At 47.7% G+C, this 144179-nt stretch overlaps 3 protein-coding genes and 1 long non-coding RNA gene across 4 annotated transcripts in view; 1 reads left to right on the top strand and 3 right to left on the bottom strand.

Moving 5' to 3' along the window:
* Positions 1 to 702: 702 nt before the first annotated feature.
* LOC144120637 (carotenoid-cleaving dioxygenase, mitochondrial-like) lies at positions 703 to 69939 on the bottom strand. Its single transcript, XM_077653250.1, has 12 exons — positions 69742 to 69939; positions 15324 to 15460; positions 14598 to 14722; positions 13852 to 13993; positions 12655 to 12796; positions 12152 to 12360; positions 10541 to 10698; positions 9560 to 9653; positions 7605 to 7716; positions 6567 to 6667; positions 4845 to 4959; positions 703 to 2791 (listed from the first exon to the last, which is right to left on the bottom strand). The coding sequence occupies exons 1-12, from the start codon at positions 69800 to 69802 to the stop codon at positions 2637 to 2639; spliced, it is 1551 nt and encodes a 516-aa protein (XP_077509376.1). The 5' UTR covers positions 69803 to 69939; the 3' UTR covers positions 703 to 2636.
* Positions 69940 to 116846: 46907 nt separating this feature from the next.
* LOC144120638 (carboxypeptidase D-like) lies at positions 116847 to 126027 on the top strand. The gene is made up of 8 exons (XM_077653251.1): positions 116847 to 117095; positions 117627 to 117724; positions 119568 to 119740; positions 119971 to 120158; positions 120804 to 120980; positions 123222 to 123374; positions 124754 to 124896; positions 125021 to 126027. The coding sequence occupies exons 1-8, from the start codon at positions 116876 to 116878 to the stop codon at positions 125156 to 125158; spliced, it is 1290 nt and encodes a 429-aa protein (XP_077509377.1). The 5' UTR covers positions 116847 to 116875; the 3' UTR covers positions 125159 to 126027.
* Positions 126028 to 127198: 1171 nt separating this feature from the next.
* LOC144120639 (uncharacterized) lies at positions 127199 to 132256 on the bottom strand. Its single transcript, XR_013312465.1, has 2 exons — positions 131356 to 132256; positions 127199 to 128282 (listed from the first exon to the last, which is right to left on the bottom strand). It is a non-coding gene; the product is annotated as an uncharacterized LOC144120639 (long non-coding RNA).
* A 143-nt stretch (positions 132257 to 132399) lies between these two features.
* The window catches only part of LOC144119551 (carboxypeptidase D-like), a 46586-nt gene continuing 34806 nt past the window's right edge, over positions 132400 to 144179 (bottom strand). The window contains exons 13-20 of the mRNA XM_077652132.1: positions 143878 to 143975; positions 141501 to 141673; positions 140594 to 140781; positions 139434 to 139607; positions 138368 to 138520; positions 137417 to 137559; positions 135921 to 136085; positions 132400 to 133934 (exon numbers count right to left, since the gene is read on the bottom strand). Coding sequence (XP_077508258.1) covers positions 133785 to 133934; positions 135921 to 136085; positions 137417 to 137559; positions 138368 to 138520; positions 139434 to 139607; positions 140594 to 140781; positions 141501 to 141673; positions 143878 to 143975 — 1244 coding nt within the window. The 3' untranslated portion in view covers positions 132400 to 133784. The remainder of the gene's footprint in view (positions 133935 to 135920; positions 136086 to 137416; positions 137560 to 138367; positions 138521 to 139433; positions 139608 to 140593; positions 140782 to 141500; positions 141674 to 143877; positions 143976 to 144179) is intronic.

Below are 144179 nucleotides of genomic sequence, written 5' to 3' on the forward strand. Positions count from 1 at the left end.
TGTTGCGCGCAGCTGCCTTGACTGCACGTGTCTTTGTGTGTATATTACGCCACATTTTCTTTGTCGGTCCTCTCCTTTGTCTTACCACAACATCTTCGCCTCGATTGTTCTTCCCTGATCATGTGATCTGAGGTTTGATGCTCACAGTACTCGGATGTAACTCTTATCTTGTATTTCTCCTGTGCCTTATATGTGTTGCAGTGTATACGTGTATGTATCGTATTGGCACTGTATTTCTCCCATTTACTTTTTTTCTTGCTCCCAGAGTGCACCATGCAACTCAAAGGTTCTCGCTGTTCCTGGGCAACACACATGAACACTAATTGAATTATTGATGGATTGATTGTTTAGATTGATTGATTGATTGATTGATTGATTGATTGTGTTATAAATATACATTTAACGTTATTCTGGTGCTGCTACGCTAGGGACCACCTTGTATTTTTATCAGTTGGGGCAGGCCAAATATGCGGAATATATGCATACCCTGTACATGACAAATACATAGTTCATACAAAGCCCAACGTTCATTTCAGACATCATTCTTACCTTGCGCAGGGATCGGGCACCAAGACAAGTTCGGTGCAGGCGATACACGCACATAAGGGCTTCTGGCTCAATTTCTTTGTGACCGTCACAGAAACAAGCGCACACGTAGGCAAAAAAAAAGTACTAGTAAAGTATGTGAAATAAAATCGTTTCGAAAAAAAAACAAAGAACTTTATTAGCAGACATGGGAACGGAAACGCCCGCTTAGTTATCCCTGCTTTTCCCTCAGCCCGGTAACAATGCCATGGACAACGCCATTTATCACACCTATAGCGACAAACATGCACAACACAAACACTGGGACACAAGCTCGCGTTGGCAATGGCCCTCTCTAGTTCGAAGACAAAGGATGGTCTTAGATCACGTGACAGGTGACGAAGAAAAACATTTGCCCAGGAAGCCGGTAGTCTTTCTTGTGTTGCGCGAAAGTGAGAGTCAGAATCAGTCACAATATGAATTAGTACCAGAGACGTATCATGCACCAAGTCCAAGTGTCTACCTTTTTTTCAATCGCTCCCAGAATCGCTACCAGTGGCAGTCAGATAAACTGTTGAGAGTTGCTCAACAGCTAGTGAACGCTGCCAACCAAAGACGTCAGCGCTCACAGGTGGCGCTCCAACTCTTCACACGCGCGTCAAAAGAGATTCCCGGATGTAGACATGCCCTTTCACAGCAAATCATTAAAAAGCCTTGACATCGCGCTACCTACACAGGACACTTTAGCTTATTCTCAGTATAGCCTTTAAGACAAGATGTAATTTTCAGACAAGTACTAAACCAACAAGGATACTGTTAAAGATTGAGTTGAAAAACAAACAATAATTGGAGGAAAAAACAAATCACTATGATCCAACACAGACTTCTTGTACGCAACTAGTGAATTCACTTTTCTGCATGGCTCTTGACAGTCAAATCAAGTGACTGAAATTAGTGTGTGAGTGCGCAAAAAGTCATGAAAAATCACTTTTCTTGTCAACACAAGTGGCAAGTACTCAAGCGACGAAATAAGAGCCAGACATACGTTACAAGCAAAGAGAAGAGATAATAGCGTATGGAACTCTCGAACGTATATGTATTATGGCTGAATGAATCCATTCTGCCGCTGCTGTATCGCTGTATGCCACGAGTGTTCAGCACTTCCTTGAATCGAGCGCACGAGCATCAGGGACCACATAGCACGCAGCTTCAACCACGAATGTAAAACAACAATAGCGTGTCCGTTGGGCACACTTCAGACTTTATAGATACGGTCTGAAGGCACATAAGTTACAAGTATTTACAGAAAACACAACCCCATGGTATTCGGAATGACGAGAAAATCATTGACGCCGTTGGGTTGTGGAAATATTGACTCGATAATCAGGCACGTTATACAGTGCGTCGTGAGAGCAGTAGGTCGAACACTATCGCGAAACCCAGTCTCTGATTCACCCTGTAAACTACAAGCGCTGTTTCTATCGCGTACTCTGTTTCGCATCCACCGATACTTGCGTTTCTGTGGAATTCTTTTTTTTATTTTTTTTCCGCTACTTTCTTAAGTAGCCACGAAACGTCGAATCTTCGATAGAAAGTGAAATTATCAGGAAGTAAGTCTGTGTTATAGGGCAATGCTCGCGGAGCAATGACCTCCAACAATACTATTACAAAATGTCTCTCACGTCCTACGCAACAACACCCTTATTAGGTAAAATCTACCTATAGGAAACGACGCGAAGCACGCTTATACTGAACACACGTCTTCAAGATACGCCAGCACGCACTGAATATTCGACGCACCCACGCGCTTTGGTTTTGACAAAAGTTCACATCTTTCGCTGGTCCCCCAGTCTTAGCGAGTCAGCAACCAGCCAGCGTCGTAACAGTTGTATAACAAGAAATGGGCAGCTCTTTACACGCGCGTGTCGTCCTAAAGGTAACCACGTAGTACAACAAAAAAGGGCGGAATGGCCGCGCTGAAGAAGGTCAAGTGGAAACTCATTGCATATGCTCAAAATGAAAGACGTCGAGGCAGCCCATTGGGGCCGAGACTGCGTTCACAAGGCGGCGGCGGCAGCAGTCCGAGCGATGCCCTCGAGCGGCGAAGGTCATCAGCTCTTGACGAAGCAGCCGTGGATTGAGGTACAGGCGCGCACTGAGTGGGGCACTTCTGCCCGGGCGATTTCGGTCATCGTCTTGGCGTCCAGCACCAAGAGGAAGTCCGGTCTGCTGTAGTCTGTCTCGTTCACCACCGACAGGAGAACGCCTGCAAGACGGGCGGTATAGACATGCGCGGATATACGGACGTGAGACAGAAGCTTGTCACGCAGCTCAAGCAACGACAAGCAGGCATGCTGAGGGACTATCGGCGCAAGTGAGAGCTTGATGACATGAAACACCTGCTTCTCATAACGACTCGGCTAGGCAGCTTTGCTCAATCGCTCGCTCACTCACTCTGTTGAATGGATAGCTTCCCACTGCTAGGTAAATCCAGGTATCACCGTGTGTGCAACATGAGCTTCGGGAGAGCGACGTGATTATGTGAATTTAACCACGTGATCCCTGACGTCAAACTCGAGTATAAGAATCGCGTGATCACTGACGTCAAACTCGAGTATAGGAATCACTTGGACACGCGATCACGTGATTCTGATACTTAGGCATTAAGCATTAACTTAATGCTTAAGTCAAACATTAAGCGTAACTTAAGCACAAAGTTACGCTATATGGTGACCACGTGATCACTTGGAGTTCTTTACTGTTTACTGGAATCTCAGTACATAGGCACTTTTGCATTTCGCATCCACTGAAATACGGCCACTGCTCCTGGTAGTTGAACGGATGAATTTATTTGAATGAAATTCAAAATGTTGGCACCAGAGGGTTTAAATGTGGCAGTAGGTTGTCTTTATAAACTAAGCCCATTGGTACCACAGTGGCTTAGAACCTCGCTATATTATACACTTTTCTACTCCAGAATGTCTTATTGCTCGTTAATCTGGGGAACAACCACGCAGGGCAATTTTCATAAGCTGATTACTCTACAGAAGCGATTCCTGCGCATATTTGAAAACTATCACGGGCAACCACTATATTTACCGACAGATCCATTATTCAGAAAGTATTCCCTGATGAAGGCTAACCAATTATGCTGTTATAGGCTCTTGCAACATGTTCAGAACCAGAAACTTTACAGCGCAGCAAACCCCGCTGCAGAGTACTGCTTCCGCACACATAGCAGAAAAATCCATATAGTCAGGACAAACTACGGTAGGCAACACGTACAGTTCCAAATACCGTCCCTACTAAATCGCACTGAAAAACTACTTGATTTCAGCAAGCCAATTCCCAAAAGGTTCCTTAAGTATGTAATATTGCCAGAAAACAGTAAATTCATTTGATTTATTTTTCTTGTTTTTTGCTAGCATTTATGACCTTTCAGTGTTTCTTGTTTTATCCCTTTTGTCCGATAAAGAGGGAATCAATTGTTCGCAGTTGTAGTTCTTTATGTAGTTCTTGTTCTATTTGTAGTTCTTGTTTTTTTGCTAGCATTTATGGCCTTTCAGTGTTGCTTGTTTTATCCCTTTTGTCCGATAAAGAGGGAATCAATTGTATGTTTCTGATGCCTGTCTTCTGAATGCATACGGAGCAGAGGCCTTTGTCAGGCTTCTTGCCTTTTGCCTTTGCTCCGGTTTCTGTAAATCACAATGAAACAAATAAAGTGAAGAAAGTATGAATGAATAATACAGTGTGTTAATACAATGTTTGTTAATACAATGTGTTAAGCTATCGGGACTACAAAGTTTAACCAAAGCTAAACCATTGCCAATTGGCACAATCACTCGATCTCTCAGTTGTTCACTGATTCCCTCGTTTATTTCCTCAGTCGTTCACTTCTCCCTTAGTTCCTTCAGCATTACCTCACTCGCTCAGCCAAGCCCTCACTATTAGTATTCAATCATTTACTCCTCACTCGTTCCCTCACATTCATTCATTCACTACTGTTTTGTATAGATTGCTCGTTCCTCACTTTTCTTCTGTTACTCACCAGATCTCTCACCAAGTGCTTTTTCTGAAAGCTTTAAAAAGGCAGAGAGACCGCCTCAGTGCCTAAAAAATTAGAACGCCAGATGGCCAACAGGAACTGCCTCCCAAAGATCAGTACTCTGTCACAAGCAATGTCACCTGAGAACTTCTGAAGAAAAAAACTGTGCATCTGCATCTTTTAACGTGTTGCAGTAACGCGTGATGGAATTGCATTCTGAACACCACGGGCAGATTATCAGCCCAGACCAGTGTGTCTTGTAGAGGACGCTCACCGTCGTCCTCGGAGGCTGCCTCCGGGTTCGGTATGAAGACAGCCTCGCTGGGGAACTGCGTGTCCGACTCCCGCCACAGCTGCATCTCGCGCCTCTGGACGTCCAGCTTGCAGATCTGCGCGCACCGTCCGCGCGTTACGCTTCGCCGAGCTGTACGCAAGCATTAGACAGCTTTAGCACCACCCTACGACAAACACGGCAACTACGGCAACTGCTACCGTGCGGCAAATGTGACTAGGCAAGTCTGGCAACGGTAGCGACGGCAAAGCGTTGCCGTATTTGCCGTACGGCTGTCCCGCTACGCCAGAACTCTCTGTTAGAAGCAAAAAAAAATCAGTCTAGATTGCGACATGAATAGGCATCTAATCACTTAAGCAGATGCTGCAGTCACCAGATTTTCAGTTTTGCAGTGATTATGGGTGTGAATAAAAAGAAATTTAACCTTGAGTGCTCGGAGTTCAGGAAGTCTTTATTAAATAGTGCACGAAATTTGCCGTTGAAAATGACGCAGACGTATAGTATTAACGCCCCTTTTTAGGTAATTACTTTATAATGTGGTCGTGGCGTTGGAATCGTTATAGACGACAAAGCCTGCGCATGTGCAAATTACGTATGGTGCCGGTCTAAGCTGTCTATCTTAATATAACCACAGTAGAAATGAATGACCATCGCACGCTCCCAAAACACAATTGTGGGTTATAAGGTATGCCGTAAGGGCCCCGCATTGATTTCGATCACTCGGAGTTCTTTACTGTTTACTGGAATCTCAGTACACAGGCACTTTTGCATTTCGCATCCACTGAAATACGACCACTGCTCCTGGTAGTTGAGCGAATGAATTTATTTGAATGAGATTGAAAATGTTGGCACTAGAGGGTTGAAATGTTAAGCATGAATAAAGAATACAGCACGTTAATACGAAAACCTTAGAACAGTCCAGCACTAAGACTTACGTGTCTAAAACATTTAGCAACAAAGTAAACCTTCTCGCAAAGTACTTACACTTACACAATAGTTCTAAATACTACTGGCTGTCTTGAAGCTGATAGTCCACAAAATATTCGCAACTGTGATCACGCGACTGTCTAAGGAACGCACAGACTTGTAGTGTTAAACAAATGTTATGTGCACATTATACTCGGTATGAACTGTCTCAACTGTGCGTCACAACGAAATAAACGCAAGCTACACATGCACCTGTAAATGAACAGAGAGAAAGATAAAACGTATGGAACAAAACCCGCGGTACTGTGCTCGAGCGGCCGTGCCAGAACCATATCGCTTTTAGACACTGAGCCGTCGTGAGATATTGCATGCGACATATTCCAGTTCTATTGCAATATGCCCTTATATTGCAATATATTGCAATGTGCTATACATTGCACTTTTCCTTCTAAGAAACAAAGTTCACGAAGGAAACTGAGCACGTGAGGTGACACACGATTCAGCAGATCCTTCAAATGAACTTGGTTGGTAGAGTTCACGAAACAGCCGCCACAGTTATTCATGTTCTAACTACGGCACGGCAAGGCATTTGCGTACCAAACTCGTCAAAAGTGCGGATGTATGGAGGGCCGCATTCCGCCACCATGAGCAAGGGGGGAACATGGGTTACAAGCATGCACAAATGAGTCAGAAGGAAGAAAATCCGCCAGACCGTCAAAGTGACAGCGGTATGACTCTCACGGGGAGAAAGCATCTGCGAAATATATTAGCGGTTACCGCATTTCGGCACTCTCCGAGCCGCTCAAAGTTCCCGCTGCCGTAGGTGTACCGGTAGGGCTTTCCTTGGTACTTGGGGTTAATGGTCGGCAGGTCGTAACCTGTGAGCGGAGAAAAAAAATCATTACTTCTTCACAACTGCGTCCAACTGCATTCATTTGTTGCTTTCATCGACGTGAAACTCGGGATTAAAGGGACGCTAGGACAGCTTCGTTTAATAATTTTACTTATCAAAAATCGATTTCGTGGATGTTTCTGAATGTGATCACCCATTTATCACTGACAAAATTGTATTTAAGAACTGTCCCTCCACTAGATTCAGACTTGTGACGTCTTCACGGAAAAGGACTTCGTAATCACCGTTTTGAAGTAAATGGCTGTGTGGCCTACCCACTGTGATCCGCTACAAAACTGTGTCGACGCACTACAGTTTACCTGCGTTTCATTATTGGCATTTTCAGGCTTATAAAAGCTCCGTTTTCAGTTAAAGCAGAGCGCTTGTCGTTAGGATGCGGTAATCTATCGATACGAACTAACTTCAGTCTGTCCTTCCTTTAAAGGCGACGAATATAAGAAAATACGTGTTTTAAAGGTTACATATATTCACTTGAGCAGATAAGCGTAGGAATATGCTTTCCGGAGCTTTCCCCTGTATCGGTGACTGTTGGCTTCCTGAATTTCTAAATTTTCACTTGAGTAAACTCGAGCCACCCGAACGACAGATCGAAGATAGGAAAGACAAGTCTGTTGACACCTCTTGAGCTCGAATTTAGAAGCAAGAAAAAAAGAAAAATGAGAAAACTCAACACGAGGACACACGGAAAGCATTGAGATTTCCGAGAGGTGGCGTTAAAAGTATTAAAAACAAACCAAAAGTGATTATGACGGCGTGCTGTCGTTTTCATAGCGGTTGTTTCGTACGAAATGTGAATGCACGGTCACGTGGTGCGTGGTAAAGGAATCGTGGCTTGATGGCGCATTCATTAATGCTACACGTGTGCGAACGAGTACAACAGCACAAGAGAGAGAGACGCGCACCTTTGAGTCCCATCTCCTCGTGGGTGAGCCAGATGGTGTTGTTGTCCTGCCGGTAGGCGCCAGCCTCGGTGTAGTCGAGGCTCACCAGGTTTCCCTCCGTGGTGCTGTTGGCCTTTGTTTTGTTTTGTTGTTTATGAAAGGGGCAGACAGGAGAGGGAGCACACAACGAGAACGCGCGCCCAGTTTTTTTTTTTTTTTTACGCGTGCAATATGTGACGCGGCTTAAACGGGGTTAGGGGCAGTCCGTTAGACCACGCTCCCGTCTATGACCCCAAGCAACAACTACTCCGCATGCATCGACGCAAACAGGGCAGAACGTTAGAATGAAACTAGCTAAACAATGTGCTTTTTCAGCGATGCTGGGGCTGCGGAGCAATACTACGCGGGAGTGGACATTCCCCCCCCCCCCCCCCCCCCCCCCCCCCCCCCCCTTCCTTCTGCTCTGCAGTGGCGCGTTTACGACAGAGTCGGCCAAGGGCTTCTCACATCCTGACGAAACCTCGAGGTGTGCAATACCGCCGTCTCCAATCACCTTTCGCTTCTTTTGAGATGAAATTTTTAGTGTGAAGAATGGATACTGCTTGTTAGAGAAACCATAAAGCCCGTACAATGCTAGGTTTTGCTGTCACTCTTTTTGCGCGACGCACAGCGCGATATTTGTAATTTGAGCCGCCAGATGCCGCCTCTGAGTAAGCAGTCCTTAGCGTTGGCTGTTTACACGACGTTATGAGACTGTCTCCTCCTGCTGACGCCGATGGGGAGTTCACATCACCGCGTAATCTTACTCTGTGGCCCGCACACAAAATCGCTTATCTGGGGCGTCTTTTCAACCAGCTCTGCTGCTTATTCTGCTTACCATGATGTCGTTCTCTACGAATCTCTCCAAAACTAATCACTCTGCTCAAAGCACTTTCAGTTGTGCCATAAACTACCACTTCCCTCGAAAAACGAAATTGGGCAGGTGACTGCCGGCACAGTATTGTTGTAGAAGAAAAAAAAAAGAAAGCTTTTTTAGATGCTTATGATGAAGATAAAACAAAAAAGGGCCGGAACACACAACGTTCACTGCCTAGTGCGAGCACAGTGAATTTATTCGATTTGAAACTGCGAACTGCGAGCTAAGAAGCAGAAAGCCATCGCTGGTAACCCGCACCAGATGTTCGCAGCGGAAACTAATCGTTTGTTTACATGTTGATCTGAATTTGAACCTAAATAAAAAAAAAAGAGTTGCTTGTTTTTTGTGATCACCACCGCTGTCGTTATCATGATGATTATGAATTAGGGTTGGTTCTGTGATGTTATTACATGCTGTAAAAGCAGAAAGTGAAGTTGAACATAATCATGAACCGCAAGTCTAGATCACAATAAAAACCCTGCTCGCCGATCTCGACTCAACCCTGTCTCGTGCTAACCGCGGCCAAACCATCTCAGCAAGTTTCTGCATCTTGTATTTCCGCCCAGTTTGCTGCTGTACTCGACCACTCTTTCATTCCCTAGCTATCTAATTATACTTGGACAGGCTCTTCATTATTAGTTCCCAGCTTCAGATATTGTGGCCAAATCCGCAATCTTATCTGAATTTCATTTATGACGATTGCATCAAATCATGTTGTTTATAATCCGTGCTTCTTTTTTCCAATAAGTTGCCATGTACTGTAATCAACGAACGCTGTCACGCAGTTAAGCGTGACAGTACAAAACCTCTTCAGACTTGTAGAGTTGTGTGTAAAGCCTTTCTTTCTCAACTCCTGCAGTCCTAAAGTTGATTTATTTGCGCACCTATAGTTAATTAATGTCATTTACCTGCTGCGTGGAGCCTTTCCGGCCAACTCGGGAACAGTTTATGAGAGTGTAAAGTGTACAGGCCGGGAGACGTGAAGACAGACTGGGCGTATTAAGCAAGCTCTCGTCAGGATGCACAGGCGAAATAATTATAGAATGTCGCTAAAAGATACCTTGCCGACAGGAATCACAAATCGTCGAAAATGTCCCTGGCTGTACGGGTCAAAGTCCTCAGCCGCCGAATTCCGAATCCTGTCCAGGTAATACCTGCACGTAGAAAAAATTTATGCAGACGTGTCAAAGGAGATGCGCAAGCGTAACTATTTGAAACTGGACTTTATTTTTTTGAGCCGGGCTCTCTGAAAGGAGCTCTGGCACAGATCGCTAGGACTGTTTGATATTTTGCAGCACACAATGCGTGACGCATGAAAAGTAAGCTCAAGTTAGTAACACGCAATCGTATGCCATATATTATGAGGCTAACAATGTTCAGACGTCTTCTTATCTCCCACTTGCTCTTAGTGGGCCTATATCACGTATATACTGAATACTTGGAGCGCATCGCGTCATTATTTATTCCAACTGCACCCACCAGTTGCCATGCAGCTTTTTGAATTTTTTTTTTCGCCCATGCCTGACATCTCTGCAGCGCTTCAATGAATAATACATGAAAAGAATGTTTATTGTCGCTGCATTATTTACAGCAGCTGTTATACCTTAATGTTAAACGACCTCGCTCAGCGAAGTTGGTCTATGTGCTCACCCGACCGACTTCTCGCTCAGAGTCTACAACAAATCTGGCTGCACCTCATGGATTGCGGTCGCAGAAAAAAAAAAGTTCCTTTAGGAAGCTTGATGGAGAGGCCATTCATTTCGTTAGAAAGAGGAAACAGCGCGAATACGAAGCAAAAGGAACAGGGTGCGTGCGAGGGCCACATGGTTCCTACACCTCTCAACAAAACAGCGTTGAAACTGGACAGAGTAAAGTGATGATTCAGCTCTTTTGCACTGGCACCCAAATGGCTCGCGACGCGGACTGTTTCGTAGTCGTGACCCGACAGAAACGCAGGAAGGACACATCGGGAGCCGTGTCGTGTATATAGCGCCGTCATACGTCAAAGCTATATCGCAGCGATCGAACCCTTTGTGCCCACCTGTCCATGATGGAGGCGTCCTCGTAGGCGACCATGTCGAAGACGATGTGGCCATCGTCTTCGAAGGCGTTCACCGAGTGGAAGAAGAACAGAGGGTCCGCCACGAACCGAGTACGCAGCACGCTGCCCGTGGTCCGGTCGAGCACTACGAACTTGGTCTGGCGGTAGGGGGCGCGGAAAGCACGAGCCACACGCAGCCAGAGAAATAAGGGGGGGGGGGGGGGGAGAAACAAATGAGGGAGAGAGGAGAAGAGAAAGAGAGAAAAAAAGAGTGAAAGGCCAGTAAGTTTGTGTCAACCTTCAGGACACATCGTCGAGTTGTTGGTCTTTCTTTCTGGCTACTGTGGAATGCGCTTCCGCACACTTCACCCTGGCAAGTCTGCTGATAACTAAAGAGAGGAAAACGCCAGCTATATGCATAACGCGGTGGTTAGAACAACAAGCTATGCGGCAATAAGGAGCGGATCCGGGCGCCCTGTATGCGAGACACGTAGCTTAGTCATATGACCCCTTATGTAATATATGAAAAATGGGAGCTCATAAGAGTCTAAAACACTTTTCTTATGCCACATCTGCCTGTAGGAGAGTCAGCGCTGTGCAGGATTATTGTGCATCGCAACACTTCGAACCCAAATCAATCCAATTTTCGTTATTAGCAGAAATGGGTTCTTTGGCTCTTCCTGGCTATGCTGATGTTTTTCCGGTAGCAAAACACGCATATTATTGCTGAGAAAGTCGCATTTAGAGATTCAAACTCAATTCAAACTCTTGAGTTGTACACCGAACTACACTCCGTGATCACCATTAGAAGTGAATGGTGGTGTAGCCTAGCCTCTGGGATCCGCGCGGAAAGACTGCCTTCACATACCGCGATTTTCTTGCCAAGTAGGCTGGAGATGGCGACACGTGTATATCATTTTTTTTGCTTTTTGTAGCTTATGAAAGCTCCATTCTCTGTTAAAGTAGCGTTCTTGTCGTTATAATGCGGTAATCTTACTGGTCAACTTCAATTCCTCCTCAGTGTATCCTTAAGGAGTCGACGTGGCACACAAACTTCTGCCTGAACCCCCATAAAAAAAAAATCACCCTAGGTCACATCATTAAGGTTGCGAACTGGGCGAGTTGGTACTGATTCATATTTAAACAGCGCAATAAAACAAGGTAAAAGAATGCAGCGCGAAAAAAAAACAAGGACGAACAGAAGTGGACAGGACAGGGCGCTGACTACCAACACATTTATTCAGAAAGATGAGCAGCTTATATAACGCAGTCCTTGTTTTTTTTTCGCGCTGCATTCTTTTACCATGTTCACTGACCAACAAGCCCAAACAGCCGCTTTAGTTCAATAAACCAACGGAACACAACCAGGTGTCCATTCTTCGTTGTGTTCCGTTGTTTTATTGCGCTGTTCAAATATGAATCAGTAGGTCACATCAGCTCACGAGAAATATTGTTTATACTTGTATGCTGCTTATAACGTCCAGTTCCGTAGCTGAGCGTTAGTGCATTGCAAGATGCTGCACGATCTACAAGGTAAGCTCTATTGGCTGTATTCGGAAAACTCGTTTCGCTTATTCTGACGCGGTGTCCAACTCGGCTGAAGAATATCACCTTCTCCTTGGGCGCCCAGTCGAAGCAGTCCTTGAAGGAGTAGCCCTTGATTCGCGACCCGATCAGGCGCATGGTGTTGACCAGCAGAGGCTGCTCGACGAACACCACGTAGTTGCGCGTCATGCCGAAGCTGTGGTAGTAGCTGAACGTCGTCTTCCAGCTCGACGGGATGTGGTACGCCACCGACGCTCGCTTGAGGCCCGTGCAACCTGCGCGAACGGCACGTGACTGTTAAGGCACTGCAGCCACGGTACGGCAAGCCGCACTGCAAGGTCAACAGCACATTCGCCCGACGTCACTCTTCGAAAACCAAGAGCCGATCGCGGCCACTGCTTAATTGTGAGATAGTTATTAAATTCAACTCTGTATTGCGCTTTGGGCGACCTTTAACTTTTAAAAGTCATATTCAGCGTAAGATAGTGGACGGAATTAGAGGCATGGCTGACGAAAGGCTTGAAATGCAAACAAAATGCGTTCACGGAATCTACCGCCAAGTGTCGCACCTTTTCCTGGCGCTGGTATCTTGATGATATGGTACTTAAGGCCAGATATGAAGCTGGCGCCCAGGTTGTAGCTGGTGCCGTCCTCCTGGGTGATGGGGTGCGCGCTGGCCAGGTTCACCGACACCAGCTTGTTCACGTCGAACTAGAAATGGAAGAAAAAACATCACTGAGGTTCGGCCTAATGGGGAACGTGCGCTGTCAAGGTGGCACTGCAATTGTTCCATTCCGTGACTCAAAACTGCTTTTGTCAGCCGCTTGGGCCGCTGCAAACGCGAGAACACATTCTGCGCGATTAGATACCCGCGTTTTGCTGGCAGCATTCATTGCCTAGCTTCTCTCTGAGTAGCCCAGATAGCTGACGCACGGCACGTGCGCCTTCTACAGCGCGCGGAGGTCCACGCCAATAAGCGCCTGAAGGTGGCGCGGAAAAGTACTAATAGTACTGCCCAAAACTGCTTGCTCTTCTCGCCAGGCTGTGTGTTATGGCGCTGCAATCGTCACCTCAAACTTCAGCGCAAGTTCACCATAGGCCTTTTTTGCGCGCATCCATATTTACACGGGGTTGTGCCAGAAGCGTTCTGATTGGCGGATTTTATACGGACATCTACTTCGCATGCACAGCACAGTCCAACAATCACGCACACTCAAGCAAGCTGCAAACATTGAAAAGGTCTATAAGTAACTCAAAAGGTTAAACAAGCGCTTGCGGTTGGTATAAATTCTACCTAGTTTGAAATCCGCAGTTCAAATTTTAACTGGAAAATATGGAAGGATACAGATTCATACCGTCAAGGTGCAGACAGTGCAGTCAAAGTACTAAGGTTTGAACTTTTCGATACAAGCAATTGCGACAGCACCTATAGCTAATGTATGGCTATTCTTGAGTAATATTCGGCAGAATCGATTGAAATACGTTCTTTATTAAATCTGTTTTACAAGAAGAAAATTTATGTTATAGAAACTATGCTTAGTCGCATGACCGTTACAAGCGTAGCGAGAGGTTCAAAACCAGAAAATCTTACGGTTACACGCGTTAAAGCTCGCAAAGAACGCCCCTTGAAATGCACGGTGAATGTGTCGCAGTATTATGTGCTACAAACTAAAAGGTTGTTGGTGCTCAGGTGGCTTAGGAGTGAATGCCGCACAGAGTGGCAGTCCAAACTAGGCGCCGTGCCTATAGTGGCGACACACACGTACCCTCTGGATAGCCTCCAGCGAGTCCTGGTCGACCTTCCACACGAAGCACGTCTCCGACGTGCAGAACAGCTCGTCGCCGAGCGTGTACACGTTGCCGAAGTTGTTGTCCGTCAGGTCGCTGGGCACGAGGGCCGCGAAAAACCTGCGTGTTTCACTCGAGGTCCAAGCGTCTGCACGGTTACTCGCATCTAGCGACTGTGCAGGTGCGCTTGTGGCAGGTCTCGTTCAAGCAAGTAATCTTCGGCATAACGATGTGCGAATCTACTCTATTACGGGAAAGTGTCTAGTGTATGGATGAGCCAAGAACTAGAAACCAATCCCATCTATAGACAATTAGGAAGCCTGCAAAACCCTTTGCGTCGACGGCCGATTTATAAATCTTGATTCTGGTGGGTGTTCATTATGGCTTTTCTTTTTGGCTTGTGCTCGACTGCAGAATTCTCGCGGTGAGTTCGCATACACCACATATACCACGCATACAGCAGTGTAAAGAGTTCGTTGACGCCCCGATTCTAGCAGTTTATTGTTGGCCGGCAACTTGGTTTTGGAAATGACACCTCTTGAAATCGCTACCATACTTCCCTGTTTATCGTCGCTGATAAGACATAAAAGGGTCCACTTCAGTAAAATACATCTCTGCAGCTCTAGTTATACCTAAGGTTGACCAACTGGAGTGCATCAGGTAGAGATTATTGATAATAAACACATGTCATAGTCTAGAAAACTAATCTGGAGACCGCACCCACCTGGAGAATATGTTCTTGCACGGGTCCGGATAGCACTTGGTACCGAACTCTGTAACCACGGGTCGGTTTACAGTGCTCATCTTCTTGTACGCTTCCGAGTCTAGATAGCGGGAGCTGTAGTACACCTGCATGGAGATCAGCTTGATGGGAAAGCCTGGGCCACTTTCGTTCAGGGTGCAACAATGAGCTAATAAGCTCGAAGAAAAAAATGAGCGCATTCAAGAGGCGTTCACACGAAAGACGAGAGGATTGCATCTTGTGTTGACAGCTTTTTTTTTAAATCTCTCTACTGCAACTAAGCCAGCAGAAAGCATTACAACAATACACATCACGTATGATTGTCATAACGTATAGTCACGCAGAAATGCGCATTGTCATTTCACGAAGACCGCGTCAAGAATTTCACAGTTGCCTGTTTCATCAGATCCCTCTGGCTCTATCCACCTTCAACTATGCTGACTCGGAATTCCTCATCTGTAGCGTCACATTCTTGAGTGCAATAAAACCCGTGAGCTGTGGCTTCGCAAGGAGAGACGATGACACAAACAGTTCATCTACGGTGAGACAGTTCGCAGGATGAGGCTATAAAAGACGATCCCTGCCGCACCACTAATGCATCGCGGGTTAGCGGTGAGAGAGAATATGACGTGAGGTTAAAAGGACGAACCTTTCCCGCTGTGCGCCAATCTCTGCCTGCGCATGCGCAGAAAGTGGTGCCACCCTCACCTTCCCCTTGTGCATTTCGTAGGCGGAGAGGATGGCGGCGCCGTCGAACCAGTGCTCGAGGGAGAAGCCGCCGCCCAGCTCCCACATGCCAGGTCCCAGCCGGAACAGCTTGCCGCTCACCCACTCGGGGATCTGACCTGCAGCAGCAGCACAGCGGGGGGGGGGGGGGGGGGGGGGGGGGGGGGGAAGCATAACGTAGGCCTTTTAAACTGACATTGAGAAAGGCATTTGCATTTGCAGGGCTGTAAATAGCATTGTCTATTGTAATTATGGAACGTATTTATTAGTTTACAATGCATCCCCTGGTGTCTCATGTAGACTTGACGATGATTGTGGATTTTTATGGCGCAAGGGCATCTATGGCCAAAGCGCGCTATGGCACAAGGTACTTTCTTCTACTCAAGGTGGTGTCAAAGACCCATTTACCAAGCATTTCACCCCAGATAAGCCGAGCACCAGACCAGGAGAAAGCCTGTACCCACTGTATCACCGGTGGGTACCAGGCGGCACTGGAGATCTAACCGCGCATCTCCCGCATGCGAGGCGGATGCTCGACCACTTGGCCACCGCTACGGTAACTCATATAAACTGGCGAGGCCCGTCAAGCTTTCCACGACAGAACGCTCTTAGAACGAAAGTTGTCAGTCATTGAGTGAACGAAATAGTTTCAGGTCGAGTTCCCGGGTTCGAACCCGACCGCGGCGGCTGCGTTTTTATGGAGGAAAAACGCTAAGGCGCCCGTGTGCTGTGCGATGTCAGTGCACGTTAAAGATCCCCAGGTGGTCGAAATTGTTCCGGAGCCCTCCACTACGGCAGCTAATTCTTCCTTTATTCTTTCACTCCTTCTCTTATCCCTTCTTTTACGGCGCGGTTCAGGTGTCCAACGATATATGAGACAGATACTGCGCCATTTCCTTTCCCCCCAAAAAACCAACCAATTATTAAAGGTTAAAGTGTGCCAGCAGTGAATGGAGTCCCTATTCCAGGACCCCAGTGGGCCTCGGCGACCGCCCATGTTCGCTGGGCCAGGCTGAGATGCGATTTTATTGAGAGGCAGGTCAACCGCTCGATCATCTGACGAGGCGGGGCTGCGGTTGGGGTAAATGCCCTGGATGTTCGAGCATTGCCGAGTGATGTGATCACGTGTGGTGCCTCCTCACAGCTGCTAGAGCCTCAAGTGCAGTGGTCACGGACTCGTCGGCAGAGAGGAGCAAGTGATGAGGAGGGGAAAGCTCTGCCTATTGGTCGGCGCCAGGTGCCTACCAGCGCGAGTCTCTTGGTGTACGACACACGACTTTGCATGTCACATCTCTTCTTTGTTCGCCCGTGTATTCAATACGTGCTTTCAAAGTCTAAATACCAACTCGCCGAAGCCAACATATTAATTCTTCCTTCTTTGTCCTCGTTGCTGATCTGTGTAACGCACTCTGTGCCTGGCGGCCGATGATGGCAGAAAACCCTGCTGCCGAGCGAGCGTTACGACTTGCTCAAGACACGGACACCCCGCATTTCACGCAGAGCAGAATGCGAGCCGGCAGACGTATAGGCTTCAGGACCCCGCAGTTCGTGCCGCCCAAGTTCAGGCGTCAATACTCCACAGAGCGTACTGTAGAGTCCGAAGCAAGCAAGCGCCGGAGGCAACCCTTATAAAAGTGGTCTATAGGCTTTATATAGACTTTTTATAGGCTATATAGCCACATTTTAGACTTTTCCTTCTGTCATAGACAGTCTATAGACCATCTATAGACTTAAGTCTATAAGCGCCTTAATTTTCTTTTGTCTATAGGCGATCTATAGATTATCTATAGACTAAAGTCTACAACAGCCTTAATATTCCTTTGTATATAGACGGTCTATAGACTATCTATAGACAAAAGTCTATAACCGCCTTAAATTTCTTTTGTCAATACATATGTATATTGCCCCGCCGCGGTGGGTCAGTGGTTAGGGCGCTCGACTACTGATCCGGAGTTCCCGGGTTCGAACCCGACCGCGGCGGCTGCGTTTTTATGGAGGAAAAACGTTAAGGCGCCCGTGTGCTGTGCGACGTCAGTGCACGTTAAAGATCCCCAGGTGGTCGAAATTATTCCGGAGCCCTCCACTACGGCACCTCTTCCTTCCTTTCTGCTTTCACTCCCTCCTTTATCCCTTGCCTTACGGCGCGGTTCAGGTGTCCAACGATATATGAGACAGATACTGCGCCATTTCCTTTCCCCCAAAACCAATTATTATTATACATATGTATATAGACTATTTACATACTGAAGTCTGTAACAGCCTTAATTTTCTTTTTCCTGTAGACGGTCTATAAACTATCTATCGACCGGATATAACCGGATCAATGTCCTTTCGTCTGTAGACAGCCTATAGTCCGTCAATAGACTAATGTCTATAAGCGCCTTAATTTCCTTTTGGCTATAGACAGTCTATAGATTATCTATATAGACTGAGCCTATAACAGCCTTAATTTCTTTTAATTTATAAACAGTCTATAGACACTTCATAAAGTCAATAACAGGCTTATAGTCTATAGATAGTCGATAGTCTAAAGAACAGTCTATTACAATCCCAATTTCTTTTTGTCTGGCAATCGATACACTGCCTTTAGACTAAGTCCAGAACAATGTCATTTTTTTTTTTGCACTGCATGCTGAGGGGAACTGCATCGAATACTGCAACTATGGCTTGAGTCCTCCACCTCCTTCGCTAATCCGAAAAAAAAAACATGTGTGGACAATGCAACGCCCTCCTGTATATTGTTTTAAAAGCATTGAAAAGCTCCTTTTCGTTATACCGTGACGTATATTGAGAATACAATTCAAGAATATTTAATGCTAGCAGGTAAAGCGATGAAAGGCTGCCATTACTGAAGTATGGGTGCCCGCAAACTGGATTACATCAAATGAACACGCTCTGCCTTACAGGAATCGCTCGAGACAATTATATTCCATCTTTTAAACGTTACTGTCCAACGCTTAATCCAGAAACATATGATCAGCAATTCTATATTTCTTTTTGAAACGTCGTAAAAATAAAGGGGAAAAGACGGGTGTGAGAAGGATGTGCTCATCTCTTAGAAACACCGTTTAAAGAGTCTCGAAGAGCATAGACCTCTGCGCGATTAACATCTGTCATTTATACCTTTGCAGTTCGCATTAACGCGAAAAAGTGCTGCGACGCAACAATCACAAAGCCAGTATTTTTTCCTTTCTCCCCGTCCACCTGCTGCTTCGTAGCAGGTGACACGCTCATGTCGCCCATACCAGTCTTCTAAACACAAATACACGCAACAAATACGTTAGGCTTTGCAACTTTTCAGTTATTATTCGAAAAGTGTGCCACATAACTATTCGGAGGAAGATGCGGCGCGTATGGACAAAGCAGTTCGGTTTCGGTTTTGTTTTCGCGAAAACAATAAGGTTTTTAAAGCGCGAGTAGAGAATTTAGGCTTATAAGCCAATTTCCCTCTGTGGTCTTGGATACCAGATCAAGCTACACAAGGTAAGAGTGCGAGCGGTAAAGATACGACCGTGAAATGGGTTTCTGTTTCACGTAATACCCATCTTACGGCAATACGGCGGAAAATCATTCGGGCTGCAAACAACTGCGTGCGCGGATGTGTCGGTGTCGTCGGCGTGTTTTCTCGTGGATCATGTTTTCATCGAAATCCAACTTAATCGTCCACTTACGGTAAGTCTACGCGATTATTTTTTATTCGTTTGGTCTCCTAAATCACTCTGAGCAGAGCTGTGTGTGCAGAACAGATTGCGTGCGCAGCGATAAACTTCCTATCGTCGTTTTTATGCGGCGTTTTAAGGAGCGGAAGCCACCGGTTTATCGAAGAATGCAGCTTATGTCTGTGCCGCCATGTCTTTCCTAACGCGTGGAAAGGCAGACGTTGCGAAACCCGTGACGGTAGCCCGCTCCTCGCGAGCTGTCTGCTGGCTTTTGCGTGTTGCAAGGTTGATGCGCGCCCATAAATATCCCTTAGCCCGTGAATGACGGCCGAAATTGAACTGTGCGTGTGTTAGCGCCGAGTGAGTTCGATTTACTTGGCACATCCGGAAACGCACACTCACGTTCTGAGGTGGATTACTTTTATTTTTTAATCTTCGTGTTATCTACTGTCCGGACCATGGAACGCCGTTCATTGATAGGTGTGCTTTGCGTGTTACATGTAGACGCTTGCTTGGTACGCATCGTGGACTGCGACGTTTCACCGAATATGATCTGTAACGCTATAGACTGGAACACGGGACGTTTGTCAAAGCTGTTGTCATGCGACGCTAGAGGAATGCTTATAGTGTGATGGTTGAATAAAAGTCATCGCCGGCACGAATGGCCGGCGTCTACAAATACCGCAAAGAACCTACGAGCTGCGTCCCGTCTTCCCTTTCATTGCACACGTCTGGGTTCGTCCATCCCTGTTATCCGAGCCATTGGCCGCCGCCGCTGGCCTGCGGGCACTTCATTTTGAAAGCTCAGTATAGGTCGCCTCGACAAGAGTCGCCTTACATTTCGTTCCGAGAGGCTCGTTCATAAACCTCGCTCACGCGTGCCGAAATTTCTAGAATTGCATTTGTGCGAGAGGCACAGTGTGCGTTTCTGATCTTAGACTGCTACATCATGAAAACGTTAATGTAACTCGGCGCTTATTTGCGCCACGAATACAATTCAGCTCGCGCTGCGTTATTACGGCTGCGCCTGTTGATAAAGACGTTGTTTCATTGAAATAGTTCCTACTTTTAGCGCGTTAGTTGATTTTGCTAGCAGCGTTAGGTTAGGGTGCCTGCTTGCAAGAACCACCTCTTTATACTGCTCTGTTCGGGCTGCACTTGAAGGAAAAACTAAGTGAATTTGAGACGGTATTTCATCGTGACAGTAATGTGTAGGTTGTTTCAAGTGCGTGTTCGCTTTTGAAACAGCGCAGCTCTAGCCATTATGGGCTGTTTCAGTTATTCTGGATAATGAGCGCGGCAGGAAGCGCTGCAACCCGCTTGTTTCTAAGAGCGCGCGCTGATGTATGAGTACTCTGTTCAGTCTTTGTGCTTATGGGCGCAAAACTGCGGTAAACTGGTTCGCAGTCTGCCTGGTATGTATTGCATGGCTTGTGCCGGTTGGAGTGTCGGCGTATGTACGAGAATTCACGCAGGGTATTTTGAAACGCTTGTCCAATAGCGGGTATAAGAATAAATGCTGCAATATTCTCCTGTTGGTATCTGTGCGTAACGAGCACTGAATGTGCATTTTATGGGAGTGGCATTCTCTACAGCTCGTAGCGAGTCAATGCTGATATGTAGCACAATTCTTCGAAGCCATCTGTTCCAGTTAACGCCAAAGGTATGCCATACAGAGATGAGTATCGGCAGCAGGTATTCAACGTAGAAGTGGAGTGCTCTAGGCATTATTGGTCTTATTTACAATGTTTTATGAAAAACCACTTAAAAGTTGTCATCCGTATTTACTGATGTGATAAAGCGGGTGCGATGGCGCAATGATTATTATGTTAATCTTTAAGCAGGAAATTGCCAAAGAAAATATCTATGATAATTGTAGGGGAAGCTCTTTGTTGTTTGAGGCCAGGAACGACCAGGGGAGAATTTTTTTATGCGGCGCATGATAACTACATTGTAATGTATAGAAAATACTCTCCAATGAGCCTGGCTGAACCAGCACCCCCTCTGTATGGCTGAACACTTGATACTTTTCTGTAAAGGGCTCCACCCTACAGTGTAAAGCAGCGGGGCTGATTTATCCAATACATTGGGGTTCAAGGACAGTGAAGGGAAAGTAGATTTTAAGCGGGTAGAAGTAACCAAGCGAAGGTTATCTGATTGGTAGCTAAAATAAAGGGAAGAGTAAACTTTCATGTCATGGCTAGGTGGCTTGAACCACCGCCCGATTTAAATGGTTCAGCCTTATCCACCCATCCATACATCCATCCATCTGGTGACATGGAAGATGGAGGCTCGATCCCGGCCTCGGTGGTCGTATTTTGCTAGAGGCTAAATGCTGGAGGCCTGTGTACTATGCGATGCCAGGGCACGGTAAAAAAAACTGCAGGTGGTCGAAATTATGCGCGGCCTTTCACTGCGGCGTCTCTCACAGCCTGAGTCAGCTTGGGTCTTTGAGCCCCATAAAACCAAACCAAAAGATCAAGATCGCCTTTCTAGAATGGAATTATATAGTTATAGTTGGTTTTTTGGGGAAAGGATATGGCGCAGTATCTGTCTCATATATCTTTGGACACCTGTACCGCCCCGTAAGGGAAGGGATAAAGGAGGGAGTGAAAGAAGAAAGGAAGAAATAGGTGCCGTAGTGGAGGGCTCCGGAATAATTTCGACCACCTGGGGATCTTTAACGTGCACTGACATCGCACAGCACACGGGCGCCTTAGCGTTTTTCCTCCATAAAAACGCAGCCGCCGCGGTCGGGTTCAACCCGGGAACTCCGGATCAGTGGTCGAGCGCCCTAACCACTGAGCCACCGCGGCGGGTAGAATGGGATAGCCAGGATATGCCTTGTGTTTTAAAGCACGCGTGTGGAGATAGAGTTAGAATATTATTTTTTTCCTTCGCGCAGTGCAGGTAAACATGCCCGGATGACTGACTGCTGAGAGCAGATCGCAAGCATGCTTCTGAGGAAACTAGTTGGACCGTTACTTTCAACATTTTTTTATATAAAAGGGTGCATTCTTATGATGCATGCATTGCATATTGCCAGCCTGGATTGCTTGGAAATAAACTGAATTTGTAAGTATATTGATCGTCATGGTAATTTGTGAAGACTGTGTGGTGACCTTTTCCAACGATTGTAGACTGTCTATCTATAGATAGTTGATAGACAACATTCTACTGAAGGGTTTAGTAGGCAGAGGTTTGTAGACTGTCTATAGACAAAGGTCGATAAAATTTTCAGGCGATACACGTACGGAATGTCCATAGATAGTATAGACCTGTCTACTTGACCGGTACACTTTTGCCTATAGAATGTATATAGACAGAAATCTGCAGGAAGTGCATCGCCTCAAGTCTGTAGATCGTCTATAGACCTGTCTGCTAAACTTAGTAGACATTTGTGTATAGGTTCTACAGACAGAAATCTGTAGGAAGTGTATAGCCGTAGGTCTGTAGACTGTCTATAAACCTGCATCTATTAGACTGAGTAGAAATTGGTTTATAGACTGTCTTTAAAGAAAATACTAAAAATGTCTGGCCATAAATCTATAGACTGGCTATAGACTAGTCTATATGATTTGTCTATAGAAGTCTATATACTTCATCGACTAAAGTCTATAGGCAGTCTCTAGACTAACGAAATTTTTTGTAAGGGAAGTGGAAACCGAAGCAGTCACAAAGCCATTTCACAAGAAATTTCAGGACCACCCAATTTGGTTACAGCTGCCACGTGTGTGATCGCCTGTGGCTCAGCAGTGACCTAAAGGCATTACTCGGGGGGTTTACATGAGCCCGACAAAAGTCGGGTTAAGTCGGCTGTCGGGCAGAAAACCGGTTGTCGGGCTCATGTATACGCTAGGGGGTCGAGATGAGTGATCGTCGAGTCGAGTTGGGCCAGCGCGACTGCAGGAGGCGGGTTGACTCGTCCCGCCGTTGGCCCGGCCCGGTTTTAAAGAGCATGTATATGCTGCCGCATCGGGTTAGCGCATCCTCTCTGGTCTGGCGGCGCTGCGCAAGCCTGGGCGCTCCTCCTCCTCTTCTAGCATCCGCGCGTGGTTTGCTTGCTCGACGCTAGGGGTAGCGGCGATCTCTGCCCGACAGAAAACGGGTTCATATAAACGCGGTCGCGTCGGGTGGTCAGCCCGACATCTGGCGCGCCCCTACTCGACCCGCCGCTGTCGTGCTCATGTAAACAAGGCTACTGTGGGCTTCCCGTTGTATGCTGAAAGGAAGCGGTTCCGACTGTCGAGTAATAATAATAATAATAATAATAATAATTGGTTTTTTGGGGAAACGAAATGGCGCAGTATCTGTCTCATATATCGTTGGACACCTGAACCGCGCCGTAAGGGAAGGAATAAAGGAGGGAGTGAAAGAAGAAAGGAAGAATAGATGCCGTAGTGGAGGGCTCCGAAATAATTTCGACCACCCGGGGATATTTAACGTGCACTGACATCGCACAGCAGAAGGGCGCCTTAGCGTTTTTCCTCCATAAAAACGCAGCCGCCGCGGTCGGGTTCGAACCCGGGAACTCCGGATCAGTAGTCGAGCGCCCTAACCACTGAGCCACCGCGGCGGGGCTTCCGACTGTCGACGTCTCTGCATTCAACCTGTGGATCAGCTGCCACTGAATTCCGCGCTGCATTTCCCTTAGCCGTGGCGTCATTGTTTTGCGGAAAGAAAAAAACGAATTAAGAGACACTGAAAGTTAATCAAGGCTCCGGGGAACTATCTGACCGTTCATCCGATGTTTGTTCGACAGAAATGACGTAACAGGGCATAAGAGGGACAAAGAGAACGAGACAAGCACTGGCGTTGTTGTATAATCTTAACGCCTTAAACGTCTTAACGCTGTTACATCCTTTCTGTCAACACTTATCAACCAGTCCGTGTTAGCCCTCTTTTAAATGTTTGTTTGGTTGTTTTTATTATTTCGGCTATTTGTTTCTCCCCTTCAAAAGCGGATTTAGAGAGAATTCATGATTTTTTGGGGGGCGGGAGGTGGGGTGGGGTGGAATGCACATCATCGCTTCATTTCTCTTAAAAACAGCCCTGTACCGGATACCTGTCCGGACGTCAAGTAAATTTTTACACACATTGCACACACTCTGCACGCACACGCACACACACACACACACACACACACACACACACACACACACACACACACACACACACACACACACACACACACACACACACACACACACACACACACACACACACACACACACACACACACACACACACACACACACACACACACACACACACACACACACACACACACACACACACACACACACACACACACACACACACACACACGCACACACACACACACGCACACACGCACACACGCACACACGCACGCGCGCACACACACACACACACACACACACACACACACACACACACACACACACACACACACACACACACACACACACACACACACACACACACACACACACACACACACACACACACACACACACACACGCACACACGCACACACGCACACACACACGCACACACACACACACACACACACACACACACACACACACACACACACACACACACACACACACACACACACACACACACACACACACACACACACACACACACAGAGAATGTTCTCCCCCTCCCCCTTCCTTGGAGGGGACGAAATAAGAGGATAGCTTCACGCACTTCGCAGTTTACGTCCTATTCCGCCCACAACCCGTAGAATTCTTTTATGCGGCGCATGATAACTACATTGTGATGTAGAGACAACAGCTTCAAATGAACATGCGCAGGAAGAAAATTCAGCCCATTCCAGCTTAACCAGAAACATCTCTGCCAGCGCTGGCATGGTCTCTTTTGTTGTGGCACCGAAACGAAAGGGAATCGATTAGATTGAACTAAATAAATGTGTCGCAGAAAAAAAAAGAAAAAACTACCACTGCGGCTTCGTGCGTATAGAAATATTTTATTTATTCAATCTATTTATATTTACTTTCACAGTGCTTGCAGCGCCCAAACTCAGACTACTGAGCGGAGTATCACAAAAAACAACAAGCACAGTACACGTTAATGTGATAACCCAAAAGCTACTGTCTCGAATTTCTTTTTACGTTCAGGAAAGTTTATTCCGATCCTAGTTTGGTGCACTCCGCACTTGCTAGTCGACCCCCTATTGTCTTGCGTTCTCTGTTTATCCGGCAGTTTTACGGGGTGTGCACACCCCGGTAAGTGAACAAAACAGAAGCCAAATGCACGTTCCCATGTTTGCACACGAAATAGCACCAGGCAGGCGACCAGACAACGCCAGAAATGACGAAACATCCCGCGGCCGTCACGGCACCCGTACCAGCCATTGTTTTTTTTTTCGCGTCGCATGTTTGCTTTCCAACGGATCGAGACGGACCTGCGCACGATATTTGCTCTGTACGCTCGAGCTGCGCGATGTGAGCAGACGGCAGACAGGATGATGAAATGGGCGGCTATGCGAGGGACTGATTCGCGGGGTTACAGACTCAAGCACGCTTACCTGGTTCAGCTGAGTCGAGTGCTTGATCAAGACAGTATAGTGACACACGCTGCTTTCATTTCATTGACCACGCCTCCGTTTTTCATGAGTTGATTCTCAGGACAAAGAGGCCTACGCGCTATGCCCCGCTAGCGCGTTTTTGGTTGGTTTGGTTTACGGGGGTTTAACGTCCCAAAGCGACTCAGGCTATGAGAGACGCCGTAGTGAAGGGCTCCGGAAATTTCGACCACCTGGGGTTCTTTAACGTGCACTGACATCGCACAGTACACGGGCCTCTAGAATTTCGCCTCCATCCAAATTCGACCGCCGCTGCCGGGATCGAACCCGCGTCTTTCGAGCCAGCAGCCAAGCGCCACAACCACTCGGCCACCGCGGCGGCTTGCCAACGCGTTTTTGTATTCATTCATGAAGCACGCAGCACGGCAGAAATCAATCACACCATATGCGCGACAGGTCGCAGAAGTTCTAGAAGCGGCGACTTAGCCAGTGCACTGGTTGCCACCGTAACAAAAAATCAAGGCAGCGCAGAATATTAGAGCAGAGTGCGAACCCGACCGCGGCGGCCACGTTTCGATGGAGGCGAAACGCCAAGGCGCCCGTGTGCTGTGCGATGTCAGTGCACGTTAAAGATCCCCAGGTGGTCGAAATTATTCCGGAGCCCTCCACTGCGGCATCTCTTTCTTTCTTTCTTCTCTCAGTCCCTCCTTTATCTCTTCCTTTACGGCGCAGTTCAGGTATCCGCCGATATGTGAGACAGGTACTGCACCATTTCCTTTCCTTAAAAACCAATTTTCCAATTTTTTTCATTGTTACAGATAATGCCACCTGCACTACGTAACAGCAACGCATACCCTGTTAAGCTAATATTCGGATACCGAGGCGCGTCTCGGCGAACCTTATTGTGTGAGAAGCGTTGACAGCAACGAAGAAAGGATACTCCCCAGGCACTTATCCAGAGGGGGGGGGGGGGGGGGGGTGCGAGCGCTCTTTCCCCCCGACATCGAGCTCAACTCATCCCCCCACCGGTCCTCATAGAAGTTTCTCGTTAAACATGCACCGCCGCCCCCTTTACGAGGTACAATAAATTTCCTTGGGCCACTCCCGAATAAAAATTTCTGGCTACGTGCCTGACACTCATTGCAGATATCTATGGAAAGTTGAGCTTCCCTTACACCCGTTATTATTCGGTATTTATACTGCGATTAATACACATGAAATGTTTTTGCATTGAATTAAACGCCCTGGATACACCCTTTGAGGTAAAAGAACCGCTGTCGACACGAAGGCTGGCCAAAAGGGCAGAGAAGCGATTGAATGTGCGCTTCCTCTGGATTGTAATCACTGTGAGGGCTTGTATAAAGCCTCGTGCGGGGAGGTGGCTGTTACCCGACGAGTAATGGTCGCCGTAATTCACGCAGAGAGCCCATAACTTAGGAGAGCCCATTCAAAGGAACGTCGCCTCAGAAGCGAGAATTGAAACGAGTTGAGGCTCGCTTTTGAATGCGACGACTACAGAAGGGAAGAGGGGAAATAAGGATGTGGAAATACGAGTGTGGAAAGAAGGGAGCAGCTTGCACGCGTTCGTGCGGTGCCTCGCTTTATTATTTCTAACCCAGTGGGCAAAGTACCATCCCGATTCGTCGGGCGCCATTGAGCTCCAACTTCGCGGACGTGGATATGATTACTGCAGGACTCAGCGGCCACCGGAGCTCCACGCATCGTTGGCTGCTGGGAGGCTGTAAATTGACCGTAAAGAGGGCGTTGCCTCCTCCGTCTTCGCAGCACTCTGGCATTCGTGAGCCTTGGGCCGCCTCAGACGCCCGTGTCGAAATGCGATACCGCATCACTGGCTTAGCGTCGGAGATCGGGGAGTTGTGACGAAAGAACAGTCGGGGGGGGGGGGGGGGGGGATGAAAAGCTAATGCGGTGTTATTGTACCGCGACAGTGTAAGACATCGCTTGCTTAAGAAAGGAAACCGATTTCTTGCTGTAGTTCTTGATTTTTGTTTGCTCTTCATTTTTAGCGTTGCAGTTTCGTGGAAGGACGACACATTGAGCTGCATGGGTCATAGCATAGGTCAACACAAGCTACGGTGGGAGTTCTCGTTCAAGAGAGCAAGGAACTTTGACCCGAGTGAAAGTGCGTGCAATGGTCTGAAGTCAAAATTATACTGAACGGGCAACTTAAGCAAGCTTCACGCCGTTACACCATTTCATAACTCAACGGTCGTGACTTTTGAAGAGAAAGAAGCAGGCTTATTAATCGGCCAGGCAGAAACGCCGAGTCACGTAAGTGTTCAAGAAAGAGGAAAGTACACGGAGCGCCTGATGTGCAAATAAGGTAAACAAACGACAAAGAAAGCTGGCACCCTTTGCTTTCCATGCAAGGTAAAAGTTTCGCCGGAAGACATTGTCATCGACTTGCAATTGGTAGAACAACGAGAAATTCTAACGCACTTATTGACAGGAATGCGTTTGTTTACTGTGTTCATGAGTATATTACCGTCACAGTGCCGCCAGATTTGACCTGCAGGTATGCAACAATCGTGCGTAATTTGTGGCTCGGTGAGCTAAAAAAATTTCGCTCAAATCTTCTGAACCATTGGCTAATCGAAAGGTACACGCACCAGTGTTGAGAGGTATTGGGCTGTGATCACCCCTGTACACAAGCTGCCCCCATAAAGTTAGCTAACTTGGGATAGAAGCTACCTGCCGATCATCGAGATTTGCTGTAACCGTTACCGACGGCTATCACTTTTCCTTAGCCTTGGGAGGAACAACAAATCTAGAAGTTCCTTCTGTTCGTAGGAATACCTGCCTCAATATTTAATTTTTTCTTTCTCAGTAATGGAAAACTGTGACATCGTAATACCATGTGTTCTGCCTTCACACTGATGTCACAACATCACATGGGAAAATGAAATTTGGTTTTGCGGGAAAGAAAATGGCGCAGTATCTGTCTCGCATCTCGGTGGACACCTTAACCGCGCCGTAAGGGAGGGGTAAATGAAGGACTGAGAGAAGAAAGGAAGAAAGAGGTGCCGTAGTGGAGGGCTCCGGAATAATTTATGTGGTTTCCTGAATACTATTCTATGAGGCACATTAGTGTGTGTGGGCGTGTGTGCGCGTGCGCTTGGCGATGTGGCAGGGGCTGTGAAGCAGTCTCAATCACTCAGCACTGTTTAAAAAAAAATGTACTGAAGGCCTGTCATAAATGCGTGTAAAGTATCCTCGCCCCTTTTGATAAAACGATGCACACAATGGCCTGGTGCATGTTCAAGGGTGTTATAACGGCGCCTTCGGCTGCAGACCCCCCCACCATTTTCTGCTAGATCACGGAGCGCCTTAGCCGGCTCTTTCTCGACGTCAACATGTTGCTACTGGTGCACTAGGGGCCCGCTGTTACAGATTACCAAGATATCGTCTTAATCAAGTCACGTATTTTTGTGAGCTGTAGCAGCATCTGGAGGAGAGACTGCTTAACGCCCTAGAAGGACTCAAAATATTGGTTTATTATTTAGTAGAATACAAAACCGGGACATCAGTGTGATGCCTATTTTTGTATTATTTTCCGTCCACACTAAGTCTACGTCACACCAAGGAGCTTCGAGCTAATTACCTGCTCTGAGCACATCGCTGTGCGCTTTAGCACCGATTTTTTTCATGCCTGCAATGGTGAGATAACTCTGTTCTTCGTTAGCGTGTAGAATCGCGAACACTGCGTTTTTTTTTTCCTATTTGTGCGCCTCTAACTCCATTTTAATGGAGGTGTTCAGGTATGCTCTTCACATCTGAATGAATACAGGCGCAGTCTCCGAGTGCCTGTCTCCCGTTCTGGGGCAGATAAGTGCTATAATCCTTGTGTAAATATGCCTGCATTTGTGTATATTCTCGTAGGCTTTCAAGTGGTAACGGTAATGAACAGCTTATGCAAACAATATCGTACTTAAGGCATCGGATTATCTGACACTCTTGCACCCAGACAAGAAGGCAACGAAGGGAACATGATTAAAAGCACAGCTTAAAAATTGTTGCTTACTTTGCGTGGTTGCAAAGTTTTTCTTTGTACAAAGTGCACTGATATATGTAGTGAGCCGTGGGCAAGAAAGAGAAATAATTATGACGTCTATAACAACTGGATGATTATCATTATTGTCTTGCTCGGCATTTCCTTTCGTTCCCGTTCCTCGAAGTCATATTTTCATAAGCGCCAGGACACACGTACACACGTACGTAAGCATAAACAGAAACATTCAGGCTCTAATATGGAGTTAGGTACAGTGTGGCGCAGTAAAAAATAACATATTCGACACTGCAGTCCCGAACGGGAAACGACAGGACTGGCTACCTATAGTTTACGATAAGGTGACGAATCCTGCAGTTTCTCGTTCCGATACTGGCTACGTAATTAGTGTTGGAAGAAAAATCAAGCAACATTGCACAGATGATGGCTGCTTGGCGATTCGTATTGTTTATTGCACTGTGCCGCGTGCAAACTGTGGAGGTGAACACTTTCGTCGTACTTTCTCCATTCCAAGAAATAACTTCCAGGAGCATGCGGTTGCACTGATCACGCTGTATCGATGAGAATAAGTCCATTGCATTGCAGACGCGGAGCGGTCAACATCCATTTCATTAGAACTGTCTTCATATGGATCTTTATGTAATATCTTGCGGAGCTTACAGGATATTGTGAAAGATTATGAAACAGCTTTTGGACCGACAGCCATCAAAATCTGGTGTCTATGCTTGCTCAATGGTCCCTTTTCCGCGCATGCGACGCCTAAATCCCTCATATCTGTCGTCGCTTCTACTGGTCATTGTTATTTGTGATCATGATAATCTCTACTAAGTGTTTCGCGTGGGCCTAGTATGAAAAACCAAAGCTGCATTATATGTCTACCGAAAACACTTCTGTGAAGGAAAGCAGTATGCAATCCGGGGGATGAAAAGATCACACACGCAAACACGTACCCATTACACGCACACACTAAACTGAAAATCTGTCTACAAATTATTATTTTTTTGCGTCAGTGAGACAATGTTTTAAATCCTTTCTTCCGTATTTTCATTTCAGTCGACCTTCAGTAAAGAGAAGACCGAAGTCTATGACCAGCCATGCAAAGTGAATGTCGCCGAAATTAAGCCAATGCAAAGCAGTTATCAGGTCCCGGACATAATCCCCACTCAGGAAAATGAGAACCAAGGTTCTTTGTGCAGCCTTTCTTGTTTTTGTTCATTTATCTAACGCTCTACATTTGCATGTGTTACTTCCAGTACACTGAACGAGCTGTAACGCTCAGTCTTCCACCGTATAGTCACTGAAGCGCGGTTGATATAAAATCTTTAAGATAAAACAGAATAAGCAAGACAGTGCTTTAAGCTGATGAAACTGTTTGGTGCTAGATATATATGATGCGCACCAGCATCGTCGGAGTTTTGTTGCGAATTTTGTGCTGCTTTTTGCTTGCGTCCTTCGGGGCGCAGTGAGTCGTAAGCGCTTATTATAGCGAGTGCAATCGAATCCATCTTCCTGATGGGCCCGTATATTTGAGGTTCGGAGATTGGGATACCTTTGCCGTACGCTCTCATAAGGCTGCCGGGTAGTCTGATGCAACGTTCGATGACGATACACTGAAAGCGAATCCAGCCAATGACGGGCTTTCGTTGGGCCAGCAGCTCGGCTGGAATGGCTTCCTTTGAATTGAAATCAGAGGCATCGTCTCCCGCATTGATTCGCCCTTCGTTTAGCTGAAAATGGAGCGTAGGACGCAAGAGCCGGTGGGAGCGTATTTCTAATTATGACAATGACTATGCGTGTAGATAAACATAGAAGGGAGGAAGCTATAAAAAGAGGGGCGAGTACTGTCTATAGCACGTAAAAATATTGCGAAAAAAGCATGAATGGCTTATAATTGATATATTAACTATAGCGAAGAAAAAACGAACAAGCAACCATTTAATTCTTCCCGAGGTCGTATATCGCTTCAATCAGGTAAAGAGGATTTGCCCGCCTGCCTGCTATACTTAGGCGTCTACAGTTAGGCGTCTATAGTTAGGCGTCCATAGTTAGGCGTCCATAGTTAGGCGTCCGTAGTTAGGCGTTCATAATTAAGCGTCTATAGTTAAGTGTGCTGATAACAGTTGCAGTTTAAGCAGCCCGCAACTTTTTGGCGATTCTTGGTAGTTATCGATCAGGAGCATGGGAGAGTCGATGCGCTTACAGAAAGGAAGTATGTCCCTTTTCTTTTGGGCAAGCATTGGGTTTTTGGTTTGTTGGCTCACCTTACTTTCAAGAGAAACAATGCCGTGAAAGAAGGCAAAGGTTTGAAGACTTCGATGAAGTGGGCGCTGATTCATTCCAGCCATGTGTTTGGTCTTTGTTTTCATCGACTAACATCCGGCTCTTTGAAAGAACGCTGGCTGGACGCTGTATGGTGTTTGCGGTCTCTGCCTTTTCAAACGAAGACATGGTACTTCACTGATTGCTTCCGAAACAAATCGAGAAATAAATTCGTTCAGCTCCTCATATGCAGGAGTCCATGATCGTCAAAAGGAGGCATGACAATTAAAGCACATTTTACAATCCCAAACGAAACTGCACTGAATAAGTCAAGACAAAGGCCCGTACTTTCGCTTGCCGTGATTTACTGTAGAGGTATGGGTGGACGTGGCGGGCGCCTCCAACGCTCTTTTTTATTTTTTCAACGTTTCTCGAAGACTATTTGACTGATTTCAGGAGAATATTCTTGAGCATAGCGCTCATTGTCTACGCTAACCCAGCATTCAGAAAAGCAATGAAAACCAAGGGTCAGGTTAACCACGATGGAGCGCTTGAAACCGACGCGGACGTACACAGCAATACTGGACAAAAGAATTTTTCATCGGAAAATAGTTTATGTAAGAAATGAGTTTATGCAATATTTATCTATAACAATTAATATATCCGCGGCTCTCTCGTCGGCAGGCTTAGTCGAAATTTCCGGAGCCCTTCACTACAGCGTCCCTCATAGCCTGATTTGCTTTAGCACGTTAAACCCCCATAAACCATAAACCTTGAAGAACACCAATTATGTTCATAACTGAACGCGGTAATTTGAAAGCTATTGGTGACGCCTATGTAAGGCTGACCAAGTTCTTCATCAACACACTGACTGAAAGTAAAAGTAGTAGAGAAAGTATATAGTCGTATCTCAAGCAGTCTTCGCTCTGTTTGCACTCAAGCTGCGGTCAGGCGTGCCACGCTAATGTGCCCTTGCCCCCAAATCCCCCCCCCCCCCCCCCCCTCCGCCCCTGATGGCACTTACAGCTTATTCTGCGAGCCTCTTCTGACCGCGCGCTAATTAATGCGTGGGAAGCCACTACACGCGAAGTCGCAGAAGTGCCCCGGCGGGACGCTATATTAACTTGTCAGCGGCGAGGTCGTTTAGGGCGCCGACTTTGGTGGTAGAGTGATGTGCGGCAGCGTCTTCGTGCCAGCTAGTGACTGGAAGCCGAGTGCGCTCAGGATAGTTCACGATGCATAAAAAGAGCATATGCCGAGAGATGACCGCGAGGTTTTTTTTTTTCGGGTCGGCTCGGCATGAGCGTGGTCATCAACCGGGTGATGTACACTCCAGGGAGGTAGTGTGAAACCCCGGAGCCACACGGCTCATCTTCTCGGGGCAGCCTCTCGGTACGTCTTCATAAACACGAAATACATATCAGGTTCGTGAATGTTCGGTAATCGCGTTAAGTAGTAGGATTAAATACGGCAGGCAGGGAATGAAACGGACAGAAAAGAGCCGTGTGCTCTTTTTTTTTTTCTGGTTTTAGCAAGCCTGCTACGTTAATCGATCTCCTGGTTAATATGCTGGTTAATTTATCGTTTAGTGCCAACTCACCCAAACTTTACTTGTGCTGGTAAATGCCGGCGCAGTTTTTTTGAAGCAGTGGCGCGCAGAAAGCGTTAAAGTTGAGTGGTGTTATCTTCACTGGAGTGAGGGCAAAAATATGGGCCCTTCTTTGCCCCATGGTGAGGACCGAAGGCCTTGAAGGAGAGTAAGAATGCTGGACGTGAATGCTGAAGGTGATTTTTTGTCGATTCTGCACCGATTAAAATACGTATATGCGATGCAGAACGACTAAAAGAAGCTAGAAAAATGAGAAAAAAAGAATAGCCTCGGGGCGCGCCTCTGACAGCACATTCATAGACAGAAGCGTCATTGTGCCAGGCCTAACACAGCAGGCCTCAAAAGAGAAAGAATCAGTCCTTGTTTATACACTTTCGTTCTTTTCGTGAGGCCAAAGAAAAGTGTCAAATCCCACCACGCCATGTCATTGGAGAACTTATATTACTGGTGTTATTTCCAGTTTGTGTTAGTCTCTTTTCAAAAGATATGATCATGGCTGACTATTCTTCTACTCGATTAGTTTACGGAGCTCTTTCAATAAAGTAGGCATCAGCGATGACTGCGCTATTTTTTTTAACTAAACCAGAAAGTTGGTGTCTTGTGCACAGCAGGCTCTTTCTTTTATTTGCTGTGCGTTTCCAGGGTATAAACAAAGAAGGCCAACGCTTTTAGCAAAGATTTATTTGCAAACGGTTTTTACGGGCAGACGTGCACAACATGCGGGCATAATTGTAACTGTAATTCAAGTTATTCACTACATTTTGCCATTCAACTCCTAATTATTAAATTCTGTAGATGCATAATTGTTGCTTGCACGTAATAATTGCGTTCAGTCAACGAAATCAGTTCTTTATGGATACTTTTTTTGTTTATCATGAATTTACAAGAACAGAGATCAACGGATTTTGAAGTGATCATACCGACAAGGCAGCAGTTAATCACATAAGAGAGACTACTGAGATATTCTAATTTCTTTCTGGTTCTCTCACCTGCAATTTAAGTAAGGAAATACTTCATCTGCAGTCTCGCTATGCTTGAATCCTAACTTACAGAACTTGTTTCCGTCTACGGTGTGTCCTTTGCTTCAAAAAATCGACTGGATCTGCTGTTCCCTCTGTTGTAAAATTTGCAGACAACTAACAAGTTCTCTCTTAACTTTGCTTCAACGGCAGAACGCGTAAGTGCGGAGAAGTTTAGTTTGCAAATCGTGCCTTGAACAGTGGCCATAAAAAGTGAACCGCTACGAAGAAAACACAATGTTCCCAACTTTCGCTCAGTGTGATCAAAGGGTTTGCCCTTAATTATACTTGCAAATCTTGTTTGGCGCAACTTCGAAACAAAAGTAGTGTGCATTGAAGAGGACGAAGCGAAATAAGCGTACTCCTTCCTGATTACCAATACCCGGAAGGCAAACTTTATCAGTGAGAAACTTGCTGCGTGGAATGAAAGCAAAAGATCAACACAAAAAAGGCGCACCACCGACAGAGCAAAAAAAAAATTTTTTTTTGTTGGGTGCTTCGTCATGTACGTCAGGACACACGTGCTGGTTGCAACAAATGATAGTTCCGCTTCTACGGGAGACCCAAGCGGGTATGTTTTGCATATGAATGACTGCAGGTTTGGAAGTTTTATGCTTGCCTAGTGGCTTGCATATTCACGATGCTTAATTGCCAGATGGTGTCCCTTGAGTCTATAGAGTGTCAGCTTTGCATTTTCTGGGTTAGAGGTGTGGCCCATCCCATGGGGTCTCGCTTTTTCGGTGGCTGGTTGCGCTTACAGAAACGAGGCCGCTAGTATTTTACTTACGGTGGCCTAGCCGCATTAATCGTCGACCATATTTTTTGCTTTCTGCAGAATGTAGAGAATTACTAGTCTGCTCGCATGATCACTTGCCGCGATAAAACACAGAGACAAGAAGAAAAAAAAACGAACTCCTTGCGCTGTGAAATGTGCGCAAACGGCACGGAATAAATGGTTTTCTCATGGTATGCTCACAGCGTCAAGCGAGCTAAGGCGCAAGCAAGTCAACAACACAAACCCCGAATACCATGAATCTGTACCAGTCGACAGAAGACACAGTCTTGTGTTTTCTGTCGATTGTCTTCAGTCTGCTGCCGAAGACAGAGTCTTCTGTCATTTTTGAAGTGTTACAGTTTGATGAGACTCTTACGGAGAATATCAAAGACACTAACTATATCACCTACAATTGGCCCACTGATACAAAATGTGGAGAAGGCTCACCATTTTCGAGGCAGTGCTAGTCACGAGAATTAACTTCGCTTCGTTCAGTATTCCGCCGTAAGCAACAAGGAGTTCAATCCTAATCGAACGGAATACTCTTTTCGGTGCAAATCCAGATAGTATTTTTCTTTTGTATTGTTTTCTACCCAGTAACATATGCAATGCCTTCGGTTCTTCGGTATTGTCGCATTATGCTCTGGCCTCTATTCAATCTGCTGCAGAATGCCGTTAACAAAGGCACAGAACATTTGCATATGAAGACTGTAAATAAATAAAAATATGATATAATAATAAATAAAAATAAATAATAAATAAAAGTAATATTATTGACAGCTTACGTCAGTGTACCAGATCTGTGCTTGATGGTGCAAACAGCACCGTTCACACTTGTACTGAAAACGTCTCGGAGCAACACACTACTTCTCCTAATTGTCGTGCAAGGCTGCAGAAACGACGAAGAGAGTGCGCACACAGAAATATAACATTTTATCGCATGTTATTCTTTCTCACCTCTAAGTTGTGGGTATTCAGGAAATACTGCAGAGTGTACAGCAAAGTTTATAGATTAAAATAGAATTACTGAAGCGTTTGAACAATAGTAATACTCAGTCTGCAAGAACAGTTCCCGCTTAATTTCCCATCCATGCGTTGAATCCTCCTACACAGGCAGTATATCTTCGGCAGCAAAGGTCGCTTGTTATAAAACAGATCATGAATTCCGTTTTATTTAACCTCAATCTTGCGTTAGGTAGCAGTTAAATCAAATGAAAGATGAGAAAAAAAAGCTTAGGTACTGTGTGTGGGAACCCGCCCGAACAACTTTGACATTTCGTGTGCAGCGATATTTTCTGCAGAAGAAAAGCAAAGGGGCCAAGCCCTGCAGTTACGTTCTTCATTTCCTCTGTGCATTCAGGCAGCGCGCATGCGCACTCCAAAGGCCGACTGCTTTACAATTCCAAGTTGGAACAAAGGTACAAAAACATGAACGAAATCGCGCCTCAAAAAAGATTTCTCCGCTAGGCGATGCATTATTCAGAGGCATATCTTTAAGGTTCGACTTATCTCTGCTAGCGTTCGCCCGAACTCTGTACTCAGAGTTCAAAAAACTCCCGCACACTCTTGTTATCGAAGCTTCGAAGAGAACGCAAGAAATCTAACGGCCGCGTACGAGCGTGTTGTTGCAGCAGAAAGCAGAAGCAAGCGAAGTGCTTTTTTCATTCGATCGGAAGACACGTGGCGCATAGGTAGTGCTTTCGCTTAAGCTTAAAGCGCGTCACAACTGAGCCAAGGAAAAAGGAAAAAATTACGAAATAAGCTGGCTGATGCTTTTTGAAGTGCCGGCTTACGAACGAGTACTACAGACGCTTTCGTTTCTTACGGATGCGAACGAATTCTTTTATTCACTCCCCCGCTCTCACTGAAATCTTGTCCTTTCGCTGTCGAAACTTTATATTTCTTCTTTGTTTCATCGCAACTTAAGCGCCAACAAGAGACACCCAACCGGTTCGATGTTTCATTAGACTGTTCCACACTGTTATGATTAGTTGTGAATGCAGCAACAAAGCTTGACTGCGCGTGATAAACGAGCATTTATTGACAGCTCCGTCCTTGATGTCTCCGTGTATGAGAAACAGTGGGGGCAGCACACCAGTGAGCGCTGCGAACATAAATGAGCGCTATAGAGGGCAGGACTCGAAACGCAGACTTATGCGTGCGTGGCAATGCAGCTGTTTATATGCCGCAGCGCAAAGCAGATTATATGCACCCTGCGCATCTAACTCTTAAGCGATGCGCGCGCCCCTAGCGGCGGCGCGAGCATCCCGAGGGGGAAAGCGACTCTGTCTACTGTCATCATCATCGTCATCATCATTAACTTGGCTGGCTATCCCACCAAAAAGGCCTTACGAACTGCTTTTTTATTTACGATGACTCTTACGGGAAATTAGGATGATCAACAATCGCTTCTTATATCTGGTTAATAGAACAAGCCTTTGGTCTCGGTTCATGCTGTGCTGTACAGGTGTAAGTTCAGCATAAGAAGCATATTTTAGGCTGGATGACGGTAGATACCGAAACAGCAGGAAAGGTTATTTGTGGAATGGAGGATACGCGCGACCTGTTCGGGAGGCGAGCATCTCTGGGTGTCTCTACTGGCTTTCTTGGGATGAAAGGTGCCATTTATTGAGGCACTGTAACTGCACAGATAGTGATTACGGCTAAGGCTTGATACCATAGCAGTTTAAGCATAGCTCCGAGAAACTAGGAGAGACAGCTTCGAGTATCATTCACCAGTGGTGAGAATTTTTCGCTAATTTTTTTTTATACATGACGACCGACAGTGTTTTCCTTTGCAGGCCTGTATACGCCGTGCTCTGAAGTTCCCAAGTTTATTGATTTGGTTTAAGCCATAAGACCTCAGCCGAACTTGTCATGTACATAGTAGTTTAAAAGTGATCTGTGACATGCGTGTCTTCAGAACCAGGCTGCGCCCGTCACGAGGGCTCAGTTGTTATGGGTGCCCTGTTACTGTGCACGAGACAGCTCAAACAGTGAGTGGCGGTTTCTGTGTTTCGATGGAGGACTGTAAAAAGCTTGAGTATTTATTAATGAATATCATGTTACTGAAGCGAAATAGAAGCCCTCTGCTGCGGCTTCGAGAAAATTTTGGGATAAAATCTTCGACAGAATAAAATTGTTTGCAAAAATTTTATTTTGAAAACTTTAAGTTGGTTTTTGAGAAAAGAAACTCACGCAGCAATTGTCTCACATATCTCGGTGTACAGCCGAACCGCGCAGTAAGGGAAGGAATAAAGGAGGGAGTGAAAGAAGAAAGTAAGAAAGAGGTGCCGTAGTGGAGGGCTCCGGAATAATTTCTACCACCTGGGAATCTTAACGGGCCGGTTTCGAACCCGGCAACACTGAGCTCACTAACCGCTGAGCCACCGCGACGGGTAAAAAAGTGATTTTATTTTTAATTTCTCACTTATTTTTTCAAGGCATATCACCATCTCTAAAACACACACACACACACACACACACACACACACACACACACACACACACACACACACACACACACACACACACACACACACACACACACACACACACACACACACACACACACACACACACACACACACACACACACACACACACACACACACACACCTCACTCTCTCTCTCACTCGCACACTCACACACCTCACTCTCTCTCTCACTCGCACACTCACTCCTCGCGCACACACTCACTCACTCACTTTCGACTAAACCTTGCAAGGGTTCTTCTCCACAGTACGATGCTTATAAAGGAAAAGCCGCCGTTACAGGCGCAGCTGCGTATAAGGAAGAGAGAACTAATCCCCCTTTTAAAAATACAAAATAACTAAAGGCTCTGCTATGGGCGGCACGGGTAGCAGCGGCTCAGCGAAAACCGCATTCTGTCGAGACACGTAACGGCTCAAAGGCGAGAGTAAGGCAAGAGACAGGGACACCTAAGAAGAGCGTATCAGGTGTAGAGGGGGAATGCGCCTTCTCCCCCAAACACCCCGCGACCGGTTGGCGACGCCGACGGAACCGCGGCTGCTGCTGGGGCGGCGGCCGAGGAGGAGGGTGCGCGGGAGGCCTCAAAATAGCAGTCTTAAAAGGAAGGCTAGCGAAAGCGGAAGCAAACGAGGTCTGCGGAGCAACGCATCGACGCGGCGCGGCGCACTCACTGGTGGCCGCTCAGAATGCGGTCGGGTCGGCTGCCGCCACTGTCACCTAGTGGCCTTCCGCGCACGTAAACAGCTTGGTCTGCCGCTCGCGAGTTGAAAACACTGCTTCGCCCAGGATTTCGACTTTGGACGAAGAGTTCAACAGCAGAAGGACAGGGCATGCGGGCATAGTTGCGTGGATGCTGCGAAGGCGAAATGGAGAACTTCAAGGGAAAAACGCTGGCGGTGCTGTAAACATCAGACTCCTTCGCGGGTGCTACGTTGTTTAGGGTTTAACGTTCTGAGGTTGGAAATGGGCTACGAGTACATCGTAGCGGAGGGTTGCTGTTTAATTTCTGCAATCTGAGGTTCTTGAAATGGACACGAGGACAACTCCACGCACCTTTGTTCGAAGTGAAAATTGTCTTCGTGGCTCATGCTGATGTTTGCTAAGAAGCAAAAGACGTGTTTTTTCCCGCGAAAGCTGACTTTTGCCGCCACTCTTATCAAACACGTGACGACGATGCCGAAAAGAACTCCGTGATCACCATTATGAACTTAATGACAACATTGCTCAGTCTCAGGGATCGGTGCAGAAAAAAAATAAAATCCGGATGCACCGCTGTTCGCTTGCGAAAACGGCCAGCGGTGGCGACATCTTCATTTCATATTTGGATGTTTTAAATCTTACAAAAGCTCCGTTTTAAGTGAAAGTAGCATATTTGTCATTAGAGCGTGGTATGCTATCGTTCCAGGCATACCATAATTTATTCCCGGCGTGCCCTTAACGTTCACCGACATCGCACAACACACGAGCGTTTTCGCATTTTACCTCCATCGAAATGTCGTTTTGCGATAACACGAGGTGAGCGTCATCCTAAAAAGACCCCACAGGGTTCAGCCTTCCATCCTTTATAGGAAGAGGAACATTTTCGAGCGCGTTGTGTGCAGAGTGTCAAATCCGAAAGCTAAACGAAATAGGCAGGCGGCAGCATTCTGGAAGAAATAGCGTACACACTCGGCTATAGCCCGCGCTCTTGTATGGGCTGTTCCCCCAACTTGAGAGCCGATAGTCTAGAGCGAAAAAAATAGCAAAGAACAACTGCGGTTGACATGCGTGTGAATATCATTGCACGGTACGCTCTCCCGGGAGCTGCCACATGAGGACAGGTGCCTCCTGCCATCGCCATGTTATCATTAGCATTATTACCATCTTCCATCACGAACTACTGTACAGCTGTGGGCCATTGAAGACAGAATTAAGAAATCGATACGCAAGCGTAAATGGCAACGGCCGACCGCGTAGTGACGCTGAGGAGACGGCGAAAAACTAACAACTTCAAATCCTCTGCTCGTAGATTTTGAAAGCGTGGCTTGCGAAGTTCTTTGACGTTGTTGCTAAAAGCATTAAGTAAATGGAATTCCAAATGCAGAGTGAAACCGATGATGTCATCATTTACGAGGATGGTGAGTAGACGGGTAAGAGCGATGGCGTACGCGATAACGGTGAAGAACGTTAAAAGGATATGCAGTTAGGCTTCATATATTATATTATATCATAATATATTATATATACTGAATATAGCCTTTTTGGTCGAGTATCGTCGGAAAACTGAACTTAAAAAATTCCTCTTTCGTATACCCCGCCAAAAGCGCTAAAAGAAAGTGTGTCCCTTAGTAAGTGAATAAGATACTTCGAGTTCAGTCTCCGTGTTTAGTAAGGAATCAGTATGAGACACATGTATCCGATGCGTCCAGAAACCAAAGATGACAAGGACACTTCGTTTAATGAAGAACTTCGACCTGATGTGAAACTGTCTTAACTTATACGCATAAATATTTCATGCTTAATGCTGTTCTCGGTGTTCGCACGGACCGTCACTTTTTGTTGCGACCGTTGAACGTTTCTCGTTTTGTATCGACGAAAAGGGGACTGAGTAAGCTTCTGTTTCATTCATATTTTAGTTGCTTAGAAGCCAAGCAGCCTTCAGGAGCACAACGCAATCAGGAACAATAAGAGAAGACGCAAGGCACAAAAAAAAACATTGGAAAATCTTGAATGTAGCAAAATGTTACTCCTAGCGGTTATCAAGCGTAATAGATCACCAGCATGCGCGCTATAACTTTCATCCCAAACTCTTCAACCACGAAGCTACACCCAAAGGGAAAAAGAGTTCAGTCTAGCTGTGCCCGGATAATTTCCAGACGGCAGCCTGACGACTGCAGTTGACGCACGTAACACGCACATGTCACCGACAGACGTGCACAGTGGACAGGAAGCCTGGTAAGCAGACGTGCGCGCGGATGTTGCTGTGCTGCCGGAATTACCGCGCCAGTGAGCACGCGTGGCTTCGACTGGACGGCTTCGCCCCAGCGAGGAGGATAACACACAGAGTAAAACGGAACGATAAAGCCGGACGAGACATTGCAAACAATTCGCACAGTCGGGAGGAAGTGGGAACCAAGGCAGGCCGCCAGGACCGGAAGGAGCCACTGTGCGTTCTTGGAAGATGCTGCCGTACATAATGTAGACAGGCCAGCACAGTATCGCGGCAGCCGCAGGCGGTCCATGGGCTTGATTCGTCGGAAATGTTTTTGGTCGAGTGACGTAAACATCGGTCGATGTGCACGTAATAAATCACCGGTAGTCAACGTTTTTTTTTTACATTAAATGCTATTAGCATCAAATAAATGTTTATATTTATTTTCATGGAAGCTGGAAACTTAATGGCAGCGCCTAATCCATTCTCCATGCTCACCTCCCGCTCGTCTGATGTTTCCCTGTCCTGGTAGTTCGTGCTGTTGCATCGTTGGCGATAATAATAAGGATAATGATGGGGCAGAGAATAAATCCAGACATGTAGGACCACCTCCTATTCGATGCCACCTCCAGAGCACGTAGGAAGGGAATAAAATATGCAGTCAACAAGTATAATTAGCGTAGATAAAGGAAAGACATGAAGGTTACGCCTTGCACCTCTTCACTGTTTCATGTGTATTCAAAGTGGCATATCTTCTTTATGCTAATCTCTCAAATTTATTCTGTGCTAACACCTTGGCTGTGCAGGTGAATCCAGGCTGTAGTTTTCTTACAAGCCTCGCACTTAGTTGCAGCGCCTGTCTTGTCGTTTTTTTTTTTTTTGCTGCTCCTGTTTCCCGTTTACGTGCTTTCGCACCACGGTCGCTCGATGCCGTGGATAATCGATCCCGGCCTGCAAAATTGGGAGCTATTCGAAGAGTCCTGCATTGTTCGTGGTTTAATATCGCAACGCATTTAATGCCTTCGCCTCTGAGTCTTTACGTCCGTTTGCAAAAAAGAAATTGACGGAAGAGTTTTAATAATAATTGGTTTTTGGGGAAAGGAAATGGCGCAGTATCTGTCTCATATATCGTTGGACACCGGAACCGCGCCATAAGGGAAGGGATAAAGGAGAGAGAGAAAGACGAAAGGAAGAAAGATGTGACGCAATGGAAGGGTCCGGAATAATTTCGACCACCTGGGGACCTTTAACGTGCGTTGACATCGCACAGCACACGGGCGCCTTAGCGTTTTTATGGAGGAAAAACGCTAAGACGCCCGTGTGCTGTGCGATGGCAGTGCACGTTAAAGATCCCCAGGTGGTCGAAATTATTCCGGAGCCCTCCACTACGGCACCTCTGTCTTCCTTTCTTCTTTCACTCCCTCCTTTATCCCTTCCCTTACGGCGCGGTTCAGGTGTCCAACGATATATGAGACGGATACTGCGCCATTTCCTAGTGCTAGCGCAAGCAGTTAGCATTTGGCCTAAGATTTGCATATTTAGGCCAAATGCTAACTGACTGCGCTAGCACTGTTTGACCATTGTTTTTCACTGTTCATATTTGTTTTGCATTGTTTATCTTGGCTATAATTTGTTATTCATGATCTTGTTACGCGACTAGCGTGGTATATCAAGTGTTGTACGTGCTTTATTGGCATAGATTATGCACAGTGGATGCATGACACAATGTTTATTGCAGTCGTTCTAAGCATGCATATCAGTCAGTGCTCCCGTTCTGCAGAAAGTGCAGCGTTCTCGGCGGTGTTGTGAGCGGAAAAGCCGGTGACCCACCTGCCACCTAGGTCACGTGAGCTTGTGACGTCACCACAACATGCCACACACTATATACTAATATCACAAGCAGGCTTCAAAGAGACAAACATCGTCGAAATTGGCGAGTGAGAGTTTTTGTGCTTTCGCACTAAAATGATTGGTTGCCAGGAAATTAAAGGCGCGGTAAGTGTCCTACGACGAGCACCTCAACCGCGCCGTGAGGGAAGGGAAAAGGGTGAAAGTTAAAGAAGAAAGAGGCAAATAGGTGCCGCAGGGGAGACCGCAGGAATAATTTCGACCATCTGGGGATCTTTAACGAGTACTGACATCCGTCGCATGCCACACGAATGCCTTATGCGTTTCCTCTCCTCCAAAACGCTGCTGCCGTGACAAGGTTCGGGCCCGGGAACTGTCTCCGCTTCGCTGAGCGTAGCCAGGAGGCAGAGGAGGTTATCAGGAGAGGAAAGGCGCATGCACGTCTGCAGTATAGTCGTATCCAGCAGGCGCAAACACGCGTGCAACTATTTTTTGCAGTAATTTCCCTCGGCGAATGCGAAAACAAAAAGGAAATAGCACCTGCTCTGTTAGGGCAATCACCCAATGGCGCTGCGCATGGTTTAGAATCGAGGTCAGCGGTTCTGTATTTGCCTGGATCTTCGGTTTACCAGCTTTGCATGTGATTTCGGTATAGTTTAGCATAGCGGAGGCGTACTAAAGTGCATGTGTACCGAACTTCTTATGCGGCCACCGCGTGTCCGCAGTGGCTGATGCACGCCACGCCCCTACCTGACCCCTTCGAGTAGGAACTCGACAACGAAACGTTTGCCCCACGGCTGTCTGGCTATGCAAAACTCTCTGATGACTAGTGATGCGCGGATGGCGTGCGAGACCCTGTGAGCCTTGGTGCTGAAACACTCAGTATCGAAATATGAAGCACTCTAAGTCTTTAGAAATGTATTCGCGTGCAGGCTTGCACAATTTGTTCTTCCTACCACGACCTGAGAGCCAAATCTCGTGCGTTGTTTCGATTGGGAAGGAAATGAGATCACTTCCACGCACGCAACCAGCATCTTTCCTATCCACGTCAACAAGAACACCGGCAAAGGAGTCCCTTCTTTCGAAAAGATGCACAAGATGCACCGCAACAGAAACCTACAGAGCTTTGTTTTGGGCACGTGATAAATTCTGCCTTTTTTCCCCCTCCAAATCACAGAAGACGACGAGGTCAAAAAGCAACCAAGAGGGCGCTCATGACTAGGGTGAATTTCGGACACTTGGTTTTGAAAACATAGGTATAGCGAGGTGCGATAAGAAGAAAACAAAAATAAAGATTTACAGACAAGGGGCCGTAGCACAAGAGGTAGCGGCAAAAACAAGAAACTATCAGAGCAGATGCGCGCCTCTACAACCCCGCACTGCCGCGCGGACGTACTACATTAAAGGAGTGTTGTTACCCTTTCCTGGTAATTTACATATAGGGTGTAAATAACGCTTTCTCTCCATCGCTACACTATCCCTCTCTCTCTCCTACCCTTTCTCTTTCGGCTCTTTGTGCCGCTGAATCCGAGTGGACGAAGGTATCTAGACGGGCGCCGCCACTTGAATACGATCTCTACATCAGCCTTGCAACACTACTGCTCAAAAGAAAGGAAAGGAAAGGGAAGAAGGTAGAAAGGAAGAGACGGTAGAGAGAGAGAGAGAGAGAGAGAGAGAGAGAGAGAGAGAGAGAGAGAGAGAGAGAGAGAGAGAGAGAGAGAGAGAGAGAGAGAGAGAGAGAGAGAGAGATGAAAGCAGAAGTGGCGCGCGTGAGAAACTGGGGCGTGAAATCTACCTGACGGAGCTCATCCAAATCTCGTGGGCGCAGGGCCGAGCTCCATGCGCGACGAGTGCCATCGTCGCATACGAAAAGTTCTTGGATCCTGTATCCTTTTCGGTTTGTTTTATGTATTCAGTCGCCTGTCTTCTACGAGCTCGCTTGTTCGTTCTCTTATCTGCGTACTCAGAGAACGCACTTCGCAATGTCCTTCCTTCGCACTGCCAGGTCTGACTCGCTACGCGACATAAATTTATAAAGCACGAAATGCTTTCGGCTCCCATCCTCGGCGGTCTCAGATGAGCACTTTGCCGAAATCATGGCGAAACTGAAGACGAAACCAGGGCAGGAAGACGCCGAAATTGAATTCGGAACTGAAGCCTAAAGTGAATCGAATTTCGTTCCGAAAGACAGTCATTTACAGCGAAAAAATTCCCAAAGCACATCTAGCTAGCTCGACTGGTGCCTCATAAATGAGTATGGCATCGCCGCATGGATAAAACAGTGTTTATAAAAATTTTGAAGGGCGCTTAAGCTTCGCCTTAAGAGTAGACGAGATAGCGCCTTTTCTTTCTTTTTCTATATTTTTATTTCTTTTCTTTCTCATTTCTCACCAATTACCAATCCACAGTACATTACCTATCGCGTTCATCGATTAAAATCAGAATTACCAATAACGTTATCGATTACGAATCAAGATTGTTGATTACCAATCAACAATCACTGTCTAGATTACACTGAACGACGTAACATTACTACGTACTCATACACATGCACACCTAGCTTAACTCGACGAAACGATCCTTGAAGAAATAATATGGATGTTTTAAACTTCAAAAAAAGGCAAAAATTTCAATCAGATTAAAGGCAATCAAAGGGTTTCTAAATCAACTTAAGTTTCGATCGAATCTAAGCCGCCTAGGTGTCCCTCAGAAGTTTCAGTTACGAATTGCCTGGCGAAACAACTGCCTCGAGCATAGGTGCCGAGCAATACAGGCAAGACGTGAAAGGACGCCAACGGAGCGTCGGTCATTAAATAATCCCGCACGCTGAACAATGGCTATATCCAAGGGGTGCCTGCAGTCTACGAGTTGTCGTGCAATGCTTCCGATTAGATGGTGCCACTTTCTACATGAAGAGAATCGATTGCAGGGTTGGGGGATTCCCGGTCGATGGAGAAATCTACAGAGCTTCTCTGAGCGCGTGCAGCTTCATATTGTCACGTAGTGGTGACGGCAGTCGAGGCAGCGATGAAGACGGACGAAAGGGTCTTCTAAAAGAACTGTTTATTGGGCTGATTTGCACCCAAAATGGACTGAATCACTCGGCGGCGGCGAAGCGACAAGCGTGCTCGGCGGTCGTCGAACAGAATGCCCGCCGCTGTCGGCCGTGCTCAATTTAAAGCTGATAGCGAACATTCGAGATAAAGGGCGCAAAGTTACTAGAACATTCCGGAACAACGTAGAATCAGCTTTGCCTGGCTGCGATCAATCGAGATAAATCTAGTCGCGTCTTGCGTCGCAAACAAAGTGATAAGGTGGTGTCGCGGCAGATTTGAAAAACGAATAAACACTGCAAATATTCGCGGCATTACTCCCCTCTCAAAGAAGCATCGACCCGATGCATTAAAACAAATAATGCGACTAGTAAGGGAAAAAAAAACGGATCTTGCGAAAATAGAGCATGGAAATGCAGCGGCCTTTAGCGCGCATAATACGGCTTCAGACGGACTACATGGACAACTTCTGGTCGTACGCGGCGTCGCTGGGATGCAGTCATTGCGTCAGGGATGACTTCATAATCCAGTTCACCCAGCCGACGAAGAACCTTGTACGGGCCGAAATAGCGGCGCAAAAGCTTTTCACTCAATCCACGGCGGCGAATGGGCGTACACACACAGACTTGGTCTCCTGGCTTGTATTCCGCGTTGCGTCTTCGTAGGTTATAGCGTCTGGCGTCGGACCGCTGCTGATCTTTGATCCGTAATCGGGCAAGCCTTCGAGCTTCTTCTGCGCGTTGAAGGTAGGCGGCAACGTCGACGTTCTCTTCTTCTGTAACGTTGGGCAGCATGGCGTCTAGCGTGGTCGTGGCATCCCTGCCATGGACGAGCCTAAAAGGCGTCATCTGGGTGGTCTCCTGCACTGCGGTGTTGTAGGCGAAGACGACGTAAGGCAGGATGACATCCCAGGTTGTATGTTCGGCATCGACATACATAGCGAGCATATCGGCGATGGTTTTGTTCAGGCGCTCGGTCAGTCCGTTGGTCTGCGGATGGTATGCAGTTGTCCTCCGGTGGCTGGTTTGGCTGTAGCGCAGGATGGCTTCCGTGAGTTCCGCCGTAAATGCTGTTCCTCTGTCCGTGATGAGCACATCGGGGGCGCCGTGTCGAAGAAGAATGCACTCCACGAAAAATTTGGCCACTTCTGCTGCTGTTCCGTTCGGTAGGGCTTTCGCCTCGGCGTAGCGGGTCAGGTAGTCGGTCGCTATGATGATCCACTTATTTCCAGATGTTGACGTTGGAAAAGGGCCAAGCAAGTCCATGCCAATCTGCTGAAAGGGTCTTGAGGGAGGTTCAATGGGGTTCAGAAATCCTGCTGGTCGTGTGGGAAGAGTCTTTCGTCGCTGACAATCTCGGCATGTTTTCACATAGTGTGCGACATCGGCAGACAGTCGGGGCCAGTAATACTTGTCTTGAATGCGGCGGAGGGTACGAGTAAACCCGAGATGTCCAGCTGTCGGCTCGTCGTGTGAAGCCTGTAGAACTTCTTCGCGGAGACAAGTAGGTACAACAAGGAGGTAGGCTGTTTTGTTCGCTGTAAAGTTCTTCTTCACAAGGACCTCATTCTGCACACAGAAAGAAGACAGTCCTCGCTTGAATGAAGCGGGGGGTGAAGAAACCTTGCCTTCCAGGTACTCGATGAGGCCCTTTAGGTTGGGGTCCGAGCGTTGCTGCTGAGCAAAAGAGCTTGCGCTGATGGGTCCCAGGAAGGCGTCCTCATCGTCGTCCAGCGGCGGTGCATCTACAGGGGCTCGTGAGAGGCAATCGGCGTCAGTGTGCTTGCGTCCGGACTTGTAAACGACGGTGACGTCAAACTCCTGGAGACGCAGACTCCATCGAGCGAGTCGGCCAGAGGGATCCTTCAAATTGGCAAGCCAGCAGAGCGCGTGGTGGTCGCTGACCACCTTGAACGGCCGTCCGTAGAGGTAGGGGCGGAATTTCGACGTAGCCCAGATGATGGCAAGGCACTCCTTCTCAGTGGTCGAATAGTTAGCCTCGGCTTTGGAAAGGGAACGGCTAGCGTATGCGATGACCTTCTCCAGCTCGTCACTTTTTTGAACGAGAACGGCGCCTAGTCCCACGCTGCTTGCGTCGGTATGAACTTCAGTATCGGCGTTTTCATCAAAATGCGCAAGGATCGGTGGGGACTGTAAACGACGCTGAAGTTCCTTGAAGGCTTCTGCTTGCGGCGCTTCCCATTTAAACGGCACGTCTGCCTTCGTCAGTTGGGTCAGGGGCTCGGCGATGCGCGAAAAGTTTTTCACAAATCGTCGGTAATATGCGCATAGTCCGAGAAATCTGCGAACTGCTTTCTTATCGGGCGGCGGTTGAAACTGTTCAATAGCAGCTGTTTTCTGTGGGTCTGGGCGTACTCCTTCCTTGCTAACGATGTGGCCTAGAAACAGCAGCTCTTCGTAGGCAAAGTGGCATTTCTCTGCTTTCAAGGTTAGGCCAGACGACTTGATTGCGTCTAGGACTGTTCGAAGTCTTTTGAGGTGCTCTTCAAAGTTCGAGGCGAAGACAACGACGTCATCTAAATATACCAGACAAATTTTCCACTTCAGGCCTGCCAGCACTGTATCCATTACTCGCTGAAACGTCGCTGGTGCGGAACAGAGACCAAATGGCATCACCTTGAACTCAAACAGCCCATCCGGAGTTATGAATGCTGTCTTCTCGCGATCTCTTTCGTCGACCTCAATTTGCCAGTACCCGCTCTTGAGGTCCATCGATGAGAAATATTTGGCGTTGCAGAGGCGGTCCAGTGTGTCGTCGATGCGGGGGAGGGGGTAGACGTCCTTCTTTGTTATGTTGTTCAAGCGGCGGTAATCCAAGCAGAATCGAAGTGCGCCGTCTTTCTTTCTCACTAGAACAACCGGTGCCGCCCATGGGCTGTTTGAAGGCTGGATGACGTCGTCGCGAAGCATTTCTTCAACTTGGTCCCGGATGGCTTGTCGTTCTCGCGGAGACACACGATAGGGGCTTTGACGGAGAGGTCGGACGTGTTGATCCGTTATAATGCGATGCTTGGCAATTGGCGTCTGTCGCACCTTCGGCGATGTCGAAAAGCACTCACTGTAGTTTTGAAGCAGATTGCGGATCTTGTCTTGTCTGCTCCGGTGCAGGGCTGGGTTGATGTCGAAAGTGGGCGAGTTCTCTTGGTAAGGCGGATCTTCTGCGGAGGGGTCGGAGAGGGCGAAGGAGTCTCGTACGTCGGATATTTCGTCGAAGAAAGCAATCGTCGTTCCTCTGTTAATATGCCGGTATTCTTGGCTGAAGTTAGTCAGCAGTACTTCGGCCTGGCCATTGCGGAAATGTGCGATGCCTCTTGCGATGCTGATTCCTCGGTCTAGTAGCAACTGCATGTTCCCCTCGATGATGGCTTCAGTGTTTATGGCTTTCGTGGCGCCTACGGTCACGATAGCGCTTGAACGGGGTGGGACGCTCACTTCTTCCTCCAGGACACTTAGGGCAACGTGATTTTCCCGAGTTTTCATCGAAGCGATGGCTTCGTCCGTCGAAAGCGTGATCAGCTTGGATCGCAGGTCGATGATCGCCTGATGCTCATTAAGGAAATCTATACCCAAGATCACTTCGCGGGAGCATTGCGGTAGCACAACAAAGGTCGCAGGATAGGTATGTCCTTTTACAGTCACTCGCGCTGTGCATCGTCCTGATGGCGTAATGAGGTGGCCCCCAGCGGTGCGAATTTGTGGGCCGTCCCAAGCCGTTGTGACTTTTCTGAGCTGCGCAGCGAATGTTCCATTCATCACCGAGTAATCGGCTCCTGTGTCGACTAGAGCGGTGACTTTCCGGCCGTCGATAGTCACTTCTAGGTCGGAGGTCCTGGCTCTTGCATTGCATGTCGCTCTCGGCGTCGGGTCACGGCTTCGTCGCGTATGCGAGTCACGGGTTGGGCGTGTGGTCGAAGCTCCTCTGGGTGGCGGCGTCGATTTCAAGGTAGCTTGCGTCGTGGTCGAGGTTCTCATTGTGTGCGGCGTCGGTGCAGCGAGTGTCGGTTCTTCATGCGGCGTCGCGGGTGCATCGTCTTCATGGGACGTGGTCGGTGGAGGATCTTCGGCGTTTAGCTCGTGAGCAACCTCACCTCCAGAGGTTGCTGCCTTTAGTTTCCCCTACGGGGGCTGGGCGACCTTCCTCGTACCGCGGCTGCGTAGCTGCGGCGTGACGACGCAAAGCGCGAGGTTGACGGCGATGGTGAGCGCGAAAAGCGGTTCGGCGTGTACTCTTCTCGACGCAGGTACTCGTCGATTTCGTGCGGACGTTGTCCGAAGCGTGGTCGTGGGGCGTTAACGGCAAATCCTCGAAGACCGATACGTCGGTACGGGCAGTGACGAAGAATATGGCCGGCCTCACCGCAATGGAAGCACAACGGCCGGTTGTCGGAAGTCCTCCAGGCGTCGCATTTCCTGGGGCTTGAGGGTCGGTCATAGGCTGGGCGGGCGGGGGCTGGGAGGCGGCGTTGTGGACCAAGTGGCTCATTTCGGGGAGGACGTGGGGGTTGTCGCTGGGGCTGAGCAGTCCTTACTGCAGCGGCGTAGGTCATGGCCTGGGGTTCTGTGGCCGTCGGGGTGCCAAGTGCCTGTTGCACTTCTTCCCGTACCACGTCCATCAGAGTCGATGCTTGTGGCTGTGGGGAGGATGGCAGTAATCGGCGTAGCTCCTCTCGGACGATTTCGCGGATAACGTCCCGCAAGCTGTCGCTGGTGGTGGCCGGCGTGTCCGAACGGATTGCATAGGCAGAGGAAGGGCGGTTGTACTGCCGAGCTCGGACGTCGAGGGTCTTCTCAATCGTGCAGGCTTCCTGCATGAATTCCTCGACCGTTTTTGGCGGCTGACGGACGAGGCTGCCAAAGAGTTGTTCTTTTATGCCGCGCATTAAGAACTGAACTTTCTTTTCCTCGGTCATCCCGGGATCGGCGCGGCGAAATAGGCGCTTCATCTCCTCGACGTAGCTGCGGACGGGCTCATTCGGAAGCTGGATCCTGGACTCGAGGAGTCGTTCGGCTCTTTCTTTCCTCACGACACTGGTAAATACCTTCAATAGTTCTCTCTTGAATAGCTCCCATGTCGTAAGGGACGACTCGTAGTTTTCGTACCACGTGCGTGCGGAGCCATCCAATGAGAAAAAAACGTGTCCAATCTTTGCCGCATCATCCCACTTGTTGAATGACGCCACGCGCTCAAATTGATCCAACCATTCTTCAGGGTCTTCGCCTAGGGATCCATTGAAAGTTGGCGGCACCCGCGGCTGCTGCAGTATAATCGGTGTCGACATCTTCGGCGAGATTGCGGTGCTCGTAGCCGCGTCTTTTCGCTGTCTTGTGCGGTCCGGCAGTTTCCCGAACTCAGGCTCCTCTCCCTGGAGACGTCGGCTGGCTCGCTGAGCTGCTGGCTCGTCCTCGGGTGCGAAGCGCTCAGGGCTGGCTTCACGACTTGAAGGGGGCGTCCGGAACATGGAAGGCTACCCCGCACCTCCACCAGATGTCACGTAGTGGTGACGGCAGTCGAGGCAGCGATGAAGACGGACGAAAGGGTCTTCTAAAAGAACTGTTTATTGGGCTGATTTGCACCCAAAATGGACTGAATCACTCGGCGGCGGCGAAGCGACAAGCGTGCTCGGCGGTCGTCGAACAGAATGCCCGCCGCTGTCGGCCGTGCTCAATTTAAAGCTGATAGCGAACATTCGAGATAAAGGGCGCAAAGTTACTAGAACATTCCGGAACAACGTAGAATCAGCTTTGCCTGGCTGCGATCAATCGAGATAAATCTAGTCGCGTCTTGCGTCGCAAACAAAGTGATAAGGTGGTGTCGCGGCAGATTTGAAAAACGAATAAACACTGCAAATATTCGCGGCAATATAAATAGCAGGCGACCTTCAGATGCCCGGCCTTCAGGGAATTAAGGACAACTGACAGATAAGACATGTGAGTAATACGACGCTGAAGGCACAGCGGTATAGGCCAAGCGGGGTGTTTTGTTCGAAAGCCCAGCACCAAATTTCCGGACTACCGGAGTGTGAAGGAGATTGATCGGGGCTGAGAAGTGTGTTATTGTTTACCTTCAGCCAGTGTGGGAACTATATGGGAACTATATAAAACTAAGTCTGTCGTGCGAACGTACCATCTCAGCTGAAGTATGGCTCGCCCGTGCGAAGGCTCTGCAACCTTCGGAACATGAGGCCGAATCGCTAACTTTTATTTTGTTCTCCTTACTTGTCTCTGAGACCGCCTGCTACGTTTTCTTTTCTTGGGACATGATTCGTTTTGCGAAGAGACTATCAGTTACCTTTCCTTTGATCTACATGCCTTGCCTATGTCCATTGTTTTCTTTTTGATTTCAGCTATCACATCTTTAAATCGCCTCTCTTCCCTGACCCCTTTTGCTCTCTCCATGTCCGTTATGTTTACACGTATTATTTTTCTGTCGATAGCTCGCTTTGCTGTCCTCAACTTAATTTCGAACCTTTCTGGGCCCCTTCTGAGCCTAGGAGACAAACATCATGCACCCGCTACTTCGAGGATAGTGACAAATCGCTATTTGCGACTGGAGCTCCGAAATTAGACGCAGGCAAGTCTTCAGTATCGTGATGGTTTTCCGTGCTGACAAGAATATTCAATTGTTGCTTTGTTTTAAGGCAACCTGTCTTCATTTCTACGTGTATGTCAGAAAATTATTCTCGAATATGTAAAACTACGTTCAGACTGTTACAGAGCCATAACGACCGAAATGAACGCAACTTTACCAATGAACACCGATCCTCGGATTTCGGTTGGCTAATAGGCGTACTGACGTGAATTGTCGGAAAAGCAACGAGATTTATGGCCGTAGACGCAACGTAGCTTCAAGTATCTCTTACATATTTCTTACATATAATAGGCACTCGCACGCAGACATCGCATGCACGTAGGCACATCTTATCAGTTCCCATAAAGAGGAATTTGTAGCGCTACCGGCAAACCCCGTAGTCCGCGGTTGTTTCGACGTACGAGCGTAGCCAGATTCTGGCGCAGTCGACAGGATGGCTAGTGAAATTTGCCTACCGGCAGCATGGCTTTTTGGGCTTGCTGGTGTATGCCGCGTGCCAAACATTTCTTCGATAGCAGTGATTCGTCAGTTACGATGCACGAAACGTGACGCTGCTTACCGCTCCTTGCTTCACCAATTCTAACCCCCCTTGTCGCCAAACATCGCGTGAGCAGCGGCGACGTCGTCTGGCGCGCTGATGGCGCCCCTCGCTTTTCCAAGTGACGAGATCGTGCCGAACGGGGGACGACGAGAGACGCCGCTTCGGCGCTCGTTCGAGACGGCAGCGTGCCCTGCGGGGAAGCCGTTGCCGAGCAGTTCCCGCGGCTCGTAACGTGATTACGCGCTCCCGCTTTTTCCCCAACGCGGCCGCTTTATCCGGCATCCCGTGCGGCATCCATCCCGCACGCTATGCGGGGTCGGTCGCGCACGCATCCACGGGTTTGAGTGCGATCGGAAATGTGGTAGCGCACTTCATTCTGGGGATTGAGGCGGGCATCAAATCGGTACATCGTTGCGGAACACAATAGGAAAGGATAATTGGCTTGATCTTGGGCTCTGAAGCGGGGGAAGCACAGAGTGTGGACGAACATAATCAGCCTCTGGCACACACAACGTGCAAGTGCCAATATTTTTATAATAGTCTTGTACAGCTGACAACATTTCTTCAGTTTCGGTCACCTTTGAGTAATTTTAACGACATGCGTATAACTCTCATATTATGAATAAAGAAAAAATGAGCTGTAACTTCAGGCAGCATGTCATTACGACTTTTTTTTCACTAACGTTAGTACGTAAGGACAGGCTAGTGCCCTGTTTGAACGGCGGATAGTTCTCGTCAGAGAAGCTAAGGAAACCGCAACGCAAAACGACACATTAGCTGAATAATTATGCCAGAAGCAGCCACGTAGCTGCAATAAACAGCAAGAAACGCCGCTAACAATCCTTAAACGCAGAAAAGAATGTATCGGGATGAAAATCGCTGTAACGTACTGCACAAGATGTGTTGACTTTGAAGCCATGTCGATCGCAGGTAGACAAGCAAATAATGGAAGCAGAAGACAACGTTTTCTCATTCAGGATTTTGCTTCAGTGTGCTTTCTAGTCGGTGCCACTTATCGTACAGAGGTTTGCAGGCTATCATATTTTCTGCGGCCCTACAAGTCGGCCTGAGGCGTATCCAGCAGCTTCCTGAAGCCTAGCACGACTGCCTTACGTTTACTAGCGAGGCCCATCTCCTGACGGGTACTTAGCGTTTGGTAATGCTCAGAACAATGATTCAGTAAGTCACGTTTGCAAGCTCTTTGTCTCCTGCACGTGTACCCGTAACGTGCGTACCATTCTATTCACTCTTCTGATATAGATTGCATTCTTGGCCGGAGAAAAAAGTTTACGAGGCCAGTGCAAAAACACAGTTTCTCTATAATCTTTTTTTAACGAATACACACAGATTTCCTCCTTGTTAAGAGACGTGCTCAAAACCAAGGGCTGCTGGAAAATTCTAACCCATGTGGTTTAAACCGAATGTGTCTTCGCGGCATGACGTAGATTCCATCGAAACGCCTGAAGGCGGGCAAACAAGCTGGCTGCCTCGTCTCCTTTAGAAGCATAAGAGAACACCGTATGAGCAAAAGCGCTGCAGTGCATCATCGGCTGCGTTAGTGGGAACTGTCACGCAACCAGTTATAACTAGGCCTTCCAGTCCCTCGCCTATCCTTTCCCCCGCCCCCGCCGTGGCCAATCTGAACCTGCAACGCACCCTCGTCACCTTGGCCCCGGACATGTTAAACCCCTAATATAAAGGCTGTTCTAATAAACGTTTACACCACCACCTTACAAACGTCGGTATGGTTACAGGCTGAACTAAGCCTGCATTGTTTTAATGCAATAGCTTTAGAGCTACCGTCACGCCAAAACCCCGCCGATGTCTAAGCCGAAATTTCCTGATTGGTTGCGACAATGATGACGTCAGAGGTGTCACGTGACCACCAAGGACGAGTCACAGCACGCCGCCAAATTTGAACTTCCAACTGTGCACAAGTCAGTCCGAAACCGCGAGCATGCGCGCGGGCACCTGCGCAATCAAGCCCAATTCGAAAGCGTGGCCGCTTGGGACGGCGCACACCTACGCACTGCACTCTTAGGAGACTTAAGCGTGCCCTTAATTTTTTTTTCCTGCAGTCAGGAAAAGGGGGAGGTGAAAAAAAAATCTTCCTGTCACTTTGACATATCTGAAGGGTATCTCAGCTATATTTAGCCTTTATAGGGTATTCGGGAGTTGCACCTGCAGAAGACTAACTGCGCAATGGGCATTAGCAAGCACGAAATGATTATTCTGGGTGTGGGAGAACGGTCTTGGTGTGGTTGGTGTTGCCGTTGTCTTGAAATGGAAAATAAGGAAGATATATGCGTTACATTGGGGGCTCCCATAGAAACCTATGTAACCTATCCAGGCCATCGTCTCTTTTTCGTCTACTTCGACCTGTATTTCATCTTCCAGGCCAACTTGAAAACCTAGATTTCAATTCCCGTCTTTCACGACCCACCAGTATAGCATTGTACCCTGTAGACGATACACTAGAGATCACAAAACACGGGTGGTTGACCGTATAATTGTTCTGCGGTTAAAAATTGGCCCCCGATTCACCTGGTTACGCTAAATGCTACGTAGTAGATGCGCTACCACGTTTACCCTTGTTTTGCTTTGTTTCTCTTTGTTTAGCTTTCTATAAGCATGAAAGTTCGAGTTGCACCCAAATGTTCGTCCAGTCTTTCCTCGGCTTTCCTCTTGCGATAAGCTGCCGGAGTTCCTCGCAGCGATTTGAGTCGTCGCTCCCTCTGTTCGGCGATCTCTGAAGCCACGCGCGCATGCGTCTGTACTGCACGATACTCCGGCGATTTCGTCATTCGTCTCTTCTTCCTCGCTCGTCTTTGCGTTTCTTTCCTCTTCATCTGTTTCCGCATCCTGTTTAGCGAGGTTATTCTGTCTTAGCCGCTCTGCTTCGGGTTGCCGCTTCGCTATATCCACTGAATCGGTTTGACTCAAATTGGCGCTGGGTTCTTTTTTGCGTCGCAGTTCAGCTCGCCGTGCACGTCGATCGGCTTCGGAATCTGTCGAAGGACAGGCTTCACCCATGAATTATCGTTTGTTGTTGTTATTGTTGTTTGCCTCACAAAACGGCACATACCCGCAAGGGGGATTGGCCATAACCAGGCGGTGACTATTTGCATTGCAGATTGCATGCTGCACTTTCCTTCGGCGATCATCATTCGCCTCTTCTTTCTGGCATCTGCATGTGCACGCAACCGCGTTTCTCACACTTCATCTTCACTCGACCCGCCGCGGTGGCTCAGTAGTTAGGGCGCTCGGCTACTGATCCGGAGTTCCCGGGTTCGAACCCAACCGCGGCGGCTGCGTTTTTATGGAGGAAAAACGCTAAGGCGCCCGTGTGCTGTGCGATGTCAGTGCACGTTAAGGATCCCCAGGTGGTCGGAATTATTCCGGAGCCCTCCACTACAGAACCTATTATCCTTTCTTCTTTCACTCTCTCCTTTATCCCTTCCCTTATGGCGCGGTTCAGGTGTCCAATGATATATGAGACAGATTCTGCGCCATTTCCTTTCCCCCCCCCCAAAAAAAAAAATTATGATTATATCTTCACTCGCTCTCTCCACTCTGCTACAGCTGGCGCGACGCTCTCCTCCTATTGTCTGCAGCTGGCGCGACGCTCTCCTCATATTGTCTGCAGCTGGCGCGACGCTCTCCTCCTATTGTCTGCAGCTGGCGCGACGCTCTCCTCATATTGTCTGCAGCTGGCGCGACGCTCTCCTCATATTGTCTGCAGCTGGCGCGACGCTCTCCTCCTATTGTGTGCAGCTGGCGCGACGCTCTCCTCCTATTGGCTGCAGCTGTCGCGACGCTCCTCCGTGCTTACCCGAGTTACTCCGAGCTTCACCTGGCCGTAACAGCTTATTCGCTAGTGACCTATCTAGTGCTAGCGCACTAAAAGATACAAAATGAGCATGGTGATGGGGTCGGCCATGCATGAAAATTTTAGGACAAGGTAACTTGGTGTCTCTGCCTTCGGCGTTGATGTGCGCGAGAAAATAATTCTACACAGGTGACTCGCAGGTGACTACGATTGCGGTTTATGGCACATCTGCGGGCGCCAGGGTCGGCAATGCTGTATACCGGCAACGACCGCGCCGTTGATGGCTCGTCTTTCGTCATCACCCGCAAATACCTTGACACGGTTCGCTTTTTCAGCGCCGCTTACCTAATGGTCTCTTTCACCCGCGCACAACCACAAAGAGTGGAATGAAACAAGAATCCACCTTTGAGGCAGGCCGCCTCTCCCGTCTTCGTCGGGTCGTGATGAAACGCGCCCATGGCGTGTCGGCACGACCTCGCGGATGTCGCATCAGCGCCTCTTCCACTGCCGCGTTTGGGATGACTGATGGCGCGCCCGACGAACGGCCTCAGGAGCACTCGATTAGGGTCTGCTTGGTACTTTCGGGCCGAATTTCCACCTCATCAGATCTCTTAGGCGGTGAATCAGGCGACACGCTTTGACCGAGAGCGTGCGCCAGAAGAAATTAACTATTCCGTTTTAATTCTATTCTTTCTTGCCTTTCGTTTTTATTGCATCTTTCCGTACGTAATCATTATCGCCTGTCAGATAGCTCTGGTTTTTTGCCTTAGTAGTTGTGTAATCACTACTTAATTTTTGTTTCCTTGCTATCACCACCCCCCTTCTATGCCCTGAAGCAATAAATGCCGCTTTAAACACAAAAGTGGGCAATAGTTACGTCACTGCAGTAACTGCACCGCGTGTGTCGCAAAGGAAAAGACGATGCGGATCTGAGCGAATGAAGACACGATTCCTTTACCCATACGTGCTTAACGTATACGCAGTGCCGTGCCGGTTTTCCTCGCCTTCGGTCGCAGGGAAGTCGCAAAGTGTACGCCGCTGTAAGACACGAAAGCCTCTTCCCCGGAAACGTAACGGGGCGAACGGAAACTGGCACATGCGGCCTTCCTGCGGTTTCTGCGTAGCTCGCGGGTGGTGGAGCGAGCAGACGATGACAGCATCCCGTGGCGTAACCCGGGCGCTCGCGCAGCCGAGCCTCGTATAGTACAGCGTAAAAAGTTAACTCTCGCAATCGTTCTTGTCTACCGAGCGGATTGAAATCTCCGTCGGGACGCGCTTGCACTGCTCCCACACGAAAAGCAACGGGAACGCCTGCGCCGTTGTGCGAGATTGCCAACTCTGTTGTCCAACTTCCTCTCGGATACCCGCCGCCGACGGAACCGAATCTGCGCGGGGAATTCTCCGCTAACCGGTGTTTTGGCAGTCCTGTTTCTATCGCGCGTTCCTCCTCGGCGCTGCGGCTGCGAATTTCCGAACGGCCAAACAGGCCTAGCGGTGTTGCGGCCGGTAAAGTGAGAGCGTTGGAGAATATTTAAAACAGAAACGAGTGGAGAGCTTTGGAACGGAAATCTCCGTCGACGCTGACACCCCCCACCATCCCCTTCTGCCGTCACGTTCACTGTTGCGTAGGCTGTTGGAAACGAGGAAGCTAGGAGAGCGGGGAGAGGGGGGGGGGGGGAAGGAATCATACGCCTAGAAACGTCATTATCTCTAGCGCAAGGTTTCCGTGTCACGGTTGTGTTACTTTCCGGCGGCGTCTGCTGTATGTGGTAGGGGCCGGTATTTATGGGCTATTCGATAGTTAAATGAGACTGGCTAGGTAAGATAAGAAGCATATAGCAGCGCATCGCACACGTTAACGGCTGCAACTCGTTGCCGGTGCAGTAAAGCGGCCTAAACCGGCGTCCCGCAATTGAAAGCAAATACGTCAACGAAAATGCGCCATTTTTTTTTTTGCGACAACATCAGTAAAGTCCAACAGTATCAGTATAGCAATCTTTTAACTACTGATGATTATAAGGGCCTACTTTCCAGCATTATATGTACCGCTTTCTCACAGTCCCAGCACAAATGATGCACGCAGTAGTCTTTATTTACTATTCGAACCCATTGACGTTGTGAAAAAGGATGGTCGGTTAAAGCTGGTCAAACATTTCTTTGTATAAAGCCTGCCGCTAAACGAACTGCAAATCAAAGACAACTCATTCCTGAGGAGCGAATGTTTGTTTTTTTTTTCACTTTTCCAATTGTTGCCTTTTACAAAATCAGAAAGGCGTAAATCCGGTCAAGCCGACGAAAGTTCTTTACTGCGAAAAAAGGGCCAGCGTCCTTCACTTCTTACGTAATCTCGGGACACCGGCGACGCCCAGTGAGGCAGCTCTTCATCTTTCGGTCTGAGTGAAAGACGCACAAAAGTGCAGCAAAGAAAGAAATGAACTCAAATACGGTCGCGAAGTAGCGAGAATAGCCGACAGCGCGTACATAAAGAGAGAGCCCGCGAGGAAATATATACGGCGTCCCGCTGTACGGACCGGTGCGCGAGCGCATACGTATGCGCGAGCATCCAACACGAGCGAAGTCACGTTTCGTAACCTCTGCGCTGATCCTCGCGAACCTGTCTTGGACGAACTTACGCGCAAGATGGAGAGGGCACTCCCGATTCGGAAACACCGCTGAAAGAGCGCTCATTGTAAGCGGACTGCGTTTGTTCCGAAGGAGGAAGGAAGGAAGGAGTGACGACAACGGCGAAGCAGCCCTCTTTCCTCGTCATGCACACTTCCTTCCTTCCTTCCTTCCTTCCTTCCTGGACGCCAGGCGGAAACGGGCGGAAGCGGCGCGAGTTTCTGCAGCGGCGGTCGAGTGCGGGGCGGGATGGGATAGAGAGATTAGGGGGAGGGAGTAGGGCTAAGACGGGCACGGCGCTCGTGTTAGCGCGCGGGTGTACGCGTACGCTGAGTGCACGTCATCAGATTCAATCCGATGGCCCGACAAACAACCAGTGAGGCTGTTCTCGTTCGCAGCCTCACGGCCGGTCACAGAGTCCGTGGGGAGCGCCCTTGCAACGTTCGTAGGAACCGACCCGTAGGCGTCGTATAAATATGCTACGTATAAATACCGAGTTTTATCCTCGTGTCTGAATGCGCGCTGCTTGTCGCGTCAGAAAGGCATGCAGAACGATGCTCTGTACGCGAGTGTCTCGACGATGCCCATGTTTTCCCTGTTCCAAGAGTCGGCGCGAGACGCGGGTGCAGTGAACTAAGGGCCCGCTGGCCGGTATTCTCTACGTGATTTGTCAGTTCCTTCCTGTTAGGTACACGTCTGTGTGCGTGGTGAGAGAGCTTCCACGCTTGGGTAATGTGCATGTAACAACTTCCTCGGCGTTTCATCGGGACTCGGTTGACTGCGGCTGCAGTCTTGGTCGCTCGTCAAATGCGTCCACAGGAGGAGGACGACACCGTCGCCTTGGCTACGACTTCTTTATCGACTGCGTCGGCTGCTCAGACGATTCTCAGTATCCACTCACTCGTCTCTTCATTCTTTTCTTTTTTAATCTTTGCGTACAAATAGACAAGACAACCTGAAAGCCAACTTCAGAAAGTCATCAGGCGAAATACTGTCTAGTAATTCTGCAGACTTGCCCAGGGCTTCAGCCAACGCGCACCAGCCACCCGCAGCCTTGGAAACCACCTAGGTCGCCCGTCCGAATTAAGCATGTGGACAAATGTCCCTCAGCATCGCGCAGTGCTAGGCCATCAAAGGAATGAGCCACTACCTTTTTATTTAACTTAAGCAGCATGAGAAACTAGCGCACAAGGGTCACAATTTTACACTCCTGCTTTGCATATCAGGCAGAATAACTGTCCCGGACTCAAAGGCTTTCCTGAGCCTGCACAAAGAGTTTGGACACGCATCTCCAACAAACCGTCTCCTCCGCACTTCTTTCGCATGTTCGATGTGTCTTTTTGCAAGAGCACTCGGGCAGCGTCACTCGTGGCGGTTTTGGAGTTATGCACAGGGACACACAACCCACATCTTTTATTTTTTTTCTCTTTCCCCATGCGCATATTCTGAGTGACCATACATGCTAGGTGATTGCGTTCGACCTTTTCTACTACACATGCATCTTCGCTTTCCTGAGCCTTCGGTGTTTTTCGAATGCCATTCACTGTTGCCGCAGAGAATATCGCGCCTTAGGCGCGAGTCAGCCACCAGGCGTGTTAGTCCATTGTATTTAGGTAAAACCCTCAAGGTTGAGTCCCCTTTAGTTCGGGAGTAATTACGCTTTAGCATCCACCTGAGCGCAGCCACACGGCTACAAAGGAAAGCTATACAGCTTTCGTGTTCGCAAAAGGAACACGAGGGACGGAAAAGGAACGACGCAGACGAGCGCTCCCTTTTCGCGCTATTTTTTCATCATAAACGTTATCCAACTCGCCCAACTTTCGGCTTTGCTATACAGCTTTCACGGAAACTTCACAACTGAAGAAAAATTCTTCGTGGTCCGGGGATCAGGACTATTTAACGAATGAAGGAAGTCATTTGATGCACGTTTGAAACAAACGTACTGTGCGGAAACCCTTCCGGCGCCGGTGGTGGCCACTCTTGCCGACTATTTCATGAATAATGGAAGAGGGGAGGAGGAGGACGGAAGAGCGGGTCACAAAGTGGGCTCTCAGCAGTATGTCTCCGCAGTCGCTCATTATCCTCCACTTGACAAAACAGCTCGAAGCGGCCGCGGCCGCTCTGGTTTCAGTCATTGCTACTCCGATCTCTCCCACTCCTCTTTCCCGAGTAGCAATTAGGTGACGATAGCAAATGAATGGAACGTAGGCGCCGGTCACATTGTGCTAACAGTGTTCATTCCTAGCGATGGAATGTGCAGGTAAGGTATAGAAAGATAAAAGGCCCAGACGTGTCCAGGTTCGCAACATTGCTCACCTCGCAGTAACAGTGCTGTATACACAACACCAGTTCTGAAGATGCAATAGGCAAGCTAAGAGGGAGATAAGAAGCGCTGATTGTTTACAGAAATACACGGCATGCCCCCCTGTTGGTTCAACCACCTTTCTTAAAGTTTCATCCGCACTTACAAAACGTCAAAAAATAACGAAAAGGAAAAGGGCAAATAGCGTAGCACTCTTGAAGCTTGCTTCAACGGCTGAAACTTGAATCTGCTGAACTCTCGTAGAACGAACTCATGAATTCTTGAAACTCCGAGGAAGCTCTCACAAACTGAAGCATATTGAATATTCGTGCTCGTTCTGCATGCTTAAGCAGGCATAGAGAAAAATGAGCAATACGACGCTACAGATGCTTAGAGCTCAATAATTTTGCTGCTGCAATAATCTTTCTGCAAAGGCGATAGTCGACGTTATGTGGAAGCAGTTCAGAACCACTCTCTGCCTCTTTCTTCGGGCGTCTCAATGGCAGGTGCGTCGGCAATTGTGCGAGGTATACAGCACAATGATCACACCTCGTCACATTCTCCTTCGACAACAAGTAGCCCTGATTGCGCATAGGTGCAGCTGTCATTCGCCTTCTGCGAAAGCTGGTGGCAGGCCCAACGACCGGCCCGTGTGCATCCACTTTTCGCGATCTCTCCCAAGAGGCTGGGTAGCAGCACAGACCCACAAAAAAGGATGTGAACGCAGAGCGATGAAGTAATTGCTACCTCGAGACTTTTGAAGTGTTCGCCAGGGCCAAATTCCTTCTCATTATGTATTTTGTAGCGAAAGCTACACTGGCCACGAACTTGCAGTTTCGTAGTGCTCGCATTCCCACCACGGTCGCACCGCCCCACGTGACCAACCGCGTGGCTGGTCACGTGACCAACCGCGTGGCTGGTCACGTGACCAACCGCGTGCCAACTAGCCAGACAACCGGACTAAGCTGGACTTTCAAGATTAACCAAGGCTAACCAAGCTATGCCTTAGCTTTCGCTACGTATATCCTGGCATAGCCGAGCTAAGCCACTGTCAATTTTTGTGGGAGAGGCCTCGTGCCCTCCGACTTTTACCCTGTTATGGTGTACCCGAAAGAGGAGGTTAAGCGCTGCTTTTAAACGGGTCGTGTCACCTCAGTGCGGAACTTCGTATGTGCGTTGTGCGCGTCCCGGATCTTCTATCACGCGTCACTTCAGCGCTGTTTCTTCGTATCAGCCACAAGTCTCGGGGCAGCCTCTGTAGTTTAGCGCAGAGCAGCGTGATCACCTCACAAATTACAATCATTCTATGGATGCTTGAAACCACTCTTAGGACTGAAGAGAGGGAGCGAGAGAGTTCGAGGGAAGATAAGATCGTCGACAGCGCTGTCCCTGACAGTTAAAGTATTTGTGGATTATCTGATTCGGTTTTGCACAGAATTTAGAGCAAGAGTGATTGAGTGAGTGAAAACTTTATTGGATCTTTCAAGGGTTTCGCGCGGTTATGAAGTCTCCGTCGTCTTCTCTGGCGCTGGCGACTTGGGGCTTCTCGTCAGCAAGGGTGGGCCCTATTCCACGGCTCCACTGAGTCGTGCTGCATCATTCACGAGCTGCACTAAGGCCCTTTGGGTCGTGAGCTCGCCGCTGGTGAGCCGACTCTCCCATTGCTCCGCACTCGGGTGTTCGTGTTGGTCAAATAGCGCAGAGATTCATAGCAACTCTTCTCGGTTCTCATTTACATCGCGGCATGTACAACGATTGTTACGAGACTATCAAGATGAGATGACGCACAGCTGCTCCTTTTTCCAAATTTCATAATATCTTAATAAGCACACCTTACGCAAACTTTACTCATAAAATCCAGCAAATGAAAATTCGTACACAAGGATTGCATCTGTGGTACTGAGATAACAGTATTTTCGAAGGTCTGTTTCTTTCTCATGTTATTTCTGATGTTTCTCTATTCATGTTCGAGTTAAGATGAGCACCGTTAATGAAGATTCCTGCTTAATAACGCGCAGGCGATTCCGATGAATGAGGCAGCTCAGACGAACTTGAATGTCTCCGGAAGTAACAGAGCGACTGCGGTCAGTGATTCAAAGGCTATCATCGAGGCCTGTACTGTTTTCGTATATCTTAGTATTCCGTGAATTAAGCCGTGGAAATTGCAGGCTGCACGGCCTTTCGCTAAATGAAGTGTGCGCAGATCTCTGACGAATACCCCACTTTTTGTGACGCTTGCATAGTGTTCTACATATGTGAAAGAAGCCTGTAAGACAGCAAAGGAACAAACGGCAAGGAACAACAGCGCTCTGTGTGTCCACTTATTGTCACAACTACGCTCTTATTCGCAGATTTTAACCGCTTCATAGCTTATTACGCCGTATTCCCTGCTTTCGTTTTCAAACAGTTGTCCACTATCGCGACGGCCTAACGCATGCTGAGCACATTTACTTCAATATTTCTCTTCGCATTACTCACTATATTATCATAATTTATACTATTCTTTTCTTTTTCATTTCTTCTTTGATTTCTTGTAGAAGGACGTCTCAGATGCTAGGTTTGGTGTTCGGTAGCCAACCTTTCAGCCCTTTCTTTTTCTTGATCATTTAACAGATACAGTGTTGCGCCAGAATCACTACTGAAGTGTGCATCTCCAGGGAAAAATGGCCGCCGTTTCATCACAGACATGTGCGCACTCACCCCTGTCTTGTCCACTTTGTAGCCGTGTAACTCCTTCAAGTGACCTGCGCTGCCAAATGCGCATTTATGGGAATTGTTGTCTGGCACGCTCAATACTCATGTTGCTCTCTCTGTCCTCTCTCTCTATTTTCTTTTTTTTTTTTTGCACGGCACAGATATGTCTGAAAAGTCCTGAAGCAAAAAGTCTCGCTTCGACTCGTCAAGGACACAAAGGCAGCTGTAGAGGAGGGAGTACGTAGTGTGTGGTTGGAAGGTTGTCCCTGCTATAGCCACCCTTGCAGCGGGTCTATTTTTGTCTGCGCTTTCTTTTTCCGCACATATCAAAGAAGTAGAGAAGCTTAGGTATGCACATATCATCTGCAACTCTGCACAGTACACGTGCTTGTGAAAAAAGATAAGAACATGGCAGTACTGAGAGCATATTATGCCTAGGAACAGAAGTATCGAACGGCTGTCCAGTTACCACCCAAACCTTAAAAATAAATAAAGATAATAAATAAATAAAGAGCCGCTATTTATTTATTTTATTTATTTGCAAGCAAGGTTTTGAACTCCTGTTTTCAAGGGAAGCGCAGGTGCATTACGCAAGGCGGCAAAGCCTTGAATTTCACGTACGAGGAATGGGAAGAAAAGAGGGAAGCGGCTTCCGTACTCGACGACCGGCGGCGACAGTGGTCATGCCCTTGCCTGAGGCGCGGAGTCTTTCGCTGGATATTTGGCGTCGTGGCTGCGGTTGGCCGCGAATATAAGTTTCCTTTTTCGCGCTGACCAGAGAGAAGACACCTTGAGGCACGTGTGTGTGCACTGCACGCGTGCCCCCCCCCCCCCCCCCCCCCCCCCTCACTACCTTACGACTTTTCCTCGGCCGCCTCTGCCGCTACTGCTGTGAGACCGGTTTTGAGGCCCAGAGGGTGACCACAGACTGAAACATGCGACACACTGGAGAATGGCGAAAGATAAAGGATGTTATATGAAAGGAAGACAGGCCCGAACGACTATAGGGACTCCGCCGACGAGTCTTCCTTATCTTCTGCTTTTTTCTTTTTTTACTGCACGGGCGCGCCCCTCCCGCCGACGACCGACAATTTTTTTTTTTGGATTGGAAAACGTTTATTATCGGCTTGAGTTATAAATGGGTTTGTTGATCTGGTTAGGTGGCCGTCAGTGGAGACTGGCGGCGACCTCTTCGGCTCTCGTCACCACCTGTACTTGGGTTTCCAGGTCGGAGCTGAGCAACAAGGTCTCCCACGGGCCCGGGGGCGCGAGTCTCTTGAGCGATATTGGTGGGGGATCTCTCGGACAGTCCCAGAAGATGTGGTCTACGGTGGCTTTTCCACCGCATTTGCTGCACTCCGGCTTAAATCTATCCGGGTACAGATGGCTTAGGACAGCTGGACAAAGTTTTCTTTTGTCGACGTGCTTTCATGATCTGTTAGTGATGTAGTGAACGCAATGCACTTAAGCCTCACCGGCTTCACGTGTATGGAAAGCAGCCTGCAGTAAGCGTAAAAATGAGGCGAAAATCGCTCCTGGGACCCTTCTCGGTGGCTCAGTAGTTAAGGCGCTCGTCTACTGCGACGGAGTACCCGGGTTCGAACCCAACCGATCTTCGATGGAGGCGAAACGCAAAAGGCTCCCGTGTGCTGTGCGATGTCAGTGCACGTTAAAGATAATAATAATAATTGTTTTTTGGGGGAAAGGAAATGGCGCAGTATCTGTCTCATATATCTTTGGACACCTGAACCGCGCCGTAAGGGAAGGGATATAGGAGGGAGTGAAAGAAGAAAGGAAGAATAGGTGCCGTAGTGGAGGGCTCCGGAATAATTTAGACCACCTGGGGATCTTTAACGTGCACTGACATCGCACAGCACACGGGCGCCTTAGCGTTTTTCCTCCATAAAAACGCAGCCGCCGCGGTCGGGTTCGAACCCGGGAACTCCGGATCAGTAGTCGAGCGCCCTAGCCACTGAGCCACCGCGGCGGGGCGCACGTTAAAGATCCCCAGGTGGTCGAAATCATTCCGGAGCCCTCCACTACTGCACCTCTTTCTTCCTTTCTTCTTTCACTCCCTCCTTTATCCCTTGCCTTACGGCGCGGTTCGGGTGTCCACCGAGCTATGTGAGACAGTTACTGGCGTCATTTCTTTCCTCAAAACCAATTTTCTAATTTCCATTTTTTTTTCTATACTCTTCGTAAATTGCCTCTGCCAGTGCGTGGGCGTGCTTTTCATTTAAGGATTTGCCATCTTCTTTTCATTAACGTTGAATTAAACAGATAGCGATAACCGTTCGAAGCAAGCATCCAAGTCAGAACAGTCGGTTTGGTCTTCACCTCTGATCATTAACACAGCAAGCTCGGAAATCTCATTTTGTGTAGAGGTAAAGCTGGTTTGCCGGCTCATCTGCCGGCGTCCTGAATATTAACGCATTTTCGTGTTGCCTTCTCCGCCTAAACGGCCTTACTTTAGATCCCTGGTCGCACCCTTTCCAAAAGAATATGCGCGGTTTATCCTGGTGCGTCGCCACCGCTGCGCCCTGCAAACCTAACTAGCATATTCCCACACATATATACTGCGCCTGCAGTTCGTGCTCCCGGCAAATTTCCTTGCTATATACGCTGCCGAGAGAATAAGTACAATGAAGCGAAAGAGTTGCTTCGCTTCCTCTAGTACCGGCCACTTGCCGCCTTATAGCGGGCAACAATCACCGGTTATCAGTCGCTCCCAGCACCTTGCTATTTTCGGTGCGTTTTGGTACGTGCCTTCGCTTACGCGCCAGCCTAAATAAAGCGTTCGCGCCGAAACCTTTCTGAGCTGCTCTCTCATTCACTTTTGTTGGCGGGAAAAAATAAAAAGAGAACAATGGGTGGGCGTAAAAGGACGCCGGTGGCGCCTTCAGTGAGATCACGCAGACAAAATGACCCGGAACTTCGTGCAAGGAAAGGAGGTCTTCTTCATCACCTACGTGATGTCACTGGCCGACTGGCACTCCTCTGAACAATCGCGTATAAAGAAACAGAGATTCTTGGTAAAACTTCTCTCTCTTCCTTTCTTCTTTCACTCCCTCCTTTACCCTTCCCTTACGGCGCGGTTCAGGTGTCCAACGATATATGAGACAGATACTGCGCCATTTCATTTCCCCCCAAAACCAATTATTATTATTATTATTATTGGTAAAACTGCACGACGTGAAAATGTTCTTTCTCGTTCTGTATAACTTCCACTTTTACCACCATGCCCCCGGCAACACTGACCTCCTCGTCAAACTGCCTTTCTTTTTGTGTTTGTAATTGCGACTAATTTCCCCGTTGTCACCATGTTTCAGGATCGCCACGTTGCTGCTTTTCTGTATACAGCCTGGTAAACATTCGATAATTTCGATAATTTAATAGCGCAGTATATAACACGCTCTTAGTTTTTCGCGTGGCTTTGATGCATGCTCGCATACAACGAGAAAAAGAGCTCTGTCACCTGTATTAGTGATTAATAGTGCGTGTTGTGTAACGAAGCAACTATAAACCTACTCATAAGAGTGAACACACGCATATGCAGACAATTAGCTGGTGCCGCGGTCAGATAGTGCATTACAGGCCAGTGAACGCTCCACAGAAGGCATGCCACTATATCACAGAGCCACTGGTCACGTTAGTCACCAGGCAAAAGAAAAAAGCCCGTGTCAGGTTGAAAAAAGTTTTTCCAATTTTTTTTCACACAACTCAGTTGCACGGTTAACATGTACGCTTCCAGACCGCGTACATATGTTAACCTAAGTTAAAATAACCATGACAAGACTGGATTCGACTTAGTAAAACCATTAAACGCGTTCATTTGGGATTTGAGCGACACTCTTGCTTTGACAAGAGGCAGCCAATTACCACTTCTGGTGTCGTTTCCTTCCATTTTTTTTGCGCTTCTATGTGTGGCGAACCAGGCGCGGAAGTTTAGCTCAGAGGAATGCTCATCACATATGAGTATACTGCGAACAACAAGCTGCGAGGAAAGCATGAGAAAAGCTGCGTTATGATATCTTCGCAGCTTCCGAAGTCCCTTTTGAAATCACGCAATCCGACAGAAATTGGAAAAGGATCACCACTGGTTGTCACTGCTGCTTGGTGAAGATTTTTACTTTACATTTTTTATTTACATTACTCGAGAGGAAGTTTAATCAATACTTATCTGCCGGTTTCATTGAACCCTCTTGCAGCGGACGCAAGCTATGCAACGTTATCAGTGCTAGCAAAATTAGTGACCGCTCTTTTATCTCGCTGACTGCTAAATCTGCACCCATAAACTTATTTTCAAAGCGGCATCTAACATTCTTGTTCTCCTTACGTAGTCGTTCAGCGCCACAGTTCGTCAGATGACAGATCTTGAAACCCTGCCTCGGGCGCCCAGTTTGACAGACCGCACACCCGGCAAAAGAAACATACGCACGCGTGACCAAAACTGTCAGCTGTCTTAAGGCGAGCGTTTCGTATCTAGCACTTCCCTCCAGCACATCGCAAAAAAAAAAAACATGCACGTGTTTCTTTGAAACCGAAATGAAGCCACGAAGAAAAAAAGAAGAATACCCGGGCGTAACATCTCGCCGTGCGTCGAAGACATCACTCACCGGTGACGTACGTAAGGACCGGCTCGGTGACCTCCTGGCGGTTCTCGATGAGCCTCTCCATGTCGTGGCCGGTGTGTTACTGCCGAGTGCGTCCGACGCCTCCGCCCCGTGCGCGTAGCGTTGACCGGGAGCCCGCTCGGCCGGTCACTCGCTGCTTTGCCGCCGCCTCCAGCCGCCTGTGGTCCCGTTGTGCGCGCACCCGACGCGCGCTCTCACTCTCCACCCGGCTGCGTTTCGGTCGTCGCCGCTTGTTTCCAGGGGGGCGCTGCATGACAGGCGGACGCCGCCTGCCACCGCGTGACTCGACGGCGAACCCGGCCGGCGGCTGGCCACGTGCGAAGCCTTTTGTCGTTTGTGCGTCGTTATCCCTCTTACAAACCCGTTTGTAAAGCTCCCTCGAAAGGTTGCTACTACTCTCTCTTTCTCAGTTTGCATCGTGAAAGTTTGCGTTCTGACGGTTATTTCGTTGCGGCTTTCACCGCAAGGTTTTCGCTTGTGCAAGATACGCTAAGCGGGCGGTCGACTGGTGCCGACAGGTTTTCCATTTAATTGGGCCAATCTACCGAGCGCTGCACTCGCACGGGATTCGGAAGAGGGCGAGAAACGAGAAACAGTTGCATCCCGCTTGCGATATAAGGCAGGTTAGGAAACGTTTACTGGCAAGAGGTTGCCATACTTGATCAGCCAGTAACCAGATGCATCTTGGCAGCAGGACGTTTTACTGTGAAGCTAGCCGCAGTAACACAAGGTAGCATTAATAGCAAAGGGTGATACGGTATGGTGTGGTGTGGTGTGGTGTGGTGTGGTGTGGTATGGTATGGTATGGTATGGTATGGTATGGTATGTTATGGTATGGTATTGTACGGTACAGTACGGTGCGGTGTGGTGCGGTATAATCTGGTATCGTATGATATGGTACGGTCCGGTATGGTATGATATGGCGCGGTACGGTTCGGTATGGTATGATAGGGTATTCTACGGTATGGTACGGGAATCGTATGGTATGGTATGATATGATACGGTACGGTATGGTATGGTACGGTACGGTGCGGTATGGTATAATATGGTATGGTACGTGGGGTTTAACGTCCTAAAGCTGCACATCAGTTATGAGAGATGCTGTAGTGAAGGGCTTCGGATTAATTTCGACCGCTTCGGGTTCTTTATCGCGCACTGACATCGCATTGCACGGGAGCGTTTTTGCATTTCGTCTGCATCGATATGCGGCCGCCATGGCCGGCACCCGACTGGGCTCCGCAGCCGTATGCCGTAACCACTAAATCAGCATCTATAACAAAAGGTAATAAGGAAGGATCAAAGTAGTGAGGGGACGCGACCCTGCAGGTGCAAGAACTGCAAATTTAGACAATATGAAAATCGCATAAACCTAGAAGGTCGCTATGAGATACGGGAGTACTAATCCCAAAACTAATTCGGCAGAAAGGATAAGAATTCACAAAGCGTTATGTGGTAGATTCAAACAATACAAAAGTACAGTGCAAAGTAGTCCTATTACGAGGTCCGCGACTTTAGAAAAAAATTTGTAAAAGCGCGAAAGCTGAGGCTTGGCTGTGCGCGTGCAGAGGCACGGCCCGAGAGAACGTAGGGCGGCATGTTGCTTGTGCGGGACTGCTGCTGTCAAGAGGGTGCGCATAAGTTTGGACGTTCGTTGGTTTCTCTGGAACGCACAGTAACCGTGATCGACGTGCCAGGAACGCCGCTTCATCGGAGCACCTCATTGGATGACGCTTGTTCACGTTCTCATGCTATTTGATTGGTCGGTTTAATGCGTGTCACTCGGTTAATATATTCCTGCAGGTGAAAAAAAAAGATATTATCAGTAGCCGTCATTAATTTTACTTCATGCTTTTGCTCTATGGGTGAACGTGAAGATTTTTTTCTGCTATTTTGAATTCAATTTCATCAACGAGCACTTCCTTCGGTGTAGCATTGTTTGCTCTCTACAAAAATGCCTCTCGAGGAAAAAAGAAGCTGGAAGTCGCCACGTGATCCCAGATACAACCTTTGTCCGTAAAGTTTCGAGACTGATTTATTTTATTCTCTAGAGATGATTCCCCAAACCAAATCTGGGTTCGTATGTGTAGCGCCATATTTTCGGGCTACTCTGAGCTATTTATGATAATTGCTGTGAAAGCCGCTAGATGCACTACATGTAGAAAAATACGTTGTCAATAGTCTCTGCACATTCTACTGTGAGTGAATGTGCAGTGATGGGCGTCCACCTCGAACAGCGTGTAAACATAAAATTCTGTGTGAAGCTTGGCAAGACAGCCACACGGACGTATGAGCTCCTTCGTGACGCTTACGGCAACGAGACATTATCGCGGGCGCGAGTTTTCGAGTGGCACAAGAGGTTCGTTTCGGGGAGAACGTCGGTGGAAGACGACACAAGGCAGGGGCGCCCTTCAACCTCACGGAATGAAAACAACGTGGCTCGGATCAGGAAAATCGTACAGCAAGACGGCACCATTACAGTCCGCATGCTATCAGATGCTCTCGACATTAGCAAGACTACATGCCACCAAATTTTGCGTGAGAACTTGTGGAAGCGAAAGCTGAATGCCAGACTTGTGTCGCACTTCCTCACACAGGACCAGAAGGACACGCGGGCATCAGTGAGCGCTGATTTTCTCTCCGAGGCAGAGAAGGATGCTGCATTCGTCGACAGCATCATTGCTGAAAACGAAACATGGTGTTTTCAAAACGATCCTCAAACAAAGAGGCAGAGCGCCGAATGGCGGTCCACAAGCTCTCCGGCGTCGAGAAAGGTGCGACGACAGAAGACCAAAACAAAGAAAATGGTGATAGTTTTTTTCGATGCGAGAGGTGTCACACACCATGAGTTCGTCCCGCAAGGGTAGACGGTGAATCATCAATGATTGATAATTCATCACTGATTGATCATTCATTGCGCATACCTCTTCCCATATATGTAATTCATCCCCTTTTATTCCTTGAAGCAAGAGCCATGCTAATATATAAAAAGAGCAATGCATAAGTGCCTAAACTATCGATTCAAGCAACAAAATAAAAAGGAACAAAGTAACAAGTGTTTGTCAAGAAATCCACGTAATCACGCCTACAGGAAGCTATGCGCCTTTGCAGGAAGAAAAAATACATTTTTTTCTCCACGTTTAAAGTCCTAATGCGGGTAAGCAAGTGCTGCTCAGAGGTAAACCGCCAAGAAAGGAGGTCAAGGACAGTCCTGAAGGAGTAGCTCGTAGGGAGGGACACGCGAAACGAACAAAAAGGAAACAAAAGAAAGGAATGGATGCCGCCCCAATGCACGCCCGGCGTCGAGTCAGCGGGGCAGCAGTCAAGACGCGAGTGAGAAGGGCGGGGGAGCCAGGTAGTCTTCGTGAGGCGACTTCTCTGTGCACTCAGCGATCCGGGTCCCCCCTAATTGACGTGCGAGGATCGATACGTCCGGCTGAGAATGCGACCGGCACCGCTCCCCTCCCGTGCGCGTTGCTGCACCAGCTTACGGACACAAGTGCTCTCTCTCTCTCTGCTATCTGCGTCGGTGTGCCGTGTTCCTAAACACAACAAGAAAAAAAAACAGAAAACGAGAGATAACGCTACACGGAGTGTCCATAATAGGGCCAAGCAGCACACAACAATGCGCTCGGTCGAGACGTCGATCCAGTGCGACCTTCTTTCGCTTTTGCGTCTTCGGTCGTGGCTGCGTGGAGGTCGACCTTCCCTGGCATGCGCATATAGCTAGTTATTTTAATGAAAATGTTCGGTTTAATAAGCTGGCCATTTGTGGTGTCAGAACAAAGTAATAATAATAATTGGTTTTTGGGCAAAGGAAATGGCGCAGTATCTGTCTCATATATCGTTGGACACCTGAACCGCGCCGTAAAGGAAGGGAAAAGGGAGGGAGTGAAAGAAGAAAGGAAGAAGGAGGTGCCGTACTGGAGGGCTCCGGAATAATTTCGACCACCTGGGGACGGGTCAGAACAAAGAAATCCGAGTGTATAACTGTTACAACGCAATGACATAACAGGAAGTTCACCCGGGAAATTTCTTGATACTCATTAAGCATGAATTTCTTGGCACTCACTAAGCCGTGGCTGTTGTTTTGAGTATAGAGAAATTTCATTCTTACAGAGCATTACGAAATGCTCGCCAGCAGATGCTGCTGCCTATTTTTAGTACTGTTATTTATTAGTTGTTGTTGTTGCGGTTGTTGACCCGCCATGGTGGTTACTCAGTGTATAGAAATGGGCTGCTGAGCACGAGTTCACGGGTTTGATGCTGATCGCTGCGGCCGCATTTTGATGGACATGAAATGCTAACACGCCCGTGTATTGAGGTATTTGGTACACGTAAAATAAAACTGGATAATAAAATTTAATATGGAACCCTCGCCTTAGCGTTCTTCCTCCATAAAAACGCTGCCACCGGGGTTCGAACCCAACCGCGGCGGCTGCGTTTTTATGGAGGAAAAACGCTAAGGCGCCCGTGTGCTGTCCGATGTCAGTGCACATTAAAGATCCCCAGGTGGTCGAAATTATACCGGAGCCCTCCACTACAGTAGCTATTTCTTCCTTTCCTCTTTCACTCCCTCCTTTATCTTTTCTCTTACGGCGCGGTTCAGGTGTCCGCCGATATATGCGAGAGATACTGCGCCATCTCCTTTCCCCAAAAACCAATTATTATTAGTATTAACCCTCCATTACAACGTTCTTCATAGCGCACAAGGTAGCTTTGACACTTAAAAGCTCATCAACTGTACACAAGAAAACTAATGTAATCTCCTCACCAAAGTCCGCACGCGGTGTTCAACTCATAGGCCTCATTCGTTCCACAGAAAAAAAAATAATTGCTACAGATTGTCCGCATATACTAGCTGCGGACAATAAGTATAAAACTCGTAAAGCCCACGTCTAGAAAAATGTTGTGTTAGTAGAGAGTTTTAGTTTCACGTACGTAGAGGCTTCACGTACGTAGAGCTCTTACGTGTGACCAGTGCGCATGCGCAGAACGCAAAGGGTATACGCGAGTCTCACGTACGTACGTGAGATTCGGATTTTTACGTTGCGGTCTTTGCGTTGCTTGCGTACGTAGCGTTGACTAATATGGCGGCGCCCTGCCCGCCGCTTCACAGCGATAACAGCTTCGTCGCTAATCCCTCGAGGCGATATGGTGTTCTAAACTGCTGCATTCGCCTTCGATTTGCCCATTCTTACCCTCGCATAAGGTTTCAAGCGAAAAATAGGTTTTCGTTTTCAGATATAAGGGCGATTTCCCAGCTGTTAAACCTAACGAAGCAGGGCTGCGACGCAGTTCGACTGGCTTGGCATTGACTCGTGTTGTCTTACAGTGGCTACAGCAGTGTCTTCATCTGTCAGTAGATGGCGCTAGGAAGAACGCGCGGCGTCTGTCGCGTACGTGCAACTAAGTTAGAAACGACATGCGCGTATGCTACGTAGACTTCTCGCGTTTGCGTACGTGAACTCTGTACGTACGTGAAACTAAAACTCTGTAGTATCAACAGGGCGCAATGCGTCGGACGCTGTTCTTTCGAAGGCATCGCGACTATTTTCTCCGCACGCAGTGACTTCCCTGTATACCTTCCTCTCTGCTTCAAAAAAAAAAAAACAACTCTCAGCAGAACATGCTTTATGGAAGTCCGGCGCCTATGAACAGCAACATGCATTATTTTTCATTTTAGAGGCAAGTCAAGCGAACAATCCTCCTTCCATCACTCATGCCACGCCGCTTCATATTTCGACTCTGTCTTCTTCATATCCTCTATTATCACCCACACGTGAGACGCACGAAACTTCGACCCGCGCCCAGGACGTCTGGCCGCCTGAACAACGACCGCAGCATTGCACGCATTAGCAACCGCACGTCAGCCATAAACTCTTCATTTTTTCAGGCGCAATATCGCTGTGGAAAACCCTGCCAAATGCCACATCTTTCGCTGACCATAAATCCTTCCGATAGAAACAAACTGAACGCTCACTTTTAACGACGCCAATCTTTTCCGCCTACGTTGCTACCCTTTAACCAGGAGAATGTTATTTACGTTTTTTATATGACATTCATTTTAAGCTAAACTTTTTTCTCTTTTGGAATTCCGTGTTCTTATATTTATCTTGTTGTCATTTTTTTTATAACATGCCTGCGAGCGCTTTACATAGCTGTGTTTATTAGATGTAACATTTGGTCGACTGCCACCGCGGTGGCTCAGTGGTTATGGCACTCGGCTGCTGGGCCGAAAGACGCGGGTTCGATCCTGGCTGCGGCGGTCGAATTCCTATGAAGGCATAATTCTAGAGGCCCGTGTACTGTGCGATGTCAGTGCACGTTAAAGAACCCCAGGGTGGTTGAAATTTCCGTAGTCGATCACTAAGGTGTCTCTCATTGCCTTAGTCCCTTTGGTACGTTGAACTCCAATAAAAACAAAAAAAGAAAACATTTGGATGACTATTGCTTTTTGCTCTTTTGGCTTTTTCTTGTTCTGGTCCTTTTGTACATTTGCGTGTCTTTCTTCGTAGTTAAACATTGTTCTTGTTTCCTTTTAATGTAATGCATTCATGCCTTTAAGGGCACTATATAAGAAATAAATGAAATACTATTCCTGGATATCAATATGCCAGTTAGTGCCTGTAAGCACAAGTGTAGGAATTTAGCATCAAATGTGCCAGTAAGCATGCTTAAATCCAGTCAGCTCTGTGAGCCGGACATAAGCATATTGAAATCCTGAAGTAAATATATATCGTGATAGTGAGAATCAAGTTGGGCAACTTTGAAAAAAAAAATCTCCATTTTCTGCACCTTTAGATGTACAGTCGGCAACGCGCGAATTTTTAAGTCTCAAACAAGTTAAGTCCGCGTATTGTATGCCGAAAACTAGTGTATATGCATTGGGTAAGGAGAATGGGGCTGACTTGCCGAAACAGTTATAGAAGAGCTTTTTTTTTTTCAGCACGCCTCTAACGAATTTCACAAAAGTCAGCGCGGCCTTGACATGGAGCGAGCATCCCGCGTCTTAAACACGATACTCTGACTCCGAACGACGCTCTTATTACACCGAAGCTGGAAAGTGGCTTGTGCACTCCCACTCCGGCGAATGCCATCCATCACTGAGTTCCCTTTCCACGCAGCCTCTTCCGTCCCGGCGCCGAGGAAGGACTCACGAAGGAGCTCCCCATTTGCAGTCCAAAGACGAAAGCACCGACACATTCGTGGATGCGAGCTTCTGCTGCCTTCCCAAGCCGCCGTCGAGTGACATGTAAACAACCGCTCAGAGACTCGGCGACGGACAACGATTAGCATTTTTCTGAACGGTGGACTGGCGGGCAATAGACAGCGGGGAAAAGAAAAGAATTTGAGAGGACACTTAAGCCCCGCCTTTAGGGTATGAGGCGATAGAGTTAAGGGGCACCCCTTTGTGTATCACTTTGCAGACAGGGATACTATTTTTTCTTTCACCATAAGATAACGTTTAACCTACCCTTATGAGTACAATTCGACAGCGTTCGAGAGCCCTCCCGCGCAAGTACTTTTTCTCTGTAGCCTAGGTGGAATGTGGAATTAGTCATTCTCTGCTGTACATTCATAGTTCGGAGCCATCATACCACTCCTGGCGCAGTGGTGCAGCGGTTAAGTGATGCACAAGTGCCCTGCAATGGCAGGTACTGCAACCGCCCTCACAAAAATAGTCTATAGACAGTATATATAGCTCTTATAGACGCTATTGCCTCCCTATAGATATTTATTTTGTCTATTCATACTCTATAGACAGTCTATAGACAAAAGTCTACTAAATGTGTACGGCCATAAATCTATAGGATCTATAGGAGAGTATCTACAGGATTTGTATTGCCTATAGACTGTTCTCTGGGTTTTTTTTTACAGAGAGTCTATATACTTTATAGACACAGTCTGTGGACAGTCTATAGACTGTCTGAAGAATTTTTTGTAAAGGCGGCGGGGCTTGTGAAACCCAGGTTGCTCTTCCCGAGGATTATCTCGCGACCAATCATTAATTGAGCTGCTGCCTGCTACGGTGGCCAGGATGTTATGACGTCACAAGGTCATATTACCTAGGGGGAAGGTGCGTCACGTGCTTTTACGCCCACAGCGCCGCCGACGACAACGTCGACAACGCCGGATTTTCTGCAGAACGGCAGCCTCAATGCTATCGCGTTACAAAAAGGCATAAACAGTGCGTATGATGCCAAGCCTATCTTTCGATTCTCAATTTCTCATACAATCAGCGTAAGCGTAACATTGCTTCTTAAGATGCAAACCCTGAGTCGAGTATTGAGAACATGAAGAAAAATCCTGAAGAAGAAGACCTACCACTATAACGGCATCTCTCCCAGGCGAGGAACTTCCAACGAAAGATTGCCCTCGTCAGGCGGGAAGGAAGTCGACCGTTTCCTTCTTTTCCGCGCTAAAGGAGTCGCTAACGACCTTGGCAAAGCTGCGTGAAAATGCAGTCGGCCAAAGTAAGCTCGGGATCCCGCGAAAGTCGATGGGAGAACCCAAGAAAAACAGGAAAGGAAGAGAGTAGAGTTTGCAGGGGCTATTGGGCGACTTGGATTTTATTCCGGTCTTCGTTTTGCGCTTTGTTCATCAGTTCCTAACTTTCTTCAAGAAGTCTGACTTTGGCAAGTGTTGGACTTTAAGGAGGCAAGCAAAAGAAAGAAATACCCGGAGTGTAGCAAGGCGTTTTATTGCGTGTAACGCGGATATATTTTTTTTTTGCGCATTCAGTACAATTGTAAAAACGAATACATTGATTGCGCACAGGAAAGCTAGAATGCCGACATTGAAAACACGAAAAAGTGAACGGTTGTCTAAAGAGGCGTACTAGTACAGCTGACCTTGCCATCGCAAAATAGTTGGTAGAAAGAAACGAAATTTTTCTCGATGGAGTTGTTGAAAGTATGTAAACATAAAACCACGTTTCGTTGGGTTGAAATTTTCAATGAGCACAATAAAGAAATAAAAGCAATCTTATATGGTCCGCTCATTTTTGGTGTCTTTCTATTCAGCTGCATCTTAGATTACAGAGTTCTTTATTCTTTGCTTAGCCCCTCTATATCAGTAATTAACACCCTAATATTACGTTGATTGTTCACCTATACGGAGGTGGCTGCGTACTACATTGCTAGCTAATTTCATCGCCCGGCGAAAGGCGACTGCGTTCTGTACATTGTTGCGATGTTTTCGTGAGCTGTGTTTTTGCCACATGAATTTGTTTTGTAATTGCGCTCGTCGTAACCTGAGCTAATCGAACAGTTGCACACTTGTACGCGTGTTCATACGGCTTAACGAGACAGGGCGAAAGCTCCATTGTCATTTTTACAGAAAAAAAAGCTGGACCTAGTTACTGCATGCGGTGCCGCGGATAACGCCGAATGATCTTGGTAAAGAGCCGTCTCGCCGGAGCCATTGTTGTCCAGAATTCGCTCTCGCAATCCCGTTGCTGTTCTCCAATAACAAAAGAAGTAAATGGGCCAATACCAATTAGGCCTAATGGACTACAAATACCCGACTCTGAAGTAGGCCGGAAGCAAGCCTGTACTAAGGCGACACCGTGTATTTGCAGGACTGTGCTCGCTTGCAGCACCTAATTCATCATGGCATAGTTAGTCTGACCTGCCTGGTTCGGGCCAGAACAGAGGGCATCCGGAAGAAGGGACTACAATGGCCACCATTGGCGCTTTGGCAGCCAGAATCGCGAGATTAAAGTGACCAAATTAACTGGTTTATCTATTGCGTCGGAAGTTTTATACGCATAACAACAACTCTTCGGAATTCAGTGGCGCTTGGAATGAGTAATTTATTTCTGAAAGTACTTGTATCATTGTAGTTTTCGACGTCAATCAGCGTTAACTCGTTTCGTTGGTTTGCGTGGGTTACTCGTTATAAAATTTTATGATCCAAGATCTAGCATGCTGGCCTTTCAACGCAACAGACGATTGCGCTTGCTTACTCAAAACGAAATTTTGAACTAAGCTGGAGAGACGAGCAAGTTGGTAGACCGTGCACCGTAAGGGAAATTCAAAGGTCGTGGGTTCGGGTCCCATCTGCAGCATGTGGTTGTTTTTTTTTCTACTTTCTAGTAAAGTGCAATTCAGTCATATGTAGCAATAATTTCGCATTGATAAACCGCCCAAAATTTAAAAAAGATAAAAACTTTCTCCCTGCTTTCATTTCTTTCGGTGAAAGTTGACTTCCTTCATATGTGGGAAGAAGTAAAAAGCAATGTAGGCATATTTCTTGTTTCTCAGTCTCGCGTGCGCCTGTCCAGCTCTCTTCAAGTTTCATCATCCCCAGCCTGACTACACCCACTGCAGGGCGTAGTCAGCAATCGCAGAGTTCAGTACATTCTCAACGTTTCATGTTATATTTAGTGGATGGGGGATTCAGCCAACATTTCTGAAGAGATTTATTTCTACGCCACTGCGTCCCTTCAAGGAGAGGGGGGGGGGGGGGATTGTTAAAGGGACAGACCATAAACCTATATATCTTGGCAGTGAATTGTGCCAGGAGTGCTGGAAACAAAGCTCTAACACTTGATTAAACGACGCGCCGATAGAACGGACTCTTCGTGATTCAGCCCAAAACGCACGCCGCCTTAATGCTGTAAAGGGTCATTTTTCATCTACAATACACGCTCCGTCATCGTTAGCACTTCAGCGAGTCACTAATGTATTTGCGGCAATCTCTCGTACAGGCAATTGCAATTAACGCTGTGATTTGTGAGGATCGGAACAATCAATACGGTATCTCCAATTTCAAAGCGGTAACAAGCTGTAGTAAAATTTTAAGCTGGTGTCTCTAACGACGCCGAACATTACGGGCATTTAAATGATGCGTGCAGAAATGACGTCTCCGCAAGTCTGCAAGATTTATCTCGATGCTGTGGCGGCCATTTCAAAAACGCATATATTGTAGCGCTGGATAGAATGTGAGGGTTCTCGATGCATCGAACGCTCATCGCTCAACACAGGAAACGCGTTTCGCGCCTAAGGCGCGTCCTCGGTATAAATGCAAGCGCTGAAGTTATTTGCAGTAAGAACATCCGTGGAGAGTAATCGGAAACATCGATTGCCGGGAAAAGCAATGGATCCAGCACAATACAAGCGCTTCATTCTTCGTGGTGCACAACTAAGCAGGCGGGGAATTTGAAAAAAGGTTGAGGTACACGATGTCGCATTCAACCCAGTCTTCCCCTCCGTAACCGCATATATTCGCACCATGGCGAAATGAAGATTGACAGGCACGCAATCTGAGCTTGTTATAACCAGAGGCGAATGATGATGGTCCTCGCGACACCCGCGAAATTCGTGCTGCCGATGACGATCGAGCCGACGCTCCCTATCGTATTTCTCGAAAAGAATTGCGATCGACTGCCCATCTCATTTTGCAGCTGCAGCGATCGATTGCTTCCATTCCAGTGTATCGTTTCTGTCGCTGTCTCGCGCTTCTCGCTGTATACTGTCAGATCCGCTAACGAAAGGCCACTGGTGCTTGCATGCTGCTCAGTTACTGGTTCCAGAAAATCCGTGCCAACCTATAAACGCTGTGCCCGTCGTCAGCCAGTTAGAATGCGTAATTCATGAAGCTATTCATGCGTAAGGACTCCGCTTCGTGATTTGGTATGACGCCCATATTCCGTCCAACCAGGGAAACCGACCACCCGGTTGACAGGACAGTGACCAATTGCAGAGCGTCTATACATACAGCCTATTCGTATGCTGATTGGCCGATGCAATCTTCAGCTTCGACGGCGGTGCGCTGTTTTAGAGAAGCGGTTACGAACGTCGGGCCTGAAATTCTGCCGCGCCTGCAAAATACGTATATAATGCATGCATTGAGCTTACATGTTTTCTTCTCTTGTGATGAACGAACTCAGAATGTCTGATTATTTACTGTAAGCAAGAAAAGAAAAAGAAATGGGCAAGGGTACGTCACAAAAAAGAAAGTACAAAGGGCAAAACACATGTCTAGAACGACCGAACTGTGGGTTCCGCAGCTCCCAAAGCCGCTGCGACTAGGAAGTCAAAAAATGGCGATGAAATACGATGATTTTAACTGCGCATGCTTACATCCGGACCACTTTTAACCAAATATTATCGCTATATATCACGTGTTCAGCCCGAAACCCACCCAGAACGTGCTCTAGGCAAGCGCTTTGCCCTCTCTAAAAGTTGCAAAACAGATAAATAGTGGATTCCCTCTGCGAGTGCCGCCATTGGTCAAGGCCGCCATGTGTTTTCTGACACTCCGTGTCCAGTTTAAGGAAAGTAGGGTTAGCCCATGGCAGCACGGGTATTGAAAGGCTGCTGTGTTTTTTGCCTGAACTTCGAAACTTTTCGCTGTGCACAGCAGAGCGCACAAGAACATTGCCGGAGTACGAGAGCGGTGTTGCCACAGACTGCAGCGATAGAGATGAATAATATTCTGAATATATTTTGTCCTTCGAGTGAAGAATACGACTATAGTGATGACTGCCTCGACAGTGCATCAGAAGAAGACAGAGGCTGTCTGAAGAGCGACACTAATGTCCCCTGGAAGGAAATGAGCACCTGGTGCAGGTGGTGTCAGAAAGCCACGTATCCAGTTTACTGCTTCGAGCGCATGCATACTTGCGACAGACTACAATAGCAGAATTTCAATGTTCGTTGTCACAGTACAAACATGAAGAAGCCAAATTTCCTTTTTGTTTTGTTGCAACGCACGCGCTTTCAAGGAGCAGATATGTTCCAAACAAAAACTGTCCTATTAAAAAAATTCATGATTTGTTTTGTTGATTAAGTAAGGCTATTACCATTTCCTTAACTAAAAAAATAACCATTAGGGTGCGGATTTTGAAGAATAAATAATCCGTGAGGGCATGGAGCAAAAACCTCGAACATACATGTAAAATACTTCATGATCGATTGATTGTTGGGTACCTCAGACAATTCGGTCATGACGTTCGTGAAATAAAACTTTCGTTGTTGGAATAGTGTTAGAATGAAATAGGTCACAACATGTGGAATCCTTCGTGCAGAATCCTATTGGAGGATGCTGCGGCCTTGGTCCTTGCAGTCAGGTTTCGTTGATCCTCAAGGCGAGATCTGGTCAACATCTCTTCCCATTGCTCCTTATAGCTGGTATGCGTCATTTTTTTCTTTTTTTTTTGGTGGGGGCGGGGGGGGTGGGTTCTAAGCATTTGAGGGATTTTGCTGACATTGCCGCACCATGTGGTATGTGTTGGATATTTCCTCAAAAAAATATGGGTATGGATATTCCTGAGCATATTGATGGTTTTATTTTGGTTTTAGTTCATATGATTTAACGTCCCAAAGCACTCAGGCTATTAGGGACGCTGTAGGTGAGAGCTCCGGATTATTTCGACCCCCTGGAGTTCTTTAACGCGCACTGACATCGCCCAATACACGGGCCTCTAGCATTTCTCCTCCATTTAAATGCGACAGCCGCAGCCAGCATCCTGAAAAGACTGAGATTGTGGAAGGGGTTAGTCTGAAGTCTGGCTGGGATAGTTCCGTTACAAAAATTTCTTTAGAGAGTCCATACACTGTCCATAGACTTCTGTCTGTAATGTCTATAAACTCTCTATACACAAATCCTAGAGAACAATCTATAGAGAATACAAATCCTATTGACAGTCTGTAGACTACGAATAGACAAAAATAAATATCGATAGTAAGGCAATAGAGTCTATAAGAAGTCTATAGACTATCTATAGACCATTTTTGTAAGTGTTTCCTCTCCCCTGCTTGAGATTTATTCGGCTGCACTAATTTATCAACCACGTATGTGCCACAAAATACAATAATCAAGTACGTTGACTGCGTACAAACTTACCTTTATAATGCTAAAAAAAAGCACGTGGTTGTTAATTTACGGAGGATCACATGTGCCGATAGAAATGATCCAAGTGCGTGTCCATTCCTGTGACAAAAAGAGATAAAAAATGTTTCTTTTTCCTCCAAGTTCCCGGTAAAATGGGTCGGTTTGCAGCTCCTGGGATACGATTTGTAATGCTGGGTACAAAAATCGCGGAGGTATTAAGGAGATCGTACTGTAGATAGGGCTACTCGGAGCTCTCACGGTGCAGTTCGCCGACCTTGCCAGCATTGGACATCTACCGCTTTTTCCGTGTGTCGCAAGGAAACACGTCCTCGAGCCTCTTCGTCGCGCCTACCAGTCCTGCAGCTCTCTGGCGCCCTGCTTTCTGCGCTCGTTGATGATGATGATGATTGAAAAAGAGACCTTCCCTTCACGTCCAAGTTGCTTCAGTTTTTTTTTTCTTCATTCTCTTTGCCATTTGCGAGCTGTTCGCATCGAAAATTCGCGTATTTCAGTGTTATTTTTCTGCTGTTCATGGCTCCTTAATCAGCAGGTAGTTCCAGCGTGACCTCTGACAGCTGATAGCTATAGGAGCGACCTCTCCCATCCTGACCAGGACTGCTCCTCGTAAGCACGGCAGCACTCACGGCCCCAAGCACAAACGCTGGGAGCCTTGAATTTAAATTAAACAGTAGCTTTGTAGCTTGGCAGCAAGCGAAAGTTGCATACGGTGGCATGTGCTGCAGCGGCGTAATACTGACAGAACACAACTAAGGTAACACACCCATGCCCTGATAATATAACTCGAGCCCGAACTCTGCGGACTGCCATGACTGTTTCAATAGAACTGTGGCAGCAAAGAGTAGTTGCAAAACTAAAATCGTTTCAATTCCGACAGTCTTGGTGTTAACGAAGCAGAAAAAATATATGTGGCGTCTTGCTACACCGTGCATTGTTGTCGAGCTTGAAGAACCGTTGGCTACGCCACCTTCGGGCCAAGGGACCTGTCTCGCGATTTCTTTTTTATCACTAAAGCGCGACGCATATTTAAATTTTTAGCACTTTATTGTAATTCGCAATGCATCATCGTTCTCTTCGTTTATCTGCGCTTTTATTTGCACTGTATGTAGAATGCAGGACATCTATTTATTTTACTTGGGTTTCGTCGCTTTGGCTTAGATGTCGAAAATATTTATTGACCAAATTAAGCACTAACCCCGTGGTTGGAGTCCCTGTTTCAGGATTCCATTCGTCGAAGCTGCTACCGCTTAGAACAGCTGGTGCGGCTTAGAAAAGCGGACGTCTGCGGATTTTAGTCCTGCTTCATCACGGTCAAACGCCAGTGCACGTGAAACGCGCAAGGCTCGCGCAGCCAGCGCAAGGCTTTAGGTTTTTTTTTCATCTCGCAGCCATCAGTAGCAGCAGCAGATCTCGCGCGTCGCCTACCCCACCGCAGGGCAAGGAACGTTCCGTTTGTGATTCTGGATCGCTGAACTTGGTATTGCCAGGAATGAGTGACGGCAAGCGCTCGCCATCTGCGCGGTACCCGCCGTGGAGCCGTCGTATCTTCACGACCGACCGGCAAGAGCCCTCACGCGCCCGCAGAGCTGCCCGAGAAGACGTCTCTTCGCGACCCCTAATCCAGCTCTCGCCTGGCGACACGGAGCTGGATGAAGACCCTGGCCCAAGCCCCGGCTCTGCCAGCCGTCACAGCCGCCAAGCGACGCCTCAAAGCTACGCGCCGCTGCTCGGCGACGCCGAGTCGCAGCAATTTCTGTGCAAGCGGTACGAGCAAGGAGACGAAGACCTGGGCTGCTTCAACACCGCGTCGCCAACGACGGACGCTTTCCGGGAGCCTCCAGCGTCTCAACGCGCGCGGGACCTGGCCGGACTCGGAGACGACTTGGGAGATTCGCCGTGCTTCGTGGCTATGGTCTCGCAGCAGCGCCGCCCCAAGTCGAGCATGGACCTCGTGCTGCGTGCTCGAGGCGACGAAGCCCCCGACAGGCAGACCGAAGGCGTCACGCAGGTGGGAACCGACGCCTTCAGAAGTGAAGCACAGGCGATACCTACCTCCCCTTCGATCTCTGTCAGCGTGCACAGGGAAATTCAGCACGTCAAGCGGCAGCAGACGGCCGGCACGCAACAGGCTGCGCCGGTGGTCGCCGCGCAGAGACGAACCCTATCCCCGCGCGGCGGCCCTAACACAGACGACACTTCGTCCAACGTACAGTCAACGAGCACTAGAAAGCCTGGTGCGGATGCAAAGGGCCAACCTGCGCCCCGCGGCAAAAGACAAGGCCTCACAATCGACATATCGTTCGCGAGGTCAGTCGGGGTGGACAAGGAAGGCAAGCTACTCAAGTCCATTTCGACGAACGTCGAAAAGATTGTGGCGAATATCTTGCAACGTCACAGCGAAGACCGGCAGCCTTTTTCGCAATGCGACAGCGAAGGGGCTGTAATTGAAGTCGACAGCGAGGCATGCGTCTCCGTGGGCGTGACGCTGAATGAAGCTCGACAAAGAAAGCCGCCGTCTGCCACTTCCCCAGCCATGCCACCTGACTCGAGTTTGCGTGGAGTGACTCCTGCGCCGCGGGGCGCCGTGGCGAGGTCTGCAGATGACGAAGGTGCGGAAACAGGTGCTCGCAGTTACGACCTGCAGCCAGGGTCGACACCATCATCGGTCATACATTTAACCGTTGGACCAATACACCTTAAGGGAGCGCCGCGAGCAGAGGGAACAAGGAAACAAAAACAAGAAAGACCGCCATTCACGAAGGCCGACGTGACTGCCGTTCCGGTGCCTCAACCGTTGGCAATCGGACCCCGTCCAGAAAGCGCCGCACGAAAGCAATCATTGCCAGCGCCGCGTCCGGCAGACCGAAGGGCTAAACCAGGCAAAGAAGCTGCTGACACGACCGCCGTTGACAAGGATTCTTCCGCTAAAGAAGACACTTCGGACATTGCCAAAAAGAGACGCCCTTCAGGAGAAGGGGCCCCAGAAGAGAGCAAATTTACAGTTCAGAAGCCGGTTCCAGAGGAAAAGGCCGAGAAGGATGATGAGCTGGAAAAATCGATGTTGAAAACAGAGACGAGAAAAAGCATCCAACAAGAGGGCAAAAAGGCAAAGCATGGAAAAAGAGCTCGCAAGGCAAGCAAGGCGTCATCTTCTGAGACGGGGCAGCTGATTTCGGGTAGGAAGCAGTCACTGATGGCAAAGAAGCAGCTACCTGAAGCACCACCAAAGGACAGTACCAAGGAGACCGGTGGCCCACCTGAGGACGACGCCGCGATGGCTCTTGCCCACAAAACGGATCAGGCGGCAAAAGCACTCGCCGAAACAAAAATAGCTACCCAGGAGTCAGCTGAAAAAGGTGCTGAGAGCATTCAAGAGCACCAGAAAATGGCTTTGGCTTCAGAAGCTGCGGCCGTCAAGGAAGTGGACACTTCGGACACTGCCAAAAAAAGACGCCCTTCAGCAGAAGGGGCGCCAGAAGAGAGCGAACTTCCAGTTCAGAAGCCGGTTCCAGAGGAAAAGGCCGGAAAGGACGGTGAGCTAGAAAAATCAATGTTGAAAACAGAAAAAAGAAAAAGCATCCAACAAGAGGGCAAAAAGGCAAAGCACGGAAAAAAATCTCGCAAAGGAAGCAAGGCGTCATCCAAAGGACCACCAAAGGACAGTCCCAGGGAGACCGGTGGCCCACCTGAGGACGACGTCGCCAAGGCTCTTGACCACAAAACAGATCAGGAGGCAAAAGCGCCTACGGAAACGAAAATATCCTCGCATGAGCCAGATGCGAAAGACGCCGAAGGCGTTCAAGAGCACCGCGCAGCCGCTTCAGAAGCTGCGACTGTCAAGGAAACTCGGAAAGAGCGGTCGGGGCGTAAAAAAAGAAAAGACCGCGACAGTCTCGCGCATCCCGAATTGAAAAGCCAAGAACCAGAAAAGGCTTCCAAGGAACCAGGTGAACCAGCCCACAAGTTAAGTGAATCAGCTGATCAAAAGGATCGGAAAGAGACCAAGACGGGATCGGAAGGGGCCCCTCCTTCGAAGGACGAGGAAACAAAGTCCCTATCCACGCACAGCATATTGAAACGGAAAAAAGCGAAAAAATCCAAGAAAGGAGACAAAACCACCAAAGAAACAACTCTTGGTACGGATGAGAAAAAGGCATTTTCACCATCTGCATCCCCTGTGCCGTCTGGCGCTGAAGACAAAGGACACGCCAAAGAGAAGGCATCGCCGGGCGCTGCGAGCCGTGCTGACGCCCTTAAGGACGTTCAGTCGGAAACAGGTGAGCGAACTTCGAAGCGTGCTCAGAAAAAGAAATCTTCGGCGAAGTCTCGCAAAAAGCCGGGAAGTACAGGAATTGATTCTGACGTGGGCCCGCGGCACGCAAAGGCCGGTCTCGAGCCAACCAAGGACCTCAACGAGTTTCTCGAGGGTTTTGAGCGGGCACTAGACCCTTACCTGGCGCTGGTAGGACTTGAACCGAGCCCTTCGTCCGATGAAGACAAAAAAGTAGGCAAGGGGAAGCGAAAGAGAAGCGTTGTCCGAATGTCCCGAATCGACGTGGACCGCAAGAGGGGAAAAAAGGGTCAGAGTGGAGAAACTTCGCCCGTGAATCCTGAAGACGAAGGCGCAGGTGATATGTATGGGGGCGTCCGTATATCGAAGAAAGATATTGAAGCTCTCGACTTGGAGGCGGAGGAGGAAGCGAGGAAAATGAAAAAAGAGAGAAAGAAGGAAAAGCGGAAAAAGAAAAAGCGCTCGAAGCGAAAAGACAAGCGTGAGCAGTCTATCGACTACCGCTCAGGCAGCAACCCGTGCCGCATCGTGGGCCCCGTGCTAATCTTTTTGCTCCTTGCCGGGCTCCTCGTGTTTATCATCTTAAAGCTTCTCGGGTCGCCTGCCACCACCACGAGCATTCCCACTATCACACGTCCAGTACCTCCCAAAAGTCGGCCTCCCGGTCCTCCGACTGCCGCTTCACCGACGCCTTCTGGGCCGTCTAGCGCGTCCCAGTCGCCTGGCGCGCCGCCTACAACAACCGCGTCGACGGCTCCCACGAAGCCGCCTCCCCCGATGAGCGTCTACATCTGCGAAACCGAACAGTGCAAGAGAGAAGGCGCCTACATCGCTACTCTTCTGAGCCGCGACTCAAAGCCCTGCGACAATTTCTACGGATACGTGTGCGACGCCTGGTCGCGACAGAATCCAGCTGGCCCGCAAGGCGTAGGATCGGTCGTTTCTCGAGACACGATGATTCGGGACACGCTGGCGCAGCAGCTCCTGGCTGTCATTAGAAGCGCGCCTGATGCAGACTTGAAAATCGCGGCCGCTCTGCACGCTTCCTGCGCAGCGCGGCCTGCGCCGGATTCGAACGTCGAGTTCGCTCGGGAGATGTTCGACAAGTGGGCCATCAAAGCGTGGCCTCTCGATTCAAGTGCAGTCGCGGACGTCAAGATCGTGTGGAAGTTCGCGGGCGAACTCATCCGCGACCTGGGCATCAGTGCGCTGTTTACGTTGACAGTGGGCGTGAACCCCACGGGTGCACCCGACGCTTCCGTTGAACTCGGTTGCCCTCACTTCCTGTTCGACAAAAGCGAAGAGTCCTCCACCCAGGTGGGCGAGATGTTCAAGGGGGCAGTCGAAGAAGCCCTCACGATGTTCGCGGGAAGTAGCTCCGATCGCGTCGCGAACGAGGTCAAAAACGTATTTGTCGAGCTTGGCAGGTTGGCTGAAGCGAGCCAATGTCATGGCGCCGCTGGCTCCCACCAACAGTGGACCTCTGTACAGTACGCTGCACTCGATGACGGGGCAAAGATGGCCGTCTCTGTAGCGTTCAAAGGCATCGTTGCGTCAGGAAAAGGGGAGCCGCATATAGTTTTGAAATCGCCCACTTACATTCGCAAGGATCTTGTGAGCTTCATCAGCAAGCATCCTCCGTACCAAGTGTTGAACTACATGGGCTTCCTTGTGTTCGTGCGGCTGGCGCCATTTTTTGCCGATAGGCTAACGTACCTGAGGACCTTATTTGCCAGAGCCATGCTCGGGAGGACGGTGCCCGATGTAGCGAATTCTACCTCGCTCTGCGTCCTAGCGGTCGAGTCTCTTCTCCCCAACTGTTTCTCAAAGGCATCCGCGATCCTCCGCAACAAGACCAATTCCGGCGTCGGAGCGCGGGATATGTTGTCCAGGCTGGAAACTATTTTCGGCGCAGAGATCAAGCACCTATCGTGGGTAGGGGAGTTGTCGGCGCTGTTCATACGTTACGGCATGCAAACGCGCCCCGTCGTTCAGTTTGGTCCACGCCCTGGTTCCTGCGCATCTGCAGAAGGCGTCGACAAGAGTGTTCCTCTCAAGCACTACTACCAGATATCGCTGCTGCAGCAGCAGAAGAAGCTGCAGGCGTTGCTTAACGCTACTGCCGCGGCAAACGTCCGCGCCTTCGAGTCGGATCTGGACACCTCCGCAGAGTACGACCCTACGCGGCGTGCCATCCACGTGCCGGCGGCCATCATCAACTCGTCGGTGCGCACCAATGAATCCCTGTTTGCTTTCCACCTGTCGCGCGTCGCAACTCGCCTGTACCGGGCCATGGCGAAGATGTTGATGGACTACAACTACGGCTCGATTCCGGCGCCGGACCTCACAGAAAGCTCTATTCAGCGCCTGGAGTCTCTGCTGGACTGCATCGGCAACGAGTCCACGGTCGCCAAACTTCGAGCTCAGCGGAGGGCGGCGCTGGAGCAAGCGGTGGCCATCCACCTGGCGTTCCAGGCATTCCACGAGCTTCTGCACGTCCGTCGCATTTGGAACCTCGACTATCGGCTCGTCGGCTTGCGCGACGCTTCGGCCGACCAGTTGTTCTTCATCTATCTGGCGCTGGATAACTGCGATACAGCAGACTCCGTCTACCGCAAGAGGCAACCTGTGGAAGCCTCGAGTGAATTCAGGGTCAACATTCCTTTGCGACATCTAGAGGAGTTCTCGAAGGCGTTCGAGTGTAAAATGCAGCACAACTGCAAAATCGTGGGATAAATCAAGCTTGAACGCTTTTAAATGTCCAGTTGTATGCACCTAAACAGTCCCAATTTGTTTTAAGGATAACGCTCGATCTCTAAGGATCCGAAAAAAATAAACGTCTTCTAAAGAACAGAGAACGTGGTGTGATTTGTCTTCCAATTTGCTGAAATGCTATTCTAGGAAAATCTCACGTTCTCATCAAGCGGCATCGTAATTCCGCATAAAGCTCAACATCTACGTCGTTTCGCCCATCTCCTCTGCCACTCCAGCCGTGTCAAAACAGGGAGGAAAGAAGAAAGCAAAGACTGAGATGGAGACGTGTATTGTCTTTCATCTTGTTTTGCTCCTTGTTTATTTATTGCCTCAGTTGCGAATCCTAACGCTGCCACGCTTATGTACTCTCCATATTGCTGGTGTTTGGGTTGGGTGCGCAGGGGCACACATGCCCGGCGGGTACTAATGGCTATGTATAACAAGATTCCAGAGTGAGCATAATCGGGATTGGCATGGCTCAATGGCAACACTTGAACACTGAAAAAACCCTCTGCAGTTGAACATGTATGCTGCAAACAACACAGTGAAGCTAGCTTGGTGTACAATGTATGAAAACATTACAACAGATGCAAAATGAAGCAAATTACCTTGACTATGTGAGAATATATCCCGCATTGAAACAAATAAGAAGCAGATTTACCATCTCCCGGCAGTGCTTGCTGCTTCAGTCGAAATTTTTATGTCCCCGGTCCGACTCCTGCATTGGGGAATATTTGTGCCGCATTCATATTTTTTTTATTTTTACTATTCTTTCATTCATATTTCAAAGGGAAAAGAAACGTCTCAGGTTTTTCTTTGTCTTTTTCTTTTTACTATGCTGTCATTCGTTTTTCAAAGGGGAAAGAAATAGAGTAAATTTTGTCTTCTTTTTTTACTGCGTCGCATAGCAACGGTTCAGTCACTTAATGCCACTGTTGCTGAAACGGCTACGCTTTTAATTGTACAGGATGACGGCCTGTGGAGGTGGTGCTCGCACCTCGATTATCGTGTCATGCCTTCAAGGTCGGCGCCGTATACGAGGCTGACATTAATGTGTGGATCATGCCAAGCTCGAACGGACAGGTGGAGATTAGTTCCCTAGAAGACAACTAACTCAACTATATGCTATGCACAACACGTGTGCGTGACATGTTGTAGCGAGAAGTCGGAACTGCACATTGTACATTCACTCCATTGCGACGCATCACGCCTCATGATACGCCTGAACGTATCTCTGTTAATGACAGGATATGCGTCCCAAGGCTCTACGTCCAGCAAAAGCGCACAGCGGATTTCACGAAGCAGCTGCTCCAGCATCAAATCCGCACGGTTATGAACATGCTACAGCGCGTGTCCAAATGACGATGCGGACTAGAAGAGGCGAACATCCTTCGACTGACCCAATCCTTATTCTATTCGCACCTCACCTAGTGGATAGTGTAGTAAGCGGCTAACGGCAATTCGGAAAAACTTTTGTCCAGGCATGGAGGCTGCTACAGTTGGCATGGAAAATAGGAAGCCGGGTAGCCCTTAAAAGGGTAAGTAAAAAAAATTGGCAGTGGCTTAACTCCTCTATGCCAGGATATACGTAGCGAGAGATACCTTTCCCTGGCTGAGCTTGTTTTTCGGAAACTCGAATGGTGTGGTCAGTCACACGACGGGCCTTCACATCCTCATCTGTTGGTTCCCGTTGACCGACGCCTTCCATAGGCTCCATCTCGGCGGCTATGCATCTCCGTTTGGCACCTCCGTTTGGCAAGGAGTTTTTTCTTTCAGTTCGGGTGTCTCCGCTGCTCTATTTATTCGCCTTCTGACGCTCATTCTCTCTTTGTTGAGTAGCCAAGTGCCAGACGACAGCCTCAGGATCGGAAGAGTTAATCTTCTCATGCCTATACCGCCGTTTAGCAGTGGCGGACTCTCCTTCACTGCATGCATGCCCAACGTCGTGATACAGACGCCCATTACATCTCCGTCTTTTATGCACAATGCTCCGCATGCGACGCGCGGTTCGGGTGACAGAGCGGCGTGCGGCGAGGCGGCGACGAAGAACGCGGCGCAACGGTGAAGTCTGTCTGGTTACCATGGTATCGGCGCATGCGCACAACTGCTCATCCGCGTGACGTCACGCTCGGCGTCGACGGTGGAGCGGGCGCGCGGCGACGGCGAAGCGCACGCAGCACCTTGCTCCTCTCTGGTTGCCGTTGTTACGGCGCATGCGCACAACTGGCCTCTCCCATGTACCGCGAAATGCTCGACTGGTAGCCCTGTGTAACTCCCGCTACAAAAAAAAAATACACAGCTGCACAGATGTACCAAGTCTAGGAATGGTGGGGAAAGAAGCACGCGCTACACAGGACGCTGGGACCTTCGCCTCGGTGGTCGCGGTCATGCTGTCGACCACGTCTTGTGGGGTCCGCTGGTACCACCTTTTCCTTTTCAGCACGTTCCCGGCGCTGGTCACACGGGTCAAGGCGTCTAACTTTAATTGTTACATTAGTAAGGCCACTTTCGGTGCTTCATGCTCCATAGCACGCGCTAGCACAGAATTAACGAATGATAGATGATGAGGAGGACGATATCGAACGCACAGCGCTAGAGGCTAATGTTACCACAGGCAAAGGGGGAGGCTGAGGCAATGACCGAGTTGTCTTAGTCCAGGTAGCATCGAGCATTATAACAGTGTTATGAAATTGTTTTGTAAGTTGTAATAACGTTACCTGTCACTTTGGAATGTTATGCGAATGTTAAAATTAACAAATAACATTAGTTTCATTGAAAACGTTAGTACAACTTTAGAACTAAACATTATGTTATTGCTTTGTTCGAAGTGTTTAGTGTTCAGTTAGTAACTAAAAAATGACTTTCTAAATTCTTATGTTGTAACTTTCAAGTCGTAACCACAAAACAGCATTCCCAATATCTTCAAGCATTGTGTCTAAAACTTTTCTCACTCTTTGTGCGGTAATTTGTTTTCAACTAGCATAACTTTGCAGTTAAAGGGTAGAAAACGTAGCGCAAAAAAGACAAACTCAGAAAGACAACAAACACTTAATGTGTGTTGTCTTTCTTAGTCCTTGTCTTTTTTGCGCTACGTTTTCTACCCTTGAAATGAACCAACGAGCCCAAGTGTCTACCCTCTTGCAGTTAAGCATCTGAGATGATGCTTGAGATGATTCCCTGCGGAACCAAAAAAATTTATTCGAAAACTGCACGTTGCCAATCCGCCCATACCACTTATGGCACCCTTCACGGTTGGCTGTATAAGCTTGAGGCCATACTATTCGTTAGGTGAGCATATGAATTGCGTGCATTAGTTCTAGTGTATTGTAGCACTTTTTTAATTGAGTGTTGACTGTGCTGATTGTTGATTAAAGTTGTGGCTGGTCTTTCAGGGTTACGTTTCCATTTCAGCGAAAGTTGCATATATGTTGTTTAAACTTTTAGTTAGGGTTAGTAATACGCTATTCCAAAGCTAATTTTTAACGTTTTACAAACGCTAGAAAAAAAAGGTCAGTAAGACCAATGTGAACAAGGGTTGATGGGGATCTTTGGATTACAGGCGCGAAAACAGACAGACCACAAGGTAGATAAACGGGACGGAGCGCCACTCACAACTGATTTATTCAAAGGCACGACAAACATATATATATACCAGCTGACACGCAAGGAATACCATCATGTTCCAATCTGATATGACAGCGAACGCGTGAAAAAATCGTTCTCTGCCCGTCACGCTCTTGTGAGCCATGTTTTTCTGGTGTGCGAATTTTATCAAGAAGTAAAGACACAAAAGCCAGGGAATTAATCGAAGCATTCTTTATTGCTAAGAAAAGAAGCATGTGTGTCAGCGACACGTCCATATCGTTGTATAGGGCAGAGAACGATTTTTTCACGCGTTCGCTGTCATATCAGATTGGAACATGATGGTATTCCTTGCGTGTCAGCTGGTATATATATATATGTTTGTCGTGCCTTTGAATAAATCAGTTGTGAGTGGCGCTCCGTCCCGTTTATCTACCTTGTGGTCTGTCTGTTTTCGCGCCCGTAATCCAAAGATGTACCAACTTGCCCAGCAAGACGTTCTTTTAAGGTTGATGGGGAGCCCGCTAGCAAACGTTTCGACAAAAAGGCTTCGAAAAGTTCGTTTGTTCACTGTTTTGTGCCATCAAGAATTCCATCTTTCCGCCCTCTCTATATAATGTCATAACGTCATAACGTTAGACCACGTTATAATGTCATAACGTTAGACCAAATAAAAAATAACATTGCTGTAACGTTGCGATGCTAACCGGAAGGTATCGGGAAACTATGCTGATCTGCGCTCGCTTGTTCAAATCCTTCTCGAGGCTGAACTTTTTGTGGTGAATGTGATTCGGACAGAAAGTTTCAGAATATTTCGGATAAGTTCGCTCTCATGTTCGGCTTACGATTCGGACGATTTTCGCCCTAATTTCCCGAGTACGGGAACTAAAACTATTTCACACTTAATATATGCTACCTTCCTGCCTTTCCTCTATATACCAAGTCACGTCACATCGCTGTACTCAGGCGAACTGTTCAAGGCTGCTGAGAATATGGGGAACAATAATAATAATTGGTTTTCTGGTGAAAGGAAATGGCGCAGTATCTGTCTCCTATATCGGCGGACACCTGAACCGCGCCGTGAGGAAAGGGGGAAAAGAGGGAGTGAAAGAAGAAAGGAAGAGGAGGTGCCGTAGTGGAGGGCTCCGGAATAATTTCGACCATCTGGGGATCTTTAACGTGCACTGACATCGCACAGCACACGGGCGCATTAGCGTTTTGCCTCCATAAAAGCGCAGCCACCGCGGTCGGGTTCGAACCCGGGAACTCCGGATCAGTAGCCGAGCGCCCTAACCACTGAGCCACCGCGGCGGGTAGAGAATATGGGGAAAAAACTCGAAGTGCGTCTCCGCTAGAAAACTATACAGCTAACAGGTGGCGCCACCAGCTAATAACCTGCAAGCACAAAGTAACCACGCGACACATGCATGGGTGTCGGTTCGGAATTTCTTAACCGGCATGATCACAAAACTATGGTGCAGCCCCCACTGCACTCCCACTGCGTTATTCATGTCCAGCGAGCTTTCTAACTAGACTTATGTTGTTCCTTTTTCTTTCTCTCTCTCTCTGTCAATGACGATTCAGCGCAGGCTCTGCGCCATCGCCGAAACTCGACAGAGGGGCGATTCGAGTGTGTGCGCGTACTCGAACGAAGAGTTTTCCCGCTTTGTGTACTTTCGCACGCATGCGCGTCCCTGTCGACATTCATCCTTGGCCCGCTTCTAGTCGCCGCCGCGGCAGCAGCAGTTCTTGAGCAATTCGTGTCCTTAGAGAGGAGACCGCCTGCGTCCCGACCGGCGCTCCAGAGAGCAGAGGCTCGACAGCCATTGTGGTATGGCGCGCGGCCAGCACCCTTGCGCCAGCATCGGCCCCTCGCTCCAAGCGTTTGGGGGGAGAACGTTATTGGGCCGCACGGAGGGCAACGGTCTGTAGCGCTGGCTTCGCTAATTGACGACGAGCTCTCGATCTGACGCTGCGGCAACCATTCACCGACAAGATCTTTACGTTTACCTCGCCGGCAGTCAAGCATTAATTCTGCGAATTCTGTCGTGCAAACGAGTCTCAAGAAGGATGGGATGGAGAAATGCGTATTCGACGCAAACTTGCGCAACCGCATGCGGCTTTCAAATGCGGCGCGCGAGTTTTCAAGTGGGACTCTGAAAAGGAGAGGCTATAGTGAGCGCAGAGCACGCATTTTAGTTAACGGCCGTCTTTGTACCCGTGGACACTTCAACTGAGCGCTGCCAGTGCCCTCTGCAGCATTCAGGTAAAACTTCACTTGTAAGGTCATATGATGTCCCATCAAGAGCTGTAGAGTATGCAGAGCCTCGGTCAATAGGGAGACGCTGTGAAATTAATGCCTCTCAAGAACTTACGGTGAGCGCAGGTAGACACCAAACACAAGTACGATGGCAAGATAATTTTTTAAAATTTGTTTTACAGGACAGAAGGCCGGAGTTTGTGAATAAGCGAGTGAGGAAACAGAAAGGATGCATGGTTCACTCTGGCCATGCTTCAAAGGGTTATATAAACACGAACAAAAGCATAATATATAGCGAACAGTAAGCACATGCAAAAGAAAAAATGCTACACAATATTAGCGCTACCCAAGAACCTGCACAGAGGCCTTGCTTATTGCCGTTAAGACACAGGTGCCTTGCCTTAAAGCGAAGCAAAAATGATTATGAGTTGAAACTGTAGTAAAAACTGGAAATTACACGCGTATGTACCTGCCGAGTTACGGTACACTATCATTCTATTGTCTTCGGGAAACTGCTGTACAGCAAAAATCAAGTCTTGACGCGGCACGGAGTGAAATAAACCTTCCAGGCTTCGGCGTCTTCATAAAACACACCACATGCAAACTTCGCTTTCCGCGGAAAACTGTGTAGATGTGACACAGCCACGCTCGAGGCTTCAAACCGCTCACCCTGTAGACCTCGCTAATGTAACACTGGCAAACACTGGCAAACACTGGCAAACACCGGCAAACACCGACGATTCCTGCTTAGGCAGTGCGCGTAGCGCTCGGTCCGTGCATCCCTCGCATTCGATTCCACGTTCGGTGTTGCCGTAGGCTGCACGTAAGCTTTCACTTCCCTTTGAATGTAGGCATGCCGGAAAGCACGTTATTGACGCAGGCACTACTCCCCATTTCGGACGTCGGAACATGAAAGGGGTCGACAGAGCCAACGTAATGAAGCAGCGTCGTACAAAAGGCAAGTGCGCGAATCTTCACTGCCGAATTTGTTCGAGATGTTATGATGACCTGCCCGGACTAAACAGTCGCTCGAGATATAGTACTTATGCTCTTGTCATCCGTCAGCCTCCCTTACTTTCTGGTAGAAAAAAGCCACTGCAAAACTGAAAAAAAATCTTGAGAAATCCTGCAAAGTGCACTTAGTCGAACTGCACGTTCCGATGACGAATATTATACACTTAAAAAAAAGAAAGGCAGCAAGCCGCAACTCTGTATGAAATATAGAGACGAAAATTTGAACAAAAAAAAATTCCCTGGAAAAATATGATAATTAAACGCACCTTCTTCCGAGAACTTCTGACTGCAAGAAACTATTCGTTCGTTTGTGATCAAGGAATTAATCTCTGCAAGGCTTTTCCAAAATTATCTATTTTGTGTTTTCAATCATACTTTTTCTATAGCCCCTAATCGGAAATTCGTATGCGCAACTATAAAGAAATTAATGATTTTGAAATGTACAATTTTCTCCCGGTACAATCCAGGGCTCTTTCGCCTCTTCATTGTACATTGGAATTTTTCTCCACAAAATCAAGGCCAACGTATCTGGGCCAGCTTTAACAAATATTTCTCCTCGAGCGCATTTGCAGCCGCTGCAGAAACTGCTAGTCTTTTCTACATGAATGATGCGGAAAACGCATCACCATTCACAAGCGTCAAGTTGCCATCTACCCCATAACCAACTTGGTGAACGTCGGCCACACATCAGGATATTGCAGCACTGCAGGTGCTCTGCGAGCAGCTTTTGCCTTTACTCGACACCAGCAGGCCAATGATTGAACGAAGCGTGCCAGCTAATGGTTGGCTCTGGAGTGCATTCAGTAACGCATGCTAAAGCAACTATTGTTTAAAATTAACCCCTTCTGGAAGACTATCCCGAAACGAAATTCAAAACGAAGTCTAAACTCCGCAAGCAAATTGAATGATTTAAAGTTTGATTTAAATGTAGTGTATTTTTTTATTTTGCGCAATAGTACCTAGACTGCTGTTCACTTCCAAACCTTTCATTTATATGCTTGAACTATCTACTTGATGTAGAGTGTTTGTAAAAAAACATACAGCCCAAGGGGTTTGTTTCTAAGACATGTGGCGGGGCTCTTGAGCATACTTGATAGTTCCAAGCTTGGGAGGGTTGATGACTTAAGTTCCTCCCAACTTCGTGACATTAGGGTCCCTGAGTATTCAAGAGGAGCCGTGCTACAGGGCTCAGAAGCAGACCCCTTGGGCTCTACACTTTTGACAAAGACTGTACATGCGTTTTTAACATTTAAAAGCGCAGTACATTCGTATTTTTTATCTCCTATGTGCCGAGAAGTAGGCTTTCCTATTTCCACTTGCGTCATTTTTTTTCTCTACACATTGATATCCATAAATATAATGAATACCTGAAACGGGTGTCTATTAAATTTTTATGTAACGACAAGACATTGCCCAAAAAGTTACACCCTTATATGATTGATCGATGCCTCACCTGCCGCACTGCTAGCTCACGTAAGTGGCGTTCCCACAAGCACATGATGTTATAATGAAGGGGCAGCTCCGTGAATTCAGCACTGCATACTTCAGAATGTCAGCTTTATGAATTTTTTTTTTTCAAATGCCTAACGAAATAACCAGTTTTTCGCTCACTTCTCGCTTTCTGAAGAGGCAGAACTGTAAGTGAGTGTAGTAAAGATAGAAGACTGCCTCTCTTCGCAGGGCCTTTGTATTGATGAATGAAGGGCCGATTATACTTTGAAATACAGTGGCACAGTGACAGAATAATTTTGAAACCAAAACAGAGTGAGGTAAAGTAAAAGAGAGAAGGTATAGAATGGTAAAATAAATAGTAGAAAATGTTGTTAGAACAAAGAGAAGGAAAATGGCAAGAAAATCAAGAAAACTGTCATCACCGGCGCGCCCGCAGTGTACTTAAAATCCAGAGAAACCATGCTCCATCGCGCTACAATACGTACTGTGCTGTAGAAGCGGAAGCCGGTGTTCACCAGCCAAGAATAGAGTTGTCAAAACCGTTCTGACGTAGGGGCGGTAAGCCCGATTGATCGGCGACTCGCCTGTCGTACCATTAGCTGACGCAACTGGCGCTCTTACACGCATTGTTAAAATGAAGAAGCAGATCCGCGAATTCAGGGCGAGGGGTGCATACGCCGAGCCTTAAAGCATAGCACAGGCTTGAGACAGAACGCAGGGGAACTCGCGGCGCCTTTTATAGTTTCGTTCTTGAAAGGAACCCCGGATCAAGAAGACATGGGCCATTTTGTGAGGCAAACAACAACACACGGACCTCCGCTGGCGGTTGTTTACATTGCGCTGTCTCTCCGCTGTACAGAAAAAGTGAGCACGCCCGAGTCTGGTGGCGGGATGAAGGTAAACAGTGCCTGCGCGGTACAGCAAACATACCCCGTCTTAAGGCACGCAAGCACGCATTCCATAAACTGTCGCCCCGCTCCTGCAGTGTCTGCCTTTATGGATGTTCTCACGACATGCAAGCACGGAAGCATGCACCTGCCACCCCCACCCCCTCTCCCCCCCTTTTTTTGCTCCCGTTTCCCGCAGGTAGTAACTCGAGGTCCAGCTCTGACAAATTGCCGATTAGGCGGTGCAAAACAACCAGGCTTAAATCAGTGTATAACACAAACAGAATGCAGAGAAGCGAGCAAAAGGCATAGGTACAGGAAACGGTGGAGGGAACAAAGACAAAAGGTCGGCAAAAAAGGACCTGCTTCTTCAGGCACTGAAAATTACCCTGTAAATATGGAATTATATCGTGTATGCTCAATTCACTGTGGTTCAGTTAAATAATTCCGCGTTTTTTTAATCGCAGCAGAAAAACTAAGAAAGGCTTTTATATTTTTGTGGCGTTCCTCTATGCAAGCCTCACTCGTTTATTCTGTTCTGGACAATCGCATGTCACTGTGTTACGCTTTATCATTTGAATTCCTTTCTGCCGACCCCAGAATGTAGCCCGGTTGCGTGAAACTTGAGAATGCCGCGACTTATTATTATTGTGCCTTTGGAGTCTTTCTGCGACAACGAGCTAGTGGATCTATTTCCAGAAACTAAGAGCTCCTCTTATATACATGTAAAAATGACAAAGTTTTTTAACACTTTGATCTTAGCCAGAAGGCTGTTAATGCCAACGCATTCGGCTTCAAGAAACTGAAGACGAAGAGATACATTTCGCTGAAAAGCGAAGCATTCTAAAATATTAATTATCACAGTGCCAAGAAAGCAAGAAATATACGAACACGTTCAAAATAAAACGGAGTGCAGAAAAAAAAAAGATAGCTGACGTGAGCTACAAGGAATTTTACTTTGAGGTGGCCAGAGATTATCCGGCGTGAGAAAGTTGGAACTCAGGCAAGCGGAACGGTCGAAAAGACGCTATGCACTTCAGTGTTTGCTAGAAGACAGACCGGGAAAGGAAGAGTGCCGGCGAGAATTGTGTAGCACGAAGAGAGAAAGCCTGCAATGAAACTCAAGAAATGGCTTCTGAGAGATGACTTCGTGGAAACTTTGCCTTGAAATCACATCCTTAAAGAAAAAAAGCTAACTTGGGAGTCTTCAAGGTCAAAGTAGAAGTCACCTCTCCACATTTCTCCCAAGGCCATGATAAATGACGAAAAAGCAGAACAAAACTCCTCTCGGTCTCATATATCATCTGCTTTTTTTTTTTTGTCGGCTGCCGGAAAAAAAAAGGAAAACAAGTTTTCCGACCGGATACTTTTAATCCAGTTTAGCCCACGGGCAAATGGAGAATTGAATTTAGTTGGTGCTTCAACCTGCGACCTCTGCCCGTTGCGGTTCTCTGTCTATGCAAGTTGATAAAACTGTTTGCGAAGATATTGAGAGACGTATCGGTTGACTATATAGATAAATGGAATGATGAACACTGTTACTACACTTGGACAAAGAGCGGTTCATGTCACCTTGTTACCCTAGAACAAAAAAATTTAGAAATAAAACTGTGGTATGAAGTGAAGGCCGAGGTACATATTAGAAGTTCTAATAAACAACCGAAATTGAGCGTTAAAAATTATGGTAAAAATACGTTCTGATGCGAAAACGTAATAGACATAACTAATATCACTTGAATGGGCTCATATCACTCTTGTTTATAGACTTGCCAGTCTCTCAAGCAACCTTGGCTGCATTGCCGCGATAATTCGTTTATTTTACCAGCGCAATACTTTATCATATATAAACGCTACAGAATGAGCGCTTAAGTTACAAAATATGCAGCAAAAATAAAATGGTTAACAAAATGTGAGTAATGTTGCCTTTCAAGACGCAGACGTGGCGCTCATTTTAATTATACACTTCAAGACATAATAGTTTAAGTATTGCAACTGAATTTCTTTCTAGTGTGGCATGAGAGGTCGCTACTGTACCATTTGAATGACTTTCGATGTAGACCCGGCACGGGAACAAGAAATTTTTCGTAAAAAAATAAAAGGGAACCTTATGCATACGTTAAAGAAAGCGGGTCATAATGCAATAATGTCAGTGCAAAGGCGCATCTGTTGTCCATTAGGATTGTAATAATACGACAGCACCAACCTCATAAAAAGTACGAAACTATAGGGGCTCTCGAAACACCGATAAGGCGAGAGTTTGGCGTCTTTTTGAATGTACACTGTTATCTAAGCAGTCGTCAGTCTTGGTTAGTTTTCAGGGTTCTATATCAAGTTCTGCTTGGAGTGAAGTGACTCTGGCAATAATTAAAAACAAAAAAGAAAGCCGGCCGAGCAAAAGCGACAACATAGCCATGCCTGGCGTACGGACATTTTATGCAGTTGTTCTCGCACGATACTCTTTGTATGAAGCGTGTCGGTACTCTTTACTGTAGGATTTCATATGAGTACCGAATAATTTCAATATTTTATTCTTTCATCTCCATCTTGCATCCAGCTTTCTGCGTGCATCGATCTTAAACAGCACCCTTTGCTAGACTACTGTCGCTGTCGTTTCGACAGAGGTGAGGGTGGCGTACCCTCCACTGGTCATTTAAATGGCGCGTATAGCTTGGCACACTCGGGAACATTAGTTATCTCAGTGGCCTTACCGACAGAAATAAGTACTTCATGATCCAAACATTAATCAAATATTTTCAACTATTACTTCATATCGTCAAATATTTGGGGCTACCGAATATTGGAAAATTGAGGCTAAACTGACAAACAGTTGACACCAGCTACCATGGTAATTAATGAGCATACCCAGGAATTCTGGACAGAAGCATTTTTGAACGAGAAACCATTCATCGACGCAATTTTTTTTTCATGCAATGTAAGATTTCGCTATAATAGTCAACACATCTGCAGATCACCCGATGGCAGTCTTGAATTTTTTTTTTCTATTAACGTTTTTTGCAGTTGTCAAAAGTGTTTCCCATTGGTTTTCTATGGCAGTCTTAACTGTTCGATGCGATCACTGGAAACACTTTAATAGAAAGATTTTGTTGCACGTCAGCAGAATATATGAAACATTAATCACCTTCAATATTACCGCTAAAGTATCTTACAATTTTCCAATTTTCAAAATTTTTGCCCGAAATAGCTGAATCTGATATGTTTACCGGGCTCTCGAAACATCGACTGGATATTCAGTAAGAGATTGTAATTGCAGCGACTGTATAAACATAGTATAAACATACAGGCGAAGAGAAATAACTCCCGAGTCTTATTTTTTAAACTGCTACGCTTCCAGTAAGCTTGCAAAGCTGTGTCGTGTAGCCGCATCGAATGCGCGCGGGCGAATATCGATTTCAACCCTTTCTGTCGTTTGAAATCCACGCCTTGCTCGGAATTCCTCTAATTACAAGGCCCCCTATAAGCGCGTCAGTCTGTCGCTCAATGCGCATTGCTCGCCGCGGAGGTGGTATTGATTGCGGCTGCCTAAATATAAACCTCGGAGGCTGCGAACGTGCGCGTCCGCCTAACGAGAGTAGCGGGGACCAGTCGGAGGTCAATTTGCACTCGCATTGCCCGAGGCTGCGGCGGCCGGACGTGACGCTGCTCCGACGCGAACACGCACTCTTCCGAGCTTCGCCTCTCCGCACTCCATCCTTGGTCAGCACACGCTTCGTTCTGAGAGGATCAGACGAGAGGGGAACGAAGAACCCGCAGCCCCACGGGAAAACTGGGGGGAATGAAAATGAATTGGCCGCACGCGTAAGTGTGTACGGGGCACCCCACCTCGGCCGGCATCGTCCTCTTCCCTCGTTCCGTTTCGAAAGATTACGCGGGCGGTTTCTCGCGTTCACGTGTCGACAAAGGGGACGACAACCTGTGACCTTACGTTGCTAACAATAGTACATAAGCCGATGACCTTTCAGTCCGATCGTGAGGAGCGGTTGCCTGGTATATCGTTACGAGTATTATTATTTCTTAGTATTAGGTGTGTGTGTGTGTGTGTGTGTGTGTGTGTGTGTGTGTGTGTGTGTGTGTGTGTGTGTGTGTGTGTGTGTGTGTGTGTGTGTGTGTGTGTGTGTGTGTGTGTGTGTGTGTGTGTGTGTGTGTGTGTGTGTGTGTGTGTGTGTGTGTGTGTGTGTGTGTGTGTGTGTGTGTGTGTGTGTGTGTGTGTGTGTGTGTGTGTGTGTGTGTGTGTGTGTGTGTGTGTGTGTGTGTGTGTGTGTGTGTGTGTGTGTGTGTGTGTGTGTGTGTGTGTGTGTGTGTGTGTGTGTGTGTGTGTGTGTGTGTGTGTGTGTGTGTGTGTGTGTGTGTGTGTGTGTGTGTGTGTGTGTGATTTTATGCAGGTAGCTACAAGCTATTCGTGTGTCATCGAAATGAACAAAGTGGGCATAACTATAATTTTTGTTAGGCTTAGTCACGGAGCTCATGAACGTCTTGATAGAAGGTCTTGACATAATTAACAAAAACGCAAAAATGAAACAAACTCCAATGATAGCAGAGACGGGAAGCAAGACACCACAGATGGTAGACTAGCAGTATAGTTTATCGGGAAAACTCACCCGAATTGAGTATACGCCGGTAATAAATACACTTAAGCATGTAGCACAAGCAAGACATGGAGAACAGGTGTCGTGGACAGCACATCCCGTGCTTTAATGCAGCTTATCGATCGAAGCAAGAGCGATTGTTCTGATGTTGTCCAAAGTGTTACTAAGTGTTTGGAGCTGCTTCATCATCATGGGACGCTTCAGAGCGCCTGCGCTTGTTTAGTTTTTATTGCCACGAAGCAACGCCCTCCTTTCTCTGTTATTTGACACCACACTACGCTATTCACGTAAAGATGCCCTATATCCCCGACGGAGAGACCGCGCTTACGTACCAGCGCTATTATTTGCGGACACCCATATTTGTGTTGTGCCCTTCAGGGCGCACGATGCAGGGACGTCATGAGTACCACCTCCATCGGAAGGCACGAAAGACACCAAGTGCTTATTTCAGATTTCTGGACATAAAGCTCCTCAATCACCCAGATAGAGACGTCCTTGGGTGCGGAGATCGTCCCATGCTGTAATAGCCCTTCTGGGGAGACAAGGCGCAGCTGATATAAATGAAGAGGTTCCTGGAGCCTTGCACTGACTGCTCTGCCCTCATTTCAGGTTCCTTTCGTCTGCTGAGACGTCAGGCATTCAGCGCCTGTGATCATTAAAATTGAGGGGCACACTTAAGCTCCGTCTTAACGGTATGACGCGATAGCGTTGATGGGTTAATTAATGCCCATATATGTGGAACTGACCATTATCGACTTTACATGCATAAATCCATCGGAGTCATCATACCACTCCGGTCGCAGCGGTACAGCAGTTAAGCGATGCGCCACTGCCCTGCGATGGCAGGGGCTGCCATTGGTGGGCGTTGTGCAACGCAGGTTGCTCTTTCCGAGTGACCAATCCTTAATTTACTTGCAACCTGCCACTGTGGTCAGTTAGCTTGCAATCCGGTGGGCAGGTTGCAATGACGCCGCGTGGTCACGTGACCTAAATGCGCCCCCCCCCCCCCCCCCCCTGGTTGCTTCTCCAGGAATTTCGTAGCGATAGCTGCATTACGGTAGCATTTCGAGCCTTCAGCGTGCCAGTGGCACGTGACCGTGGCGGCGGCACGTGGCCAGCTGTGCGCATGCGCCGTGTCAAGTGGGACGAAGATGAAGAAGGAACGCCCAGCGAAACAGAGCGGCGAAACACTTGACTTTGCAATTCAATTGAGCGAGTTCCACTCGGCCAGCTGTAGCTATCGCGTCACTCCAGGTTTAACCAGAGCTAAACTGCCGCCAATTCTTTCGTTCACAACGCAGACGGCGTCGGATTTTTTGCACAGCGGGAGCTTTAAAGCTTTCGCGTTAAGAGAACAAAGAAGGTCATACACGCCGTCAGGCCACTACACTAATGTAACCCCTGCAGGGAGGAGGGTGCTCGCATATGTGGACAAGCGGTTAGAGTTCATCGAACACGCAGCCAAGGAGCGTGGCTATGCTACGCCTGAGAAAAGAACAACTACCCTGTAATAAATCAAGAAAAGCAGTCTTTTTTTGTTTGTTAAGCGCAGGGCAAGCACACATGTGCTTTGCGGTTTCGATTGATTTCAGAACGAGCTTTTTACCATGTGAAGAAACAGCGAGTCATGCATTCATTTGCTCTACACTGGTTTGTATACCAGTTCTTCCAATGGTTAAAAGGAAGAAAAGAAGAAAGGAAGGTTGGAAGAAATAAGGAAAAGAAGAAGGGAGAGGAAGAGGGAAGGAGGGAGGAAAGTAGGAAGAAAAAGAGGTTGGAAGAAATTATGTAAGATATTGATTTATTTTGAACGCTGACTATGGCTTTTGTGCTCAGCGGTGCGTAGCCACAGACGGCAATGGGGTATACCGGGTGTTTCTCCTAAAACAACACATTTTTTAAAAAATTGGCTCTAAGTTAGAAGAGCGCTTTTTTCGACATAGCGTTGTGAGTATTGTAATGCTTCAAGGTACATCTTAGGCGTGCTAACTAGCAGGCTGGTTAATTATGTTGAATAGCTAACTTATGTTGAATTATGTTGAATAGCTAACCCACGCTCCAAGGATCCTCAAATATTGAGAGGCGCGTAGCCCACCATAAGTCATATCCATATCGGTTTTTTTTTAATTTCGGAAACGCGGTTACCCACGGCGCTGTGGCCCAAAAAATATTGACTTTATCGCGCAAAAATACATGTGCTTTCGAGAAGTTTGCAGGAAAAGCAGCCTCTCCAATGTTCTTAAGTCGTCGAAATGGCCAAAATATCTTTAAAAAACTAATTCAAAATCATCAGCCAATTTTTTTCCACAGCCAGATCTCACCACGCACTATGTAACGCAGTCAACCGTTTTCACATGCATCTTTATGGGGCGACGAAATCGTGGGGAGAAGGTTTTGCTGACGCGACATAGCCATCTAGTGCTTTCGCATTAATAAGAAAGCTGGGAAGGCAAGCGGCTGAGTGCGGGAAAAATACTGTCCTAGTATACGCAAGACATCGCAGTGAAAAGAGCCTGTTGGAACTTTCCGGAAGCGAATGCAATGCTGGAAGGCGTACGTAAGAAAGCCAGAAAGGTTCCGCCACAGACTATAACCATAACCCGCGGAGTCGCGGAAAAGGACGCGCTCGACGCCCAGGGGGAGGGGTGGCCCGCGGGTCTTGGCATTTATTATGCCAAGCCCCGTAATGAAAGCTGAAGTCAGCAGGCGAACGCGCACGAGCACTCAATGCGGTGTAAACATTGCGTCGTGCTTTCGCCAGCGAGAGCAGAGTTTGGCGGGCTTTCACAGTCCGGTGTGCCCACGCAGTCAGGCAGGCCTTGCAGCTTTCAAACCCGAGCTCGACGAACGCGCCTCTGGGCAAAAATTTGAAAGCTGCTGAACAGGAAGAAAAAAAAACAAGGAAACGCATGGACATGCGTTTTGCTTTAGAAACAGGGAGGAGCTCAGGCTTGTTGCTTGCAACAACTCGAAGCCTCCATTTCGACACCATCTGCGCAGGACAGTTTCAGGCCTGAGGAGGCGTGTCCGACAGAATAAAGCTGTTTCACCGCTGCCGCATATGTAGTTTGCTATTTCTCCTCTCTTCATACATTTTTACTGTCTTAGCAGTATAGCCCTCAATGGAGGAAAGTTCGGATGTTGTGTGTCTGAAACCCCGACCCACCATGCAACCACGCACCCACTTCCACCATCCAGAAAGCATCCACCCAACAGGAACCCAAGCAGCGGGGGAACAAAAAGGCAGGGGTGCAATTAAATTCAAAGACGCAATGGCAAAGAGTCATTGCAAAAGCGAAAATCTAGAAATGAAATGAAAGGGAATACTCTTAAAACAGATATGTCGCATCACGTATCAACGATCGCTCGTATGATATGTGATGATATGTCATTGGTTTACGAGCAAAATGTCGTAAACCAGAAAAATCTCTTGAAGCTTGAGGAACAGCCAAAGAAGTAAGCGAGGTACGTTGTCGATATGTGAAACGCGCGAGTTGTGAGGGGTCAAATTTATTTCTAGACGTGGACTGCTATAGTACAAGACAAGACAGCGTAACCTCAAAAAGCTCGACATTCTCCGCAGCATATCCTGAAAGATTCACGTGCAGCGTTAATCTATTTAATTTCAATTCTCTGTTATTTTAAAGACGTTTTTAGCCCCATGAAATAAAGTACGTGAAGGGAAGCCCAGTCTGGCTTTCCCTAATTCGAACTCCGAATAATTTTAAGAAACCTTTGGCCCCCGTATAGTTCCAGTTAAAGACATTTCTGGAATGTTATGCGTATTTTTCTAGCTTACCACAGCCCGACATGTGTTTAGTTAAATCTTCCAATACTCTATTTCGATTAGTTATGATACATTTTCACACTTAATTTCCATATTCTCGAGCTCAAATTAACGATTATAAAAAAATTGCTTCGGCGTGGCAACAATAGATACGATATAGAAGTACGCTACTGTGACTGCACGGACGTGCCACTTGGTACCGATTTTTATTTCAAACAATTTATTTTATATATCTACATAAAAATGTTTGCTTGTATGTGGCTCGTGCAATAACAAACAATAGTCGATGCAGGATTCAATAAAATTAGTTGCCAGCGGCGCTCTTTCTATGTACTTCTCTGTCGTGTCTTCTGTTGTCGCGCCGAAGGAACTGATCTATAACACAACCCTTTCTTTTACAACCCTTTCTGGGTTGTGTAGCAGATCTCGTCCGTTCCCTTCACTTCATGCGTGTCCGCGCTTTGCGCTCCAGTATCTTTCCTGAATATGCACCAATATGCTCCGCTACAACTACCGCTCAGTTTCATTCATTCATTCATTCATTCATTCATTAGATAAAGCACACAAGGAGATTGGGCCCTTGTTAGACCGTATGCGACACCATTATGGTACTGTCATAGTTGCCCGCTGAAGTATGGTGAGCACAATTTGTTATTTATCGGCGTTTTTTGCAGAAAACAAAAAATTCAAAATTAATTCAGTCGCAGAAAACGTTGACTTATGTTAAAGACAACGTCTGTTACTTCTGAGCGTCTTTAACTCGAAAACGGTGCCAGGATGAGATGTTTGTACATAAGCATTTAGTGTCATTTTCATGGCGAAAGCGACCATGATGTTGCAATTTGGAATAACATGTATGCAAAGGTCTATATTTTGCCGGATTAGAATGCCATGAATTTGGTCCGCACAAAGAAGCGCACTTTTTTTTTACTCAATTTGTTCCTCCTTTTTCCCTACACCCCTGTACAATTCCACGGCACTCGAAAGCATATGAAATAAAAGAAGAAAATAAATGTCGAAAGGTCGTAACTGTTGCCACTGTAGCCATAATAGAGTGCGGCGTAGTGATTGCGTAATGGCTTGCTCTACGGCATGCTACACGCTAGCCACCATATATCCACGCTTGTAAAAAATGTGCAGAGGGCGCGAAAAGCCGCTTGTAAGCTCTGCGGAAACTCGGAGCAGCGCCGCTGCTGCCCTCTGGGGACGCCCGGCACGCGCAGGGAACAGCTAGTTCCGCCGTTCTCCGTTAGGCGCCACTGTCGCTGATCGTGGCTTGCGCGCGAACTTTCTTCGCGGGAGTAGCGTACGTGTGCACCACACGGACATACACTTCCCTCCAGAGGTCAGCATTTGACCCCAGGGATCTCGATCTCACCTCAACCTCAAAAAATAATTGGTGACCTCATTCACCCTCGACCTCACCACGCACCCTCAGCTCACTATTCCATAGGCCAGTAGCGACCTCACTGAACCTATCTCGGCCTAGTGAAAAATACAAAAGTGATAAATCAGGTAATTCGGTAATTAAAAATTCTTCCGTCGTGAATGCAGTGACATCAGCAACCTAAAAAAGAAAGGAACCGTTACGATGACTAGTCATAGCAATAATAACGTTCAGATGTGTTAAATTGTTCAGTTTTAAGTGTACTATCGCGCTCAATACGAGCTGCAACGCACGAGATGTGGCAGGAGCTCGGTTCACGAAACCAGTGCTAGGTCGGCTGTTCTCAAAATTGATGCATTTAGCCGTCGCTGCTAAGAACAAAAAAACATTGAATTGTTGTGCAAGCTAGGAGCTCTGTGTGAAGGCGCACTAATTTACTGCAATAGGAAAACAAGTTTGCTCACTTCGGGCGCGTTAAGAAAAACTGGCGTTATTAATGAGAGCCGGAAAATTTATTAATGATTCCTACGTTGAAATACCTTACTTACCCGCGACAGCTTGAATGTTCCATGTAAACTTCGCCCGGTCATGCGCAGCTGGCCCACTGTCTTAATGAACTGCGGACCAGGAAGTGGGTGCACGGCGACCATCAGCAGATGGTGGGTTGCTCTGGTGATTACGTTTGCTTCCGGGTATACATTTGCAAGCTCATTAGCTTTAATATTTTGCAACTTGCCTCGTCGTATTGGACGATATATATATATATATATATATATATATATATATATATATATATATATATATATATATATATATATATATATATATATATATATTAAGGAAGCCAACAGTCACTGAAACCAAGGTGCATAGGGGAATGTTTTTAATTTTTTTTAAATTTGTAGTGTCAATCAATCGGTTTTTAAAGAAAATTACTTATAAAGCAGCAGAAAAAACAACCATGCCGCCGGTGGGATCCGAACCCACGACCTCCGAATATCGCGTCCGGTGCTCTTACCAACTGAGCTACGGCGACGGCTGTCCAGTCTGCTGCTTTCGTGGGCATTTATGTTTACTGGGTGTAAGCGAACCTTGAGAGTGTTCACCAGCGCCACCCTCGACCATAGCGGTGGACGTAGCACGTCCTGTAATACCGCGAGTGTGACGTAGAACGTCATCTAACGGCGAGGGCGGAAACTGTGCGAGAGCCCTCTTATGTTATTTATGGCAACAAGACTGCCAGAACCGAGACCCCCGCTAAGCTATTAGCAGACAAGGTAAAGGAAATGAGTGGCTCGTTTCTTCCTTAATATGTTTTTTCCTTAACATATATATATATATATATATATATATATATATATATATATATATATATATATATATATATATATATATATATATATATATATATATATATATATATATATATATATATATATATATATATTCACCAGAAATTGAAGAAACAGGATTTAATTCACGACGTTTCGGCTGGTGGACCAGCCTTTTTCCAGTGTGTGTATATATATATATATATATATATATATATATATATATATATATATATATATATATATATATATATATATATATATATATATATATATATTGTTGTGCTCGCGCTTCCTTCCTGCTGTGGAATTCGGCGAAGTGGGGCATGGGAGGGTTCCCTGAAGACCACCGCCAGGGTGGGTGAGCCCTCTGGGGGAGACGTGACTGCAGGACTGCCAGAGGCAACGACGACAAGAGCGTCCCCGCGTGTTCGAACAGGAATGCCGGAAGCAGCGACGATAGCGTCCCCATTGCGACGATAGCGCTCAACAGGAATGCCAGCGACGACCATAAGCATATTCGGTCCGGTCCTCGCCACGACGAAGTGCGGCATCAGTGTGGTCCCCTTCAGTCACGCTGGATTTGAACAATTGCCCGAGTGCCGCACCTGCGACAGAGTTTCCGCGTCCCGGTCACCAGTGCAAGCTCTTTCGACACCTGCGGGCAGACAGCCTGCATTCCTGTGTCATGCAGGTGCCCTCCGGACGCACGTGCGTGGCCACCTGGAAGCCGCGGGGACGACAACGTGACCGGGTACTGTTCCCTTTCCCTCGACCGAGCTGCGGAGAAACATCAGGACCGCCCTGCCGTGGGTGGTACCATCAGTGCCATCGTGTGATTGGACATCATTCTTCGAACTGTATTCCCCAGCTAGGGATCTAGGGAATACGAAGAGTATTTAAGGAGCTGCTGGTTTGATGCCAAGAGAGCCCCCTTCTTGAGAGGTATCAGAGACTCCCGACTCCTAAGAAGCTCTCTTTACTGAGGAGCGCTCTCAGTTGCCCGTACTTGTACATAATGTAAATAGTCCTTGTATAAAGTTTTCATAGTTTTCTTCCTCCGATCGTCCTCGTCTCTTCTCCGGCCGAGTCACGCTATATATATATATATATATATATATATATATATATATATATATATATATATATATATATATATATATATATATATATATATATATATATATATATATATATATATATATATATATATGCGAATGTAGCATAATTGACAATCGATGTTTTTGTGAATAAGACACGCACAAACATATCACCTGTATATTTTTAATTTCTAGCGCTATCCGGAGACAGTGCTAGAGGAAGGAGGCAATGCAGATGGAAATTTTATTGCCTTGCAAACACCCTTTTCAGTCTTCTGTATGCTCTCTCAAATAATTCTTAACAATCCGCAACCATAATGCACTGTCCGAGGTGCGTTGTCTTGATTTATTTTATTAGTGAATAGCTTCGTTTCGGACGAGCGGCTGTAATTTTTTGTTGTTTCTTGCACCACTCGACCAACGCGCGCCTCTTTGAAGGAACTTTAAACGCCCAACCATTCCGTAGCTCTTAGCTTGGAAAGACGGCGGCGATCCGGGCACAGACGAGGAGTTCCGGCGGACCTGGGAGAAAGCAAGTGTTTGTGCCACAGGACGATACGAGCCTCTGGAAAACAATATACACTCAGCTAATATTACGAATGCTGAAAATTTTAGTACTATTTGCCCCCAGGGCTAGCGTTTTAATGAGATTATCTTTCACCAGGAATCCTGCAATTCTAGAAGGAAGCTGACAGTGTGGTGTTTTGATAAATATGTTTAAAAAAAACACGTACGTTTCTTGAAGTGTCTTAGGAATTCATGCAGCTCAGCGAACAGGACCGAAAATTATTAATATTTCGAACTATCTATGATAGCTGATACGGCAGTCACTACATGGTTAAGTGGAATTGCGGAATCAGACCCCGAAAAACTCCCCCACAAAAGGAGCACTCTTCCTGCAGCCATCACGAAGACCACCGACCTCGGTTCCAGCTCATATCAAAGCAACTATCCAGGTATCATCCGAAAACAGGCCAGCCGGCCCGGTGCATATGTTGGTCGGACACAGATAACGCTGGAATATTGTACGCAGCAGTAAAAAAAAAAAATGGCTAGCACGCGATAGGTGTCTGGGCGGGCAGTTGATTCGGGTCAGTGCTAGGACTCATATCTATGCAGGTTATCGCGCCTGTCTTTTTTTCTTTTTGCGTTGTCGACACTGGCTGGCATTCGGTAGTAAAGATATGCCTTATCTCAGTGAAATAGGGCGCCTTTCCGGGTTCTGTTGTCTGCTACGGTGAAGGTTAAACACAAGGACGCCATTTGATTTCATGTCATTCCAAACCCATCACGCGTCCACGCTGCAGTAATCCTCAAAGAAGTCACTGATTTCCTTAAAAGAAACAAGGAGATCTGTTTTATTCTCTTATTTGATGCCGTGACTGCATGCTGCCATTTCTGACGGAATACATTCCCCCGTATTTTGCAGCGATAGCTACATTACGGCAGCATTTCGAGCCTTCAGCGTGGCCGCGCGGCCACGGTTACGTGGCTGGTCACGTGGTGCGGAGCAGCTGCCGGCGCCGTGGCTGGTCACGTGGTTAGTCACGCGGTTGGTCACGTGACTAGCCCCGTTTTGGTCACGTGATGTGGAGCAGCTGCTGCTGCTGCCAGCGGCGCGGCCGAGCTGCAACAAACAGCTGTGCGCATGCGCCGTGCCAAGTGGGACGAAGATGAAGAAAGAACGCCTAGCGAAACGGAGCGGCGAAAGACTGAATTTGCAGTTCGACTGAGCGAGTTCCACTCGGCGAGCTGTAGCTATCGCGGGACTCCAGGTTCAACCAGAGCTAAACCACCGCCAATTTTAACGCGGTAGCGTTAAGGAGCTCATGTCGCAGAAAAGCCAATGTCGTCGGTGGCGTTGGCCGTGAGCGAAAATTCCCTCCTCCCCCTCCTCCTCCTCGCAATGTACGCCACTGCCCCAACGGATAGCGCGCGACGGCAGCGCCTCCCGCTCGTCTCTTTCGGGCGCAGTGGGGCACGCAGGAATCACGCGGTGAGCGGGGAACAACGTAGCGCACATCCAAAGCGCGTTCACCACGAAGCTTGCGGCTTGCTGCCCGTTCGTTCGGCGCGGAAGCTATGCTGGCGTTCGTGGCATCGGGTTTGTCGAGAACGATATGCCGACGAACTACGACTGCAACTTGAGTCCCCCGCGTTTCGGCAAGGCGCCTGGCAGCGATTCTACGTGGTTTTCCGCTCCGCGCTTCCGTTTCACCGTATACATAGCAGAGCGATTTATTTGTCTAACGGGCAAGGCGTCGCGCCGAACGGGCGATGGCGTTCCGTGGACTCCCTGGCAGTGTTACAACACGCTGTCGCGTTCCATTCTTAAAAGCGAAGCTTACCAATTTTTGTTAATAACATCGGACATCTGTCAATGCGAGCGCCTCATGTCGGCGCCTTAGGGAACCTCTTAGGTGGTGGTGGTAGTGGTTTTATTAAAAATAATAGTTCCTATTAGTTTGGACTTGGCCTCTTTATGTGTAGTAAAATGGTTTTCTCTTTCTTTCTCTCTGCCATACACGGACGACTCCGGCAAAATTCTGTTCTCATCACATTTGAATGCAAGAACATCACATCACATGGGAATGCAAGAACAACTTCTCCTTCCATAAGTTAAAAGAGCCCAATGCGGAACAGTGGGAGGGCCTGCTCACCAGCAGCGAGCTGTCTGTCCAAAGAGGACTAGTGCAGCACGAGGTGGCACTGCTCAGTGGGGCCCTGGAACAAGGGAACCAACCATCGGATCAACCGGGAGTTCAGCCCAAGGGATGAAGACATCCGGAAGCCGCTAACACCTCTGCTTAATAGAGCAATAAAAGTTTTTTTTCCTCCTCCTCTGTTCTCTAATGAGCGTGAATGACCTTCACCGCCATTTTACAGATTTTAACCAGACTGTGAGTACAGTGAATGAAATGCATGGTAGTAACAATAAATTACAGCGCTTTGCAGCGGCACAGCGAACGCACATTGTCGTCCTCCTTCCTCGCACCCCGGTGCGTCTTCGTCGTCATTACAATGCCCAGTAGTTTGACATGAACGGCTGCTGCCATGCATGACAGAGTCGCTTCGAAAGTGACGAGAAAAGCTTATAGCTGTATAGATGATTGCTTATGTTCGCTTGGCTAGAAATCTCTCTTGCCAAAGACAGTTTGATTACTTAACTGGAAAGTGAATATTTTTCAAAGTGGCTTGTGCTCGCTACATCTGGCATCTCATTTCATATTTACTTCTGTTTTTTTTCTAACTCGTGCAACAGTGTCCCTAGTTGTTGTAAACAGGACAGTGCTCTAAACTGTTGCAAGATCAACTTAATTCTTTCTTTCGATTGGCGATTAGTAATAAATAGTTGCTACACAGTTTCGTCCTATGGCCTTTTAGCTGTTGATCAATTGACTTGGATGAAACTGATGAAACATTGTCTTTCATGAGTGTAACGAATTTTAACACTTAATTTTTGAACAAACGAAAACAACACTAGAGGACAAAAAAGCGCAATGGGGGTTGACTAAAACTGAGCATTTCCGTCAAATGTCTCACAGTAAGGCTGTTTTCAAGCATCAAGCCATCCAGCTCATCAAAACAAAGGGAAATGCTGAAAATAAAGACAACAGAACTGAACACCCACATTGTTCTTTCCGGGCTTATCTGGCAGTACGGTCCAGATAAACCACGCAGCTACAAATCAACTGTCAGGGCCACTTGCGCTCCGACACATTTAGCGTCTCACCTGCTCCAGGTAACGCACGGAGCGTTTGTCGAATACCACTGGGGCCAGCAGCAGTACGCGACGGGAAGAGCTGTTCAGTGGTATATCCCTCTTCTACGAATGAGCCAGCATAGGACTTACGCCCGATAATATTCCGTCGTGCCCCTCATCTGCTCGTTGCTCTATATCTGTCGTGCGCTACGACACTTCTGGACATCGGCGGTTCCAGAACATACGCGGACTTTTGTGCTGCATTGACTAGCGGCGACATCACAGGCGGCACCAGAAGGCATCACCGACCAGGAGCTCTTGTTCATTAGAGGTGAGCTCTTCGCCTGCAGTGAGTTAAATGAGGACGGAAGCAAAGTTACAGCAAAAGCTCTATCGGGTAGGTTATCCGTAGTTTATCCATGGCGTCGTTGTGGTTGTAGCAGTAGTAGCAAAGTACATCAGACGTAGCAGGCAAACATCGAAGTGGGTGGCAGAAAGTCTGGAGGGCGGATGAGATTAGGAAGTTTGCGGGGCTAAGGTGGCTGCAGGTGGCACAGGATCGTTAATTGAAGGAATATGCGAGAGGCCGTTGTCCTGCAGTGGATGTAGTTAGACTGATGATGATGACCTCAGTGGCAAACTGAGAAAGCAAATGACGTCAGTATTTCCGGACCAAATGATCATGTTCTGGGCAATAAATGAAACCCAGGTTGGCAGCTAGTTAGCCTCCGTGTGGGCCTTTGAGGGAACTGAGAGAAAAACTGAGGAGGAGAAAGGTTAGGCACAACTTTCGATGTCTTTTCAGCCTTGCAGTATTGTGTATGTGGTTGATAGGCACAACTAGCTCCGCAACTTAGAATGCGTATTTAAAAAAAACAACAAAAAATTAATATAATTTCTGTTCTGTGCTGTGCTAAATTAAAGGTCCTGTGCAAGTCGCAAAATTATTTCAGATGTTTCTTCTGCTTGCTGACTGGCCATATATCAAGGTCCGTTGGGTGTCACAGCGCCAAATGTTTCTACCCTAGCCGCTAAATTATGGTGCCGCTTTTGCGACCTGCACTTACGTTCCAGGTGGGGCAAGACAAAACTCTCCAGTGCTCTACCATGCAACGTCATCTCACCGGCAGGTCGGTAGTGGTGGCGCTGCTGCTGATCTACGGGCGCGCAGTGCAGCAGGTGAATGGCCAGCATGGCTCCCCCACGGCAGAACTCCCGGATGGTCTCAACTACTACAACCACGAAGAGATGACTGCTTTTCTGAGGAAGGTTAGCAGCAACCACCCAAATTTCACCAGGCTCTACACCGTCGGAAAGTCCGTACAGGGTGGGTACTGTCTGCTTTCGTAAGCGATGGAGCGAAAATAAAAATAAATAAAAAGAAAGCGACAGCTGGCTTCGATGCTCCTTTTCGAACGTTTTTTTTTTTATATAATTTACAACGCTCTTTAGGTATTGTCTCTATTCAGACCAAGGAACTGTTCATCCCAGAGATGCAACTTAGAGTGAAGGCAAAAGGGTGTGGGAGTTCTCCCGCCTTGTCCATGACTCCGTTTTACCCTTGGTGAATTCCGCATTAGGTATATAGCGACAAAGCAGTAGTATTTCTGCTGTAGCGAAAACTTGTTGGCGTCACGACGTCAGCATGGCATTTCTATCGCGGTAACTTTTTACCACCAGGAGACGGAGAAAATTGTGGGAATTTTTAAAAATTTCATCAAGCTGTATACTTTCCCCTCCTCCATTAGCAACAACCGTGATCCGCTTTTGTCTAATTAATAAAATCACTTGCATTTCTCAGTGAAATTGACTGTCGCCGTGTTGTTGCTTCGTTTCACTTCTGCCGCGTGAACTGCAGGGCGTGACCTGTGGGTCTTGTTGGTGACCAAGGACCCCCAGGAAGAGACGCTGCTCAAGCCCAACGTCAAGTACGTGGCCAACATGCACGGCAACGAGGTGACTCGCTTCGCGCAGCCTTGTGGCATAATGTATACGCGAAGATGTACAAATGAACGAGAGCATTTTTCACGAATTATTGCCCTTAATATGAGACGTGTCATCAAAGGGTTACAAATTTGTTATCGGCGTGTGCCTTGACGCTACCCGTTCTAATCATGGTCCTCGTCATTTTCCCGAAGCTGTTACCGCTAAAACGCAAGAAACGTGGCTCCTAAATAATAGTACTTTTCGTGTCGGTTATGTTCCCCTGCTTTAGTGATGAGCAATAGGATGAGAGTAAAGGAGGATAGCCACTCCGCGCCACTAATGTGTCGATGGTATGGGAGAAAAGAAAAGAAAAAACTAAAATATTTCGGTATTGTTCTCAGTACTTTCCAATGTTGTGAAAAACAAATATAAAGAGGAATGGGGTAGGATGAGGTTAGACAAAATATAAGGGAGCTACACTCCAACATCAATGCCCATGAGTCAAGGGAACGAACCCGAAATGAGAACTTGCGAATTACCGTTGCGTTCGACGCAAGCGTAATATGTATCCGCTATGACCGTAAACATATTTCACTCCTGCTTGAAAATAGCTGTGCGCTTTTTGCACACGTGCAGCTACCAGGACACACGGACATGCAGCTGTTTCTTCTGCGACGCTCTGCGTCCTAATTTCACGCCAATTTGTTTCGTGCTTACATGTTGTTATTTGTTTAAATCTGGAACAGCTTACCCTCCATTACATTGCTGCTGCTTTGCTGATTTGCACTCGTAAGGGAATGAATGAAGTGGTGGTAATGTGCTACCTTTACTGCAGGTTTTCAATTGTATGTGTCACTCACTACAGCTGACGGCGATGTGCAAGCAGGGCAGCAACATACCCAGGGAGCGGTGCCAACCATGGTATACAAAGCAGATATGTTCTATATACCTCATCGCCATAGTCTCTACGTTCACCTGTATATAAGGGATAAGGTCGTGAGTCGATAGTCGAGTTGAACCGTGTTAAAAATTATTATTTTAAGGCATCAGCTTACTACGAAAGGCGATTGTTATCGGGAAGAAATACAACATGGTTTGCCGTTTTGTTTCACCACGGCAATCGAATGACACCGCCTGAAATCTGGTACATCCGTCTAGCAGTCTTGACCCGCTACAGTGCTATTTGTTGTTAATTTTTCGGCAGAAAGGTACGAATTCTTTGCCCTGTAAGAGGTATGTGTTCTTCCTGGTTCTTTCTGAAACAAAGCACATTGACTACACACAAAACTGATAGACACAAACAAGGACACGGTGCTAACATCAGCTGTTAGTAGCGCCGTGTCCTTGCCTGTATCTGTACGTCTTGTGTTCCGCTCGAGCGCTTTGATTCAGGGATTATGCCCAACTCGACCACCAGATAAGCATTTCTTCCGTCCAGTGTCGCGGTAGGAGCGCAACATGGCAGTCCACTGAGGGTCAGTGAAAACTACCGTTCGGCCCACTAGCGGCTCGCCTGTGTTTTGATTCACGCGTGGATGGTATACGAGGAAACTCATTTCAAAGAGTGCACTCACTATTCCTTCGAGTGTCAAAATGGCTGATTCAAGCGCCGACGCTATGTCGTCTTCTACCTGCGCGTCGTTATGTCAGCGATTTGCACACTATAGTGATCCTCTGTATCTTTGGACCACATACCTTCATGCAGTTACCAGGATGGAAAACAGACGTGGCGAGCCAAACCAACTGCGTTGTTTGCACTTATCTGCATTTCCGCGGTAAACTAAGCGCATTTTGAGCAACTCACGCGGACGCCGTGCCTTTTTTCTCACTGTGATAGTTTTAAGATTGACTTGCCTGAACGGCGCATGCGCAGGCTGTGGGCCGTCAGCTGATGGTGTACCTCATTGCGCACCTGCTGACGCGCTACAACGTAGACCCGTACGTGCGCCACCTGCTAGACAACACTCGAATCCACATCATGCCCAGCATGAACCCGGACGGGTACGAGATCGCCAAGGAGGGAGACTGCACCGGAACCCTGGGACGGTACGCGCACCGTGTATCTCTGCCGAATCCGTGTGTGCAGTTAAGGCATAGCAAGTCATCTCCCCGTTATGGACGCGTCCACAAGCATTAGGATGAAAAAGTTTGCGTCGTCGACTGATTTACTGCTCATGCTGGTGCTTCCGTTTGGCTTGTCGCGCGGTGCACGACAGCAATGAGTGACTTTCAGTTGTATAGACCTACGCGTGCATATCCTTCTGTCCTGTGCGCAGACACAACGCTCGTGGCGTAGACTTGAACCGCAACTTCCCGAGCCGCTACAACAAGCAGAGCGGACAAGAACAGCCGGAGACCGAGGCAGTGCGGCTCTGGAGTCACCGCATTCCGTTTGTGCTGTCCGCAAACCTGCACGGGGGCGCCCTGGTAGCCAACTACCCGTACGACGAATCCCTGAAAGCGGGTATGAATGCACGCTTTCTACCACGTTTCTGCGGAGCGAGATCACTGACCATCAGCACAAGACTTTTAAAGCGGACAACGGGGCTAGTTGGTGATCTTTAGATTCAATGCACACGGTAACTAGAGCTAAAGACGAGGACAGAAGAAAGAAAGACGGACACGACGGCCGTCTCCGTCAAGGCTTTTGCACTATTTTCAATGTGAGCTTGGGCGAAGAGGATCATCTTGTGCGTGGTTTCCATATGGTCTTGCAGTGCTCTGACCTGTTTGTTGTGCGCGGTGTTGACAACACCGCTTGTAGCTAATATTCAAGTCTTGGCTAGTGCACAAATTTTTAGGAATTGCTTTTTCTGCATGCATCAACGTCCAGAGTTCATCAGGCTGACGGGTAGCGCTTGTCATAACTAGCATCGAGGCTATGTACACTGCAGGGCAAACGCTGATCTCCACTGATCTCCACTCCGCCCTGTCCTGGATCAACCGTGGTCAACCCTGCCCGGCTTATTTCTTAGCCTGATCTCCGCATCTTAATTTCTTGCACCTACAACTGCATTTCCCTTTAATTGGAATTCGTAATTTAACCTAACAGACCATCGGTTTCTTTTTCGCTATCTTGACATTATTGCACAGCAATGGTCTCACGCAGGCTGGATGTTCGGCCACGAGCCAGCGGTGACGCCAGACGACGACGTGTTCAGGCACATCGCCAGCGTGTATTCGTTCAAGCATGCCACTATGCACCGGGGTCTCTCTTGCTCCGGACTCCGGCGCCAGGTGTTCCCCAACGGCACCACCAATGGTGCTGCTTGGTACGCCTTCCCAGGTACACCGTTTGTCAGAAGTAACAGGCTGCCGTGCACACGCGGTTTGATCTGACTATGAGCAGTGCCACTGCCACTGCATCTACTGCATGTGGATGTGTTGTTCTCAGACAGTTATCTGCTTCGACCAAAAGACCGCTGCTCACTCCGGAGACATGTTGCTTTGGCGGTGGTTGATTATTGTTGAAAACGATAATTAAGAGGAGAGAGATTTTAATTTTGCACACAAAAGAGAGCAGTCCATACATTACGGGCATATATTTTTGTACGTAGGGGTGCGCGATTATTCAAAATTGATTGATTGATTAATTGATTGATTGATTGATTGACGTTGTTCGTCGATTGATTGATTGATTGATTGATTCGTCGAACAAATCAAATAGTGGATGTTCAAGAATTTTCTAAACTAATTGAATAGTAAGATGGACTGAATCTGAGCCGCCAGGTACAATCTTAGTCAAAAGTCTCAAGGCCAAAGGCTTTTCACTTGAGCCGCAGAACAGAGACATTACGGCAGTATTTAAAACCGAATGACCTTGAAATGCCAGCGGAAGGTTTCTTCTCGCGGTAGAGAAGCTTCCTGCTTGACTTGTGTTTTGAAGGATCCGCTACACGGAGCATTCTAGAAACATTCATTTCGCTGCAGATGAACGCTGTGGCCTTAAGACTTTTGACCAAGGCTGAACATAGCTTGCTTGGCGTCAGCTCCAGCGTTGTCCTTCACACCTCACTTACGGTTCCATTGTTTCCCGAGCTGACGCCAAGCAAGAATTGAATAGGTGCTCAAGTTAACGACTACTTTTCGAATAATTGGGACAAAGTTCCTCATAAGCGGCGCAATATTTTTCTGCTCAATGACTATTCAAAAAACGAGGACCAGACACACCGCGTACCATGATTGTCGCGATCTATATGCGCGGGATGGAGGGGTCAGCGCCGCGACGTAGTCCATTCGCGTGGCTGCGTTCATGGTGTTCATACATGGCCTAAGAGTTTGGATGGAGCGGCTTGGCCTAGGCAGATTTAAGGCCCAGCCTTGATGTCTGATCTCTGAGGCCACGGCTCATATCTTTTTTTTTTTTTTTCAAGCGACGTTTATTGCCTCGGGGAATTTGAAAATAAGAGACGCCGACCTGTGAAAAAAGATTCGTTCTTGACGTTTCGGCTTTCACACGGAAGCCTTGTTCACAATTAATTAATCACCAAACATGGGTCGTTTAAATGTGGTTCAATAATCGGCGCAAGGACAGTGCGTATATTTGGTTTAGATTGCCGTCGTTCCGGTTTAACGTGTGTGACGTAGTTTGTATGATCAGGGATTCCAGATGAAGTCGTGATGCTGCTACTTTTTCCGTTGCGATGATCCTCGCCTTGTGACAGTCAATTTTGTGGCCATTCACGACGGCGTGAACATTGCGAACAAGGCTTCCGTGTGGAAGCCAAAACGTCAAGAACGAACCTTATTTTTTCACTGGTCGGCGTCTCTTATTTTTCAAATGTACGCTCCCTCCAGACGGGATTCAGTCACAAGCTCAACTTCATTGCCTCAGGGCATAAAGGTTTTAAAATGAGAGATGAGTAAGATGCTTAAATAAATTTGCTTTTCTGATGTACTGAGATGTGGCCCTAGTTTATTTTCTTCGTTATCAACAGCAAAATGCACTTTTCCTATATGTATAAATTGACGGTGATAGAGTTAATGCACTGACTTCGTGCTGCAACCCAATGGAGATCAGTGTTACGTATTTTGACAACTGTAAGCATAACTGCATAAACAACAATGCCTTATCGCACTGCCGCAGCTAGCGCTTTGCTGTTTCGCTCGATTGCTCGTTTATTATATTCACGCATTAGCGAATATTCTGAAGAATATTTGATTCGTGTTATATTCAGCCTTTAGCTAACTATCCCGACTCGATTGGGTAGCGAAGCTACTCTGTTCAAAGGTACTTTTCGCGCACCCCTAGTGTATACTGTAGCGCAATCAAAAAAGAAAGATAAAAAGTCAGAACAGGCATAAAACTACAGGAAACAAGAATGCCCTAAATGGTGTGAAGCAGATGTGAAGGGATTGATGGAGGACATGCTCACATCCCCACATCGTGCGGTAACGCCAACACTGCCGCAAAAGCGGTTCGCGAGCTGCGCGGAGAAGGATGCAGTCTAAGAGTTCTTTTCACAGCGGTCGAGTGTGTGATGCATATAACTGCCTTTCGTATCGACAACTGTATTTTGTTGGCCAGGTGGCATGCAAGACTACAGTTACGTTTGGCAAGGTTGCATGGAAGTGACCCTGGAGGTGTCGTGCTGCAAGTTCCCGCGCCGCCGTGAACTGGCGCGATTCTGGGACGAAAACAAGAGGGCACTACTCGCCTACTTGGGGGAAGTGCACAGAGGCGAGTGGTGCCTCACGTTGCTTGCCCAGCGGTCTGTTCTTCATTTTTTTTTCTCACAGACCATATGGCAGGGGCTGTTTGGAGCTCACGGTGCGAGACGACGTGTACAAATACAAGAACACACACATGAATGGCGGGCGCTAAACTAAATACCGAAACGTAGCATACATGTTCATCTCTTCAGCTTAACCGAGGCGGTAACCTCAGGACGTCACTGTAGTAGAAAACTTTAGGTACATTTCGTTTCGAGAAAACCGAACACGTTGAAAAGGTCTTTTCAAATTTTTTTTCTTTCCACTGAACACGATTTGTTTTTGGGTTTAGAAGACACCACGTGGGCGAAGTACGCAATTCGCATAATTTTGGAACGAACTTCATGAGAAGGACCACGCAAAAGTAAGTGTTTGTGCGCTGCTTGAGAGCTTTTTTTTTAAAGACAGATTCTTTAAAACAGTTTTCTGCAGAGATCTTGGCCTCAGTACAGTCGCCGCACTCGTTTCGGCTGAATGCCTTGGCGCATAAGAGGGTCTTTATCGCTCTTCACAAACAGGTTTATCTCAGATTCGAAAGCAGAGTTTCGGTCAGGGTAGCGGGTGCCCACAGGAACCTTGAGTTCTTTATCGCATATGAAGTGCATACTCAACACGTAACTGACGCACTTGAGCGCTAAATTGCAATGAGTGAACAAGAATACCAGCGAAGGTTGCCTGTTTTCAATGTTGGATCTTTATTTCAATTATTGGGCCAAACTACCCTCAAACAACACACGCCTGTGCCTGAACTCTTTGCAGGACCCGAGAGTTGTCTTGGAGAAATCTCTAATAATTAAAGTTCGAATTATATTATTTTCTCTTTAAATACTCCGGGAATGCATAACTGATAGTATCAAGGAAATATATGAACAAAAATTGTTGCTTGTAAACGGGGAAAAAGGAACAGAAGAATAAATTACAAAAATTTTAGGAGGAGAGCAGACTATTACAGAGAGAGATCAGGTTAGAGAGAAAACTGGTAGTCGGTCTGCATTACGTTAACGAAAAATACAAAATTTCGAGGAAAATTTTAATCTATTTTTTTAATGAAGCCTAGTCATGTTAGAACGCCTGAAGCGGTCAAAATTTAAGCCTGAATTTCCAGCCATGGTTACCATTGATTTCATAAATTAGAGTTTTACGGTACCTGCGCAGCTGCTGGTTCGGGTTCGTTTATCTTGTTAGTCGTGGTGTTAATAGTTAATATCTTTTCGTATAGTTCAGGAAATTCAGGATGATGCAGGATCTTTCTTCACTGCATTATTTTCACAGGGCTAAAATCCTGAGAACATTGCGTTTGGGCTCTTAGTATGTAGGTCGTGTTTAGGCATAATTTTCCGCCATCAGGCGTACGCGGCATCGTGACGGACACCGGGGGCAAACCTGTTGTCGGGGCCTCTCTGCGGATCTCGAACCGCGAGATCGGCTTCAAGACGACATCGACGGGAGAGTACTGGAGGATCCTCAGGCCCGGACACTACACGCTTGAGGTAAAAGGCCGCCTTGAACGGGAAAGATCGCTTTGAACGGATTCGCAGGAAAAAACGAATCGCGAATACAGGAGTTTACTGCGTAGTTGTGCGTCGAAGTTTTATACCTTTTCTTTTTTGGCAGATCTCTGCGCGGGGATTCTACACGGCTAAACTGGACTTTGTCGTGGTAGAAAGGCAGATCTCCATAGTCAATGTGACGCTCAAGACCCTACAAAAAGAGCCCGATGAAATCGGGCCAGACTCGGAAAACGCGGTCTAGGTCACGAGTTTCAAAAAGCTGTCACGGCGTGGCTTTCTGAGCTGACAAGCCCCTCTTTGCCGAGGCTGAAAACAGCCCCGTTCCAGGAGGCTGGTTCTTCACTGGTACTGTGCAGATTTCGTTGCCTAGTCATGATCATAATCACCATGAGCAGACCAGTTGTAGTCCGCTACGGGATAAATGGTTCTTCCAATGGCCTCCAATTACTTCTGCTTTGCACCAGCCGCGGACACTTTACTTTGTTCCAGCAAGTTTCCTCACCTCATCACACCATCTGACCCACGCCCAACCTTGACTTCATTTTCACTCCCTTCGAATCCACTCTAGGGATTCACCTGTTTTCTGTTCTGCGAATAAAGTGTCTTGCTAATGCCTGTTAATGTAACAATTTCAATCTAGATAACTGCAGCTGTTGCTGCGAGAAGAACCAAAGTCGAAATCTCCACGTACTGTTTAGAGACGCCAACCTAAACCTCTTTCGTGTTATACTACACGAACTAATCAGTAATCGACAAAAACATCAGATATTGCACACCATCGGCGAGGAAATGGTTAGGCTCAGCATTTGCCCCTAGGACATTGTGACTATACTGGAGGGACAGCATGCTACATTGATCACGCTCTCACTTAGCTCCTTTAGCCGGCCGGCGACAGTATAAGAAAACAAAACTTGAGCAGCTGCGACGTTCACGCCAGTGAGAACCGAATAAAACGATCAGCGCATCTGCTGTCGCTGGGCACGAAAATCGAAGTGCACTTCTTCAAAACTACCAACTTGTCTGTCGTTCTTGAAGGTTACTTTTCTCGGTAACTTCTAATAGCCAACAGCTGATGTTCGGGATGAGGATGAAGCAAGCAAAAAAAGGTAGTGCGCACAGAAAAGCAACCTGTAGTAGAAAACACTACTAGTAAGAATTAAAATCAGTTTAAGTTTTTCCAGCAACAAAAAAAAAAGCGGCACCAGATAAACGAACAGATGAAATAACGCCCCTTCAGCAATCCCTACGTTCTCTTTTTGCGATATAATAACGTATAAAGCAGCATGTCGATTTCCAGCATCGCGTGCATAGCTAGATGTCAAGTTGCCGGTTAAGAACTCAGTGCCTATCGTGCAGGAATGCAACGCTCACTACGTGTTTCAGTCGTGCCAACTTTGAAAGCCACGTCCAGCGGTGGCGCAGTCGCTTGAGCATCCACCTCGCATGCGGGAGGTGCGGGGTACGATCCCCAGTGCCGCCGGGTACCCCCCGGTGATACAATCGGTACAAACTCTCCCCTGGTCCGGTGCTGGGATTATTTAGAATGAAATGCTTGGGAAATGGGTATTTAACCCCACCTTGAGTAGAATAAAATACCTTGTGTCATGGCGCTCTTTTGCTACAAATGCCCTTGCGCCATAAAAATCCATCAACATCATCAAAATGAATTTGCGCGCTGCTCATTTGTTAATGCGACCCAATCTCGGCACAGCGGCGTGCTTACGTTCGATACATTCCATGGCCACTGTTCCTGCTGCTTCTGGGGTACCAGTAACTCACCTACGTGAAAGAATAATCTTTGAAAAATCAGCTGGCTTTCATCATCGCCGCTGGAAACGAACCAGTGTGTCTCCGCATTTCCTCTCGATTTCGAATGAAAGACTGCGGTACCTGTTTAGCAATTAACAAGAGATTTTCAATTTTTACAGCGCTGCCCAGACCCTCCTTGAAACTAATAGCATCCAGAGCTTACCCACAACTCTCTCCCGTCGATATAGCAAAGCTTTGCCGACATAGAAACAGACGTTACTGGGAAAGTGTTGTGGGCAAAAACAAAATGGTTCCTCGGACAACGTTAAAGTCAGCTGGTGAGGGCACCTTGCCAGCTTGGATGTTCCTAAAAACGATGGGTACAAGGGCTGTCTAGTTAGGTGAGGGGCGCAGCGTCCGCAAATGTTTCGGTTGTCGAATAATGTCCGCAGCATACACACCATTAGCGGCTGCGCGCAAGTACGCCTCTTTAAATTCGGGTATACGTCGTAACCCAGAAAACAGCACGCCATCGGTGGTGACTTTTTATTGTAACAAGGGGGCTCACTATTATAAGAACTCTGACACACAGCGCTGGCGTCGTGGCCTAGAAGCAAAAAAAAAAAAAGCTGGCAAAGATAAAAACTACTAACAGAATACTAACGTCACAAAACCTAGCACTGTGCGACCCGTTCGCTAAGTTTGACTCAGATTTCACTCTGTAGGGACACACGCGCACTAAAGCAGCTCTGTCGGACAGCAGATGATTTTTATTATTGAGCACCCAAAGTGACACGCGGTAAGCTCGCAGCCAACCTTAGAGGCTCGGCTGGCTAAATGAAAGGCCGAAGATTGCCATTACACGTGGGCGTCCCCAGAGATGGGGAATCCAAGCGCGTCACAACGCATCGCTGTTCTTACCGAGACAACAAAAAAAAGCAGAGCTCTTTAGCCATACCAGAGTCGAAAATACTGACAGACTCTACGTTCCGAAATACAATCCGGTGATTGGTCAGAAATTTGGATATCCCCACTTTTTTTTTGCGGCACATATATCGGTGATATACACTGCTGAATACCCCGTAGAGGTTGCCAGACGCCACCGAGAGCAGCGCTTATACGCCTATAGGTGAAGCCGTAGTTTCGCATGTGGTAGGACTAAAAGAGCCCTGTAGTTTAAAACGGAAGCCCCCCTACATCGGCGTCTCCCCCGGTAGAGAAGCCCGTGGGTGGTAACAGCGACGACACTGCATACGCTGGGACTCCTAAAAACTGCTTGGTTCCAAACACGTCGCACAACGCACGCCTTCTTCGAGCACTGCAGAAGGAAGGCAACGGCGACGTCTGCGCACACAACTTTCAGAGACTGTCCTCGCATCCACTCGTCGTGGATCGCGGCGCGTCGCCGATGCACCGTGCATTGCCGCACGACTGCGTGGTTGTCCTGGAGGTTTGTGTGTGTCCGCGCACACTCGTCAGCCGATGTTGCCGAAGAGGTTCCCAAAGCCGGACTTTATGGAGTTCCACATGGAAGGTGCCCTCTGAAGCGACGATGGCCCCAGGAATACGCTTAGTGCCGAAGAGTCCGGGTGCAGGAAGTCTTCCTCAGAGAACAACTGGAAAAGGAGAGAACGAAGCCTTTGCAGGAGCGAAAGATGGAGTGGGGGGGAGGGGGGGGGGGGGGGGCTATAGCGGTGAACGAGAAATTCAAGAAGTCAAAGCGAGGGATGAAAAGAAGGAGTTCTGCTCGGTTTCCGCGCGATGCACCAACAAGTATAGTACGTAGCCAGAATATGACCCGGAAACTTTCATGCAAGAAGAAGAATAGGTAGAAAACTCAGTTTGTTTTTATTGTGTGGGCAGTACGAATGCCCTTGTTATTTACGTGGGCCCTTAAACTTGCTACTGCAGTGTGCGCATTCATTTGGCAAAATGTTTTCTCGACGACTAACGGCACTTCTTTGCGTGTTTTGTTTTATGCTTGTCACCCGTTCCACGGTGCAGAAGTCGAGGTGAAGGCTTATCCAGGAGACAAGCTTTGTTTTCCTTCTTTTGTGGCACTTGTGCGCATTAAGGCCGAAAACTGTATGTTCTCTTCTATCCTATCCTATTCGATTCTATTATGCTCTAGCCTGTTCTGTTCTTTTCTATTGTTCTATTTTATTCTATTATATTCAGTTCTATCTGCGCGTACCGGTAGGAAACAAAATGTTTGCCAGTTCCGCAAAACAATTTGCATGCATCGGTGTCTAAGCAACGACTACAAACCTGCAGCATTCGCGGGTACGGCGAGTGCCATTCCTTCGTTACATCCATTATTTCGTCCTAAACCGTTCTGCTATAGAGAAGTTCGGCTGTATTAGCAGTTTAGTTAAGCTTCCGTCATGCGCGCTAAGCTAGCGTTTCTCCGTGCTAGCGCTTAGCGTAATGTCAGTGGGGGACATTGCACCTGGTTGAAATTTAATTACTAATAAATAGTGAAACTAGATTTTAACAAAATGCAGGAGGAGCGCACATTTGTTCGATATATCCAGTAGTTCGATATAGCCGAGTCTGCATGCAGAGAACTTTTGATAATAGATGTTTTGTTGGCCAAAAAGCAGAAGAAAAGTAAACAATAGACCTCTTACCGCTCAGAACATGCACTTACGGTCAAAGGTGGGGCATATTAGGACATAGGTCAAAAGAAATTTCTCGAGTTACTTTAATGCGGTGAACGACAACTGTGGTGATAAGGTAGCAAGAGCTTCACACACACTGCCATGCATGTGCGCGATCTCAGACTTTCTTTGAGAACAGCAATCTGTAGCAGTTCCTTCCTTGCGTCATACCCTTGTCACGCGGGCTCTTAAATGCCTCTGAGAATGATGTCATTTTGTTCATTGTGCGCTGCTGCACAGCATTACTGCTACCGCCTTCACTACAGTGAGCCCCGGATGTGAACGCATCCGCCCTAGACCTCAACACCGGAGCACAGCTCGAAAACGTGGCAATCGAAACGCCATCTACTGCAGGAAACTAAAAGCAAGCAAGATCAGATCTAAGCAACTTTACTTTTCGCGGACATTTAAGATGATATAAAAGAAGGTTAAGTAATTTTACTTTCTAGGCATAGGCTGAGAGTTCTCGTTCAGGCCTCGAGACTAAAGAACTGCAGCAAAAGCTGCAGTGAGTGCTCATGGTGGCCAGAGTGGCAAACGTAGTCTGCGGCCACCAGGTCCGAACTGCGAAGAAACCAGACTACGGAATAAGAGCAGCCGTGTCTTGATGCAGTGGCGGTGAGTTACAAGTTTGATGCATTTAATGTTCATTCTCGCAGCGATCAATGTATTTTACAATTACGACTCTCCTAAACTAGCGACTGATCGATTTATACGACTTCCCTGTTACTTCGCTCTGTGCGAGCTAGTTATAGGCTAATTCACTCTGCTCAGGAACCTTTTCAAGGCAGACGTAGACATATCGCTTTCGCAGCATCGCGACCTTGTGCAGCAGTTTGAGTTACCAACCAAGTGAGCATAATTAAGACATCAATGTCGTCTATAGCCACATTTAAAATATATAAATTACGTAATTAGCGCAACGTGTTTAATTACCGCGTTCTAGATCTAATATTCTCGTTTCAATACTTACAGATCACGACATTCGGGAGAACCTATTCTTTCGACGAGAAGCCTGAAGAGAAAAAAGCAGAAGAGAAAGTACAAGCCGTTCTTTTTTAACTACTCCTTATAGGGCTTTCTCCTCATTTGCTTCAAATTGAAAAACTGAAGACATGCAGTGACGAATTACGATGAACGGCTTCAGAGCGCCGGTTAAAATGTTGGCAGACGCTCAAATTGTCTGATGCTCTAAACTACGTAAGCAAATGCGTTTTTAGGCTGAAGCTTTTCTATTTGATGCTTTTTCCGGTTTGCCGCATCCCATTGCCTGAAAGTTGCGGCATTTAATATCGCTATACATTGGCTGGCTTTAAGGCTCGCTAATGTTTTTTCTTTCTCATTTTCACGCGTTTACATTTCTCGCATTGCACACATTTCGCCTTACTTGGCGCGCCGTGTTGGATCTGCTGATGACGCGCGCTCGATTTCCTAGCCGCACTCGCGGCTCGCTTGGGGGCGTCACTGCGCCCGCCTCTCTCTCATCACAGGCTTCAGCGTCATGGGCAGTTCCCCCATGACACAGGCACCGTCGTTGGGTTCTCTGTTCTAACTTCTAAGAAATACTTGGCCAGGTGGTAGCGAGAGTATGAGCTGTACGTTAAATGCTCTCGTTGACTCACTAACCCGCATTGCGTGACACTCAGCAAGAGTACTTAGCTAAGATGATCTACGTTGTTGGTTTATCCGCAATTTCCAAACCAGTTTATATAACTGAGTACAAGGCCCCCATGGCACAAAGATGCACTTAATTTGATAGTAGAAACTAGGCGACCTCTCGCGGCACACACCGAGTGTGATTTATCCCATCTACCACCAATCCCGTGCCGATGTGGTGATTCGACAGAAATCCGTTGGACACATTTACCGTGATTCGTCTAGTGGCCACGGATGACAGGAAGAAAACATAAAATTCTTAAAGCTTCCCACCGAACACGAGATCTCGGCTCTTCCAACACAGAGTGACAGGTTGTGAACAGTGGTCAATAAGTGAGAGAAGACGATTATGAGAGACATAAGTGACTCCCACCTTCACCGGAGGACGTCTGCTTGTAGTCATTGGAAGTCCATTGAAAGTCCAACCCACAAAGGCTTGGTGTTACCGCCAGCTGTCGGCGATGTTCCGTGTGAGGTGCTGGAGTGTGTGTTAGTGCCGAAAGACCCGTAGCCTTGGCAAGTGGTTGGTGTGTGATGTGCCGAAAGGGTAAACGGCAGAAGCACTTGAGCGAGGAGGCCAAACCTTAGCTTGCCAATCAGACAGGCACGGCTGGGAACAATCAATGCTTACATGCGGAAAGCTCGCGCACGGGGCGTGGTGATTTTAGTGGCATAGTAAGCGCTCTACTTCGGGAGTGGTCTCAAAAACGATGTTACAGAAATTACGTTCTTTTTCTAATGCTCAGCTCAAATTAATTCAGATTGAGCCAGCGAATATTTGCTATTCTGTGATTAAACTTCTTTGATTTGCTCTGAGCGCTTAATACGAGCGTGATTACCTATACACTTGCTACAAATTTCTGTTTCACTTTCACGCAGAATGTTCTGAAACCGCCCGCAAAATGAGCACGAGAAGATAATTCAGTTTGTAGATCAAAGCGACTAGTTAGTCTCTTATTTAATAGGCAAGATAGTCACGGTTGCATGAACGTGTATCTTCTGTTCAGTCAGCCTTGTGCGAAACGAACAAAGCGTAAGCTCTAAGCTTGAACCGTATTGTCAGCATGCTTGCTGTTACAGTCAAACCGCGCTAGAGCCGGTATCGCCACCTCCGCATCACGGGTGCACAGAGCAATGACTCAGTGGCGTAAGTGGTTCCGTAGAACACGTTCTTGGGCAAGTTTGTTCATAGCTTGAGTAGATGAAGCGCACAAAAACGCAGCACAGTTCTGTGCGCTGTGTTTTCGTGCGCTTCATCTACTCAAGCGTAAGTGGTTGGCGTTGCAAAGCTCATTGGCCTTTCGGTGGCGTCGCACAAAATCCGTTGCGCACACTCCCGGTTTCAAGTGCTTCTCTCGTTTTTTCGGAAGGTTGCGGGTGCCCTTAAGTAAAGGCCACGTAGAAAAAGACGAAACGGTGGAACAGAGCGTGCCAAGTTTATTAGTGCGACGAAAGTGTAGAAAGGGAGAGGGAAAAAGGTGTGCAGGGAAAAACCGACACCGTGTTAAAGAGTGCGCTAAAAAAAAGGGGGGTGGGGGGTGGAGACAGTAAGAAGAGGCCCTGTGCCAATGATGTACCGCTCTGCACACGCGAGTGTGGAAGCGGCAATGACAGTACAATATAGAAAAAGTCAGTATATAAGGGGTGATAAAAAGTGTCTGTAAAAACTTGCGTGCTGCGCCCTTGCATGCTACTCCACCTCCTCCCCCGGCAGACATCGTGGGGGAGGCAGGGAGGAAACGCGAAGTGCATTGCTATGCCCTAAAACGCAGTCAGACGTAATAAAATAATACACAGAAATAAAAATGGGTGAGGGTCGCTTCAGGTGATGATAATGAAGATGATGCAGATGAACTGGTGAAGGTGAAGATGCACGTGTGAACATCTGGGTATTATTGTGCGTCTCGAAACCAGCGGTATCGGGTCGCATGTAAGCTACTCCTGCAAGGCAAGTTGTGTTCCTGCAAGTTGCACACCTGCGAGTTGTACATGTGCGAGCTGTACATGTGAAAGTTGTACACCTGCGAGTTGTACACGTGCGAGTTGTACATGTGCGAGTTGTGCACCTGCGAGTTGTACACCTGCAAGTTGTACACCCGCGAGTTGTACTGCTCAAGCTGTACACCTGTGAAGCTCACGGTAGCATTTGATCGCGCTGGTCGGCTGTATTAGTCTGTCACTCGACGTGTCCTGTGACCAAAGTGACCTAAAGAATACTGACCAGTTTCCTCAGTTCAATACTTCCGAGGGCTTATGAATATCGTAATCTAATGAAGAATTTCCGCATTTCAAAGTATCTACGAAAGGGTCACTTCGGTTTAGCCTGGAACGAAAGCTCCTACTTCTGAGTTAGAGTTGCGCATGTGACCATAAATGCTGTCTTATTTCACGCATTTCAATATGCATAGCTTTTGTACGCAATATTTCTGCGGTTGACTGAAGAATTTAGGAGGCGAATTACGCACTGTATAGGACGCCATCAAGTCCGCTTTGTGGTTACAAGGCTAAAATGATACTTTTTCTCGTGCGTCAAGTAGGATTGCAGCCTCGTCAACATATTTCTTCGCACTTCGATACAATTCGCAATCGCCTACTTGTAGCGAAAAAAAAAGCCAACAACGACGATGTTGTGTGATTCAGCTTAAAAAACACTGTGGGCTGCCCGCCTGCAAAATACAGCGAACAAGACGTGATGTGAGGAGATGAAGCCAGGTGAAAATGAATGCGAGGTGGCACATTTGAAGCGCGCTTCGCGTTGACATAGAGGAAGAAAAAAAAGCACAAAATAAAAAAGCAGTTCGGTCAGTGGCGCAGATTTGGTGGAAACTCAAACGGGTTGTTATTGGGCAGCGGTAGCGCTTTGAAGCCGTTAAAGTAGAAGCGAGGTGGTAAAGGCTGCGGCGGCGGCGGAATTTGTCTTAGTGCTTCTAATTTATTTTCCTGGGGCGCCACCTGTGATCCGGTTGCAGAAACAGAGAAACAGGGAGAGAACAAAAAAAAAGAAAGACAAGTGTTGAGAAAAGACACAAACAGTATTTTACCCCTGTGCAAACCAATATACAAATTCAGAGATTAAAAATGAAAATGCTTGAAAGCAAGGTGTTGTGGATTGAGTTTTGCATTTGTAACATGTTTCAACTATTCTTTTCTCTCTTTATTTTTAATAATTTACAAATGAATGATTATATCAAATATAATCCACCAAAAATTGCCCGATTTTCTTATATACAAAGACTTACAAGGTGTTTTGGGGAAAATCTGAATTTCAAGCCACCACACAAACTTGCTTGCAGGCTTTAAACCCGCAGACACTTCGCAACATGTACAAGCACTAAAGGAAGACAAACCCACTGGGCATGCTATGCACGATAGCACAGTCGATTATGTCTTATCCAGCATGCTGACTGATGCTGTGCTTTTATTTTAGACCATTAGCTTCATGCCCATGCTTCCCCAAAGTTTGCTGTGCACTTGAGATCAAAGTGCCTTGCGTTGGTGCCAACGCAGTGACATAATCTAAGGTCGCTACTGCAACAACAACCGTTTAAAACTGTACATGTCGTTAAATATCGCGCCTGACATCTTTCCCTCAAATTAAGTATGGGGCTGGTTTGCCTTCTTTTCACTATGTAACACCTTATCGTACGTATACGCTAATTAATACTGGCAGTATTAAGTACGTGTTCAGGTACAGAGACAAAAGCTGAAAGCCATGCACGTCCATCGCTTGTGTTCCTGGGCGAGAGTTTGCATTGGCAGCTACCCTGAGTAATGGAAGACTAGGAGTCGTACAAAGCGATCTCTCGTTAATACGACAATAAAGTATTTACTGCCGGCAGCCACAGATCTTAGACGAGAAATGTTCCTGCCTAAGGTCTCTTTGGTTCACGTTGTTTCCTTGACGTAATAAGAGAGCTGGTTTATAAGAGTCGTCGCTCAATAGATGTGTAATACTGATATCCCCATGAGCCAGAAATGGAAAAGAGTCACCATTTTCGGTACAAACAAAATGAGCAGTTTTAAAAGCAGTGACAAAGCGCGTGTGCATATCAGCACTGCAACCACTGTTGACAGTATAGAGCTCAATACTAAGTGGCCTCTCGAAAAAAAATTTTTAAGTGAAGAGAGACTCTGCAGAAACCATAAGAAAATCGCAGTTTCACAAGAAAAGACGAAGCCAGCGCAAAACAACTTCGCGCACGGAGTCACACTTGTTAAAGCTGTTTCTAGTTTCACTTGCTAGTCTGACCGTCTTGGAATAGTCTGCTCATGCAAACAAAGTCTCTGGCGCCGTATTTCTAAGAAAGCTCGATTTGAAAGTCGCGCTCTTTCTAAACTTCACGCCTTCTCTGTGCGCCGGTGGTGTCGACGTCATTGCGATTTACGACGCACCGCTTCGCTTTCTGGTTTCTCTCTTAGACACATCACATCAGTCACTCATAATACTGAGCTGGTCGGCCGCCTTGGGCTGCGCCAAGACGGCTAATCTCTGGCTGAATGCCGGCCACCAAAACTAGCGACCATGAAGTAGTTGGTATCCAGGGCACCGCCCTATCCAACGCCCATGCCTTGTTAACGGCCACCGAAGAGGCCAGCCATTGCGAAGGCCAACATTGAGATAGCCAGCAGTTGCGCCTCCACTGAATACGCTAACGCGCCGCGACCTCCCGATCTGACTTCCATCACAAACACGTCCTCGCGGAACTCCCAGTCGTGACGCGGAGCAGGTCGCTCATCGCGACTCCCGTGGTTGCGATACCCTCCCGCCTCCCTGACGTCACCGGCCTCCATGACGTCAGAGCCACTGCGGCCCTCGACGGCGTCCACGTGGGGCCGTGACGTGCCGGTGACGTCACGAGTGGGCGAAGAAGGGCTGCTAGCAGCCGTGGTGTTAGTAGTGGGGGGACGTGAGGTTCCGTTGCCCGGAGCAGACGTTACCGTAGGGGGCGGCCCGGCGCTCTGTGCCGAGTCGGGCTCGGGCTGTAGCTGCTCAGGCTCCTGGGGTTCCTCGTGCAGCGACTTGAGCGTGACGTTGAGGATGGAGATCTGCTGCTCCAGAACGATGAAGTCCTGCTTGGCCGTGTGGAATCCGGGCGCCGAAACCTGAGTTGTAGAGAGTGTAGGTACAACTTTCAGCCTTTCGTCATGTGTGCTGTCAGTCGCGGACTGCGTTAATGGCTACCTTAGAGGCCTGGATCTTAGCTCTAACCGATCCATTTTCTAGGCCCCAGAACCACAGATGTCCTGGTTGCTGTCTTAGGACAGCATTTGGTTCTTGGTTTCATTGACAGGAAGGCCTATCTTTCCGTTTGTCACCTACATCGTTGAATCTGTCGCGCAAGCAGATCGACGATAATCGACAGACTTCTAGACACTAAATTAGTGCACATGTAGCTGTAGTAAATGTTAACAGACTGACACTGACAGTGCACTGTAGTTTGACATCTTACCTTCAGGCCGGACATCATAGGCTAAGTATGACGTACAGTGGCCAGTAAAAAGGTCAGCACTAGTGACGTGCCACAGGAGCGGCAGAGAGCCACGCTGGGCGCTGCGGTTACGATTACGCCGATACCAAATGGGCCACGTGTGTTCGCAAAGCACGGCGCCCGGCGAGCCGCACGATGCGATTTTCGCCGCTATAGTGACGTCATTGTGCTAATCTTCTTTACTCGCCACTGTATACCTCGCAATAGTTCATGGACAAAATGCAACTGCGAAAATGCATATACGTGCAGAGAAAAGGCTGAAGGGTCTATATGCGTCTAGAACTGAGATACAGATGAATAAATAACAGAGAACAGATGACTAAAGAAAACAAATATAAACCTAGCAGAAACGAGCAGTGCATTTAAAAGGACAGAATAACCAAACGAACAACCGTTGCATTTACCGCGTCGCGTCGACTTGCACTTAACGACCCGCAATGCCGGCGTGCGCACTAACGGATTATGGCAAAATACATTCCAGTCCTTCAAACTCCCGGTTGCCACTTTCGAAACGTATACGAGGTCAAATCAGTTTGTGCCCCTACAAGAGCTGCAGATGTTTCGAAATCGTTGGATCCGGTTAGTGTTGAAAAGCATCTGCGATAGCCGCGCCTCCAAGAAGCCAGCAAAAACTCGAAGTAGTTGAAGCTGAATCCGCGTTTTCCACAAGAAGTGGCGCCCTCTGGGGAGTGGCGAAAATTCGTCTGCTAGTGGTTGAAAACAAACGCATGCGGGAGACGCACGCGCTATCTGGTTCCACGAGGGGCCAGCTGCGCTTACGAAGTGGCAAGTGTGTGTTTGACAGCTGCCGCCATCTGTCGCATGCGCCTGTCACTAACATGAACCGCGCGTGCGCAGTAGGAGTTGGCAGTTTGTTTTTTAAGAGGCGCGCATGAGCAGAGCGGCCTTGTGAAAACTACTGATTTCAGCGCGATGCGCAGTTACCTCAAGCGTGTAGCGACCGGGCCTGAGGATCCTCCAGTACTCGCCCCGGGACGTAGTCTTGAAGCCGATGGTGCGGTTGGAGACGCGCAGGAAAGCCTTGACCACTGGGTTTCCCTGCTCGTCCATCACGATGCCTCGCACGCCTGCCCGCCGACCGCAAGAAAAGTTCGGCGAAAAAAGGAAGAAGAAGAAGAAGACTTTATTTCCACCATGTGCAGTACACAGATGGAGGACGACGGAAAAAAAAGCCGTCAATAGGCGGCTTGACGGCTACCTCTCAGTGCATCGTTTAGAAGTGCTCACCATTATTCCTCCACGCCCCGACTAAGATGGCTGAACTTGGATTCGCAAAATGGGGGCTACGTTTATTTTCTTTATTTTCAAGCGGAGAGTCGTAAGAATGTGATGGCTGGCTGGAGTTCTTGCATTTAAGTACGTTGATTTGAAAGACAATCTTAATCTTAAAAATGCCCTTTTGACATGCAATATTGAACGCTGCCTTCTAAATTACATTAGTAATAAACAAATGGCTGTGAGTTAGCGCGCGTTCCGTTTACTTCCCTGCGTTTTGTCCTTTCTGTTGCGCTAAAAATTAGGTCTTGAGCCATGACGCAACTAGTCCAGAAGGAGACGTTGCTTACATTAATAACGCCTAACAATGCGGGCCTAACGCCTCGCGATGACGTTAGTTTTCAAACAGCAGCGCACAAAGGAACGAACACGTACAGCGGCGATAATGGATACAGTGCTGACAGAGGAGAAATACAAGCATTATTTTAATTACTATTCTCCTGCACACTATTTTAGTTCATATCTGAGGGCGATGCGTAAACTCTCTACGAATCCATGTTTCGCTATCTCCAGATCATTACAAGAATTTTTTTTAAGTGAAGATTTTTCTGAATAGATTTTTTTTTTTCATTGCGAGGTGTGGGAAGTGGCACCGCCCACCTTTGTGCACCTCTCCGAGGTAGGCGAGCAGCGACTGCTTGTTGTCGTCCCAGAACCGCGGCAGCTCACGGCGGTGGGGGAACTTGCAGCAAGAAATCTCGAAGGTGACCTCCATGCAGCCTTCCCAGATGTAGTTGTAGTCCTGCATGCCGCCTGCACAACGCACATGGGTGCATTGTAGGCTACCAGTTAAGAATGCGCCATATCTGCGCACTAGACGAACGGTGTGTAACTATAGCTGATGAGAGTTGCAAAGCAATCAGTGTGAGATGCACATCTGATGTTGAGCGCAGTCAGTTTTTTTTTTTTTTTTCAGTGAGCCTTTTTTTTTTTCAGCGTTTAAGCTGGACCCATCGCGGTGGCTCAGTGGTTACAGCTGAGTAAGATGACGCGAGGTCCAATCCCGGCCGCGGCGATCGCCTTTTTATGGAGGCGAAATGCAAAGGATGCTCATGTGTTGTACAAAGTAAAAAAACCTCAGGAGGTCGAAATTAATCTGGAGTCCTCCACTACGACGCCTCTTTCTCTATTCCTTATTGAGCTTCTTCCTTGGTGCCTTCCCTCAAGGCGCTTTTGAGGTTTCCACCTAAAGAGTGGAGAGTTCATGAGCCTTTCATTTATTCTTAACCATTTTTTTTAGCCAGAGAGTTTTTCGCGTGAACGGCTAGAAAAAAAATATTGGTAAAAAGGCGTTACGTAATAATTCTTTCCTAACCCCAGTTTGGCCGCTTTTTCACCGGTCTCTCCTGTGACTGAAACCGTTCGCAGCGATCGGCCACCCTCCCATCTTTCCCTGAGGGAAGAGAGAGGGCATGAGGGGGTCAGTTTTCTTCCTCTCCAAACCAGCTCCAGTCAGCTAATCGGCTGCAAGCGGCCGCTCACCCAAATTGAATCTCCGCAGTCCTGGCTCTACAGGTAGTATCCCCTTCATTAGATGCCACCCCAATGGCCGGAGCGGCTCCTCTAGAGTTTCTAGAGATGTTGCTACATGCGCACCTTGTGGACACCGCTACAAGTAGAGAGCTCACACAGCGAAAGCGCAGAGTGCATGTGCACTGCCTCGTACCTGCCAACGGGTACCAGGCTGCGCCGTTGGTGGTGCCATTGGGGAACGCCTGCCGATCCGACGAGCAGGGTGCGCCCAGGTACATGTTGGCGTGGTTGAAGGAGTACACGCTGGCGATGTGTTGGAACACGTCATCGTCTGGCGTCACCGACGGCTTGTTGTACGTGTGGAACACTGCGGAAGACCGCGAAAGCAGGTCATCAGGAGCAGCACCACGCGCGTCGAGAACGCAGACGGAAGTGACGGGTTTAGAGCAGCACCCGAACAACTTCGGAGTGTTCGACGGCCAACAAGCTTGGTTACATAACGCATGGCCGTTGCAACATCCCGCAGTGACGTCAAACTGCCCTGCGATTTGTCCACTTCGCTCACAGCGCGTTAGTAGAAGTAGTAGCACAATTCCGAAAATGGCTAAAGCTGCTTAAAAATCTGGTAAAATAATGTATGTTTGAGTCTGCAACTGAGTGAATGAATGAGGACGCAGAAATCCATCATCACGACTGACCGAATCAGTGACATTGTTTGAGTAATTCAGTGATTAAATGACAGTGACTGTGTGAGCAATTCAGTGATTGAGCGAAAGTGCCTTTGTGAATAATTTAGTGATTGAGTGACGGTGTCTGTGTGATTTAGTGAATGAATGAGCGACAGTGTCTGTGTGATTTAGTGAGTGACAGAGGGACAGTGTCTGTGTGTAACCATCATTGTAGTGCAACACACGACCAGTATACAGAACGAGAGGGCACACACACAGCGCTAACGTGCAGTTCTGTGCCCTTGTCGTGTGTTGCGCTACAACGATGGTTAGAGGTCAGATCCCACAAGCCCAAGTTTCTACCTTATTGTAGTGTCTGTGCGATTTAGTGAGTAACAGCGTCTTGTGATTTAGTGCGTGACAGTATCTGTGTGATGTAGTGAGTGACGAAGTCTGTGTAATTTAGTGACCGACAGAGTGACGGTGTCTGTGTGAGTTAGTAAGTGACAGAGAGTGGGTGCCTATAGCTAGTGAATGAGAGACTGAGTGGAGGACATAGTGGGTGACTAAATCGGCGACTGGTCAGTGGCTGAGTGAGTCACCGTATATTTTGAATGAATGACTCAGACGGTCTACAGGAACGGTGGCTACAGAAAGCCACCAAACCAAGTGATGCTTCGCATACCAGCGTTGGGCGAGTTGTCGAACGGGTAGGAGGCCACAACCGCACCGCCGTGGATGTTGCCGGAGAGCACGAAGGGAATCTGGTGAATCCAGCGCCGCACAGCTTCGGTCTCTGGCTGCTGCTGCTGTGTCTGCGTCTTGAAGTGGTCCGGGAAATTCCGGTTCAGATCCACGCCGCGGGCGTTATACCTGCGTGCACACGGAGGCATAAATAAACGCCCCTGCTTCCACGAGGAGGCAGTGCTGTGTCGCATGCTCTACTACGTCGGGTCTCGAGGCACTGAGAGCCTTGTCACAGAATTTTAGTGCTACCACGTATTTGTGCAGGACGTTGAGGGGCAAACGGCAGTCGCGGGCCACGATAGCAACTTCGGCTCTTGCTGTCGTTTCGGTGAATCTCGGTCAAAGCTCTAAAGCTGTTTCTAATTAGCCCGCCGTCAAAACTGAAGGTATTCGTTCCTCCAATCCCCCAGTTATCAGGTCTTTTCGTTTGATGAGGGCAAACCAGTCTCAAATGACTTCCGAGTCACCTGCGCTCACACCTTCAATACCTTCCAGTATTTTTGTACTTTATCAGCAGTGTTTTTAAAGTACGACAGCTGAAACTTGTCAAAGTGAATGAAAGAATAAAACTCCTCGGAAGCGTGTGTCGTGCCCATGGACAACAAATTTTACGAGAGGTGCTTTGTTTTTTTATTTAGCGCACGCGAGAATCTTACCCGGAAGTAACGCTTTAATAAACGAGAAAGAATTTGAATGCCGCACATTTATCGCTCTTTGGATGCGTGTTAACGCCGTTGGTTCTTGTCAAGGCATGGGTATATAAGACTCGTCTTAAGCATGACGAAACAAGTTAGGCCGCGTGGAAAACACGTGGCCCCGAAGCAGAGTCCACAGCGTTCGCGTACCGTCCCAGGGTTCCGGTGCAGGCGCCCTCCTTGGAGATCTCGTATCCATCCGGGTTCATGCTGGGCATGATGTGGATTCGCGTGTTGTCCAGCAGGTAGCGCACGTACGGGTCCACGTTGTAGCGGGTCAGCAGGTGCGCGATCAGGTACACCATCAGCTGACGGCCCACCGCCTGCGCATGCGCCGTTCGGGAACATGAGGCCATCCCCGAAGAAAGGGCGGATCAGCGATGTGTGTATTTGACTGACACAGTTTTTGGTACGCATGCTACGCACCTCAGTGTGCTGGTATCCATACTTAGCATCTTCATGAGTGATCACTTTCTGAAGGTTAAGTCTTAAGTCGGCCTGGGTGGTATTTTTGGTTTCATTTTTGTGCTTCTTCTGGGTTATACACGGTGTTTAACTTCTTTCGGTACGCGATAATAAGTGCGAGTCATGTAATCATGAAACTAATGCCACAAATATGCCTGAACGATGTATCCACCAGCCCAAAAAAACTCAACTTCAAAGTGCTGCTCTGTGGCTGTTATTGTACTTTATAAAACAAATATATTGAATAAAATGGAGCACACCGTACAAATAGAAACATGAGCACAACGATAGGAGACTCTGCGCTTGAGGTCAACCGCAAATCAATCAAAGGAAAGAATAACTATGAAGCATTATTTTAATTTGTGAGCTAGCAATGTGGCTGGTTCTTACAGTGCTGGTTTTGGGAAGAAAATTGAGCATGAAAACAAATGAGATTGTACGGGGGGTAGAGTTAGTGCAACATTACATTGGTAAAGAAGTTTAAGCACTGCTTAGGAATTTACAGGACAACATTAAGGAGAAGACGAGATACGCACACGTGCTTCGTGTATGCCTCGTCCACTCCTTTATGCTGTGCTGTAAATTTCTAAGCAGCGCACAAAATTTTTTTATCAATGTAAGAAAACGTACACCTATTACACTTTACACGGCCACTTTCAAAGGAATGATCTGGCTTCTCAAAAACTGCAGATTTAAAAAAAAAATCAGAATCTCCGCTACACGGAGGTATCCACATGTAGTGTGGCGAGACAGTTTTGTCGTCTACACTTTCGGAGCTTACTGCAACAACCAGGTACTAAGGTAGGGATTTTTTTGTCAGGAGGAGTCCAAGGTAAGCTCTTGAGTCGAGCTGAGGGGGAAGATGGGTTGGGGGCTCCCCTTGGAGTTATGCGCCTGGCTCAAATGATTCAGGCGCTCCTATACGATTGCGCAGTGGCCTTCTTTATTTAACTCTCGTATCATTTGTACAAGCCTACCCAACCAAAGACACTAAACACTGTTTACAAACTACAGGCGATTCCGTCTTAGCGCAGACGTTGCGTCGGTTCTCGGTAGCCAGTGTCCTAAAGGCGCTGACTGCGAGGCAGAAAACGGCTTTCGCAGAACTCGGGATTCGGCACAACGAGGCGACGAAAGCTGCGTCCCGGACAGGAATTCTGGCGAGTTTTGCCGACCCCGAAATGCTGCTGCTGCGCTGTGCGACGCTGACCGACACGGAAGCTGCCATTCCCCCTCTTCCGGCGGGTGAGATTAGAGCCCGGCATCCGGGGCCTTTGCCCCGCACTGGTCTCCCACACTCGTGGCACGGAGGACAGCGATGAGGGGGCGGAGAGGGACGCGCATTGGTAGAGGGTAGCTTGCCAAGCGTGTACTGCACGCAAGTGCGTCATCGCGCTTCGACTCCGGCGCGCTAGAGTCCACGTGGCGCGTCTTAACAGCGACTCATAAGCACGGTCGCGATTATGAATGAAACGTGGACTCTGTCGAGTAAATGGGCAAACAAAGTACAGGTTCGAGCGAGCAAGAAAACGGCAGCACCTAAGAAGGCCAGAAGGTGCAGAACTTGGAGAGGAAAGCTTCTCGAGCAACTGCCGCGCGGGATAAAAAACAGATCGAGGTCGCGGCAGCGATTTGCACAGAAGTGGGGCGTGGCTGACAACGAAATTGGTGGTGAAATAAGGCGCAGTTAAAGAGATGGAAGTGAAATAACACGAATCAAGCTGAAAACACTATGTTGCTGCGTCTCCGGACGGAGGACAAAAAACGCAAGAGTCGCGTAAGAACGTTAAGACTTTCGGTGCTCGTGTTAGTTGCTACCGTCATATAAGCTTCCCAATGCCAGTGCATGGTACACTCTAAGCACAAACACGCCTCTATGGGAGTAGACAGGGAGTAAGCGGTCCTCTAGGGCACTCCCTTTATATAACAGAGAGTGCGTAAGAGAACAGCTTACTTCTTTCTTACTCCTTTATTTTAGAGTGTAGTAGCGTGCATGTAGTACACAGGTGTGTTAGGACACGGCGTATAAGGGTGAAGGGAGTGAGTGCAGAAGTGGAGTCACCTCGTTGCCGTGCATGTTGGCAACGTACTTGACGTTGGGCTTGAGCAGCGTCTCTTCCTGGGGGTCCTTGGTCACCAACAAGACCCACAGGTCACGCCCTGCAGGTCGAACGAAAGAAGAAAAGCGATGAAACACCCTGTCAGTCGTCTATTTGAGAAGTGAACATAATCGAACGGATCGCAAATCAAATAGGTCCCCTCTCCTCGCTCATCAAGCATGTCGGCCCCAACTCCAACCAGACCTCTTCAGCAAGTGCTGTCAGTGGCCAATCCAAGAAGAAAGAGGGAGGTGGGGGTCGCATA

Source organism: Amblyomma americanum, chromosome 2 (genome assembly GCF_052857255.1).
Source record: "Amblyomma americanum isolate KBUSLIRL-KWMA chromosome 2, ASM5285725v1, whole genome shotgun sequence".
Lineage (NCBI taxonomy): Eukaryota > Metazoa > Arthropoda > Arachnida > Ixodida > Ixodidae > Amblyomma > Amblyomma americanum.

Excerpts from the sequence above, each read along its gene's own strand:
- LOC144120637 (XM_077653250.1), bottom strand. The coding sequence starts at position 69,802 with ATGGAGAGGCTCATCGAGAACCGCCAGGAGGTCACCGAGCCGGTCCTT. Across the intron at positions 14,723-15,323 it reads ACGAAATGCACAAGGGGAAG|GTGTACTACAGCTCCCGCTA; the intron begins GTGAGGGTGGCA and ends ATCTCCATGCAG. Across the intron at positions 13,994-14,597 it reads TGCAAGAACATATTCTCCAG|GTTTTTCGCGGCCCTCGTGC; the intron begins GTGGGTGCGGTC and ends TGAAACACGCAG.
- LOC144120638 (XM_077653251.1), top strand. The coding sequence starts at position 116,876 with ATGCAACGTCATCTCACCGGCAGGTCGGTAGTGGTGGCGCTGCTGCTG. Across the intron at positions 117,096-117,626 it reads CGTCGGAAAGTCCGTACAGG|GGCGTGACCTGTGGGTCTTG; the intron begins GTGGGTACTGTC and ends CGTGAACTGCAG. Across the intron at positions 123,375-124,753 it reads CTTGGGGGAAGTGCACAGAG|GCGTACGCGGCATCGTGACG; the intron begins GCGAGTGGTGCC and ends TTCCGCCATCAG.